Genomic DNA, 144,179 nt, shown 5'->3' with positions numbered 1-144,179 from the left:
AATGTCTTCTAGCTTAATATTGTCCATCAGTATAACTCATCATCGCTAATTCCTTAGGGCTTTATTGAATACTGGGGGCATGCTGAGAACATGTATATAGCCATGAAGGACTGTTTGGTCTCCCACAATCAAAAGCACCTGTTAATGATCACTTTCACTAACTTTTTTTTTTAAAACCAGATTAATAGCCATATTATTTTACCCAAGTCACATTTCTCTTTCATAATATAACTGGTATAAAGAATGTTTCGGGTTTGGTGAGCTAAGGACATGTGCAGAACAAATAGATCATGTTTTAAATAAAGGACAGAGGGGTTCTGAGTTTACTTAATTGAAGCAAAAAGACTTCAAGCAGACAAAGTTCAAATAAAAATAGGCAAAAGAGCTGTTCATTGTCAGTATGGCTCTTAGTTTCCCTGACTTTGAGGGTCCAATACAAGGCTCATCCCTCTAAGAAAAAAGAAAAAAATGCTGTTATTTATTCCTGTCGAGCTCAAATGTTTTCCTCTCATGGTAATCCCTGCAGTGAAGCCACAGTACTATATTAGTTTATGTGCTCAGTGACAGATTGTTAAACTTACTCTCCCCACTACCACATAGGCACTAATGGGAAACTGATAAGAAACATAACCTTATTAAGCACCTGTGAGGAATTATTTAATATAGTAATGAGTGTGCTATATCGGTCAAGATCCTGCAGCTATCTGATGCTTTTAGGGAGAAACTTAAAGTAGTTAAAGGTCTTATTTTTAATGCTTTGTGGGTGTATCTACATGTGCCATTAATACGACATTATGAACTCCAGCACAATTTGTGTCAGAGTTAACTACTCCTGGGCATAGCATTTACAAGTGCACCCAGGACCACCCTCCCTGGCCTGGCAGCAAGCTTGGGGGGTCAGCCCTGGGTTCCAGGTAGCAGCTCGGGTAGCGTCAAGGCTGGCTGGGGCATGAGAAAGCCCAAAGACTGGAGCCGTGCGGCTAGGCAGGTAGCAGAGGTTTGGCTGCCTGGGCTACCAGGTGCAGTGTATACCCGGTACAGAGCTTACATATGAATTTAAATGCAGTTATTTTTGCAGCACTATCTTACAGTGGTGAAAATTAGTTTGCTGCAGTCTAATAGCATCACACATGTAGACTGTGCTTCTTTATACCGCAGCAAATTAGTGCACTGCACAGTTAAGTGCACATGTATGTACTATTACTCATATATAGCAATAAAAAATCATTACATAACAGACAAATATATGCTGTTTAGAATTATAATACAGTCAATGTCACTGTACCAATCAGCAGGCTCTTCTGGCCCCTATGCTTTCATATGTTTGAATTCCCCACTACTTTGGTGGTGAGCTTAATCGGAAAATGTACATATAGGCAACCACAGAGGATTGGGATTCTTATATCCTGGTGCCAGTTTAGGTACTGGTTAACTGTGCATTCTTTTGGCAAATCATTTGAAAATAGTATGTCTCTATTCCTATTTCTAAATGCTGATCCATTGTCATACCTGTACTTGTCAAGTGTTCTGAGCCTTAATGAACTGTTAGTAAGCCACCTTCCAATCCTCAGATATAAGGAATTACTTAAGGTTGTTTTGGAATCTAGGTACATGAGAAACTGCCTCTCTGCTCATGTTACTGCCACTGAAATTCTCAGAGGCTGTCAAGTTGGAGATCCCTCAATATAAATGACAGGTTGTTGCTATCAGGTCATTCTCTGTGAGGAGTCCTATATTTTGATACTTCCTTGGTTTGGCAGAGATCAGTCTTGATAACTGCTTAAGCATTCTGCAAAGCCCAGCTTTTTTTTTCTCTAGGGCCACACAGGAAATTAAGTAGGGGCATGATAGCAGCTTTCAAATATTTGAAAGGTTGCCATAAAGATGAAGGAGAAACGTTGTTCTTTTTTCCTGAAAAGGGCAGGGTGTCTGACAGTGGTCTCAAACTACAGTAAGACAGGCTTAGATCAAATCTCAGGACAAAATTACCCATTGTTAGATCAGTAGGACAATGGAATAAACTGCCTTGGGAAGTTGTTGAGTCTCTCATTGGAAGTTTTCAAGAAGATGCTGGGTAGGCATTAATCCTGAATGATTTAGAAAGAATAAATCTTGCATTTGGCCAGGGGATTGGATTTTTTACTTTTAACCCTTTGCTTCTATAGCTATCAAGAAAGAAACATGCTGAGGGCTGTATTGGTTACATTGGGGCAGTCATTTTAATTTAAGGGTTTTAATTCATTGGATAGACACAGAATGCTGCATGTTAATACATATAAAGATATAAAAAATTAAATCATACAAAATTGTACATACAAACTGGTAAATCCGAAACTAAAAAATGAGTTCATTCAATGGGTTAAATGATTTCCTGTATAAATGCATCCTCCCTGCCCTTCTCCCTCTGCCAAAATCTATTACCGAAAGGAGTGGATTTACAGAACAGTGGACGTTTTGATACTGGGAACAGAAAAGAATGGAATATCTTCTTGTGGAATGATCATTAGTATATCTTCAGGTTTTGAACTTTTAATGCTGAAATATATAAGAAAAGATGTAGTGTAATTTCATCCTAAATATAATGATGAGGACCCACTACATGTGCTGCATGTGGAAAAAAAGGAGCAGCCCTGGAGCTATCACTCAGAGTTGGTCCTGCATGGGTGCTGCATGCAGCATGCGCCCTCTACTGATTCCCCATGCTGTACATGGAGCCTGTGGCACTGGGTCCAACTGACACACCAGACACCCCCACACAATGTATGGAGCTTGTGGGCTCAATCTGAGACCCATGGGCTGGATCAGAGGGCTCCATGGGCAGGATTTTCCTTGGGCTATATGTTTGACATCCCTGTGTCAAACTGCCATGTATGGTGGTAAGATGTCACGAGGTACAGCAGATTTTTGGTAAAAACCTGATAGGTTTCCATGAGCATTTCAATTTGATCTTGGTGAATCAGCAGTTTTTTAAATGTCCAGTCTGTTTTACTTATGACCTGGTAGTGAAAGCCTATGCCAAACTTTTTATGGTCCATCTAGAAGAAGACTTCCTCAAGAACTGCACCATCAAACCCTTAATATATCTGAGATACATAGATGACATCTTCATCATTTGGACCAAACCCCAGCAGTCTCTGATTGATTTCCACCAAAAATTCAGCAATCATCACCCCTCCATCAGACTATCACTTCAATACTCTAACACCAGCATTTCCTTTTTGGATACCATGATCAATATCCAAGGTGGTAAAATTCAAACCCCCATATATAAGAAACCCACAGATCAACATACATATCTACACAGAACCAGCAATCACCCCAAACACACCAAGAAAGCTGTAATATATAGCCAAGGTCTCTGATACCACCAAATTTGCAGTGAGGAGAATATCTGTGACCACCACCTGACTAATCTCAAAAGGGCCTTCAGCCAACAAGGACACTCCTCCAGAGAGATAAGATCGCACTTTTGAAAGAGCCACCATGTGAAGATTTACTGCAGTATCAAAAGAAAATCCCCACAAATCGCACACCATTAGTTATGACATACCACCTTTCCCTGGAACCTACATGAAAAATCCTCAAACAATTGCAACCCATAATAGAAGAAGACCCAATTCTTAAAGAGATGTTTCCAGAACCATCCATCCTAGCTGTCAAACAAGCACTGAACCTTGCTAACTTCATCACCAGAAGCAAACTCCCTATGACCCAAACCACATCAACAGATGGATCCAGACCATGGCAGGACAAGAAATGCAAAACCTGCCAATATTTCTCCACCACCCCCTTTATAACTACACCCCACAGCAGAACCATCACCATTCCTGGATCTTACAGCTGCACCTCCAGAAATGTTATATATCTCATGCAGTACACCAAATGCCCTGAGGGAAAATATGTAGGAGAAACCAAACAACTGCTCACCAGAATGAAAGCATACCAAAAATCTATCAAAGACAAGAACACCCAACTATCTGTGGGGGCACATTTCTCACAGGACAATCATTCCCTCTCCAATTTCTCAGTTCTAATCATCAAAGGGAATTTACAAAACACCTTTTATAGACGAGCCTACAAACTTCACTTCATAAATCTATTGGATACTAAAAATCCTGGACTCAATATAGACATTGGTTTTATGACACATTACAACCTGCCTGACATCTGATTCATCAGGTACCTGCCTGACAGCTTCTTTTCTACCTTGTACTCTGTCACAGAACCATCTCCCTTCAGCCTTTTTCCCCCTGCTCTCTTCCCCTCCTTCCCTCCTCTGCTTCACCTCTCTGCCTCACCTTTTGTCTTTCTAATTCTATCTATTTACATTTTCACTGACATCCTATCACACTTTTAACATCTTTCATTTCTTGGAGTCTCAGAACAGCAGAGACTCCCCATGCTTGAAGAAAGGTGACTGCGCCCGAAAGCTTGCCAAATGTTTTCCCCAAATACTCAGTTGATCTAATAAAATATATCACATCTACTCAAAGAACCTTGCCTGCCTATGTCCAGCATGGCTACAACCAAAAGCCTAGCTTTAATCACATCCTGTTTTCTGAATGATCTACACTTATATTTCTTGTTCATTTTTTTGCATGACTTTTCTTCCTAAGCTGCTATACCTTTGTTGACTATAGTTCATAATTTTTTCTATAGGTAAGATTATCTCAATTTTTGGTTATGCATTACAGTAGTAACAACATAACAAAAGTATTTCTAACTGCATTGCCCTTCGTAGAGGCTCAGGAGCTTTTGAGACCTTATGTTGCTAATCAAAAGGGGATTTTATTGAAAGGGGATTTGCTGCAGCTGGGAAATAAGTTATGCTTTCTGCTTAAAGATGATCCTAACAGTGAAGCTTGGTATACACTTCTGCAAAAGTGTCAGGACACACTGCCTTTGCTCTCCCATTGAACAAAAATAGTGAACAAAATTATTTTGCAAACTAAGATTTTCACATAACTCTGGAATCCTTGAAGACCTATTGATGTGCTGTAGCCTGCATTGCCTGGCTTATGACACTTCTCGTAAATGAAGAGATCACAGTCAACATTAAAAACAGTTGATGCAGACTGTGCAAGAAATGTATCTTTCTATCATGCCTCTTTCCCCTCTGATAGACTCCTGTTATGCAGAAAACTTTGTAATGAAACAAAGAAGTTATCATTTGAGTGAATTTTCTCCTAGCATATTTTTATCTGTTATCTCAAGGGGAAAGGGGCACATCTAGTATTGCATAAAGGAATCATCACCAATAAGTACATTTCATGAAATGCTTCAGTCACGTTGTATATCCTCCATGCCAAAAAATCCCAAACAGGAATACATCTGAGGTTTCAAAAATTCAGAATCAGAAAGTGTGGCATTAAGGCTGAAAGCTCAAAGCTCAGCCTTAACTCTGCCTCCCATGTGTTTGTGCCTCAACAGATGGTCTTTTTTAAAGTCACTAAAAATCATAGAACTGACTAAAATATACATAACAATCTCTCCCATCTAATCCTCCTTTTCCCCTGGCTTCCCCACCAAGAAAATATTTTTCCATTTGAATTATGGAACTAGAGAACTATTTGGGGTAGAAGAAGAGAGAGAAAGACTGGAGATTAGTGAAGGTTTAAAGGTATTGATAAAAGAAGAAAAATGGTAGAAAAGTAAAAGACAGGGGCAAAAAAATGAAGCAAAACAAACAGGAGAATAAAAATACAACAAAACAAAAAGCAAGCGCGCCTTTAAACTTAGATCATGTTTTATTTCATGTTCAGTACTGTTTATAGCCTGTATCTGACAGAACAGAGGGAGTCCAATTTTAGCTCATGAGACTTTTGTGGTAGTGAAAATGAGATTTTGGAGTTAATTACATCCAGCCTTAGTGAGTGGAAGAATATTTGTGAGCCAGGAATGAAAGTTGGGTCTGATCCAAGAAAAATAATTATTTACCATGCAGATCAACAATCTGTCCAAAAGACAGAGGCACTGTCTTTCTGTTAAGAACTAGCTACAAACAGTGAAGGACATTTCTGTGCTGTAGCAGATGCCTGCTAATCAGTTGCTTTTTTGTGTGTTTCTTTAGGAAACATCATTCCCACCTCTTTGCCTTTGCCTCTCACATTTATATTGCCTTAATTTATGATATTTACTTCCTGAGTTTAACTTTCACATCCCAGTTTTGAAGAGGTCCACTTAATCCATCTGCTCAGAAAAGCTACAGCAGTGGAAAGACTTGTTATAGTGAAGTCTCTGCCCCACTCTGATTCTAGTGATTATACCCCTAACAGAAAAAAATATGGATGTTCACATTATATTTCTTGTTAAAGAAAAGACTAGTTAAACTGGAACCGGTATATGGAAAGAGCACTAAATTGGCTAAGAGAATGAAGATTTTATCTTATTAAAAATTAAAGGAGCTTGGCTTGTTTAGCTTAGCACATTTAAGATTGAGAGATGATGTGGTTAACTTTTGTAAATAGGTTCATAGAATCAATATTAGGGAAGGATAAGAGCTATTTAGGTGAAATAACAGGGCTGCAAACTGGTTATGAACAAATTTAGGTTAGAAATTGGAAGAAGATAGGAATACTTTATTGACTTCTGGTGGAGAAGGTTTTAGTTTAGTTTTTGTTGCCTGAATGTACAGAGAAAACAATAATATTAAATAGTGTCTTAGATTTCCAATGATTGCCACTTTCTAGGGTCTTTCCACAAAATTTACTGTGGAATCCCCAGTCACATAATCTTAATGATGGGCTAACATCAATATCTGTTTGTGACCAGGAATGTTCCCATTGTTGATTTACAATGTCATGTTCTCCTGAAGATTAAGACATTCCTATGAATGCAAGTGTGTGCTGGTGTTCTTGCCAGCACTCACAGGGGTGTGGCCTGGCTTCTGGGGTGCCAAAATGTGGGTCAACTCCTGCATAAAGGGCATGGGTCTTTTGGGCACAACCAGACCAATGATTGAAGTCAGTCACAGCCATTCACTGTGCCCACAAGATGTTGACCTTTATGTGGCACTGCTGCACCACATGGAAGCGGCCTCATGCACTCATCTCACCTGAGATGGGTGAAATGCTCATAAATGTGAGCATTTGAGCATCAGCCTCAGGCAAAATACCTCTGCGCATAGGCATGGCCCCACATTGCCACAGATTTGTGCACCTTCTTTTGGGTCCATTTGGGGCCTTGGGTGGTTAGGACAGGTGTGTGCATGTGAGTGGGGCTCAATGGGAAAGATTGGTGGACATGATTACTATGCCAGCTCTTGGGGCTCCTGTGTTGCTGGCCCTGTACAGTTGCCAGCAGCACTCTGGACAGGGGCACAGCCAGGGACTGGGAGCTGTGCAGCAGAGGCTCTTCACCACAGCACTGCAAAGAGACACTGCTGGGGGTGAGCAGCAGCAGGAAGCAGGTACTGGCCCTGCTGCCAGAGACAGCCAGGCAGCAGCCCTGGGAGGAATCTCAGGGCTGTACAGGGAGTGCAGCAAGCTGCAGCCCTTTGCAACACTCACTTTTGGTGAAGCAGCAGCTCTGGCTAAGGGACAGGACTGGCAGAGGGACAGCCTGAGTCCTGGCAGCCTGAGTCCTGACCAGGGGGGCACATGGGGCCTGCTGGGCTGCTGCACACAGCAACAGGATCCCTCAGGCTCCTGGCCTGTATGCCCCATGACACAAAATGGATTCAGGCTTTTATAGCCTGCAGCTAGCGGTTGCCACAAAGCCCCAGGACTGGGGAAGGAGAACTAGGAGCCTGGGGCTGGGCTCAGGCTGGCCCCCTAGTGGTTGGGTAGACCTAGCACTAAAGTTAGTGCTGGGTTGTGTCTACATGTGCATTAATGCACTTTAACTAATCACACCTACATTTGCAGGTATCAAATTTAGGCACGATTACCTTAAATTCACCATTTTTAATGCACATTAAGGGTACGTACATGTAGATGTGCTCCCTTGGTGTGCATTAAATTAGGCTAATGTGTATTAACGTGTCTCATGTAGATATGCCCTCTGGTTTGGGGTCATGTAGCTGTGGTGTGTGAAGGTTTGGAATAAATGATCTTTAGGAAACTGTAGATAAATTACAGCCTGCAAATGCAGGAGTGGTGACTCAATGCTTTGAGGAAGAGGAAGGGAAGGGGCTTCTGGTCCTATGTGACCATTGAAAATTTTGACTTTTCATCTGGAACACTCCACTGTACCCCCCATAACCCCACATACACATACTCGCATGAGCATACACACAACCCACACACACACAAACCCACACACTTTGGGGGCACCCAGACCAAAATCTTTCTGCTTTTCAGGTGCTTGGCTTTTCAATGCAAAGCCTAATATTTTGGGAGGAAGATACCACTCTATGAAAAACAAGTTTGGCAGAATATATGACCAGCTTTAGAAAATACCCATTATTATTAATTTACAAGGCATGACTGTCTGTTTTGTGTTTTCTTTCCTTTTCTTTATATCTTTCCTTTCCTTCTGTGTATCACCTATCCAAGGATTTTTGTTTTCTTCATCATACAATATAAATGCCAAGTCATCAAATATAAATATTGGAATGTACACTAATTTTCTTGGTTATATATAAAATATAAAAAGACACAACAAACTAGGCAAAACTAGTTAAAATAGTCAAAAGATATTGCTTCATTAGTCCTGTAGTCATTATAATTAAATGAATATCCCTTATTCAATCATAAAACAAAATCTAGCCTCCTTGAGCATCTTGACAGTGCTTCCAATACATTGCCATCTGTCATTTCTACACCTGAGTTAATATTACCATGCCTGAGTTAACGTTTTTAGCTAAAGTTAAAAAGTGTCTTCAGGGCTGTGAAACAGATGAGAGATTTTACCAGGAATGGCTAACAGACAGCAACATTGCAGGAAAAAGGATGGTTTGAATAGTGGAACAACAGGATAATTAAAAAGGAGAGAAAATCATTAACACCTATGGAATTAAGAGACATTATCAGGAATCAGGGTGATTATAATGAGACGTCAGTTGACACCCTCAGTGCTGCCTGAATAGAAATGACAGTGCCCCCCACTCCCAGGCAGTTGTTTTTAAAGTCTGGGTGCAACAGGAACCAAAGGTGGGTGCAACTGCACCACTGCAATATTTCCCTGCCCTTGGATATGACCCTGACACTATTTGAGTAAATGTAATTAAACAAGATGGAGAATCTTAGTAAGTATGTTCATTTATGATTTGTAGTTTATTGTTCATTCCAGAATCCCTCTGGTTTTCTGATCAATGCTGGGTCAAATGAATTGACAAGAACAACTTTGAAATGTGCCTGTGGCATCACAGAACTTAAATGCTGTAGATAGTTCTGTCTAAAGTATCACATTCAAAAGTGAAATCACAAAGCAGAATGGGAATGCTAATGCAAACTGACAAAGCCCAAAGCATTTATGCTTACATGGTATTAAGGCCTTCATCTTTTGTATTCTAAAACAATAGGCACAACTGGAAACATACTTAATTCAGTGTGAAATATTTTCTATCAGCATGAGGGCCTGTCTAAGAACAGAAAGGAGATTCTGCCTTCAGCCTAGAAAGTTACTCAGAGTTAAGAATGCAAGTAGTCCATATCTACGTATGTATGTCTGAATGCTTAGGCCTAAATTGGGCTGTTTAGTGAAATTAATGAATGAATTCTTGAAGGACTGCCAAAGGTAAAGAGCTCATGAGTATAGGCAGTGGGAAGGACAGAAATGTGGAGGCATTGCACCTTGTTTTTTGCTGCTCTCCTGCATCAAGCACCTGAAAAAACCCACCAGTTCTCAGCAGTAACAAAAATGATGACCTCCCTTCTTCTAGCTACAGTGAGGTTCTGGCTCCTGCTCCTGTGCCACCACCATTCTTATGCCCTCCTTACTTCCAGAGTCAGAGATGAAGCCACTGCAAGGAAGGTGCAGGGGATGAGGGGATGGGGAACAGGAGGTTAAGCTGCCTCCCTAGCTCCTTTTTGGCACCATCACCCCCTTAGGCAGCTCTTGTGAATCATGCCTTATTTGCTCCCCATCCTTACGCTACTGTGTAAAGTGCAGAATATCATTATTATAAAGGATTAATTTTAGGGTCACTGAGTTCTTACTAATTTGATTTAAATAATAACAATACTTTGTTTTAACTGAATTAGTCCTTTATGCTTTATTTATTGAAATATGAGCAGTTAGTAATCTACTTGGAGAAAATGTTATTGGCTTATGTCTTAAAACCCTTAAGCATGTGTTTAATTTTCTCTTTGGAGTAGTTTAGATGAAGTCAAAGTTCAGTAGGTGCATAAAGTTTGAAAGAACAGAGCCTTAGGACACCTATACACGTGCCCAATGCCTGTTCTGATGTATGCTAATTTGCATGCATAAGTGCAGACTTCACTAATTGAGACTGCTGGATTGCGCTAATTAGCACACTTCAGCAGCCTCAGTGTCACATATATTCAGCATCCCTGTGTTTCAAACTTGCAGTGAGGCTTTAACTAAAGCTCGTTGAGCTATTTTTAGTTAAAGTGCCCAACACCATTTTGAAGTGCAGGACACTGAATATACAAAATGGAGCACATATATTCAGTGCCTCCCCCATCCTGGAGCATGTGTAAAGATGCCCATAGACTTTAAATGCTTCAGGGAAGGAATTGTTCTTTTTTGTGGCACCAGTCTTGACTATGGATGATGTTACCTCAAATTGACCTCTGCAACTTTTAGTGGAAAGTTAGCAACAAAAATAAGTTTCTACATGATTTTGAATCCACTAAACCACTATTTTAAAATGTGAGTTATTAGCCCAAGTTTTTGAGTGAAAATTTTTAAATAGAAAGTATGAAAAATAGTACAACGAATAAAGTGAATGGAAAACTGGAGTATTGCTACTGATTAGTGGTTTGAAGATCATCTTGAAAAAGAACACGTTTTAAATGACTGTGAATCATTTTTTTGCAAAACAAACAGAAATTTGCAAGATTGAATCAAATTTTGTTCATCCCTAACAGCATGTTAAATGTGACAGTGTACATATTTCTGAAGTTTTCCTGTATGGCCTTAATTTTACCTTCACTCATTCTTTTCAGTTATTGCTAGAACTTTTCATCATCATTTAAAGCTGATGAATTCCTGATGAATTCCTGGTGAATTCCTGTAGTCAACCAAATCTAGGAAATACAGAATGATGATCAGTTTCTTCCTTCATTGCTTGCATGAAGCAATTTCTAATGTTCACTGATACTAGTATACTAATCTGTATGATTTCTCTTGGATTTTCAGATACCCTATAGAATAGTTATTAGTGTTCCAGTAGTGGCACATCTACTTTGCTGTACCAAACTGGTTAATACTCTGCTGCCATTAAAATAGACTGATGTGTGTCTGCACATGCAGGGAGAGAGAAGCATCTCTGCCAGACTACTTTTGAATATGGTTCCCCCCTGTAGCTGTTGTGGCACAGCTTTGGTCCATAACAGCATAGCTCCATAGATAAAATGGAGATAAAATAATCATAATTCAGTTTGGAATCTGGCTCGTGAAAGAAGAGTCTATTCTCTAACATTCAAACACAATCAGCATCTAAATACTGAGAACATTTGTTTTGGGAAAAATATTTTTTCATTGATATCAGGGAAAAGCACCTTTGTGACTACTATTTATAGATTTAAAGGGGTTGCACTAATCAGGACTTGCAAATAAAATGCTTAAAGAAAAAACCTCTAAGCTTTTGAAAAGGAGTCATTCTGAAAGTAGTTTTCTCCCCATCCCACTAAGAAATGCTTGCTACTCATAAGAATGCCTTTACAATAGATAATATCACAATTCAAAATATTCCTGTAGTGATTAGTACCACAAATATTAAGATCCTCAATCTACCTCTTACTCACACCTGGAATCTAGTTTTGATATCTCTTTTTGCATTTTTTGTAACAAGTCTAATTACAAATGCAACAGTTCTGAGTAACAACCCAAGACAATAGACTGACTTTTTCATTATTCTTCCTTTCTCTTTTTATAAAAATTCCTTTTAACAGGAAATGTCACATTCCTTATCTAGGCCTCAGAAGTATCTTGGAAGAGCTGCCTGTAATATAAAAACATGATGTAGAACTACTGGAAAAATAAAATGATTATACACAAAGACATAATAAATCAAAAGCCTTTGATTACTTGAATCCCTTGTGTTTTTTTCACACATTGCAGGCTCTGCATTATTCATCAAGAAGCTAGCCATCTTATGGGGCTGCTTGCATAATAACACTTTTAATTATTACTTTATTAGTTTAACTAAACACTGATATTTCTGTATGTCCAAAATGATACTTCAGTACTTAATAACTTAGAGGACTGCTAGAATCTTCTTCCATATCAAAATTTTACACTAATCAAGAAGGGGGGGGGGAGGGGAGAGGGAGATTTTAAAGGAGGCTAAACTGCAAACTCCTAAAGAAGTCTGAAAAAAAAATGATAGCATGAAGCATAGGACCTGGTCATGTTAGGACCCAGCTCAAGTCTGGGTTTGTGCCCGGTATGCAAAGGCCAATAAAGATACCAGGGGTGAAAGTATAAAGAAGATTTATTGCTAGCAATAAAAGGTGCAAGCGGAATAATCTCACCGAACAAGCGCACCAGATATGCAATACTAAGCCCCTTATATACAAGGGTTTGAACCTTCATAAGCATCCTTGTTTGCTAATTAGCTATAAAGGAGTGATGCAAGGAGTTCTTTACTGAGCATGTCTCTATACCAATGTTTTAGCTATGTATCTCATTAACATACATATATGTTTCATTAGCATATTTCTTCCCCACCTGGGGGTGTGATTTTTAGTATTTTAATGAGCTCTTTGTCCCAGTACTTCTGATTCTGCTTTTGTTTTCAAACCTCCTCTATCTAAGACTGTCTGCTCCTTATCATTGCAGATGGGCATTCGTCACATAACATTCACTCTTGCTTAGGCTTTGCATAGTAGTTTCTAGGTCAAACCTCACATTCCCTCCTCTGGAGCATTCATAATTATTATTAATTATGATTGCTCCATTCAATTTGACTTAACACAAATCTAGTATTCTCACCTTTCTTTGTTTGCAAAATCATTTGATTTACCTTAGGCCTGAAGATAGATGCGATACAAACAGGTATACATTGGATACAGAAACAAACCATAATCCCTATAAAACAAAACAGACCATACAAAATAACTGTTTCAACCATCCAAAACTGGGAAGCCAGGAAGTTAACCAGGAAAAGTCAAAACCAGATGATTCTTTCAACGTCTGTGTCAATTGTTGTAAGGCACCAATTTTGTCTTCAATTAGCACAGAATTATCAGTGAGGTTGAAGCAGCACATTCCTTTTAAAGTTTCACACCCCAGATTGTGTCGTAACAAGAGATAATCAATAGCGGCTCTATTCTCTAAGACAGTGTCCCTTAATTGTTTTTGTTCAGCATTCAAGGCTGAGAGCGCTCGAGATGTAGCAGTTAGTCCTTTTGCTAAAACACAGGCCACTGCATTAAGATTTCTGCTATTACTTACAGCAAGACCCGGAACCCCCGCCATAGATGCAGCTAATGCTATGTATTCTGCCTTAGATAATAGTCCAGGGGAATCATTCTCGTCACAATCAGCAGTGAGAGTAGTGTATGCTCGTTTAAACATCCCACCAAGAGGGGTTTGTTCAGTGTGCATTAGGTCAGATTTCCTTGGAAGAGCTGCAGTTACCTGGGCAATGGTCCCCCAGTAGCATTCGCTGGAAGGTATGAATATATCATTCTCCCGCAGGCCAGAAACCATCCTCGAGGAAGGATGGTATGTGTGTATACATAGGATATTTGACTGGTCTTATTACAGAAGATTTTTCTACCTTGGTTCAATTCAAAGCAATTATTGGTACAATTAACTATTAAGAAACATTCGGAAGCATTAGCTGTTGCCTGAACCCATACAGAAAACATGTCTCTGCTTTTCTCTTTTACAATAGTTCCCCACTTATATATATCCTGATATGTATTTTCCTTCTCTACATCTTTCAGCATAGTATAATTTTGTTAATTTTTTAAAGGGGTAGGTACTGCAATTAAGCATGAGGTAAAAACCAGATGAGCATTGATCCCTCCTGCTAAGCAGAAGTCCGTTCTATTTAATATTTCCCGGGCCAGATAAATCCAGACATTTTCCTGAGGGTCAAATTCTTGTTGTAAAAGATTTTCCCCTCCTATAAGTAGGAGTGGACAGATCAGGGTGCCCCATACTAAAACCTTGAACAATTTCATAATAAGGCGTGTAAAACTTGATCAAAGATTGACAAATTATTCAAAGTTCCTTTCTTTTGAATAGGAATTTTAAGTCTCTTATTGGCTTCACCTTCCACTGTTCTCTGCCTCCGGTCCCAGAGTTTGCAGGAGTTTCTTCTTGTTCTGGTTCAGCCACCGGCTTTAGGCGACTGGAATGTATCCAAGTCTTGATTCCTTCGAGCTTTGCTGCCATCGGGGTCGTTAAAAGTACTCTATATGGGCCCTTCCATCTGGCTCGAAGTGGTTCCTCGTTCCAATCTTTCACAAGGGCATAACTCCCAGGTAATAATCGATTTTCCGGGGCAGGAGACTGGTCCTGTGTCTGCAGCACATCCCGTACCTGCTGATGGATGGAAGACAAAACAGAAACCAAAGACCATACATATTCTGTAATCATTCCCTCCCCTAAAACATGTAACTGTTGTTCAGTACCCATGGGCAGACTCAGAGGGTAAGGCTTACTATACATTATCTCAAATGGGCTTAATCCCAATTTAGAATGTGGTGCGACCCTTACTCGTAACAGGGCCAAGGGTAGGGCCTCTGGCCATTTGAGTCAAGCTTCTTGGCAAATCTTTGCAAAGTGTCTTTTTAAGGTCTGATTCATACGTTCCACCTTTCCACTGGACTGGGGTCTCCAAGGGGTGTGTAAATGCCAGCTGATTCCCAGGAACTCAGAAACCTTCTGAGTAATTTGTGCAATGAAATGTGGGCCATTGTCTGACCCTATTCCTTTTGGAAGTCCGAAGCGAGATATGATTTCTCGTAGGAGTGCCTTGACCACCTCTCGGGCTTGGGCAGTCCGACATGGGAAGCACTCAACCCAATTAGAGAAAGTGTCCACAAAGGCAAGGAGATATCTCATCCCCTGTTGCCAGGGTAACTCAGTAAAAACCACCTGCCATTCTTCTCCTGGCCCATTGCCTATTCTCTGATGTCCTGAAGTTTCTTTTCTCCCTCCTTTTGGGTTATTTCTCTGGCAGACCTCACATGTCTCTGATACCTTCTTGGCAGCCTCTCTTAATCCCACTCCAGTTACATAGTGACTGATCCACCTTACCAGGGCCCTGGGTCCGTAGTGGGTGCCATGATGAGCGCTCTTCACTACCACATGAACCCAGGCAGCTGGCATGATAATGCGGCCATCCTTTGCTACTAGCCACCCGTGCTCCCCCTTCTTTGCTTGAAACTCTCTTATCAATTGTTTGTCTCTGTCTCAGGGCACCTTAGTGCCTGCTCCTAAGAGAGGAGAAACTGCCAGGGAGAGAGCCCTGGCAGAACCAAGTGAGCACAGCTGTGGGTTGCCGGAGCAACTAAGCGGAGCCAGCTGCCTGTAGGGGGCAGGGCCTGGCCCTTATAAAGCCCAGAGCCGAAGCCAGGCTGGCAGTTCTCTGCCAGCAGCCGGAGAGGCAGGAGCTCCCTCGGCCAAAATATGGGAAGGAGCCTAAGTTGCAAGTACAGCTCATGATAGCCCTGGAGGCTTGAGCTATGATGAGGAGTTATGGCCATGCAGCTTGCATTTGTGTTACAGCCTAGGGGCTTGTGGTTTTGCTTTGTGTTTGTGTTATTACACCCGGAGGCTTGGGCGAGGCTGTAGGGGTTGGAGGAGGCCTCAATTACTCGCACGCCAGCGCGTGAGCAACTGGCGGCGAGGAGCGCGGCCAGTGGGTCGCGGGCGCAACCCGTAGGTTGCGGACAGGGACCGAGACCCCGGATTGCGTGTGGGGGAACATAGCCCCCGGCCCCAGGAAAGGGGCGGTCTTACTGAGTAGCCCAGTGTGGGCACGGCGAGCCCCGGAGAGGGGGAACGCCCTTGTGTATTATTGAGTAGCCCAGTGTGGGTGCGGCGAGCCCCCAGAGAGGGGGAACGCCCTTGTACGTTATTGAGTAGCCCAGTGTGGGCGCGGCGAGCCCCCAGAGAGGGGGAACACCCTTGTACGTTATTGAGTAGCCCAGTGTGGGCGCACGGGCATAGCGAGCCCGGCCGCAGGCTAGTGCGGCGATACCCCTCAGACCAAGGTAGGGCACTGCGGTTGCCCCTGAGAAGACAGGGAGTAGCAGTGCGGTGAGCCAGAGTCAGGGAGGGTAGCCGTCCGGTTGGCCCATAGGACCGGAGGCCCGCTAGAGAGTCCCGGAGCGGAACCATGCTGGCAGGGGAGGCCCAGAGTGGGCCAGACGAGAGTCCCAGCAAGAGGCTGGGCATAAGAGAGGGAGCCCAGGGTGGGCCACAGTAGAGAGACAGACCGGACAACGTCCTTTACATCTGTGAGGCTTGGGGCATGGTATCAGGGGAGGTAGGAGCCACGCATAGCCCATAAGGCTAGGGCGCTTGGGTAGCACCCATTGTACGGGGAGACCCACGAGGGGTCCAGGAGCTGACAGGCCCGAGGAAACACAAGGCAGCCTCCCTATTACATATTCGATCAAGACGTGGCGGGCGAGAATGGAGGGTGCCCTCGGGCCGGAGTAGCGCGGTGAGAGGGCCTCAAGGAGATCACGGCCCTCCGCGAGGACCCCGCCGTGACAGTCTCTTTCCCCATACTGTGGTGTCACAGGCTGGTATAAGTCTGGGAGGAGAGGTAACAGATTACTTACTTCAGGCAGCAAGTCTGTCTGAGGTCTTTTAGCTGCTTTCTTTGCTGTAGCATCAGCAAATCGATTACCTTTTGTGGAAGGATTACCTCCTTTTTGATGTGCTTTGCAATGCATTACCGCTACCTCTTTTGGTTCCCAGACTGCCTTGAGGAGGGCTTTTATCTGCTTGCTATGCTTAATGCCTGTTCCTTTTGAATCAAGTAGACCTCTCTCTCTCCATAGCGCTCTGTGAGCATGTAAAACAAGGAAAACATATTTAGATTCAGTATAAATATTGACAGTTTTGTTGGCCGCCAATTGCAAAGCCCGAGTCACAGCAATGAGTTCAGCCTTTTGAGCTGAAACAGATGGGTTTAAAGGTCCTGCTTCTATCACATTCTGTGTAGTCACGATAGTGTATCCGGATTTTCGAATTCCATTCTCTATTCTCGAGCTGCCATCAGTGTAGAACTCCAGGTCAGCTTTTTCAAGAGGTTTGTCTCTCAAATTTGGTCTTGAAGAATAAACAGTTTCCAATGTTTGCAAACAATCATGCACAAGATCTGGTATGTCACCCATAGATGGCAACAGTGTTGCTGGATTTACATTGTGAGAAATGGCCAATTTTATTTCAGGCTTATCTAGGAGGATGGCCTGATATCGAGCCATTCGTCCCGGAGTTAACCAGTTCCCTCCTTTCTATTCCAGGACTGTAAGTACTGCGTGAGGCACATATACAGTCATTTCATGGCCTAGGGTTAATTTTTCAGCTTCTTGTATTAGCAGACAGGTAGCAGCAACAGCCCGGAGACAAGCAGGCCATCCACATGACACAAAGTCTAATTTTTTTGAAAAATATGCCACTGGTCGTTGCCAGCTACCCAATTTCTGTGTTAAGACTCCCATGGCTACCCCACCTCGGTCATGCACAAAAAGGGAAAAAGGCTTACTCATGTCCGGTAGTCCTAAGGCGGGTGCTTCAATGAGAGCCTGCTTTAACTGGCAGAATGCTTGCTCACACTCTTCAGTCCATTCGAGCACCTTTTCATCTCCGTGTGTTGCTTCATACAGAGGTTTTGCAATAACCCCAAAATTTGGAATCCAAATCCTGCAAAAACCGACTGTACCTAAAAATCCTAGTAGTTGTTTCTTTGTTATTGGGGGAGCCAGCAGGTATATAGCTTCTTTTCCTTCAGGCAACAGGGCTCTCTGACCAGGCTGTAATTCAAATCCCAAGTATGTTACTTTCTGGGATACAGGCTGCATTTTATTTCTGGATACCCGGTATCCTTTTTGACCCAGAAAATTAAGGAGGCAAATTGTTCCTTCCAGGCAGCTTGCTTCAGTGGTGGCTGTTAAAAGCAAGTCATCCACATATTGCAAAAGAGCACAGGACAGTGGCAATTCTAGCCTGCGTAAATCCTTGCTTAATGCATTGCTGAATAGGGTTGGGCTGTTTTTAAATCCTTGGGGTAAAACAGTCCAGCACAACTGAGTCTTAATGCTAGTATCTGGGTCTTCCCATTCAAATGCAAATATTTCCTGAGATCCCCTCTCTACCGGTATACAGAAGAAAGCATCTTTTAAATCAATAACCGTAAACCAGTTATGATCTGGGTTCAAAGCAGATAGCAAGGTGTACGGATTAGGCACGACTGGGTATATACTCACAACCACTTTATTTACAGCTCTCAAGTCTTGGACGAAACGATATTCATTCCTCTTAGGCTTCTTCACAGGCAAGATGGGTGTGTTAAAAGCTGATGTACATTCACGGAGAAGGCCATACTCCAGGAACCGTTCAACTAACGGCTTCAGTCCTTTCCTGGCTTCCATCCGCATTGGATATTGTTTCACACATGGAGGGTGGGCCCCTGGCAAAAGTTGAATCTTCACAGGGTCAGCATTTTTAGCCTTCCCGGGTCGGTGACCTGCCTATACCCATGGAACAACAGCATCGAGCAGGGGTTGAGGAATATCCGGTATACTCTTCTCTCGGAGAAGGCCGAGAAGGCAAGCCTGCAAATGCCACCCCTTTTCAGGAGGCACTGTTAAAAACATTTGCCCATCCTGGAACGACAACGTAGCTTGCAGTTTACAGAGGAGGTCTCTCCCTAAAAGGGGAACGGGGCAGTCTGACATGTACAAGAATTGATGGGTAACTTCGGCCTGCCCAAGATTACAGGTCATTGGCTATAGGAAGGGTCGTGTTACTGCCTTCCCTGTAACCCCTACCACCGGCACAGTCTTTTTACTTAAAGGTTTCAGTTCTTGAGTTAAGACGGAATGGGTAGCACCTGTATCGACGAGAAAATCTACCAATTCATCTCTGTCCCCTAGTTGCATTTTAACCAGAGGCTCGTCAGGGGACACTGGGATCTGGGTTATCTTTCCCTCCCGGGCCTCCGGTCCCCTTCAATCTGAATCCCTTCCAAAAGCGAACAATCCACTGCTCTCCTCTTTTTTCTTTTCACCTTCCCCAACTTTTCAATAAGAGCATTCCCGCTTCCAATGTTCTTTTCGTTTGCAAAAGGCACATTGATCATTCTCTAATGGATCCCGTCTCTGCGGTTGTCTCCAGGATCCCTCATCTCTAGGTTTTCCCGTGATTGCAGCTGCCACTAGGGCTGCCTGCATTTTCATCTTTCTCTCCTCTTTCTTGTCCTGAACACTTTCTCGGTTAGCAAATACTTGGTAAGCAATGTCTACTAGTTGGGAAATAGGCATACCTGTTGCTCCGTCTGCCTTCTGCAATTTCTTTCTAATGTCTGGTGCACTCTGACCTATAAAAATCATATTTACCATGCGAGCATTCGATGCATCCTCCAGGTCCTCACGAGCGTATTGCCTGAAAGTAGTATAAATTCTTTCCAAAAAAGCACTCGGGGTCTCATTAGTCTCCTGTCGAACCTCATACACTTTACTGAGATTTTGAGGTTTTTTCACAGCATCTCTCAATCCTCGGAGGATATATTCTTGATAGGCACGGATGGAGGTCATATCTTGGCCTGGTTTCCAATCTGGCTCCTGGATGGGGACATGATCATCTCTATTTCCTTGCAGGTTCCCTGCAGTAATTTCCTTTTCCACGTACTCACGAGCTTTGTTCACTACCATTCTCCTTTCCTCTGGTGTCAACAGGATATCTAAAAGAGACTGAACATCTGCCCAGGTTGGGTTATGGGTTTTGAAAATCGTTTTAAACTGGTTTTGTACCTTTTCAGGATTCTCTCTCAAGCTGGGGTTATTGTTCTTCCAATTATACAAATCTGAGGTATTGAAAGGAACGTGCACAAAGGTTCGACGGTAGGTTGGCTCACCGTCATCTTCGAGAGGCCTGGGTACCACTTGTTCTCTTAGGGGAAATACCCCATTTCCCTTCCCACGGCCAGGATCAGATTCCCTGTGATGTTTTCCCTTAACCCCGGAGTCTGCTTCTAACTGTACTCTCCACCCTCCTCCCGGGCTTATATCAGGAGAAGTCGGGGAGTCTGGAGATTGCCAAGCACCTGACGGCCATGGTTGGCGCTGTTCCAGATCCCTGGGTCGGGGAGTATTCCCAACTTCTGCCTCGGGGGGGGGGGAAAGAAGCAGGAAGAGCAGATGCCAACAAGGAATCAGATGAATCAGGAGGAGGAGGAGGAGGGGGAAGAGGAAGAGAATAAGGTAAAGGCAGCAGGGGGGGGGAGCCTCCGGCTCCGGACAGTCCAGGACAGGATTTGCAGTTGGTCGAGCCACAGCCATCTCACAGATCCCAACTCCCTCCCCCAATCCACATTCCTCCAAAACTCTCTTATCTCTACAAAGAGACATAAACGTTTGCGCATACATCAATTCCTCCCATTTACCATTCTGCAGGCAGAACAAAATCAATTGTAAAATGGTATTATAATTAACACTTCCCTCCCGAGGCCAATATTCTTGTTCATCTAGCTGATAGCGTGGCCACGCAGTTTCACAGAAGAATTTAGCTTTCTTCTTAGTCATAGGATCCCCACCAAACTCTACCCAATGTCCCAATACACAAGAGAGGGGGGTACATTTCCTAACCTTACTGTTAATAGTACCCATCTCAGGGCTGCCTTCCCGGTTCTGACCGTCTGACTTACCTGGGATCCAGGGATCTGTTCTTAGTCCTCGTCCTCACAGGGGAAAAATCACTGGTCTTGGACTCGGGCCAGACAGAATACTTACAGAAATAATCCCAGGCAGACGTACTGACGGTAGGCCTTATGCCCTTTCTACCCTCTCACCCAGGTGCCTGTTACTGATACTTTCACTCTGTGGCGTTGCACCGTTAGGCTACTGCCACCTCAGCGATCCAGCTCCTCCTGAAGCAAAAGTCTCACCGGGAAAAGAAATCCCGGGGCGCGCCCGACATTTGATAAGGAAGAGCAAATTAGCTGGTCGTCAGCTAGTCCGGGCAAAGCTTATCTACGGCAGTCCCATCTGGGTTGCCAAAAACTGTTAGGCCCCAGCTCAAGTCTGGGTTCGTACCCAGTATGCAAAGGCCAATAAAGATACCAGGGGTGAAAGTATAAAGAAGATTTATTGCTAGCAATAAAAGGTGCAAGCGGAACAATCTCACCGAACAAGCACACCAGATATACAATACTAAGCCCCTTATACACAAGGGTTTGAACCTTCATAAGCATCCTTGTTTGCTAATTGGCTATAAAGGAGTGACGCAAGGAGTTCTTTACTGAGCATGTCTCTATACCTATGTTTTAGCTATGTATCTCATTAACATACATATATGTTTCATTAGCATATTTCTTCCCCACCTAGGGGTGTGATTTTTAGTATTTTAATGAGCTCTTTGTCCCAGTACTTCTGATTCTGCTTTTGTTTTCAAACCTCCTCTATCTAAGACTGTCTGCTCCTTATCATTGCAGATGGGCATTCGTCACATAACATTCACTCTTGCTTAGGCTTTGCATAGTAGTTTCTAGGTCAAACCTCACAGCCATACACCATTGGGATAAATGGCAAAATTTCCACTGATTTCAGTGACGGAGGTAGAAGCATTGTAAAGAAGTTGAAGCATTGTAAAGAAGGTTGTATATGTGACTGCATATTTTATAACCCTGAAAGAACAGTTACAAATAGAAATCTCTCTCAGCCTCAGATTCCTTTTGTTTCTCTACTAGACTATTCCAGTTCTGCCCATTCTGTGGTTAAATATCTAAAAAGTATCCAACAACCCGGCTCCTCCAATACTTCTTCCACTCATCATCCAAGGAACAATTTACTGTTTCATCTATCACACTTTAAACTGTGGAACTGTCCAAAGAAACAGAAAACAGAATACAGAGTGTAGACTGCATGCAGCACAGAACTGCAAGGATCAAGGGTTGCCAGGTTTCTAGAGGGCAGATCTCCTTGGCTCCTCCCACCAGAGAACCTGGCAACTGCTGTCCTGGCAGCTGTTGTTCCGGCATCAAGACTAAGGCTGTCTTAGTCCCCATACCAAACCCCATCCCCAATCAGATGATTGTCCACATTGGCACGGGCATGCTACATGTTCAATTTATGGTACAATACAAAAAAGCCACAAAGACATTCCACATTTTGTGTGGAATAACTTTGTGGCTCGTTTGCCACATTATGGCACCATATATCAACTGAACATGTAGCACTATTATTTTTTGTGGTGAGATTAACACATTAATTACACTTTATCAAAAAAGTGCACGTTAGCTTAATGGTGCTCCCAGGAAATTGGGTAATATCCAAACTGTGACTACAGCACTACACTAGCAGGTCAGGGATGCACAGTTTCAAATACTCCAGGTGTGGCAGCAGACTTAGAAACCAGGTGTACAAATTCTTGGGCAAGTGGCCTAACCATACAGCTGTCACCTCCTTGTCTTTTTCTCTGATTCTGCCACATACTCTTTACCATGCAGGCACCCCCCATAATTTTCCAACTCCAAAGCAGTCTCTGAACACAAGCTTACATGTCCACACAAGAGAAGTTGAACTTCTAACTGTGTGGGAATGCCCCAAAAATGCCATTTATGCAGATAGAGAATGACACCTGGATGAAAATGGGAAGAATTTCACCCTAAGTTGCTAACTTTTCTTTAAAACTCATTAGATTGACAGTCATGCCTTACTGGTGACTAAAAGTAGCTAAATGTAGTCATAATGGGACCTGATACATCTCCCTTTCAAGGGTGTTTTATTAAATTCTAAAATAGTTTGAATTAAATTAAACAATAAGGGAGTTAATTACTGCAAAGCTTGTTGATTAATTATGAGACAATAGTTTTTTAATACAATATTCAGCAGCTGACTCATCTAAGCACTTGTGCCTTACATAACACATGATGCTGCAATTGAGACAACATATACATTTGTAGCACTGAATATTGTAAATAATAATAAGTTACATGAAGATACTCAACATCAAACCCAATATTCATTTTCTATTCACACTTAATAGGACACTGCATACACAATTCCTAACCCTGTCATTATTTATGAATTTCCTGGCTACTTTTTACATTAGTATTTTCCTTCTATCTCCAACATCCCATATAAATAAACATCTGTGCAGGTTGAGAGTTTTCTCTTATCAAATTAGAACAAAGCCTCTAACATTGTTTCAATCTGTGCCATGCAAATTAGGCCTAGGAGCAAAGGAATGGAATTTACCAGCACTATTCATCATTATGCTACTTCATCTGCATTAAAAACACACAATATTACACTTAAGGAACATTTTCCTGTAGCAAAGGCTGACAAAACCAATAAAGTTCCATGAAGGCTGACCCTTCCATCCTGCTGTGCTTGAAATTTCAGCCCATATGGTAGTGCTTCATGCTTTTTATTATTTAACATTTGTAAAGAGGTGTGCCTGGTTCTTTGATATAAAATAAAAAATCCCTTACATATGTATGTAAGTGTTTGAGAAGGGAGGAGGTTATTTCCTTTTCATCTTCCCCTCTTAGGTTATGTAGTTCAGCCAAACAGTTTTGTTTCTTGTATGAAGATTGTGTGACTGATAAGAGCACAATTCAAGACCCCTGATTAGCTGTGGGGTAGAATGCAGAAACTCTAGATTCAGATTTTAACTCTGCCACTATCTTTCTTTATTATGCAGGAACTTCCATTAGTTTTCCAGATGTGAAATAGGGATTCCCACAGGCAGCCTTTTATGCCTACTTGGACAGTAGGCCTTTTGTGGGAAGGAACTGTTACAGTACTTACTGTGCCTAACACAACACGGTACTCACCTTAGAGCTTCTGAAGTTTTGAGCAATAGATAATACAAATAAACAATAATAGAAATAAAACATACAATGCTAATATATTATTTTTACTACAATGCATATTAAATTGAGTGCTACTATTACCAACAAGCCTAAGGAGTTCTGCTTCCTTATCTGCCTGCTTCTGGGGGGAACAAAATTAAACAGATTGGAAATGAGGGAGGAGATGTGGTATATAAATTAGGCTTTGCTTCTCTTTTTGAAGTGATGCACATTTCACTGTGCCAATTTATTTTAAGACCATAATGACTCATTAAAAGATTGAGAGGTACATGGGTTATAGAATCTTAGCCTTTTAAAATGTACGTAAGTGTCACAATTTCTTTGTAAATCATACTATTTCTGGCATTAACTAATTGTCTTTTATAAAAAAGGGATCTATAAGCCTAAAGAATTGACATTTTCATGAGCAATGTTTTGGAGATCAAAGATAAATTGTACATTATACATAGCCTAAATTCTCCGTGCAAATACATACAATATCATTTATATTATGAGACTGCTAATACCAGTACAGTATATGGTTGAGCAAGCTACCACTAAAGAATGAGAAAACCCAAGAAGCAGAGCTACTACAAGTTTAATACCAAAATATATTTAAATTTTATTCAAACCTTTTGTTGAAACTATTACAAATCTGCAAAACAGGACATCTGAACCCTAGTACAAAAGCTAAAAAGTAGTCCAAGAATAAATACTAGTTTTTTTCTGCTTTCAGAATTAAAAATCTCATACGCAAAAATATACTTGCTTAAAGGAAGAGTGTTTAGGTTTCTATCTCTTTATTTTAAAACATAACAGGGCATTTAGATGTTTCCTTTTCCTTCCAACTGACTTTGTCATAAAAATCTGAATGATTCATACTAAATGAAGTGGAAATATTAAATAGTTAAGATGACTTCAGTTCCTAAAGTTCAGGGCCCATTACAGATTAGGCACTAGTTAGAGTTTCAGTTAGATGTCCATAATATTAACTGTAAAAAGCATCATAGATTCACATGGCTATAAAGTTCCCTCATTATTACAGTTTCATTAGAAGATGATTGTGATTTATACAGTATTTTCTCAAATTGAAATTACAGAACCTATACAAAACCTACAAATATTTATTTAAGTTTATACACTGAGAGTTCAGACTGATATACATTACGCTTAGAATGTTAACTGGATTTTGGATTGTTGGGGAGCTGAAATAACAACCATGAATTCTCTCATTTATATTCAGTAAATTTTTTTTGGAAAAAATGTCATAAGGCATTTTACTGCAGCATATACATAGTAGCTATGTTTCTGGGACACCGGACACTCCAAGTTCTATTTGGAGCAGATTGTGAACATATAGGCCAAAGTGACAATGGAACAATATCTTGGACACTATGATCACTGTACAATAGCACCTATGATAATTTCCTGGACTTTTGTTACACTACTTTAAGTGTATATGAATTACTTTGCTTGTCCCTGTTTCCTTCTCTTCCTTTTTTCTTGAAAATATATTTCATAATGTATGTCTAATATGCAGAGCTAAAAATCAATAAAAATACGTGAATGAAAAGGAAGGTTTATGAAGAAAGTTTCAGAAGCTACTTCCAAGTATTGAATGATAGGGGAGGTTCAATCAAATAAGAAAAAAAGATTAGCAATTGTAAAAGACTCTAAAAAAGAAATAATTAGTATGAAAACTTACATACCACTACAGGAAATTCTATGGGGAATAACACTATACTATATTACCTTCTCCTGATAACAGTGGGGAGTCCAATAAAATATTAAGCAAAAGAAAATGATGTATGCTGTAATTGGCTAAGAGAAAACTGTTAAATAGGACCGATAAATTGGCTATATTCTTGTTTTGCTATATGTAGGAAAGAAAAATAATATACATAAATACAGAAAAGGGGGAAATCTAGCCTGGTAATAGAACCAATTGAAAGAATCTGGAGGTTTTGTCAGATCATAAACTCAATGTGAATCAAAAAAAGGAAAAGACTATTTAGGTTTAATTAACATAAGCATTAGAGGCAAGACAAGTAAAATGATAGCATCAATCTACTCAGAACTGTTTAGGCAGGGTTACCAACTGTTCATAAATTTACAGACAGTCAGCAAAAATTCAGGCTGAGAAAGCCTGCCCATGAAATCCATAAAAAAATAAAAGAGCCATCCATAAACACTTTAAGCAGTCAGAGCTGATTAAAGATTCCTGTTTGGAAATAAGCTTGGTGCAGTATTGAAGGATAGACAGAGCATGTCACCTGGCATCTATGCAAGAGCACAGCACACTAAAGGGAACCTTCTCTCAGTGCTTTGTAGATCCTTCTGCTTGAGCCATTTACTGATACTCCTGCTTCTGAGTCTTGTTGACTGGCTATAATACTGCTGGGTAGCAAATAGATTTCTTTAGGGGTAGATGCCAGGACAGAGGGAGAAGGCCTGGGAGAGGTAATGTGGAAGGATAGGTTGAGGGATAGGACAACATGGTGCAGTTGTTCTGGTGAGTAGGGGTCTCCTGTGGGAGATGGTATGGTGTAAAACTATTGCTATAGTCAAATAAAATTGTCAACCGAAGAAAAGCTTTTACTGCAAACTTTTTATTTATAACTATTTTTTTTTTTTACTATGGATGGTGTTAATCCCCTACATTTGAACCCAGCTCTTCTAACTGACAGAAAGGCAGGGCCTGGCAGAACTGTTATATTTATATTATGTAAAACAGGAAAAACCTGTATCAGTAAAAAGTTTGTTGGTAAAAAATTTGCAGATTGTCAGTAAAAAAAATGTTTCTTGAATTGGCAACCCTGTGGTTAGCATTCGGATGAAATACTGTGTCCAGTTTTGGGCACTATAATTTAAGGAGATTGTAGAAAAATGAGAAAATTGAGAGACAAGTGATGAAGACATAAAGCAGTTGAAAAAAAGAAACATGAGGAAAAGTTGAAGGAACTAGATATAGTTTGAAGAAAAGGAGATTAAGTGAAGATGATATAGAAGTTTTCAAATAATTAAAAAAGCTACCATAAGGAAGATGAAGAAACATTGTTTCCCCTTCCCATAGAGGGCAGGGCAGAGGCAATAGGTTTAAACTGTAGCAAAGCAGATTTAGACCATACCTCAGGACATACTTCTTAATAATAAAAGCAGTAGAACAAATGAACATGTTGCCTAGTGTGGGACTTGCGCCCCTCTCACCTCCCAGTCTATCAGGGCTTGCCCCTCCCCTCAACTCGCCTGCCATGACTTGGATGTTAAACGCACTTTAAGAGGGGTCTACAGTGGAAATCTTAGCATGGATGGGGCCTCCCGATAGACGGTGGTACTCACGGTTGTTCGACGCAGTGTTCCACGGGGCTCCGCCTCCCCTACACCCCGTCCACATGCCAGCCACTGGATGATGCGTTACAGATGTTTCCTGGCCTCGTACGATGGCCTCAGACCGGTTCCCAGGGGTCTGGTTGCTCTCCCTCCCTTCTTGGGGAAGATCTCTTTTTTATAGAAAATATTCCTCCGAGTCAGGAGGAGCTGCAGGGTTATCCCTCTTATTCCAGCTCCCTCCCAGATTCTCTGCTGTTTTCTCTCCCTTACCACCAGCAGGGAGCTCCCTTGCCTCCTGAGTGTAAGCTCCTGTTGGTGGCTGCAAGAGTGCCTCTGGTTGCCCTCCTTGCCTGCCTCCTGCTCTGCCTCCAGCAGAAGGCTTAAAGCCCTTTCGTGGGCTGCCTGCTGAAGCCATGCAGGCTGGGTCATACCCTTCTCGTGCCGGAGCTCGCCTCACAAGCTGCCAGCCTGTGCTCTCTCTCTCTGGCTCCCTTTCCCTCCCTGCTTGGCTGGCATTTTTTAATCCTCCTGCAGTGGCCGATACGGCCGCTGGGATTGGCTCAGCTGTTCCCCTCATCAAAAACAGCTGATGCCACAACCGGTGTAATGCCAGTTCATGCGGCTGCAGCCACAAACGTGGCTCCTGCTCCCGCTGTTCTCTTGAAGGTATGTATGCCCCTCTGGGGGCTTGCTCTCAGGGTCTGGGTTCTGCGGGCTCTCCTCTCTCTCCCTCGGGAGCCTGTGGGGGCACCTCACCGCCACACCTAGGGAAATTGTGCAACCTTCATTTGATGTTTTTAAAGAAGAGGTTGGATAGAGATTTCTCTGGGGTGGTTTAGGAATAGCAAATCTTGTAACTGTGCAAGGGGTTGGACTAAAGTAGGGGTTCTCAATCTTTTTATTCCTAAGCCCTCCCCCCACCCCAGCATGCTATAAAAGCTCCCTCCCAGCCTGCTAGTGAAACCCACGCCCAGGCCCCAATTTGGCAGAACCAGCAGGGCATGAACAACCTGTGGGGCTTGGTTCCAGTTTGGCTCTATGCAGAGACATGAGCACTGCAGAATAAAGTAAAGAATAAAGGGGAGGTTCTGGACCAATGAGAAAGACCACTTCTCTTCTAGTTTTTTCACTTACTCGGGGTTGAGGGCTGCAAAAGGAAGGGCTGGGCACTCTGGCAAGTGGCAGGAGTTGGCCTCATGGCCGGGCAGCTTGGGGTGAGTGGCTGCAAGGGTCAGGACAAGACCTCAGAGTTTTAGGGAGTGGCTGACAACTGCCAGATGCCCTGGGAAGCTGGTTCTAGGTATCAGGGGCAGACTGAAAGCTCAGCTGCTGGTAGCCAGGGAGGCTGGGGCCAATTTTGGGAGAAGGAAGACTGGCTGGGGCTGAGACCAGGGTTGGGGCTGGGGGGATTATGCTGGGCCAGGGTTGTTTTGAGGTAGCTTCAGTCCCTTCATCCATTGCTCCCTTGTGCAGCCATATGAAGTGGTTCATCTTGAGCCCGATGAAGGGGGAATGGGGCCACAATGAGATCCGTGAGAGAAGCCATGGGTGGCAAAGCTGTGGACACCAGGTGCAAGAAAAAAAAAGAGCTTTGCATTGCCTTACAGTATTTGAAGACTGACTATGGGTTTCTGTGAATTTCTGAAAAAAAGGCATTACAGAAATTAATTGGAAAAGTTCAATAAAAGTGGAGTCCTCACTAATACTTACTAATTTAATAATAATACTTAAATCTGGAGGGGCCCAAACCTAAATGGAATTAGAATTATGTGAAGTCTTTTCAGAAAAGAGCTACTCACTCTTGATCTACCAGTGTTTCAAAAGCAGAGCAATGCTGAATGCCCCAAAGGAAATCCTGCCCCCTTTGAAATCAAGGGGAATTTCTCCTTTAACTCCAGTGAAAGCTCTTTCTAAATGCTTGCGCTTTGTAAATAGACCAGTAACTTGAATATTTTTTAAACTGGTCAGTATTACTGAAGAGAAATGTTAAGATTATGACAACGGCAGACAAGGTTCCTTGGGTGAATTTGATATCTTTTATTAGACCAACCCAAATAGTCGGAGAATAGTTATTAAGCTAGCTTTCGGGTTCAAAAACCCTTCTTCAGGCTAAGGAAGTTTCCGCAGTTGGTGTGTGCTCTTCCTGGATGGAGTGAAAAGTAAAGAAGCCAGGGGCTGGGCTGGGCTGGGGAGTCAGTTGCCAGGTAGATTATAATGTATCAAAAATCCAATGTCTATGTTTAGTCCATGATCTCTAGTATCCAGGAGGTTGATGAAGTGGAGTATATAGGCTCATCTCTGGGAAGTGTTGTGTAAGTTTTCCTTGAGGATCAGGGGTTTTCTTGTGAGAAATGTGTCCCCACAGGTAATTAGGTATTCTTGTCTTTGAGAGATTTCTGGTGCGCATTCATTCTGGTGCACAGTTGTTGTATGGTCTCTCCTACGTATTTTCCATCAGAGCATTTGGTGCATTGGATGAGATATATTACATTTCTGGAGGTGCAGCTGTAAGATCCAGGAATGCTGATGTCTCTGTTGTGGGATGTAGTAATTGTGGGCGTGGCGGAGATGTGTTGTTAGGTTTTGCATTTCTTATCATGGCATGGTCTGGATCCATTTGGTGTGTTCTGGGCCTCAGGAAGTTGCTTCTGGTGATGAGTTTAGTGAGGTTTGGTGCTTGTTTGAAGGCTAGGATGGGTGGCTCTGGGAAGATCTCTTTAAGAGTAGGGTCTCTTTCTAGTATGGGTTGCAATTGTTTGAGGATTTTCCGTACAGGTTTGAGGGAGGGGTATTATGTCATAACCAGCGGTGTGCGATTTGTGGGGATTTTTCTTCTGTACTGCAGCCATTCTTCACATGGTATCCAGGTGGCTCTTTCAAACGTGCGATCTACCTCTCTGGAGGAGTGTCCTTGTTGGGTGAAAGCCTTTTTAAGATTGGTGAGGTGGCAATCCCGGGTGTTCTCTTCAGTACAAATGCAGTGGTATCTGAGGGCTTGGCTGTATATCACAGCTTTTTTGGTGTTTTTCGGGTGATTGATGGTTCTGTGCAGATATGTATGTTGGTCTGTGGGTTTCTTGTATACTGTGGTCTGTATTCTTGAATCTTTGGGTCTGTATTCTGAGTACAACTCAGAATACAGACCCAAAGATATTACTGACCTTATACACTTCATCCTCACACACAACAATTTCACTTTTAATAATCAACTCTTCCTCCAGATGATGGGAACAGCTATGGGCACTAAAATGGCCCCACAGTATGCCAACCTTTTTATGAGCCACCTGGAAGAAGACTTCCTCAAGAACTGCACCATCAAACCCTTGCTATACTTAAGATACATCTTCATCATTTGGATTGAGAACCTGCAATCTCTGATTGAGTTCCATCAGAAATTCAACAATCACCATCCCTCCATCCAACTTTCTTTAGAATACTCCAGCACCAACATCTCCTTTTTAGACACAATGATCAATATCCAGAAGGGTAAAATAGGGATTTGAGGATTTATTTACCTGGTGTTTGTATACGTGCCAAGGAACTCAGGAAAGGCTCCAACTGGCTTCAGGTTGGGCTCTCTCTGAAAGGCCCCAAATTCCTTCCCCAACTTATCAGTCTATCCTCTTTCTCTTGTGCGACTAGTTTAAGATAATGTTGGATCTATATTTTTATATACTTTCTATTTCATATTCATGTTTGGGGGAAAAAAAGCTTGAGAATTTACTCAAGAAGTAAAAAATACTTGTTTAAAATATAGGATATCTATTCACTGTCTTGAAATTTAGTCATCTTTGCACTGTAGGTGCCATGCACTGAACCATAAAGCTGAGATCATTTTAAAATTGTTATTAAATCCGTCTTGCACATTCCACATGCATGCGAACTCATAGCATGTCTGTATGCATCACTGACTGAGTTGACTTTCAGGTCATAGTTATGACTTTTGAAATGGGTGCATGTGGGAGAGTGTAGATTCCTTGGAAAATCATACACTCTCATCTCAGTGCTCCCACTGTTCCAGACACCAACTAGTATTCTTTATTCATTAAACAATTAATGCTATAATCCACATACAGCTATTAGAGCCCTTTAAAATGATTTAAAATTGCTACCACTGTCAAGTGGAACTTTCACAATATTGTGACAAAAAGCAAACCCACAAACAACTATGGACTTGATTCTTCAGTGGTATAAAAGCCTCTAAATGCTGGCACAAAGCAGATCTGAGAAATACTATGTAAAGGCCATTTGTATCAAGAATGCATTTAGTAGCAGTGCTAGCATGGTAAAAAATTACACAGAGCCAGCCTCGTAACAGACATGGAAAGGCCTTAACCTAGTTTAAATGGCATAAAAGATCCCAAAATAAGGATAAATATGCTTGTTTTCTGTATTTTAGTCATGCCAATTTGCCTTTATTTCTTCCTTAGACTGAATACTTTCCCTTTGTCATTGCCAGCTCTAAGTTCTTCCTGGACCTGAGAGGATACTGTATTGCTGACCACTGCAGAGTTAGCCCTGCATTATCTCAGGGCTTCTATCACATAACCTATTTATTTATTTTAGTTTAAAGCCATAGAAATGCTTATCATAGGATATATCATATTTATTGAAATCCCAGATGACATTTTTCTCCCCATTCAACATGAGGAGAAAAGCTCCTTGTTTTGGATTTAAGTACAATGTTGGCGAGGGGAAGGGGGAGTGAGCAACTGCTGCGGCTCTGACTCTGGCCTTGATCTGGGCTCAGGATCAGAATTGGAGGCACGGCCACTGCTCTCTCCTCCATCTGCCCCCATGCCACCTCTTGCAGGCTCTGCTTCACCCTGACTGCCCCCTGCAGCCTCTTCATCCCTAGGAGCTTGCAGATAATCACAGCTCCAGCTGTATTCTGGTGCACATAGCACATGGTAGCTCTGGCTCCAGGCTGGCCATGTAGTGGCAGTGGTAGAGGCTGTGAGGGTAGGTGGGGGAAGAGGCTGGTGGGTGGGGAAGAAGTGGCAGGGGACAGGCAAAAGTGGGTAGACAACAAGGGGTGCAGGCACAGAGGGGGCTTGGAGGGGAGGTGGCAGGGGGTGCTGGTACCACAAGAAGAGCACACGTTGAGGGGAGAAGGCAGGAGGCAGGGGGAGGCAGCAGGGGCTGTAGGCATCATGGAGGTGGGGGCCAGGTGCCAGGTCATACAGATACTGGTGGGGACAAGTGGTGAAGGGGGGATGTGCTGGGGTCTGGCTACTTGCCACTCCTGCAGCTTGCCCCCCTCCCCCCATGACCCACTGCTTGCTTCCCTGCTGCTACTTTTTCTGCTGTAACAGCAGGATAGAGGGAGAGGGAAGGGGGATGAATTTAAGATGGCCCTCCAACAATGAGATTCTATACATGGAAATGTTAATACATTTATACACTTTCTATATATAGAATCTCATTACTGGGGGTTATCTTAAATTCAGAATAGTTTTGGATTTAGGTAAATGCAATAGCTTTCTATTGATCATGAAAAAGCAATCCATAGCTACAGTAGAAAAGAGCCAGGCAACAAAGACATACTCCAAATTATTTAAGTTAGGGTTTTCCAGTCATATTATCTAGTTATGATGGTTAGAAATACACAGTACAACCTTTGATTGACTTAGTTTCTTCTACTTCATCAGCATGCTTCACACTTCCTAAATAGATTCTATAAGTATCTTTCATGTTTTTTTTTTTTAATTTGTGGACATTCTCCTGAAATCCATGATCTGGCACATGGGTCCTTACTATGGGCGTTCTTACTATGGGTATAGTTACATAGTAAGTTATAATGAAAAGCAGAAGCTCCCTCAAATATGCTGTCATTACTTTTAATAGGCTACTTCCTGAATGGAAAGGAGCACAGCTGGGTTCATACCACACCGTGCACCATTAATAAGCATTACATCTTAGCAGTATTTCTCAGTGAGCTTGAGGGTGCTGTTGCTTTTGCAGTGCAGATTTCCCTATGTGTGCAGTGGTGTTAAGACTACCTGCTCTGGTGGCTGATGACCAGGGATTGGGGTTTTCTATTCACCATGGGAAAATATGGTAAAACCTGGATTTTCTCATTTTAAGGAGAAAAACCCAGATTTTCTCCTTTAAAGGAGAAAAATGCAGGGAATGGTGGGTTTTCCTTTGCAGGCTAGCAGATTTCCAGCCTGCAAGGGACAGGGGGAGCAGGAGGAGAGCAGTCAGGCAGGGAGGGGGCAGCCTGGAGAGCAACTCCTGCAGGGAAGTCTGGTGGGGTAGGGGGGAATTGAGGCCCCCAAGTGAGGGAGGGAGGGAGTTGGGCAGGGCTGGGGTTTGCTGCCCAGCCTGAGCAGTACATGGGGCTTGGAGCCTAAGGCCAGAATGCATGGATGCAGTGCCTGGGCAGGGAGTGGGATGGGGCCATGGGTGGCTTGTCCAGGGGGTGGGGGTGGGGGCTGGCTCCCCACCACTGCATGCTCTCTCAGGGTAGGCATGGGGGGCATGTGCCCTGCACATGTGTGCATGGGGTGTGTGTAGAGGTTGGCTGCCCACTGCAGGAGCCCCAAGCCTGCTTCAGGCAGCCCACATCTATCCCACACAATGGGCTCTGCTCTGGTCATGCCACCTGTGGGGAGGGGGAGCCAGGTTTCTCACTTCACTATATATATATACATGTGTGTGTGTGTTTGTGTGTGTGTGTACACACATAGTGGAATTTTATTTCACTCATGGAAAATGTGGATTTGGGGGGTTTTAATCAGAGAATTTGACATTTTTATCAGAGAATTTGCAATTTTTAAAGAGACAAAACCAGGATCCCAGATAACAAGATTTTCTGGATATATTTGCTGCTAAAATGCATGTCTCCGTTATATTTGCTCCCATCAGTAATTGAATGATAGGAACAAGGTCAGAGAAGGTCATTTTATAGTCATAACTATATGATGTTTTCTTTTCCTCGGTTTGGGTGCAACTTTACCAATCAAAAATTATTAACGCTCATATCAGATGCATAGAACTGAATCCCAAAGTATATACAGTAAGGTCAAACTTTGGTTATTTTGTAGTAGAAATACCTGGAGGTTAAAAAACAGCTTTGTATATTTTGAAAAACAGCATGGCAGTTTATTGGTTTATTGTTGTTGCAGCTCATAAACCATAATTTAAAATGTAATTTAATTGAAGACATTAAAAATACAACAAATGCTTCATTGGGAAAGAGTGAATTTTAATTTCAATTAACCATTAACACTAGCTGGTTTTAACATTTTATTCACTGTAGGTTATTTTGGTTGCTCCTTGCTTATTATCCTGTTATGATAATCTCTCAAATCAAATATATTTGCTTAAATTAGATTTATTGTAATTGTTACCATTTATGAGCCAAAGCACTGATACACTATAAGCTATTAGTAGTTTCTGAGCAAAATTCCACCCAGAAAACTGAATATAATTTTTGTGGTGCTGCAATACCCTCAAGAACAATATGCCAAGCAAGGCAAGAGGTGGCTCTGAGTCAATCACATTAATTGTTTCCGTATTTTACTAACCTACTTCTATCTTCAGTTGCAATTAACATGGCATCTGGCAAAGTACTGGGTTTGAGCACTGATTATTCCAATGTCACTCATTAGTAATCATTAATAACAGATGAATAATTCAACCAATTATCAATTCACCTCTGGCTAAGTCTTCAACCACTATTTTTCCTGCTATGCAGACACAAAGCATGTAACATTTAATACATTTGATCTTTGATGTTCACTTGATCTGACTTGGAAAGGCACAATTTTCTTTCCTTTTGCTTTGAAGCAAAACAAGTGTACTTGGATTAAATGAAAACCAAATTTCAGGAGCATAACTGTCACATGCAATACATACTGAGATTACAGTTTTAATAGCAAGGATATAAATGTGAAAAACCCCAATCTTACCCTATCAATGAGATACTTGGGCCTGGGCTGAGATGTTTGAGGCTGAGCCTATCACAGGAATGGAGGGCAAGTCCCAAACTAAGGAATACTTGATAGTCAGACCCAGCCTGGAATGTAACAAAAGTGGAGGGAACAACCTAGAAGGACTAGGACAGAGGTTCTGAACCTTTTTCAATAGATGTACCCCTTGGTCTCAGAGTGAGACTTCACGTACTCCCTTTCAATGGAAAATTATTTTTTATGTTAAACTACATGTAATCCCATGCGCATGCACGTTTTATGGCAGTTTCAAATTGTCATGATGTGTTTTTTAGGCCCTTCGATCTGTGTTAGACAATGTATGAAATATATCTCACATACCCCATGATAAGACTTCATGTACCCCCTGGAGGTGCATGTACCCCCAGTTCAGAACCGCTGGTCTAGGCAGTATCAAAACTTTAATTGGTTAAGGACTGATTATTGTAAACACTCTGTATTCAGTATCTTATAAATAAGGACGTAGCTTCCTGGATGCCTTGGAAGTTCATATAATAGTCAAGGATTGTAGAAAAAAGATGAAAATGGTAATGCATTAATAGGCAAGAGAAAAGAATAATATCTAGAAGTGTGCACATGTGTAAGTGTGTGATTAGATGGATCAAGGAATAATATATGTATAAACATGTATGCTTTTTTAGAAGTGCTTTGAACTGGTATATCCTCCCATTTATGCCATTTCCCAGTTTTACTGAAGAGCCAACTGACAGTGAATAAAAACTATTTGGCTCCTACTTCCTAGTGAACCTGCTGCAGTGGGACTGGAAGAAGCATCTCTGGGGCTGTGTCTACGCAAGTTGCTGACTGTATAAACAAGTACTAAATGAATGAACAGTAACCAGAGTTCACTGCACAGTAGTGTCATGGAATGGCTATTTCATGACACTGACTGCACAGTAGGGTTGTGCGAAGTTTCAGGTGCTGATTCGATTCGGGGGAGATTTGGCCCGATTTGATGGCCGAATCTCCAAATCTTAATTGAATCAGGGGACCAGTAAAAAGGTCCGAATCAATTTGAAGCTCTCTGAATCTTTGGAAAAGATTTGGAGAACTTCAGTGATTCATGCAGTCCCCATCTGCTGCAGCAGGGAGCTGGAGCTGGACTTGGAGTTGGGAAATAGGGGGTGAGGGAGGGGGGGCTGCAGGAGGGGGGAAGGAATGGGGGGGCCACAAGGCCCCATCCCCTGCCTGCTCCCCCAGCCCCCCCAACCCCTGCTCACTTCCCCAGTCCCAGCCATGGCTGCCCCACTCACCCCAGCTCCCCGCCCTTTAAAAAAAAGCCCAGACTCATCAGGTGCTGCTGGGTGGGGGGAGATCCCTGCTGCCCCCCACTACCCCATGCTACATGGGGGGCTTGCCATGAGCCCCCCAACCACCTCCCACTCTCCCAGCCCCCACATGGCTGCTCCACCTGCCCCAGCTCCAGCCCTTTAAGAAAAAAACCCACAACTCCCCCCCCAGGCTCACCAGGTCCTCCAGTGGCCTCGGGGCTTTGGGGGGCTCATGCAGAGCCCCCACATGGCATGGGGCATCAGGGGGCAGCGGGGATTGCCTCACTGCCTGGCAGCACCAAGTCGAGGCTTTTTTCCCCAAAGATCTGGGAGCTGGGGTGGGCAAGGCAGACGTTGCCAGGACCAGGAGAGTGGACGGGGATGAGCCTGGGTGATTCAGAGATTCAGCTGAATCGATTCAGGTCAGCAATTCAAATACTGAAATCAAATCACTGTCCCTCAAATTGGCTGAATCCAAAGCGAATACTAGCCACTTTGAACAGGACTACTGCACAGTAGCCCAGGACTACTGCACATCAGGGTTCATGCCATGCGACACTACTGTGCAGTAGTCAGGGGCTGCTGTGCAGTCATCTTCTCATGTAGATGAAGTCTGGAAGGTGCAACAGCATGCAGGAGCAAAGGGAATGTCTGTACTTTAGAGTTATGGTGGGGGGAGTGGAGCTGGGATCAGGCAGGGAGCAGAGCTGAGCCTGGGATCAGGGCTGGGGCCCACTGCACCTGTGCGACCGCCCTGTGTCCAGGGTCATTGCTGTCCTGAGGTCACAAAGGAGTGGGCCATTGGAACTTAACCTGTGGATAGATTTTATTGCTTGAAAGAAGTTTCTCATGTCATGTTGGTCAGTGAAACTCTGGATCTCTATGGACTTTGCTTGCCACCACTAGTTCTTGATGTCCTGTAGCCTCCTCTGAGCTACAGCTTTAAGCCAGTGGTAAGCCTCTTGTTTTTGCTGATTGGAGGGTTCATTTTTCCAACTGTAGAATGCGGCTCTCTTCTGATGGACAAGTGCTAGGATTTCCTCATTATTCTTGTCAAACCAATCTTGGTGACAGTAAGTGGAGTATCCAATTGATTCAGAGCATGCCTTGTGAATAATGTTTTTAAACTCCTCCCAGTGTGCCTGGATGTTCTTGATGTCATCAGGTAGATCAGAGAGCCTCTCAGTAGGGAACTGCTGAAGAGCCTTGCATCTAATTAGTAGGGACAATCTTGAGGATAGCTCTATCAGGTCTTCAGTCAGTGCAGATTTATTTAGGAATCTTCTGGAAGGGCTAGACATTTTTAAATCTGCAGGTCCAGATGCCCTCCACCCAAGGGTGTTGAGGGAGCTGGCAGGGGTCATTGCAGAGCCCTTGACCTGGCTGTATGAGCATTCATGGCCATCTGGCCAGGTGCCGGGGGATTGGAAACTGGCTAATGTGGTCCCAATTTTCAAGAAGGGAGGAAGGAGGATCCAAGTAACTATAGGCCTGTAAGCCTCACCTCGGTGCTCGGGAAGATCTGGGAGAGAATCATCAAGGAGCACATCTGTGGGGGGCCTGCAGGGGAGATCATGCTCAGGGGCAATCAGCATGGGTTCATCAAAGGCAGGTCCTGCCAGACTAACCTGATTGTCTTTTATGACCAAGTAACTAAATCCTTGGATGATGGTGTCTCCGTGGACGTAGTCTTTCTAGACTTTAAGAAGGCCTTTGACACTATCTCTTACCCCATCCTCATCAACAAATTAAGTGATTGTGGCATTGATGCCTGCACAGTTGGATGGGTAAAAAATTGGCTGATGGGGTGCACCCAGGGAGTAGTGGTGGATGGGTTGTACTCAACCTGGCGAGATGTGAGCAGTGGGGTACCCAAGGGCTTGGTCCTTGGGCCCGCACTGTTTAACATCTTCATCAGTGACTTGGACGAGGGGGTGGAAAGCATGCTGTCCAAATTTGCTGATGACACTAAGATGTGGGACGAGGTGAACACACTTGAAGGGAGAGAGAGGCTGCAACTAGATTTAGACAGATTACAAAAGTGGGCAGATGAGAACAGGATCGGGTTCAACGTAGACAAATGCAGGGTGCTGCACCTTGGGAGGAAGAATCCACAGCATACATACAGGCTGGCAAGTTCCTTTCTTGAAAGCACAGAGGTGGAAAGGGATCTCGGAGTCATTATTGACTCCAAGATGAACATGAGCCGCCAATGCCAGACCACAGCCAGCGAGGCCAGCCATACTTTGTCATGCATCCAAAGGTGCATCTCAAGCCAGTCCAGAGAGGTGATACTCTCCCTCTATGCGACTTTGGTCAGGCCACGGTTGGAGTACTGTGTCCAGTACTGGGCGCCGCACTTCAAAAGGGATGTGGCCAGCCTGGAGAGGGTTCAGAGGAGGGCCACCCACTTGGTGAGAGGGCAGCAGGACAGGCCCTATGAGGAGAGACTGAGGGACCTGAATCTGTTCAGCCTCAGCAAGAGGAGGTTGAGGGGAGACCTAGTGGCTGCCTACAAGCTCATCAGGGGAGAACAACAGCAAATAGCAGCACCTGGGGTGACAAGGAACAATGGTCATAAGCTGATGGAGAATAGGTTTAGGTTACAGATCAGAAGGCAATATTTTACAGTTAGGGTGGCCAAAATCTGGAACCAACTTCCCAGGGAAGTGATCCTCGTCCCTACCTTCGGCAAATTCAAGAGGAGGTTGGATGATCACCTGTCTGGGGTCTTGTGAACCCAGCATTCATTCCTGCCTGTGGCAGGGGGTCAGGCTAGATGATCTGTTCAGGTCCCTCCTGACCCTAGCTACTACGAAACTATGAAACTAGCTTGGTCTTAGAGTGCATTGACATTAAAACTCTTCCACATTCCTTTTGGCTGTTTATGGTGTTGTGATTCAAGCTGCATGTCCATGATTGAGCTGACTAAATGGTGGTCTATCCAGCTGTCATCTGCACCTTTCAGGACTTGGGTGATACAGACATCAGTATGATCATGGGCTCTGACAATAATATGGTCAAGAAGGTACCAGTGATTGGAGTGTGGATGTTTCCAAGTGGTCTTATATTAGTTACTGTCTGAAGAAGGTATTTGTGATGAGCACGTCATGCTCTGTCCAATACTGAGGATGACATGGAGGATATCACTGGAGTTGACTTTCCCCACCCCCTCTTTCCCAGTGGTGCTACTTCAGAGTTCAGAGTGTCACCCAACTCTTGTGTTGAAGTCACTCATGAGGATTAGCTTGTCTTCCTTGGCAGTGCAGTCAGAACTGTGTCAAGAGCACAGTAGAGCTATTCCTTGTTGACTTCTTCATTGTCAAGTGTCACTGATGACCATAGCATACTGGTTGTTACTGGCCTTGAGGTGGAGAGTCATAAGGAATGCCCACAGGGAGTTCTGAAAGATAACTGAAAATATTGCTCTTAGTGGCAAAACCAACCCCGTGAAGCATCTTATGTAGACACACCGAATAGGTTCAAAAATACTTCTCAAAAGTGTGCCTATATATTTCCTGTGCTGAAACAAATCACTATGGTCATATAGTGCTTTTTGGTCCCTTGCATTTCAAATTAACAAAGGGGGAAGTGGGGATAGGCAAGAACAGTTTAGGGACTACTTAGAAAAGCTGGATATGTACAAACCCATGGGGCCGGATGGGATGCACCTAAAGGTTCTGAGGGAGATGGCTGATGTGATTGCAAAGCCACTGACCATCATCTTTCAAAACTCATGGCAACCAGGAGAGGTCCTGGATGGCTGGAAAAGGGCAAACATAGTGACCATATTTAAGAAAGGAAAAAAGGAGGATCCAGGGAACTACAGACCAGTTAGCCTCACCTCAGTACCTGGAAAAATCATGGAGCAGATCCTCAAGCAAACCATTTCTAAGCACTTGGAGGAGAAAAAGGTGATTAGGAACAGTCAGCATGGATTCACCAGGAGCAAGTCATACCTGACAAACCTGACTGCCTTCTATGATGAGATGACTGACTCTGTGGATGTGGCAAGACCAGTGGATGTGATATACCTTGATTTTAGTAAGGCTTTTGATATGGTCTCCCACAACATTCTCACAGGCAAGCTAAGGAAGTATGGGCTGGATGAATGGAGTGTAAGGTGGATAGAAAAATGGCTGGAACATCGGGCTCAGAGGGTAGTAATCAATGGCTTGATGTCTAGTTGGCAGCTGGTAGCAAGTGGAGTGCCCCAGGAGTCAATCCTGGGGTTGGTTTTGTTAAATGTCTTCAGCAATGACCTGGAAGATGGCATAGAGTGCAAGTTTGCAGATGACACCAAGCTGGAGGGAGTAGTAGATATACTGGAGGGTAGGGCTAGGATTCCGAGTGACTTAGACAAATTGGAGGATTGGGCCAAAAGGAATCTCATGGGTAGGGATCCTGGTTTTCCCTGATAAAAAATGGCAAATTCTTTGATAACCCCCCCGCCCCCCCAAATCGATGGTTAAAATGAAAGGCCCCCCACAGCCCCCTATCCCTGCTGATGCCCCTCATTACCCACAGCCCCCCCCCAGTCCTGACGGTGCCCTTCACCCCCACCTACAGCTCTCCCAGCCTTTTTGGTACCCCTTATTCACCCCCAAAGGTCCCTGGCCCTGCTGGTGCCCTTCACTTTACTTCACAGACCCCCCAGACCTGCTCCTGCCCCTCACTCCCCCCCACAATCCCCCAGCTCTACTGGTGCTCCTTGCTCCCCACCCACAGCCTCTGCTCCCATAGCCTTGCCAGAGAAGGCCTAAGCTGCCAGGGCTATGGGGCCAGGGACCTAGGTTCACAACCACCTGTCCCTGACAGGAGGCAACAACTGCTGTAATGGTGTAGAGTCTAGCTTCTTCCTGCTGCCTGCTGTCTGCCTGTTGCAGGTGGGAGAGGGGCTGCTCCCCACCATGGCATGCACTCCTGGGGGACATGGGTGACCACACCCCTCCAGATCTATGTGCAGAATGGGGGCTGTATGCTGCCTGCTTCAGGCTCAGGCTCCCACCCTGGTGCCCTCCCTGGGGCCTTCTCTGCCCAGTGTGTGTGACCTGGCACTACAAACAACAGCAGAGCTGTGCAGGAAGCTGCCTGCCTCTGCAAGCTCTTCACTGTCCTGGTGAGGCATCCCCTGCCTGTGTGGCTGCAGCAGAGGCAGCAGTGCAGGGTTGTTTGTGGGGGGCAGGGCAGTGTGGAGCTTGCAGCAGCAGGCAGCTTTCTTGTGCAGCTCTGCTGTTCTTTGAAGTGCTGGGTCACACACTGTGGGCTGTGGAGGCCCTGGGGGAGGGCAGCAGGGCAGGAGCCTGAGCCCACAGTGAGTAGAGCACAGCCTTATGCCCTATGCACAGATCTGGGGCTGTAGGTATGCCCTGTTCCCCTGGCAGTGCACACCATGGCAGGGAGCAGCCCCTGATGTCTGAGCCCACAGTGTACAGCCCACCCCACCCCTGTCCCTCACACAGATCTGGGGGAGTGCACATGGTGGCAGGTGGGGGTGGCGTCCCTCCCCTTCCACCCTCAGATGGGCTGCCTGCGGCCCTGTCCCTCTCTCTGCTGGGGCCCTGTAGCTGCACATCATGGATCTGGGCCCCAAGCCCCAGGCACTGCCTGGCTGGGCAGCACCCCAGGCCCAACCCCGCCTCCCTCCCTCCTTATGGGGGCTCAATCCCCCCCCCCACTTCTTACCTGCAGGAGCTGCTCTCCAGGCTGCCTGGGTGTAGGCATCCCCTGCCTGACAGCCCTCATCCCAGTCCTCCAGCCCCCTGCATGCTGGAACTCTGCCAGCTTGCAGAGGACTCATTGCAAAACTGCAAAATCTGTGGATTTCTCTGGTAAAATGAGAAATCTGCATTTGCCTCTGGTACAAAGTAAAATCCATGGCTTACTTCATTTTTCTGTGGGAAATGGAAAACCCAGATCCCTTCTCATGAGGTTCAACATGACAAGTGCAAAGTCCTGCACTTAGGATGGAACAATCCCATGCACAAGTGCAGGCTGGGGATGACTGGCTGGGCAGCAGCTCTGCAGAAAAGGACCTGGACATGACAATGGACAATATGCTGGATATGAGCCAGCAGTACAACCTTTTTGCCAAGAAGGCTAATAGCATACTGGGTTGCATTGGTAGGTGCATTGCCAGTAGGTCAAGGGAAGTGATTATTCTGCTCTATTCAGCACTGGTGAAGCCACATCTGGAGTACTGTGTTCAGTTTTGCCCCCCGCCCTCCTATGGAAAAAATATGGACAAATTGGAGAGTCCAGTGGAGGGCAACAAAAATGGTGAGTGGGCTGGGGCACATGCCTTATGATCAAGGACTGAGAGAACTGGGCTAATTTATTTTAGAAAGGAGGAGACTGACAGGGACTTGATAGCAGCCTTCAACTACCTGATGAGGGGTACAGGATGGAGTTAGACTGTTCTCAGTGCTGGCAGATGACAAAACAAGGAGCAATGGTCTCAAGTTGCAGCAAGGGAAGTTTAAATTAGACATTAGGAAGAATTTTTCTCACTGGGATGGTAGAACAACACTGGAACAGGTTACCCAGAGTGGCGGTAGAACTAGATAAAGCTTTGGCTGGGATGATCTAGTTTTGGATGGTTATGCTTTGAGCAGGAGGTTGGACTAGATGACCTCCTGAGGTCCCTTCCAACCCAAATTTTCTATGATTCTATGAACTAATGCAGCTCTGTCTCTGGGCATGAGTCTGGGTTAGGGCCAGAGTCAGACCCTTGCACCCCTCTGTTTGTTCTCTGCAATTTTTGTTTTCCATTTTTTTACCCCCTTACTGCCATATGCTGTGCAGCTCACCTCTCTTCCATGTTGTGTTTTGGGGAGGTTACAGACACTCAGCAGGGTCTGACCATAAGGGGAGGAAGGAAAGCTGCAGGGGGAAGAGATGGGGGTGGGGCAAAGGACAAGGGGGCTACCTGCCCTCACACCCCTCACTATTTTATCTGCTGTAGCAGTAGGAAGGGGATGATTAGATAATTAATCCTCTAATCATTAGATTTTACACCTGGAAAATTATAACAAATTTATAAATGTTTCATATCAATAATCTAGTTATTGGGGGATGGTCTTATACTCAGGGTCATCTGATAGTCGAGTAAATGCAGTATATCAGAGTAGTAACAAATTTCATCCACTTAGCACTATTGTAAACAACCAGAGTGCAGCGTAGCAACATTAGTGCAGTTATTTGTGACTATCTTTTTTCATAACATACAGCCGACTCTAGTCATTTTGATTCATGTTTTTTTGCAAATGCTATTATTTCACTCTCACTAGTCATCCCAATGATAGTGCACATATTTCCTTCAGGTAGGTACTTAATATGAGCAACTTAGCAGGGTGCCATGCGTCATCACAATGACAGGAGACCCTCAGGAAATGTGAAGTGATGTGGCTTACTGGCAGACATGGCTAACAAGACTATGACTGTCAGATAAAATACAAAAAGGAGGAAGATAAGAGCAGTCACCCTGTCTATCTCTGTAAATGATATTTAAGAAGAAAAATACTTAAGATTTTCTTAGAGTTAGTGGGTCAGCTGTTCCTTACAACTTGACTGTCAGGTAGAAGTGAGTTGAGTGGCACTCTAGAAACTTATATTAGGAGGCAGATTTTCCGTGGGACAGATTACATTAATCCCTAATTAATTAACAGGTAAATAATAGGAGGAACATCCTGTTTTCTCACTTATGAATGCCTACCTTCACCCATGATGCTTCCACATACTTTGGTTTAGGTGAAGTGGGAGAACTGTGGATTATACATCTACTATTCCTCCTATCTGCTGGTACAGTATCAATTCAACTGAATTTAACAGAAGTGCTTTCTCTTACTAAGCCTGGCAAAATCAGATGTATTGTGCTTATCAAGAGCCCCTTGCAACAGGGTTATTCAAATCATATACAGGTTTCCATCACTTTATGCTATACATGCGTCCCTGGAAAACAGAGCATAACTCAAATTTGCATAAAGGGAACCCACTTTCTAATGTAACAAATAGGGATACGTTCCAAGACCTAGACTTTACTGACCCCCAGGCCCATTTCTACCACTTTTACAAGACAATTTTGGTACTCAGCAACAGCAGACAGTACACACAAGCACAGGGCACTTTCGTAATGGGGATGGCAACTACAGAAACATGTGTCGCAGACAATGAGCAAGTAGCACAGATCCACACAGAAGAGTATATTTTGGTGCTCGTCAGTCCCATAATGCACCGCACAAAGCAGCTGACTGCAGGCTTCCACCACACAAATTGCATAAGAGTGAATTTACCTGGCGTATAATGAATTTTTGGTATAAAAAGGGTCATCACATAAGAGTGAATTTGCGCATACAGAACCCACATAAAGCAAGAGAAACCTGTATTTAAAACTTTATTAGAAAATGTTAAAAGCAAAACAAAAACATAGGATCATAGAGTCAAAGGAAAGTAGGGATGGAAGGGACCTCACAAGGTCATCTGTTGATGTCCCTGCTTAAGGCTGAATAATCCCTAATTTAGCCATCCCAAACCAAGTCTCTATTCAACCTGCTTTTGAAACTTGCAGTGATAGACATTCCACAGATAGAGATTTCACAACTTTTCCACTTTCACAGTCAGGAAGTTCCTTCTAATCTTCAGCCTAACTTTTCCCTTCTGCAGATTGAGGCCATTGCTTTTGATCAGGTCCCCTACAGGCATAGAGAAAAGCCCATCTCCATTGTCTCTATAATTGTCCTTTAGGTATTTGAAGACTATTATCAAATCCCTCCTTAGTTTTCTCTTCTCTAGGGTAAACAACCTGCATTCATTCAGCATTTTCCCATAAGTCTTGTCTCCCAGGGCCATGATCATTTTTTTGGACCTATGCTGAACTCCCTGCAAACTGTCCACATCCTTCTTATGTGTGGGACCCAAAACTAGATACATTACTCCAGGTTAGATCCTGCAATTGGTGAATAAAGTAGAATCACTTCCCTTGATTTACAAATTACACTCCTGTTGATGCAACCTAGGTTGCAGCTGGCTTTTTCTGCAACAAGAGAAATGTTGGCCCATATTCAGATTATGGTCCACTGTAACAATAGGCACTGACTTTTATTTTTGCTGGGGAGGCCTAAGATGATGCCTCCCCAGTGGCATGGCTGGAGCAGAGCCCATAAGGGGGAAGGGGCAGATGCAGGTTGCCTGCTGAGGCCTCAGGGCCCCCCACCCTACTGCGCTCCCCATGCCAGCCATGCCACCATGGCAAAGCACCCCCTGCCTGTGGCAGCAGCAAGGGGCACAACTCCACACTGCTGCCCCTATTGCTGGGTAGGCAGGGGGCATCTTGCCTTGGTGGCACAGTTGGCACATGGCTCCCAGGGGTAGAGTAGTAGGGTGGGGAGCTCCAAGCCCACAGCAGACAGCCTGCATCCACCCGTGCCCCGTTATAAATCTGGGGGTGGGGGCATGTGCTCCCTCATGTCCCCCTCTCTAGGAATGCAAGGAATGGCAGGGATCCAGCCTTTCCCCGCCACCCCGAGATGAACCACCAATTATTCTCTCCCACTCCCCACCCTGACTGGGGCCCTATGAACCACCCCATTAACCCAGGCCCAGCCCCTGCCCCACTCTCTCTGTTACCATGAAGGCCTCAATCTGCACCCGTCCCCCCAGAGATTTACCTGCAGGCAACTGGGGGAGCTGCTCTCCACCACTGCTGGGGGCTGTATTCCTGTCCACATGCATGTGTGCAAGGGGAAGCCCGCTGTTTCCCTTGATTTTCCAAGGTGAACATGCACAATACTGGTTATCTGGGACAAATGCTGTCTCGGAGTCATGCAGCCTGGGACCGGGACTTTATATTCCCATTTCAGGACTGTATCACCTAATTAACTAGTAGGGTGAAAGTGCTAGACTTTAGGAAAGCTGATTTCAATGAACTCAGGTGATTAGTCAAGGACGCACTGCAGAGTACAAGTTTTGAAGTGATGGGAGACCAAGAAGGGTGGCTGTGCCTTAAGGAAATGATCCTTCAGGCACAAAGGGAGACGATCCCAATGCGAGGAAAAAGAGGGAAAGGGGCCAGGAGGCTTCCTTGGCTGACCAGAGAAATCCAGGGCAGCCTAAGGGCCAAAAGGGGAGCACATAAAAAGTGGAAACAGGGAGAGATCACCAAAGACGAATATACCTCCTCTGCTTGCGCTTGTAGGGAGGCAGTTAGATGGGCCAAAGCTACCATGGAGATGAGGATGGCCTCCCAAGTAAAGGACAACAAGAAATTGTTCTTTAGATATATAGGGGGTAAAAGGAAGGCCCAGGGAGGAATAGGACCCCTGCTAAATGGGCAGAAGCAATTGGTGATGGACAGGGGGGACAAGGCTGAACTCCTCAACGAGTTCTTTGCCTCAGTGTTCCTAAGATAGAGGCACGACAAGTCTCTCACTGGGGTTGTAGAGAGGCAGCAGAAAGGTGCCAGACTACCGTGCGTAGACCCTGAGATGGTGCAGAGTCTCTTGGAAGAACTGGATGCCTTTGTCGGCAGGCCCGGATGAGCTCCATCCGAGGGGACTGAAGGCACTGGCCGACATCATTGCACAGCCACTGGCGGGAATATTTGAACGCTCATGGCGCACAGGCCAAGTCCCAGAGGACTGGAAAAGGGCCAATGTGGTCCCCATTTTCAAGAAGGGGAGGAAGGAGGACCCGGGCAACTATAGGCCAGTCAGTCTCACCTCCATCCTTGGCAAAGTCTTTGAAAAAATTATCAAGGCTCACATATGCGAGAGCCCGGCAGGACAAATTATGCTCAGGGGAAACCAGCACGGGTTCATAGCAGGCAGATCGTGCCTGACTAATCTAGTCTCTTTTTATGACCAGGTTACGAAACGCCTGGACACAGGAGGAGGGGTGGATGTCATATACTTAGACTTCAGGAAGGCCTTCAATACAGTATCCCACCCCATACTGGTGAACAAGTTAAGAGGCGGTGACTTGGATGACTACACAGTCTGGTGGGTGGCAAATTGGCTAGAGGGTCGCACCCAGACAGTCATGATGGATGAGTCGTTTTCGACCTGGAAGGGTTTGGGCAGTGGGGTCCCGCAGGGCTCGGTCCTTGGACCGATACTCTTTAATGTCTTCATCAGCGACTTGGACGAGGGAGTGAAATGTACTCTGTCCAAGTTTGCAGATGACACAAAGCTATGGGGAGAAGTGGACATGCCGGAGGGCAGGGAACAAGTACAAGCAGACCTGGACAGGTTGGACAAGTGGGCAGAAAACAACAGAATGCAGTTCAACAAGGAGAAATGCAAAGTGCTGCACCTAGGGAGGAAAAATGTCCAGCACACCTACTGCCTAGGAAATGACCTGCTGGGTGGCACGGAAGTGGAAAGGGATCTTGGAGTCCTAGTGGACTCCAAGATGAAGATGAGTCGGCAGTGTGACAAAGCCATCAGAAAAGCCAATGGCACTTTATCACGCATCAGCAGATGCATGATGAATAGATCCAAAGAGGTGATACTTCCACTCTATCGGGCACTGGTCAGACCGCAGTTGGAGTACTGCGTGCAATTCTGGGCGCCGCACTTCAAGAGGGATGCGGATAATCTGGAGAGGGTCCAGAGAAGGGCCACTCGTATAGTTAAGGACTTGCAGACCAAGCCCTATGAGGAGAGACTGGGGCACCTGGACCTCTTCAGCCTCTGCAAGAGAAGGTTGAGAGGCAACCTAGTGGATGCCTGTAAGTTCATCACGGGGGCACAGAAGGGAATTGGTGAGGTTTTATTCACCAAGGCACCCCTGGGGGTTACAAGAAATAACGGCCACAAGCTAGCAGAGAGCAGATTTAGACCGGACATTAGGAAGAACTTCTTCACAGTTCGAGTGGCCAAGGTTTGGAATGGGCTCCCAAGGGAGGTGGTGCTCTCCCCTACCCTGGGGGTCTTCAAGAGGAGGTTAGATAGGCATCTAGCTGGGGTCATCTAGACCCAGCACTCTTTCCTGCCTATGCAGGGGGTCAGACTCGATGATCTATTGAGGTCCCTTCTGACCCTAACATCTATGAATCTATGAATCTATGAATAAGGATGGGTGGTCACCTTACTCTGTTCCTGAGGGGAGCCAGGGCCCTCAGGCCCTCACATACTCAGCATCTATGACTGTAACTCCCAGGTCCTCCACAGACCTAGTCAGTCATTTTCAGTTTCGTATTTGTTCATGCAGTTATTCCATTAAAGCACAGAACTTTGCACATGTATTTGTTGAATCTCATCTGATTGATTGCAGACCATTTCTCCAGCCTATTTAGGTCATTCTAGATCCCTAGCCCTGTCCTCTGGAGTGCCCGCAATTCTTCCTAACTTGATGTTCTCTGCAGTTTGTGCACTAGTTCCTATTCTCCAAATCATTCATGAAAATGTTGAGTAATACCAGACTCAGGGCAGACCACTGGGGAGCCATACTTGACACCTCCTCTCAACTGGACATTGAAACATTGAGGACCACTTGCTGAGTATGATACAATCAGTTATTTATCCATCATACAGTACTTTTTTATAGTCTATATTTCCTTTAGCTTGTTAATGAGACTATCATGTTTCTGTTCACTTTGTTCTCCTCTAGGTATTTCAGAATGGTTTCCTTGGGGGCCTGATCCATGATCTTTCCAGATATAGTGGTCTATAGTTCCTTGAGTCCTCCTTCTTCCACTTCTTAAAGATGTGCACTACATTGGCCCTTTTCCAGTCCAGGGCTTCACCTGACTTCTCTGAGTTTTTAAAAGGATAACCAAAGGCTCTGAAATTACCTTATCCAATTCCTTCATCACCCTTGGGTATATCCTTTCCTATCCTGCCTTAATCACTTGAAAGCATCTAGTTTCTCTAAGTAATCCCTAACCTGTCCTACCATTACTCTAGGCTGTTGGTCTACTTCCCTATCTCTGCTGCCAACTGCATGCATCATATGGTAGCTTCCCTTATTCATGAAAATTGAAATAAAAGGGCATTAGATACTTTAGCATTCTCTGCATTGTCTGTGACCCAATTGCTTTCTGCATTCCATGACTCAGTTGCCTTCTGCATTCCACAGGAACCTATGGAATCTAGTCATCTTCTTACTTTTGACATACCTGAATGACTTTGTAGAGTTGTAAGATACTATAGGACATCCTGTGCATGATAGCTGCATAAATATATGGCTGATATCATTAACGCAATCCAAAACATTCAGTTTGTCATGCAACCTACACTAGCCCAGGTTATAGGGGTTTAAAAAGTTCCAATGACGTGTGATAAGAAGAGAGAAAAGACCCCATGCATGGTAGGTGCATTGGTAGCGTTGTAAGGTGGTAAGACATTCTTAGAAAATTGTTTTAGCATGCGGTGTACTATTGCTGGGCTGAAAAATATGTGCTTCAAAATGTCCAGATATTTAGTTAACCTTTTAATCACCCTTTACTCAGAAATAAACTCTTGTTGATTTAAGTGTTTCAAAGATTACTGCATAGAGGAAACTTTGGTGTTCATATCACCTCCTTATCTTCTTCAAATGTTTATACTATGTAAGGTAACTAAAGATCAACTTAGCCAGGTATATAAAATTAATAATATAAGTTTATGCCAGGAAGATTGAATTAGTTCAAGCTAAATGCTATATAACTCAAGTACTGTATTGAAATCCTGCTCTGTGAATTAGAGGAGCCTTGTGGTGTTCTGAATATTTGGTCTAACTGATGAGCAAAATAAGGAGAAAATGGGTTATTCTGCTCATTAATACTTTGTTTGGCCTCACTGATATGCCAAGAGCAGAAATAATTGAGCTTTTTAAGCACAACCACCACCCATACTATGCCCTGTGACTCTGGGATCTACTAAGATCTGGGGCCTTCATTGTCCTGTCCTGAGCAATATCCTGACCAAGCTGAGGCAGAGAGTGAGATCCCTAATGACATTACCATCTTCACTGACTTTGGCAAAGTCCTGAAGTCCCTGATCCCTTCTCCTTTTTTGTCTTTTCTTTTCTTTCCCATCTTATTTTTAATATCCTCTTTATCCCCTTTTGCCTTTGTTTTCTAAAAAATCTGCCTTAGCTGACCAAAACTGGTTCTTTTCAAACACTGAGACCAATACAATGCCTTTTGCAGCCAACTGCTGGTACAAATTTGCCTGATTTGATAAAACAATGTCTGGGGTCTTTTTTCCAGCAGAAAGGTTACAAAGAAGAGTCAGCACAACACAGAAATGGCTTTTTCTCTCTTTGTTATTCTTTCCTTTCCATTTTTATTTTGGCCTCCTTTGACCTCCTCCCTTTAAGTGGAACTTTATATATCTTTAACTGTTTAATGTTGTATAATGTCAGCATCGTATTATTGCTTAAACTCTTGAAACCTGTTAATTTTACTGAAGTTAATACAACCATTCTTGGTGTTTCCCTGTTCTTTAGTCTATGGATGCCTTCCATGGCCTTAGAGATATGCATTCATAGGAAGTCAGAGGGTGCATCTATACAAGACGCTTTCTGTGCATTAGTCTAATAACACTGCGCAGTAGCATGGAGGTTAAAAACCATGCTAATAGCCTACTGTGCAGTGTTATTAGGCTAATGTGTAGGAAACCCATACAAAAAACCCATAAGCTGGAGCTACTGTGCAGTAAGTCTAGTTGTTGTCCATTTAGTTAGTATTTTATTAAGCAAGTACTAAGCTAATGTGCACTACCTTTGGCGTCTTAATGAATGTGTAGACACACCCGGAGAGCAACATACTCTCCTTTCTTATTGTCCTTGCAATAGGGACAGATGCTCTCAAATTAAGGCACCTTTCTGGAAACCAATAAGTGCCTTCTTTATAGATTGGGGCTTGATGGTTTACATCATTTGGAAAGTAAAAGCAATCTAAACGCAACACAGCACATTTCTAGTGAGCATGTGGCCTAGGAGACTGACAAAGACCACAAAGCAGAGTCCTAATTTCTATATTAGAATGGTTATGCATGAGAATAATCTTATTGGCTCTCCTTATATAAATGCTCACTAGTGTGAACGGGAGGGAAGGACAGGAGTTCACATTCCTGCTCTGAATTTATTTCATGAAAGTAAAACTCCATGAAAGGACCTAAACTGAATGTTTTTCTCTTCAAATCCACCTTTCAAATCCACCTTCTGCAGGTGGGTAAGATATGGAGCATTTGGCTGTTTATGAACAAATATATTGTACAAGTTATTAAACAGAATGAGGTAAAATACCTTTACAATCCAGTTCAGTGAACTCAGTCATTATTAACTTGCAGGTGGGAATACATGTTGTTTTCAATAGATTTCTGGTTTGTTTATTTGTTAGTTTTTTTCTTTCTGTGTTCCCACAGAAAAAAATATATGCTTTATTTTTTTAAATCAAATTTTGTTGACCACTCATTCGTAATACTAATATTCACATTTGACAAAACTGTCAAGATATTAAAGTAACAAAAGCAACAACTGCACTTGGACGGAAACCTCTAAAGCAGTGGTTCTCAACCTTTTCAGAATCAGGGCACCTCTCCACCATTTTTCTGAATGTGGAGGACCCCTGAATGAACCACTTTAAGAACTTCCTCAGGTTATTGCAGTGCTTCACAACAGGATTCTGCTGCCTCCAGATAAATTGTCCCATGCCTGCTGTTCAACCAGCTGGAGAAGGGCTGTGGCATGCGTGTGCATTCCTCCTGCATCAGAGCTGTGATCAGCCTTAAGTAGACAAAAGTTTCTCATTTTATGTAGCCTTTCCCAGTTTGGCCCTGCCCCAGGATGCTCTAGAATCAGAGGTGGGTAGGTGGAACTGTCTCACACACCTCTGTTTCTACAGGGCTACAAGGGAGCCAGTTCCTGCCAGTGTTACACTGATCACAGGGCAGTTTTACCTGGGAGCTGCAACCATGGTGGCAGCATCTGCACTGCAGCACCCCTGAGGGTTGTGGTTTCAGAGTGGAAAGGAACTTGGGCTTCACCTTTATCCTTGAAGTCAAGCCTAGTCTAGCTTTAAGGGGTACTCTCAGAGACTAGACAAGGCTCCGGTGGTTCCAAGCAAGCACCCCACTGGAGGGTACTCCGTGACAGGAAATACTAGGTCTTATAGGATGTCCCTTGATGTTCTAATTTAGTTCTGGGAAGCTGCAGGAGAAAATATGCTTTCTATTTTCCGTTGCCCTAAATAGGAGTTCCTTTTTTCAGCTCTAAAAAATAATCTCAAATGCATTTATGCAAGTGTCCATTTATGGTGGCATCTCTCATTCCTGTGGAGGTGAGGCCGGTCTCTGGCTCATGAAAAACTTGGAAGGTATCCACCCAACCTAATGAGATGAAATTATATCATCTAGGCCTACTCAGAGATGATTTAGGAGATATCAAGAAGATAAGAGGGTAACAGTCAGGAGTCACCAAGTCATCAGTGAAAATACTGTTTCAGTCTTTTGTAGTAGACCATATCAGATCTCAAATGCATTCTTACTTTTACCAGATTTAAGATTTCATGCAAATGTCTTATATGGTTTTACTTATCATGGGACTTCTAGTTTAATGCTTGATACCAAGAGATTTGGATAAGCATTGAAATATTCTGATGGTTATTTGAGAGAAATTAAGCCTTCCTGTCCACTGTCACCACTCTTTAGAACCATGTGAGATTTGCACATTAGGCATAAATAAACATACTTTTTCTCATATTCTGTGGATACTCATAGCAATGATTTACAGTAGGGATTACTTAAAGTAGGATTCATAGCTATGGTTTGCAATTTCCCTGATGAAATGTTTATTTTGGACCCTGGCAGGTGTTAATTTAATTATACAATGGGATCTGACAAATGTTATCCTCTATCCCAAAAACTGTGCATCTTATGATGCATGTCTATGATGGCAGAATGTGATTTTTGGTATCTAGGATAAAATTTGTCAGATTCCATTGCACATCTGCCAGCATGGGGTGCCTGAGACCAGAGTCCTGAAGCCCGGTCCCCCTACACTCCAGGACCTTCAAAGGGCACCTGTTACGCCTCAGCTCTGTGTTCTTGGGCAACTCTGGCACAGGATGCAGTCTGTCTGACTCACAAAGGACTCACCCCCCCCCCCACTCCCTCCCCTCCTCTACCTAAACGAAACTGATTAAGATGCAGTGAGAGACGCACCTAAAACTCTCCAGATAAGGGTGATAAGAGTGAACAACTGCCCTTGGTCTCATTTGCATCTGAGATGGAACCAGATGACCATTCATTTATATGAGAGATGGAAAACAGAAAGCCTGAAGCAGAGACTGCAGTGAATTCTGGGACCAGAGAAGCAGGGGAGCACTGCATGATGGGGAATCTGTGCTTCAAATGTTAATCAACCCATGTTCACACACACCCAGCTCAGCATTTATCAAACCAGTTCTAATCTGGATTTGCTAAGGACTTCCCCCCTCCCCCCCCCCCCCAGACACACACACACACACACACAGCTCTGAGTTTAATAGGCATCTCGGGCCGTACATTCCCCGGTCCCACTATGGGAGGCCTATTTAAACTTGATTGACTAAAACTCGGTTGCCGGGTTAGGGAATGCTGAGGCAAGAGACCGAGTCAGAGGGGGTATGGGCAACACTGGAAAAATGGTTAAGGGTTCATCACAGCATCCAGCCTGCTGGAGCCCTAATCCTATGTGTTGTCATATCTTTCCCGAGATGACTGGTGGGAGTCCTCTCCACAAAAGGTTATGAGCACCCCAATAATTGCTTTAAGTCTTTTAAAAGACTATAGTAAGATCTGGAAAAGTCATGCTAAGCTGAGGCTTGTGCACAACAAGTAAAAATCCAAAATCCTGATGCTGCAAGCTATCTATTGTTCCTGAAGAAACCATGAGATATCCCATCAGTATATCTGCCATCCATAGGAATCTCAAGCTGGCTCCCAAGTATTTGGGTTACTCCCTAATCTTAAGTGTTTCCTGATTATCAATCAGTTTCCTGAGATGGTCCAAACCAGATAACCCCTTGTCAATAGAAAAGACAATGATTTACACTACTGAGGGTGCTTCGAAGCAGCTGAACTGAGGGTATAAAAATCTGTAAGTTTATGTGCTTAAGAGGAAAGAAAGAAAAAAAAGAAGAAGCAGGAGGAAAGGAGAAGAAGAGGAAAAGAAAAGAAGAAGAAAACTCCTGTGCTGACACCATCCCCTGTCATTCTTGGGACGATGGAAGAACAGATCGTCTCTCTCTTCAAGGATTGTGCTACGGACTGTGCCTGTCAGCTTTGCAGCCTGAGTACCGTGGACTAGGTGAGACCCCAGCATTCTCTCTCTTCTGTCTAGGCATAAACTTCTGAACCTGAACTGTATTGGTTAAGCTTGAGCTAAGTTTCCCCAAATACTTAGTGAAACCAGGGTAGTATTGTCATTGTTTGTGTTTGTTTTTCTTTTGCATGTCTATTACTACTAGTACCATTATATATTTCATATGCTTAGCAATAAATAACTTTTATGGTCAAACTGGTAGTAATTGGGTATATTTTTCCTTCTCTGCTTCTCTTTCCTCCTGTGCTCTGCAGCAACGCTTCTTTTACCTATGCTAAAGATCCCTGTGAAGCCTAAATTATTGTGGGGTCTGCTCATCAAGAGGCCAAAGATTGGGACGTGCTGAGTTTGAAACATATAAGGGGATCAGCTTGTACAGGCTGATTGACCCAGTTTGACTCAGACGTGCCCTTATGAACTGAATGCTGGCCCATGAGGGTGTCAGCTGGACACCCAGCCAGATTCAGAGGGATTCTGTTCAACTGTGTGCTTGTGTCTGACTGCATTTTATTGTTGCTCTTATGAACTGATTCTTGGCATATGAGGGAGTCAGCCTGTCCATGCTGATCAGCCCGGCCAGGTCAGGCGTGTCACGTTAATTTGTGTGTGTTTGTGTGTATGACTGATTTGGTGACGGGAGGAACCCAGTCCCATTGAGATTGAGTCCTGCAAGATAGCTCCACTGGGGGTGAGGGCTTGCAGAAGGGAGAGATACAGCTCCGTATAGTAACACAAGCAGCACTTTGACAGAATCACCAAGACCCTAGAAACTATCCTTTAATAAATGAGCACACCCCAAAGTAATGGGCAAATTTGGTAACACACCACAGAAAATCTGTCCTGATCATTGATACTGAACTACCTGTAGTACACTTTGATTTTGCCACTGTGCAGGGAGCCTGTAATGAGGGAGCAGCTCACCTATATTGGACTCCCTATGTCTCAGCAAGATGAAAGGACCCCAGAAGACCAGCAGATGTGCCATGGGTTCTGATTAATTTTATTCTAGAAAATTATGCATTGAGCAAGTGCAATTGCAATGTCAATGCTTATTAACTGCATGCTCTTAGGATTATTTTATAAATGTATATAAAATAATATATATTATATATATTATTTATATAATCACCTAATATGAAAAGTTATTACAAGTAACACTTAATCCTCCCCCTTTTAAAGTGTTGCATAAGATTTCCATTCAAAAGCCATTTGGACAAATTCACTGTTAGGTGTCCTTTCATCAATTAGATTCCTACAGAGCTACTTTTAGACAGCTAATCAGTGTCTAAGGGAGTAATTTGCACCTTAAAATTACTCCTTTCAAACCTTAACAATTTAAGATGCACTAACTTAGATTGCCTTGAACATCCACCTACGAGGGGGGTGTAAATAGCTTTAAAGAAGTCTAGGTTATATCACTCTTATATTTTCTCTGATTTTCCCCAGGTGCCAGCATTTTCAAAGTCTCTTCCTACCTTTAAACATTTTGGTGCTCAGAGAGCCCAAAATGGGGGAACATCTAATCTTCGGCACCCTGTAAGCTAGTATGTTCAATAGATGAGAGTGCATCTTTGTGCATCCTCTGTAAACATGCCATATGTGAAACTTAAAGCTCAGTACAACCCAGCCACAAAGATGCTCCATATTTAAATGTGGAACATCTTTATGGTGGTTTTGCCATTTTATCACATGAAAAGTTGCTTACACATGTAGCATATTACAATTTACCATGCAATTAACACATTTATGGTATGATAAATGTAATGTCTACCATGAATATTCAATGTACCTTATTTATTCAAATACAAAATTAGTCCCCCCCCTCCCCCCCCCCCCCAGTCAGCACGGAGAAAAAAAGGCCCTGGTCATACCTTCCCATACAAAGAAACACTGGCCACCATTAAACTGCTGTCAAAAGCAGTAAGTGCTCAGTAATGGAAACAAGTTATGAAGTGATCAAATGCAGCTAACATTGAGCATGTCTATAAAATACCTGGCCCATATTGGACATACATACTGATAGGAACCTTTTTTCTTTTTTAAGGAAAAATGTTCGTGTCCCAAGTCAAATCAATTCCAAATACTTGAGTCATTCAACTACTAGATGTTGCCCTGCTACTGGCAAGTATCCTTCACCCCTGCTTGGGACTTCAGATGCTTCCAAATCCTTTGCTAGGCATCCTACATTCAGGCCCAAGCCCGGAGGCTTGGGGATCATATGTTCCTGAGTTTCACTTTGCCCACAGCCACATGGCCATGGGAGAAAGCTAGGAAGGAGTCTCCCATTCCCATAAAGTTGGTATATAGACAAGATCTTCCCACTGGAAGTGAAAGTGGGAGACTAACTTTGCATTACCTTGGTCAGGGTACTACCCCCTAGCACAATCATGGTTTTCCCCAACCAGTAGAAAAATCACCTTGATGGGTCATGGTATTTCCCCTGTAGGAACCCACCAAAGTATAAGTAAGTCCAGCCCATCAGAACTAGATATATGGTAGTGCCCATTAAGCACAGTCCCCCTTAGCACCAGCTCTTTTACAAGTCATTGTGAGTCACTACATTGCATACATTTTTACTTCTTCGCTCTCACAGCTAAGCTGTAACTTTCCCCCATCCCCCCCATTTCCAATTATTCCTATTTCTTCAACAACCTTAAATGTCTGGCAAAGATCACCAGATGGAGTCCCAAACAGCCCACCCAGAATCCTGTTGTCACCCCCTTTCTCAGCCTGTTGCATATGATTAGTTTGGCCCCACCCTCTATGTGCTAGACCAGGGTGCCCTGTGCCTTATCTGCATATACATTTTTGGAGGATCCCAGGACTCATGATAAGAGCACCTATTTCCAGTCATAAGTGGAGTGCTAATTAGCACATAGCTCCTTTGTGGAGGGTATCTAGAGTACACGTATACTGAGCAGTGCTGAGCTATGGAGACACCATGGCTTTAAACACTGTTCTCTCTGCTGGGGCCCAGCTTAATGAACTCTATGATAAGTTGAGAGTCTTTTGGCTTTAGACTAATATCATGCATAGTTTGTACTTCATATATGTAGGTACAAGAATATTGCTTAAACCCATTATACAACTTGCAACAGTTTAAAAAAGGTCTAAGTCTATGAGTACCTATAGTAATTTGCCTATATGGAAATTCCTGCAGGTATGTTTATTTCAAGATCCGTGGGTGCATCTCCATAAGACATTTAATGCAGAGCTGCCTAATTAGCTCAGCAGTAAAGTCTCACTGTCCACACATGTGATCTTAATAGATTCAGTAAACTAATTAACTCTACTGTGGGTTAGTACATGTAAATACAAGTACTGTCCTGTGGCAGTGGGTGGTAATGCATGTGTAGATGCTGATGGGACTCATTGGGTGTGTGGGTGCTTCAGTGCAGGACTGCCTGCTGGCTAGACCCACACTGGAGCACCCTCATGCCTCAGCTAGCCTCTCCATAGCATGCTGAACCAGGTTGGAGCAGGGTAACCCCTCAGACCCACTTCCAGCTGGGGCTTCTCTGACTTGGCTCAATGTGCTGAGGTCCTGGGCACATATGAAGACACAGTGCCTGGAATCAATAGACTCCATCACAATATGCACTGGAGTTTATTGCTCCATGCTAATAGCACGTGTAGATGCACCCAGTGTTTTAAATTTTACTTTTCATTTCCATGTGCTCAGGGAGAGCAGGTCTGACAAATAGGGGAAGGGGAGGAGGTTGCAGGGGAAAGAAGCTGGAGGTGAGCAGAAGGCAAGAGGGCTACCTTATCCCCCAGATATAATTTCCCTATTGTAGTACTGGGAGGGGGACAAATTCAAGGTAAACTCCAATAGTTAGATTATATACCTGAAAATTATAACAAATTTATAGACTTTCCATGTATAGAATCTATTGGAGGGCCATCTTATATTGGAGTAAATATAATATTAGTGTCAGTGACTGGGGTTATTTCACCTCCTAGTGAGGTGCTACTGAATGGATTCCAGGTGTTTACTATATGTTGGCAGTTATTGATTTTGCTTCCTACTACACATAGATTAATAAATAGTGTATTAATGAGTCACATTTAATCACATAGCAATTATTCAGTTTCATGGTTTTGGTAGTATGGAGGAAGACAGAAGAGTAAGGTAACAGACATCTGTAAATACAAGTCAGAGGGACAGTCTTAGTTACTAACACAGGCAAGAAGAGAGGAAAAGGGGAAATGGGAGATTGTGAAGGTGAGTTAAGAATAGAAATAAAAATGGAAGGGTAAAAATGATGAAAAGATAGAAGAAAATAAGGAAGGCAAAGAATCTTGCAAGTGGGCACAAAGATCATTAGTGGCACACACAAAGCCATATTATAGAAGAAAAATTAGGCAATTAAACAAGAGAGTGGGGCCAGACAACAAAGGCAACAAACTTAAGGATCTATGAAATAAAAAATGGATTCACTCCCTCATACTCTCATTTGAATTAATACTAAAATCTCACACAATTAGAAAATAACCAAAATGGCTGCTGCTAAAGAATCCTAAAGATGCATCTCTCACATAGGGACATAATGAACTGTGGGACCCATTGGGTGCATTTACATGTGCCCCTATGGTGCTGTTGTTACTGCGCCATAATTTAGCACGGTTATTTTTAGCTGCTACATCGCTATCAATACGCTATACTGAAGGAGTGCATTGCTACAGTGACGTAGTGGGAGCATAACAGTTTTTGCCTGCAGATGTTATATCAACATAGTGTATAGTTATGGCGGTGTAGCATCGCATTTAGATGCATCGAATCAACTCTTTTTCACCTTTGCCAAACTCATTGGTACTCTGGTGATTTAATGTATTAATGCTATAGAATAAGATCTTCAGAAACCAAGGCCATCTAGCTGAAGTGGCATTCCTGTTCCTCTTGCAAAGAACCTCGGAGCCATTTTGGCTCCAGGGGAAGAAAATGACATTTTTATTGCTATTTACATTGTTTTGGACCCAATATTCACTATTTATCCCTCTTCCTTCTTGTGTAGTACAAGCATTGTATATGAAAGGCTTTAACACTTGTATTTTGTGAAGCTGAACCAGGACACTATTTTTTTCTGCTCAGTTGCCTTGGTTCTACCTCATGTTGCATGTGAATCAAGACAATTGATATTTCATTTTGAATCAGTCACTGTTATGTACTTTATTTTGATTATTGATTGAAAAGATTAATGGAAAAGTCCTACAGTCTGTGAGTTCTAGAATAAAAGATTAAATATTTAACTTCCCATATAACCATTATGTAAAGAGCCTGCTCCAAGGCCCATGCCTTGGTTAAGTGCTATCAAAGCTTCCTTATGAGTAGAGCTTAAGTGGTGCATAGGTATTATGTAGGCTCCCTTAACAGCATAATTTTCACTTGGTAAGAAAAAACGTCATAAATTGAATGAATTTCTGTGTGTTTCAGAACAGTGTTCTCGAATTTTTCTGATAGATTGTGTTGCTAGGAAACCAAATCTTTTGTCTAAGCCTACTCAGAGCAGCTAGCTCTCAAATGATGTAGATTAGTGTACTTAATACTTAACACTAGAATAAAGGAGAGACATTAATTAAAAAGCTAAAATAAAAGTTTGATTACCATGTATATTTATGATCATGTAAGAACATGCAAAACATGCACATTGGTAATATAGCAGTAAACAACATAAAAAAGTTCTATTCATACATATTTGTTATATAACTAGGAATATGACATCACATTCATCCTATTCTAATTTATTTGAAATTATTAATGTAATATGAGATCTCTCCAGATTACAAACATACAACAATGAAGTAGGCATAGCCCAGTTTGCCCTTGTCATGGGTAGTCACGGACAACAAAGTAGATGAGCCATTGTTCTTTTTTTTTTTGTGTGTGACCCTTTCTATTTATGGATACTCAATTTTTTGGCAATTCTTTGACTATGAACTATGATAAGTAAGAGAATCCCAGATATACAATTACTTGTTTGAAAATATGGTGAAGTTTCTGTAAAGTTCTTTAAAAAATGTGGAATGCTTTTATATGTAAGCAAAACTCATAATGAAGTAAAAGGGAGTTCATCTATTGACTTCCCTAGCCATTGAATCAGTCCATTATAAAGTATGCTCTCCAGATTACAGAAATATATTTTTAAGCCTCATATGACACACTGTAGTAATAATGTATAAGGTATAATATGCTCTTGATGAAATATATCTTTCTTAAATAAAATATTATGGTTAAAGAATCTAGTGCACACATTTTACAGGAATCTTTCCATGACACCATTAAATTTCACTTACAGATTTATTATACACTTTAATTCTTAGAAGGCAGTTAGAAGATATAGCTAATACTTTGGCCCCTACTGTGCCTTTGTTAAGTACTATATTTGTATATGTTCAAAAGCTATTACCTACAAATCTTTAAATCCCTCCTTCTCAATAAACACTTAACATCCTTTCTCAAGTATATGTTCAACTAAAATAGGAAAATCAGTTGAAATAAATTAGACAATAGACTGTTAAAGAAAAATCTATTTGTAAATGTGTGATTTAGAATGTTACATATATATAATAAAGATGCAGGAGAGTAGAGCTAATCTATCTCTGTAGGAGTCATCAAGAATTTTTACAGTGATTTTTAATGGCAGTAAAAGTAAGAGTGAAGCATGCCCTTAAAGTCCAAATATAATGCACCACATCATAGATTCAGAGAAAAATAGGGCTGGAAGGGACCTCATGAGGTTATCTAATCCAAACCCCTGCTCAAGGGAAGATCATCTCTGTCTAAGCCATTCCAGACAAGAATTTGTTTAACCTACTCTTAAAAACTTCAAAGGCTGGATAGTCCACAAGCTGTCTAGGTAATCTGTTCCAATGCTTAACTGCCCTCACAGTGAGAAAGCTCATTCTAATACCCAACCTAAATTCTCCTTGTTAAGGCCATTAATTTTCATCCTGTCCCCTGCAGCCAAAGAGTCCATCTTATCCTTTTTATAACCACCCTTCAGGTATTCGAACACTGTTATCAGATTCCCTTTCATGCTCTCAATATGGTGCTTTTGACCCACTCAGTTTATAAAGCTGCTGCAAACATGGCTTAGAACCTTAAGAACTATCCTGAGGATCAGTAAGTGTGAAGGTGGCATAAAAAAACTTCTACCTTTCCTGAGGTTGTAAAATAATCCTCTGCATAATATAAATTATGAAATTGTGTACTCAAGATTTCAGTATTCATTTAAAATCACAGTATTCTTTGGTGCTATAGTAATGTAAACTTCTGAAAAATTCGAGCTTGATATGCTAAGACATATACCTGCTGTTGTCTATGGACCATGATCCTTTCCCCTCATGGTAAATCTCAAGATTTTTTAAAACAAATTATTTTATTGAAGAAGAAAAAAAATCACTCATTTTCCCTTTTTCCTTTCACAGATAAATTTATTTATCCATATTATTCTTGTTCTTTTCTCTTTCAATAAAAGTATTTCTAAAACACTACTTAGATTGCTAGCTCTAAATTAGAACTAAATGCATTGTTAGTATGAATTAATAAATAGGAAACCCATATCTCATGCCATCAAGTTTTTAAAAGAATATATTTGTTACAGTTTTTTTCCTTAAGGAAGTATGGACACCACCATTTCTTGTGCTTCGTTTGTTTCTCTAGGACTAAAGTATTCATGCAGCCTTTTTGTTGTTAAAAAAATTACATAATGTTGCCTGGGTTCCCAGACATCTTCCTAGTCTAATTGCCTGTTTCCCTGTCATCAGCACACAGCTGTGGTGTTGACTACGTGGTTTCAAATGAGGAGCCTCCTATACTTCAGGTCATAATGGGACCCAAAATTTTGGAATAATAAGTTCTTTGGCAAGAACCTCACATTCTGCAGCAATGTTAACTTATTCCACTTCCATAAAATACCCTTCATTCTAATTTTTCCAGCCCTAAGACTCACAGCAGGTTTGTCTACATGTGCATGAATGCACTTTAGTTAATGCACATTAAATGTAGTACCTCTATGTGCTTGTATATGAGCATGGAGGCTGCTCTGATGCACTGTAATCACAGTGCATTGCAGCAGACTCAATTAATCGAGTCTGCTGGAGTGCAGTAATTACCATGTTTCAGCAGCCTCCCACGTCTCGTGTATCAGCATCACCGTGCTTCAAAATGGTGCTGAGGGTGCTTGAACTGAAGCTTGTTGAATGAGATTTAGTTCAAGTGCCACTGCCACCATTTTGAAGGGCAGGGATGCTGACAAGTGACACGTTGTGGTACTTTCATTAGATCAGCTGTCAGAGTTACTCTAGTAAAAGTGCAGACCCCCCCCTCCCCATTTTCAGTGGGTGTGTTTATGTGAGATGCATTACTGTGCATTAGCATAGTGTACCGTGCAGTAAGCATGCACATCTACAAGTGCGAACACTTACTGCACAGCAAAACCCCTCAATTTTGCTTAAATTTGCTACCTGCAAATGCAAGTAGCAAATTTAAATGGGATTAGTTACTGCATGGCAACACACATGTAGACACCACCTGGGAGCAAGTTTGCTCCCGGGTCTGCCCAGTCAGTAGGGGGCAGGTCTTAGGTCAGTTCTGGGGCTGTGAGCTAGGAGCCTTTCCTGCCCCAGGGGTGGGCTGCCTCTATGACAGCCCCAGCCTGCAGACTTTAAAAGCCTGCACACATTTTGAGCTCTGGGACGCACTCAACAGGGAGCCTGAGGGAACTTTAGGCCCTGTGTGTCCCCCTGGGCAGGCCACAGGCTACCTGTGCCTGCCTGCTTGCACCTCAGCACTGCTGTTTGGCACCACACTGCTGTGCGGCTGCCAAGCCAGTGCCATTGAGGCCAGCAGGGTGCTGCAGGCTGTTGCAGGCTGTGACAGCCTCAGGCCAGGCTGGCCACCCCCCCAGAGACACCTGTAGGCAGCTTCTGGCCAGCAGAGCCTGTGCCACCTGCTTGCAGCACACCCCCAGCAGCCTGCCCTGTACTTGCAGGAGCTGTGAAGCATTGTTTCTGTTGCATGACTAACTGTCCTGTGTCATGGCTCTGCACTGGCCACTATTAGCAGCTGTCCAGGTCTGGCAACTCAGTGACAGTGGTGCAGGGGCCCACAGGGCTGGTGCAGGACCCACCATGGCCTCCTTCCTGTCTGTGGACATGCCTACACCCATGCCCTCCACCAAGGGGCCCAACTGGACCAAGGAGGAGACTGCTGAACTCATGGCACTGTGGGATGAGGCAGAAGTGCAGTGGCAGTTTGAGTGGGGTGGCACACTAACATGAACATTTATGAGGCATTATCAGGCTTGATGTGAGAATGAGGGAACAAGTGCTAGGCACAGCAGTGCCACATAAATCTCAAGGCCTTGTGGATGTGATGGGTCACCTTGAACAACCACAATCATCAGTATGGCCATGTCCACAAGTCTATGGGCTTTATGTGACAACTGGTGGCCATTCTTGTACCCTGGGACTCCAGCTATAGCCATGCAATATACACCAGCATGCGTGGTCTGCCTGAGCCCCCACCACAGCCTGGAACCCCCATGTTAGTAGGAGAGGGTCCTGTTGGCAGCCAGCAGCCTATCTAGCTTCCCAGCTGCAGTTTCCACCAGCAGCTCATGAAGCCCTGGCCAGTGCCTGCCTCGCCTGGTCCACAGCCCCAGGGCCAGCCATGAGGTGTAGCCATCCATGACACTTCCAGCCACCAACAGTGCCAGATCCTCCATGGGGGAGGCCCCTGGCCAGGTGCCTGCACACTGTGCCCCATGGACCAAGGACACTGGCCACAGCTACACACCATCGCCAGTAGGGAGGACCACACCAAGCTGCCAACCATGCCAGCCCCAGCCATGTGGCAAGCCCCACACTGTTGGGAGGGCCCTCCCTGCCCCAACCCCTGCCCCTGACCCCAGCCCCTGCTCCTGTCTCCCCTCCCTGCCCAGCCCACCCACATTCCCCTAGCCCTGGGTTCCCCCCCCCCGCCCCCCAACAAACAAATACAGAGATGGGAGATGGTGCCAAACTTTATTGAGAACAGGTGCCCAGGCAGCTATGTGGGCATGGGCCTCTCATGCCAAGGAATGAATCAATCCCAGCAGTGATGTCCTCCTCAGTCACGGGGGGAGGGGGATGTGGAGTGCAGCAACAAGTAATCTCCCAGGCTGCAGTGGAGGTTGTGGGGAAGCCTGGGCTTGCCTCCCATGCTGTCATAGCTCATGGTCCCATACCAGGTGTGCAGGTATGCCCAGGGCACCATGAAGATCACGAGCAGCAGGGTGTAGTGGGTTGGGCACCTCTTGGTCCCCCCGCAAACAGTTCATCACTCACAGCCCAGGGTGCATACAGCTTCGGTTTAAGTGGTAGCACAGCATGGGGCTGGCCCCAAGGCACTTTCCCAGGTAGGCCTCCAGTAGGGAGGGTGGGGGTGTGGAAAGCTCCTTGTCCCAGTTGTCCAGGAGCCCCATGACCCCTGAGACGAGGCACTGTGGGCTGGGTGGCAGCACAGCAGAGAATTTGGTCTGCAGGAGAAAAGGGGATTCAGTGGGGTCTGGAGCCATGGCAGCAGGTGCTGCCAGGAATCTGGCCTGTTCTGCCCTGAAGAAAGAGTGGGGGAGGCAGGCTGCCTGTGTCCAGCTCCATGCAGCCCACTGGCCCCAGGGGAACACACAGGGATGAGAGCCCTTGGACAGCAGCCTCCTGGGACTAGGCCTGCCCGATTCACTTGCCATGGTCCCTGAGCACCCATGAATGCCCAGCTCCGGAACTGTTGCAAACTCTCACAAAAAGCTTCTGTTTCTTGGATCTGCTGGTCCTGTCACAGAACACAGGGGAGAGACCACCCTTGGCAGTGCGGATGTGACCTCAGGGTCATTGGCACCCACAGACAGGGCACTGTGGATAAACTGGCTCCACCAGAGGCACACAATGGATCGCATTGTCCTCCTGCAGCTGCTGATGGCCATCTCAGGGGAGCATGTAGAGGAGGCATGAGCCTAGCAGGTGCAGGATGTCACCTGCAAGGATGTGTGGGACTGGTGTGAAGAGGCACGGAACCAGTGGGAAGAGGAGCGGGACTGGGTGGACCAGAAATTCCAGACTGAGCTCCTGTCCCTGGAGAATGAGCAGCTCCAGGTGCTGAAGAAGCAGAATAGCATCCTGGGCCAGGCACTGCAGATCATGGACGGTGACCGCCAGGTACTGGACACCATTCTGGTCCTGGCATTTTCCTTCATTATGCCTTCTACCTGGCTGCTGAACCTAGTCCCACACACTGGGGCTGTGCGTTCTGGCAGCTGCCTGCTGCCCAGCAGCAGGCCTCCACCTGGGCCTGAGAGAAGATTCTGTGGTACCTTCAGCTGCCAGGAGCCTCTGGCTCATCCCCCTCCCCTGGTCCACTGCCCCTGTGACAGTTGAAAATTACATCTGTGTGATAAAGGTGCTTGCTGAAGGCTCTATGAAGATTAGACCAAGTGTTTTTCTGTCATTTTCTTAGATATTAAGCTATATGTTATTACTAAGAGCTTAATGAAAGTTTAAGATGTAGTAAGGCCTTGTATAAAGTAAGGCCTAGTAAATTTAGCTAAGCCTTATAGAAGTAGTAGTAGTGGACCCTGTGGCGTAGTTAAAATTAACCTTATCAAAAGAATACAAGGCTTGTACTGCTATTGGTCAGTCTAAGGACAGTTAAAGTAAAAAGAATCTGAATGGCTGTAAGTTATCAGCACAGCTCAGAAATTATAAATTGGCTGGCACATCCAGAAATCATTCAGAAGGAAGATACAGCTCTGTGAAAGGAACTACTAATTAGCTGTTGACCTGGATCAGGGGGCCCGTAGATCTTGAGGAGCCCAAGGACTGAATACCAGGGTCCTTCCCGGTACCTTTTGGACAGCGCTGATTAGGGAGGCCTGACTTCGCTGAGCTTTGTGGAAAGAGAAACTTGTCATACATCAGGCATCAGAGGGGACTGCCAATAAATTGTCAACATGAATTATTATTGCCTGCCATGATCTGTCTTAGTATACTATGCGTAGTTGTGTTTTTGTTTAGTCAATAAACCTTTCTTACCTTTCTACCCTCGACCACACTCTCAATCCCATACCCTCCGCTGGTGGCTAGGACAGCCACGTACCCCCCCCAGCATAAACCTAGGCCTGCCACTTGCTTCAGCTCCACGCAGGTGCAGAGCTGGAGCTACCACAAGCAGGGCCTGGGCCACATTCTAGCTCTGCTGGGCATTGACAACACCTGGAAGATGGGGAGCCACCCACACTGCAGGACCAGGGGCTGCTGTTGGCCCTGGGCAAGCCCCAAACCTGCCATAGTTTTTACTGCATCTGCATGCATGGGGAAGACCCAGAGACCAGGATGCTGGGTGCCTGTTCCCAGGCTCTGCCCCCTAGGAACTCCCATCCCATGGACCCCCACTCTGGGGCACCACAAACAACACTTTGTATATAGGTTACACAGGGACACAGCTTTTTTATTGATGGTTGGAGAGGGTGGTGGAGGTGCTCTGTTTGTTGGGAAGTAAGTGCGGAAGGTGAGGCTGTGTGATGTGAGGGGAAAAAAAACTTGTTTTTCAGACATGTGTCTGCAGTTATTATGGTGCTGAGGGTGGGCAGGGTGGGTGGGGTTGGTCTGTGTACAGCGGGGCAGGTGGCCTAGAGCGGGGAGTGAAGGAGGAGGTGACCAGCTGGAGCCTCCCACACCCAGTGCCCTAGCCCCCGCTAGTGGGTGTGTGGTTCTCCTAGTGCTTTGGTGGCAGGGACTCACTGCTGCCACTGCAGGTGGTGCTTCCATCCCCAGGCATCCTCCACCCACCACACCTCCTCTGCTAAAGCCTTGTGGAACCACTCCCCCTGGGCCTCACAAATGTTATGCAGCATACAGGAACCTCCCCCCAGTGATGATGACCTAGGGGAGGTTCTCCACAGTGACATTGAGGCAGGTGGTGAGGGAGTGCCAGTGGCCTTTGAGGCAGCCAAAGGCATACCAGGGTGTGGGTCTGGCTCAGGCATCGGTTAAGGTGAGCCTGGTGGGGGTCCAGCTGCCTGGTGTAGGGTCGCATGAGCCAAGGCAGGAGCGAGTAGGTGGGGTGCCCAATGAGGAGAGGCTGGACAGCTACAGTGCCCAGCTTCAGATCTAGCACCCCAGGCATGAAGTGTCCTCTTTTTACCAGGGCCAGCAGGCTGGAGTTCTGAAACACATGGGCATCATGGACACTGTCTGCACAACTGGCACATATGTGCGTGAAGGCCCTATGGTGGTCCATCATGGCCTGGAGCACCACGGGGTGAAATCCCCTGAGGCTGTAATAGGGGCAGTTTCTATGGGGTGGGCAGGTGACTGGGATGTGGGTCCTGTCCAGGGCCCCAATACATTGGGGGACTCCCAGTGCATGGAACCCCCCCCCCCAACCAGGCGGTAATGGACACAGAGCACGGTGTGCCCCAGCACATCCTGGAGGTCACTGCACACCTTCAGGATGACCTCCCCAGTGGTGGCCTTGTGTGTGCCAAAAAGGTGTGTGATGTACCGGAGACTGGCAAGCATGGACAGCTTGAGCAGGGTGAGGGCCAGCCAGGTGTCCATGGGGAGGGTCAGGCACAAGCTGGTATCCTGCTGCTCCATGTTGGGCTGGAGGTGCTGGAGGAGGTCCCAGAAGGTGGCCTGGGTCAGTTCAAATGTGTCTAGCCACTGCTTGTCATCCCAGGTGTGCTGGATGTGCTGCCACCAGCCTGTCTGGCACTACAGACCTAGAGATGGAGGGGCTGGAGGCCCAGGAGAGTGATGGTGGCCCTGGAAATGGCATCCTGGAGTCTGTCACTGGTGTTGCTGCTGGGGAGAGCTGCACAGCAGTGGCAGTGGCCCTGGGATGGTGTGATGCGGCCAGGCAGGTGATCACTGCATGTGGGGGAGGCAGGTGAGGCAAGATGGCTGTGGGCCAGGAGGCAGTTGGCATAGTGGGTCAGCAGGGCCAGTGTGGTGGCCAGCAGGAGCATGGGGTGATGGTTGTTGCTGCCACAGGCAGAGGCTGGAGCAGTCATAGCACAGGGAGGCAAACTGGCCAAGGAGAGAGCTGCTGCGTGCTGTCCCTGTGCTTAGCACGCTGCTTCTGACCAAGGAAGGGGCTGTCCAGAGAGCAGATAGCGGGGCTGACTTTTAAAGATGACTGCCAGGTGTTGGAAGGTTCAGCCAGAGCCTGGAGCTTCCCCTGGTGGCAGCAGGGGCCTGAAGGAAACCTGGTGCAAAGAGCAGCAAATCTGCTTCGTAATCTCTGCATGTGCAGACCCCTGCCTGACAGGGTTTACACCAGAGTAGTTTACACCACAATAAATTTAGGCTGGATTAAATGGATGTGTAGATGCACCCAGTATGTAGTATATTTTATTATGTGCTTGCTTTTCTTTAAGCTCCTGACAATATGGCCACCACAGTCATTGCTCCTGACAGTATGGCCACCATAGACCAGCTCAGAACTTCTATGTGTACTAAACAAAGAAGGATTTTGCAGCTCATCTCCTGGATCTCAGATACTGAAGTATTCCGCAGAAATCCTTGCTACCTAATTCCCTCTAAGTTCTGGAGGGAAGGTAGAGTACAGTACAGGAAGAATATACTATAATACAACAACAGTCTTCCATTGTGGGGAAAGCTGGAGAAGAAAAACAAATGATAGCATAGAAGCCTACATAGAAAAAAATGTAGAAGTACAACCATTGTACATTTGTACTCTGTGTGCCCTCTGCATTGGGGGCCTATAGAGAGTCAGTATATTGGCTCTACACAACTTGTTTATGGGAAGAGTTCCTCCAGGACTTTTGTGACCTCTTTATTGAGTCATATAGAAGCCAGTTGTAGGCCAGGATGTGGTTTCTCTATTGGACAGATTAAACATTAATACACATGTACATGCATGGTCTAAATATACATAGGAACATTATTTATTTATTTTAAAATTAAGAGTTTTGCATGAAGAAGCATCTTGATGTGAAATAAAGTGTGGACTGAAAGTGGAGGAAGCTGACTTTTATCTAAGGGGAAGAATATTCACTTATATATTTGAGGTCACAAATGTGGAATTGCAGATGATATTCAAGGTGCTAGTTCATGACCAATCACCTGAAATCTGAAATCCACAGGGGCTCTCCCAGCAGTAATTATTCTCTTAGAATTGCAAAACAATAGAATCCCGGAAATGGTTGGAGAACTGCATCCAATCCTTTATACTTCCAGGCTCAGGATTGTTCTCATTGCAAACACAGAGCAGCATTGGTTCTGATGTAAGGAGAGCAGGGTAGGCTGATCTATATTTGTCATATAATAAGTTTTAAGAATAGGCAATGTAAGTATGAATGTTTTATGAGATTTTTATACGCTCTTTTAAAAGTCTTTACACTGACTACATCAGTATGGTACTCATAAAACAAAGTTCTAACACAACATTTTAAGGTAACTTAAAATGAGGTATTCTTGAGAGGGTTTTTTTAACTTAGGAAGATGAGGATTTCAGTTTCCACTCTAAGTACTGGTTCATTTGTCTTGGTGTGAATAGAAGATAGCTCTAGCTGTAGAAATTAAGTTATAAACAAATTTGGTGAACAAAACAGCTTATTAGCTTATTTGAAAACACCATTACAATGAATTGCCACACAGGAGCTGAGCATTGGTGATAGTGTTGTATTACAGTTGCTAATTGCTTTATGTTGCTATTATTATAACGAACTATTTAGCTATTACGATAAGGTTAACCCTGCTATGATTTGTTTTTCATAATGTTTTAATCACTTATTATTATTTTTTATCCAATATTAAATAACCATAAAGTTAGCTATCTACTTTAAATCCCCTATTGCTTAGCATAAGTATACCTGACCTTTTAGTCTCATCTTTTTGGAACTTAAATTAAGTATAAGGAAAATGTTTATGTAAGGTCTGCGGTATGTCTGGTATGCGTGAAAAGAGGTAACAAAAGAATAAGTAATGCATGTATGTGGCAATATGAAGGAAGACAGTCCTCTTGCACCCCCAACCAGAAGGTGAATATAGTCTTCTGTGGTTTAAAAGTTAAAGGTTGCAGCAACGTCAATTCACCAGTTAAGAATTGCCAAATACTAAATCATGTCTTCATCCTAATGGCTGAAAATTGCAAACAGTGACCCCTGAAGAGTGCAGACCACAAAGCCAGAAGATTATGTCCTACCAATCCCAGCCTGCCAACAGGATGAAGAGGGTGACCTTCATGTCTGACTCAGTGGAATCCATAGATTTGTGTGGAAAGCTATCACTATAAGGAATGAACACAAACAAAAAGGCTTTGGGGTTTGTCCACCTGCAAGGAGGAGTTTTGGGCATGTCCGACCAGACCAGACTCCATTCCTCATGGTTCATTTTACTGATTGACCCGAGCAGCTTTAGAACTTGGTAACACTTTAACCTTTGCAGGACTATCTACCTGTCTGTGTGTGTTTGTTTCTATTGTATGAATGAATAAATGAATAAGTATGTATGGGAATGAGTGAAGCAGATAACCTTGTTGTTCTTTATTTCTTTAATGTTTTATATTCAAATAAATGTGGTATTGTGCCTTATCCCCTGATAAGATTCCCTCTTGTTTTTAATTTATGCTGTATGCCCTGTGTGTACAACAATAGCAGATTCACCTTTAAGCAAATCCTACTAATTTCTCTTAAAATAAACTTCAAACCAAGGTGGAACAAGTTGTTGCAGTTCTTTCTGTGCAAGTGTCATTTGTTGTGGATGACATCAACACTCTTCATGATTTTGTAATGGAGAATCAATTAGATCCATAACTTGAGAACTGATTTGATGATGATGATGTAGGCCAATTTTGGTATAAGTTGTTTCATTTAAGAATTCAGCCATTCAGTGACCTACTAGACAATCAAGAGGGGGAGCTGCTGTTACATCTCATCTAGCATATGGTGTAGAAAATGGCCAGGCATCAAGTATTTACCCATTTCCTATCCCTTATGTAGGAATAAAGTTAATTATACAGCTGATGTGCTGATCATAGATGGGCAATTTTATGACTAAGTTCTCAAAGCAAGTGTCAGTGCTGTTGTTGCAATTAGCTAGAAGAATAATTCACAAAATGTAAAAGATATACACATTTATAAATAAATATTCAGACACATAGGTATCTCCAAGCAAATCTTATATTATGAATAGTCCATCCATTTTTACTTTGTATTTACCTTTCAACCGTTGTACAACCATTTGAGTTTCTTTGAAGAATGTTAAACAAAACTTGACCACCCTGGTGTCTGTGTCTGGTAATAAGCAATGTTAGTGCTACTGTAACTTAAATTATGTTTCTCTAACTGTATCTAGTGGGTGTATAGCACCTCACTGTGTGGGTAAGGATTTTATATGGAAGTTTTAGGTGATCCCCTATGAACAATAGGAGCGGTAAAGCAAGAACATGAACGTTTTGAAAACAAAAATTGGTGTGGTTATTGTGGTTAGACTATGTGGGCTGCATGCTTATTTCATGCAGTAATGTGGTTTTCATAGCTCAACATTGCTCATTAAAATGTGCTATTCTACATCTTTTAAGACTTTGCCTACCTTCTTATAAAGCACAGAGACAAAAATAGAAGGAATATATCAAGAAAAGGGGGCTTCTGGTTGCAGAGAGTACTTGGCACAATACTATATTTTCTTTAAATGTATGAAGACAAATTGCTGAGAAAAGGAACATTTTTTGTTGTTTTCCATTAACCACATCTTCAGCTTGACATGGCATAGAGCATGTTCTCTCAGTGGGAGTGCTATCTGACAGCTAGAGGTTGAATTGATATTAATTCTGAAATTTAGTCCATTTTGACTGCCTTATCTTGACAAGGAAAGATCAAAATCACAAAATAAAGTTATTCTGTTTTATTGTGAGTTTCAGACCAAATATCAATACCCAGTAAACATGTAACACTTGAATGAATCAATGAAAATCACCTACTGCGTTCTGAAAGTACAATATAGAGGGTGAAAATAGCATAGAAAAAATATGAATCATACCATCAAATCACATCAGGCACTTTCATATAATGTTTGCAAAATAACTCATAATAATGTTAGAGTAGCAATGATGCTGATATACCTACCAGGTACAAATGGCTGTAAAAATATAGAAAAGATTGGAATAATTTTCATAATTATCTTTCATCATTGAATGGGGATTGGGAAGCAAATGATATGATTACAAATATAAGTTTTTATATAAAAGTTCATAAACATTTCACATAGAATGTAGACAACTTTCAGGTTCCCCGGTAACAATCAAACACTAACACCTACATTCTATAACCCTTGTTCAGAAAGCTTCTATTGCTTTCACATAGCTTAGAATGATATTAAGTAAGCATGGAAATACCTTTCATATTTAAAGAAAAATGAAGGTGAGGTCAGAAAATATTTACAGGTCATTTTTAAAAGATCACCCCATTAAGCAGTGACTCCTGAAGAATGGGAAGTGTTAAATTATAATTTATTATTTAAAATTAAAGTAAAAAAGGCAAACATTTGTGTGCTTCAGGAGGCATCTTGGAAATTATTTTATGGCTAATGGTTGGACAACACCAGGAAAACACACAGTTATCTTTAGGATAGTGGTCACTCTGGATTTAAGCATGGTAAATCTGGCTTTATTAGTTCTCTGTAATTCAGGGAAGATAAGTGCCATGCTACGTGAGGGAAATCCAGTCGAGACAAAGGTAGAAATAGGTGGGTAGTAATAGTTTCTGATATGCATTTCTTTTGTTCACATTTTATAAAAATGTGTAGCTAATCTGTATAAGAGAGATACACTCACTTTCTCTTTCTTCACTATAGGCAGTGTCTCTATAATAAATGTTTTATGGGCAGCCTAGTACTATCACATCTAGTATTGATACTGAGTGAGACATTAAATACTAGCATAATAGGGTGAATAGGCCTAGAAATGTAAAGCTATAAAACAAAGACTTATATAAAAGATTAAAAGACAGGGGAAAATGATAACATACACCTACGCAAGAGTAGAGCCTCTTCAGATCCTTCACACCCCATTTAGATGGTACCCAAAGACCAGCTTGAGTCCAGATATCCAGGGCCTTGATATAACTATATGCATATCCAAGAATTGAACCCCAGTCTCCCACGTGGGAAATAAGGATTTTACCACTGAGCCACAACAGCAAGTAGATAAAATGCTATATGTTTAGGGATTAGCAATTTGTGGGAATAGTTCAGTTCTAAATATTTCCAGATTCTTTCTGTATATGCTTACCTCTTAAAACCGGAGTGGGCAAAATGGTGGATCTGGCCAGTGGCCAGACTCCGTTTCCCAGCAGACTCTGCCCACATTGCTGAGGCTGGTTTCCATGGAGACCCCAGCAGTGTCAGGGTTGTGACAGCATGGGGCCAGGGTTTCCGTGGAGACTGGTCACAGCAGCACTGGCAGAGTGCAGGGGAGCTGCTTTGGGTCCCAGGCTAGGTGGTGACAGTATGGTCTGGAGCTGAAGCAGAATTGCAATCCACTGCCCACATGCTTTAGGCAGGGACATGCAGGGAGTGGATCATAGCTCTGCCCCAGCTCCAGACCATGCAGTCACCACTGCAAGATCCTAGTCTGGGCCCTGGAGCAGCTCCTTGCCTAGCTGTGCACCCTGCCAGTGCTGCTAGGATTGGTCTCTGTGAAAACCCTAGCCCCATGCTGAATGGCCCAGCCACTCCTGGGATCTCTGTGGAAGCCAGTTGCAGTGATGCAGGCAGGGGCTGCTGGGAAATGGAGTCCACTGCAGGCCAGATTGTGTCTGCCCCTGTCTTAAGACTGTTGTAGTGGAACAGTATGAATGGCTGTTGAAAAGTTTACATTTACAAATGTAGAAAAAGCCAATGAAACTGTTAATAGAAGCTCCTAAATTGACATTATTAAACTAAAATAAATTAGTTAAATTGAGTGTTGATGATTCACTATGTAAAAAAGATTTTAATGATTGCTTCCCCCCTACCCCACCCCACCCCACCCCACCCCACCCAGAGTGATCATGTAGAATAAAGAAGGGTTAAAAACAACCTCTCCCCCACAAAACCCCTCACAAAACCAAAACCTTCTATGGAATTATTAAAGCATTAAGCTTTGACAGTTGTGGTAATATATTAATAATAAATAATTTGAGATCAAAACTGTCCATGAGACTTTAATATTGTTATAGTGGCTTTGAATAGTTCTGCTCTCCCTCAGACTACACAGATAGCTGTTAATATGAGAGAGGTAGCTTTCAAACCAAAAGGACATGCAGAATAACATCTCAGTTGTGGCCATAATGTTATCTAGGAAACATTTTGCTAGAAGCTAAGAGTAATCTGAATGAGCATATAGACACACAAATGCAAATGCTTACTGAACACCTACCAATATCTACCAACAAAATGCAAGGGCTGACAGGTGCATGTTCTACATATGTAGAACATTAAGCCTTCAAAATCAAAATGTCTAAGGAATGCTCATAAGCAAAAAAATCATCTCTAGTTCATAATTACTTTTGAGTTTAAGGCATGCTGTGATGAAACACATGTTACAGAACCACAGGTAGAGGTACACAAAGGGATTCTCTGACTCCCTTGAAGGTAGGTGGGGGGGGCAGGATGCTATGTGTGTGTGATAGGAGAAGACTCCCTATGGGGAGAGGTGGACTTGGATGTCCACAGTGGAGGGAGATAGCTGTGATCAAGGGGAGGTTGACCCCAGGAGATATTCATAGATATTTTATGAAGGCTAGGTAGTAGTCCAATATTAAGGTAAGGATTTTGTAGCTTTTTGTCATTTTTGTTTGACAGTATTCTGTCATCAACGGATTCCATCACTTTTTCTCTCTGTGTAATAAACCCTTTGTTTTTTTCTGTTACTTTACTGTTGTGCTTGTGGCAAATTGTGATTTCTGGGCATATTTAATAACCTGGGCATACCCATTCAGTGGAGTAGGGGACCAGGAAGCTTACATAAACCCAGGGTGTATCTCTGGGAGCATCCTGACACCCCGGGGCTTTGTCATAATGTACAAAGGAGGAAAATAAGTGACTCTAAACAACATGGAAAATATTATAAGTTATTCCTGAAGGGCATCCATGTATGGAATTATGCCAAAGAGATTCAGAGAAATATGTCACATGATTGTGAACATGATTGTCAATATAACTTTGAAATTTTGAGCGCATCAAATATACTGACTTTAACAGTCAAAAGATCCACCACATCCTTGGCAGTAATATTGGGAAATATCAGTTGATTGCCCTCTCACTTTGAAGCTTAAGACTATGCAGTTGGCTTATATTTAAGATAAGAGACTCATAGAAAATTCAGGTTGGAAGGGATCTCTGCAGGTCATCTAGTCCAACCCCCTTCCTTATGCAAGACCACCCCCAACTAGTTTATTTCAGCCTTTGTCAAGACAGGCCTTAAAAACCTCCAAGGATGGAGATTCTATCACCTCTCTAGGTAGCCCATTCCAGTGCTTCACCACTCTCATAGTGAGAGTGAGAAAAATGTTCCTAATATCCAACCTAAATCTCTCTTACTGCAACTTGAGACCATTGCTCTTTGTTCTGTCATCTGCCACCACTGAGTACGGTCTAGCTCTATCCTCTGGTGTTGAAATCTATGTTGTACTAGATTCCAAAGACTTAAATACACTAACAAAACACATCATCTAGAAGTTTCAAATATATATTTTAAATAAATCAATTTTTGTGGATCTTTTATATAGAAATATGTTGAAGACTTAACCTTGAGATCCCCTAGAAATACTTTACATAGTCAATGGGAGAAGCAGTGTCACTTAGTGGATAGAGTAATAACATGCAATTCAAAGAACCTAGATTGAGCCTAAATTCTATTCCTAGCACTGTGCAACCTTCAGCATGTCATGCTACTCATCTGTGCCTCTGCTTGTCACCCTGATTTTCTTTGTCTATCTGGTTGTAAGCTCATAAGAGCAAGGACTGTCTCATAATGTTATTCAATGACTAGCATAGTGGAGCCTCAATCTATATAGGGCAGATAAATAACATTATGTTTTGTGCAATGTTGATGTCTCATGTATTCAGTGAGTCAAAAACAGTTGATGGATATTACACAAGTAAATGTTTTTCTTCATTTTTTCTCCTAATTTTGATTGTATTATTATTTATTATCAAGTATTGATTGGCTTGAATCTCAAGAGTGTTTTGATACAGCCCAAACAAAGATATTTTCTTGTCCTGAGGATCTAATGATAGGCAACGTATTCCATAAATTCTATTTCTGCAGCCATTTTTTGGGATATTTAAATAACTGTCAGGTACTGAGGTGGGGTGGGGTAACAAAAAATACCCAGTAATGTTTTATAGTTTTTTATCATTCTAACTACTGTCAGAAATAAATATCTTATTACAATGGTATTAGCTACTTTGAAAGAGAAACATCCTCCAATAATGAGGTTATACGACTATTTGATTTAGACTGTGCTTGTTAAAAGTTAGCTATTTTTGAAAAGGCAAAGGCTTTCCTTTGTTGAGCTGATTGTTACATTATTATATTCCTCTTTTTACTGTCTAGTGAAGTCTCTTGTGACCACTGAAGTACGTCAAAGATTTGCTGACAATTCAGCATTATCAGCTTATTCTCATGACTAGGAGAGGAAATGCCATGTAGTTCAGTTTGGATTATTCACCAGAGGGTAAGGGAGATGAAATTCATTTAGATGGATAACAGAATAGGAAAATGTTCCTATCCTGCAATTTTCTTAGCGCTATATTATCCAAACACTCCAAACGCATAAATCATGGTACATGGAGCTTTATTCATTTACTCTCTGTGTATGTGTGTGTGTGTGTGGATGTGTACATGTGTGCATGTATGTGTGTACAGAGAACTTCATTTCTGGTTTAAAATGTACTGGTGGCTCAGCATAGACCTTTATACATAGGAAACAAATGTTTTAATAGGATCAATTTTAAGTGACAAAATGTTCAGAACAGATTTGATGTATTAACCTTGGCAGGCCAAAATTGAGGTTTGATGCTAAACATTGTCTTTTCATTCACATTAAACAGCAGCTTGACTTAGGATACTTAAATTTAAAATTTTTAATTTAAATATTTGTATAAATGGAGTGTTTTCCTGTTTTAGAACTATCCTGAGTTGGAACAAAAGTGTTACTACCTGGTCAGCTAGACCATAGGTCCATTGTTATATAATAGCTTTTTCTAAACCAGACCTAAAATAACTTTGCAGTAGGTACAAGTTCTTGGGAGAGAACAATATGTATGAATGGGAATTTTTTTTTTTGCTTAGCACCAAAGAGAACCCAAGTCACATTTAAATACATTTTGTGAAAATAATGTTTACGTAAAGAGATGGCTCAGAAAATATCTAGGAGCTTAACTTAGTATACGATTAAACTCTGGAATAAAATATTTTTTAACAAGGAATAAGTGAAGCAGCTCAGAAAAAAAAGGAAAAAGGGAGACTGCAAAACAATTCCCTTTAATATTCTGAAATTCTCAATTAGGAACTGTTTTGAAAGTTCAACATTTCAAAAACCCCAATGAGTTCTGTGTTTAAAAGATTCACAGTACTTCTGATTTCATGTTTCAAATGGATGAGAAATGCTCAAATTGTCTTTGAGGTGGTCTTTGAGGCTTCAGCAATCTAAAGACAGATGCTATCAAAAAGCTATCGCAGCTTGACATGAGACAGAAGACAGAATTGCATTAAAAAATGCATGGGCTGGAAAAATGCAATGTGAGAGATTCCCATGACGATAACTCAGAACATCTGCAACACGATCATTGAGCCAGTATCAAGAAACCTAAGGAAATAAGCATCTTGTGGTGACATGACTAGACAACCTCTTTTTTATATCTTGGAAGAATAAATACACAATTGCTTATTTTGTTATACTGAGAGAGAAATCCCATAGTTAGAAATTAGAATGAATTTCTATAAAAATACAACCATAAACTGGAGAGTAACCCCCAAAGTAAACAAAGATTATTTCTAAAAACACTCAAGGTAAATCAAAATTTTTGAACACCTTTTGAATGTGATGAAGGATTCCAAGTAGGAAGATGTCTTAACAATGATTTTATGCTGACTTTTTTGATTAATTTTATGTTGAATTATTTAACTTCCTAAACTATTTTAAAAAGTGAATGTGACACACTATGAACTCAGATGAAACTAGATGCAACTTTGAGATACACCTGTGGGGTCTTCTCATACATTCAAGGGTGCCCTTCATCCTTCATTGCCCAGGCTGCTTGATCAATGAGAACAGACTGAGATGTGCCAGGAGCCAACTCCTTGCCCTGCGGTGTCTCAGGGTACATACAAACATTTGAGGAGGTTATGGGGAGATTAGATTGAGTTAAAAATGGTCATTCACTCTAAGGTAAGTTGGGATGGGGGAACTTGGGAGGACTGGGGGGGAAGGTGGGTTCTATGGGAGGCTTAGGAGGCAAGCATCATCCTCAGTGGGGACTGGGCTACTGGGGGTCTGTGGGAGGTATTGTGGGGATTGGAGGGATAATCATGGTCCACAGGGTGTTGCTGAGGTCCAGGGGCAATTGGGGAACTCAGGGGAGCTCACGGGGTCCAGAGCAGGGATGGGGGAGGATCTCTCCACCACCCCCTGGAACCAGGGGCTATTGTTAGCCCCCTGACTTCCCCACCCCCAGATGAACAACCACCCAATCCCACCTGTCCCTCTCCCCACCTCAGCTTATTTGCTCAGTGTCCAGCACTGGCAAATACTGTTAAAACTGCTACTGGGAGCAGCACAGCCTTGGGGTTGTGTCCAGTAGCTGGGCTTTTCCAGCCATGGAGTTGCACTGGGAACTGTGTAGAAGACCCATACAGTTAGCCCCGTGTAAAAATGGCCAACCTGAACTAAATTAGGTGTTCCTCAGATCATGAATGTTGTGTGCCTCCTGAGGTTGGGGGACACGATGACCACCCTCAGGCAGTGTCGGCTGTGGGGGCCAGGTGGCGACAAACAGGGAGCTTCTGCAGGCAGCCAACTGTGGTGTTGGTAGTGAGGGAGGGATGATGATCTCTGACTGGCAATCAGTGACCACCCACAAAAGCTGCTGGCAGCATCATTGGCGGCCAGCAGCAATTGACAACTGCCCATAGACACCACCGACAGTGTTGGTAGTGGAATGGGAGGGTGGCGAATGGTGACTGCCCACAGGTGGCATCAGCAGTGGTGGCCAATCTCAGGGGGTGCACCGCCAATCTCAGGGGGTGCACGTGCACCTGTGTGCACTCCCTACACATTGCCAGTGCCTCAGAGGTAGGGTTAACTTAGATTGGGTTGGCCATTTTAGACTGATCTAACTGTCCTGAACTCCTGTACAGTTTGCACTTAGACCTACCTAACTAATGTAAGGTCCACGCCTGGGTAAACTAGATGAGATTGGATGGTCATTTTTAATGAGATCTAACTCCCCCCTAATCTACCCAAATGTTTGTACCTAACTCAGTTTTACTAATCTTACCCAGGTATTGCCAGCTCTTAGCAGAAGAGATTTTACCAGTTAGAAGGATCACACGCTTGTCTGGTTATGCACTCAGAAAAGACATATTCCCCCCTTCCTGGGGAGAAGTCTGCCTGTAAAGTCAAATGCAAATCACAGTTATGATTGACAATGTGTGTTATAAATATAACAAAAAAAATTGTTATAGAAACAAGAGCAAACATAAGAAATCAGTAACCGTATGCTAAGATACAGATAGAGATATAAGAATAAACAAGCAAAAGAAAATATTGGAACAATGATTATACCTTATACCTGCATCTTAGGGCTAGGCTCTAAGGGTATGGAGGGATGTAATGCTTGGAACATTCTATATACAGTTCAAAACCCAGGAGTCTAGATGTACATACCACTTAAGAGCGATTTAAACTTCCTGAAACATTTCAAAAGCACACTGGGAAAATCAAGTGCTATTTTGAACTGGTCCTCCTTGAATCAATTCTATGTTATGTGTGGAAATAGACCTTCCTGTGTTTAGCTTTTGTTCAATCCTTTAGGTAACCCAAATTCCACTGATCCCCACCTTCCACCTCCAAAACCATGCAAGGCAAGGGCCTGCTCTGGTATGTAGCCAGGATTATACTGATTATATAACCCACAATCCTCTAGGGTGGGGAAGCAGAAAGCTAGTTTCACTTTTCTGCTAGGGACCCTGGACAGGAGTCCCAGGTTCACTTAAGCATTCATTTGGTAGCCAATCGCTAGAGGGTTTGTGTGATGACCTGCTCATGATTTTAAGGGGGACTGGGTGCTCCAGGATATCCCTGCTCTGCCCCGCCCCGAACTATGGGGGTATTTTTTTGTTTTTGTAAGACTTGCACTGGAAGACATTTTGTCACTTGCACTTCCGTGCAGTATGCTGCAGGTCTCAGGCTCATTTGAAGTAGCTGGTATTGAGAGTGGAGGTATTGCCATTTTCTGTGGGTATGTATACCACCTGGCTTGTGGTGCTGGGGATGGGGGACTCCCAAGAACTCCAAAACTTTTCAAACCCCTTCCCTGAAAAGCCGCATTGTCAAATTCATGTCTCTGGTAGGACCCTAGCCACCACAGCAGCCCCCTGCCCCACCCCAACACCACAAGCAAGGGACCAGGCAATTCCTTCCCCCAGCATGTGGCTACCCCTCCACTCCACCACCCATCTCAAATGAGCCTGAGACCCATAGCACAGGGTCTAGGCAGTGAAGAGAAATTGCTAAAATGCTTTCCAGTGCAAGTCTTGAAAAAACAAAAAAGGGGAGATCTTTGTGAATCCCCCAATACACCCTGCCCCCTAGAAGTAGGGAGTCACACAGCCCCCCTTTCATCATGTGGCAACCCCCCTGTTTTCACTCCCTCACCCCAAAGGAGCTTGGGACCCAGCTGCTGCAGGGCACTAGAAGAAAGGTGGAATCGATTAAACAGCTTTTAGGACAGGAGTTTAAAAGCTTTGGAGTTCTTAGGGGGCCCACAGAGCACCCAGCCACCCAGAAACCATGGGTAGGGGTGGTCACAGAGCCAGACTCCACAGCACCTAGTAATCCTCCACCACCCTGCCCCAAATAAACCTGGATGGAACCTTGCAGCACAGGATCTAGTCAAGGCAGCACAATTGACAAAATGCTTTCCAGTGCAAGCCTCGCCAATCTAAAATGCGGAGATCTTAGGGACCCTCCAAAGCACTCAGTCCCTCAGGCTTGTCAACACAAAAAGGGGCTAGCTGGATAATGGTATAAATTCTAAACAGAAATAGTGAAATAGTATTTAAGGTACTTGTATTCGCTATGTTTTTATTTTCTTATAAATTAATGTATTTGATAAATCATATCTTGTGATACAGGAGAAACTTTCTAGCTGGTCAAAGTGTTTGTCGATAAAGTATCTGAAAAATAATTGCAATTATTTTATTCAACTGTTGTGTGCAACTTTCAGGTGTTGAGGCTACTGCAAATACTAAGATTTACAATGTAACAGAAGAGGCAGAAGATGATAATCTGAAAGCACCTACTGATGTTTCATATCTAACATTGGACCTGCAATATGTAAAAAGATTCCCCTTGTGGGCTGATAATCCACAAAATGTCACCCACCATCCAAAAACATGTGAAGGCTGCATTAGTGCAAACACATTTTAAAGCTTTCTTACACATGAAATTCCTTTTTTAGAGCTCTATTGAAGCATGAAGCTTTATGATCGTAATTGTTAATGCTACCGGTGATTATAGGAAAATTGGGAAATGTTTTCCTCAGAAAAGTATTACAGGTAAATCATAGAAAATGATGGTTGAAAGGGACCTCAGGAGGTCATCTAGTCCAACCCCCTGCTCACAGCAGGACCATCCCCAACTAGATCATCCCAGCCAAAGCTTTGTCTAGCCAGGTCTTAAAAAGCTCCAGAAATGGAGATTCCACCACCTCTCTGGGTAACCTGTTCCAGTGTTTTACTACCCTCCTAATGAGAATATTCTTCCTAATATCTAACCTAAACTTCCCTTGCTGCAACTTGAGACCATTGCCCCTTGTTCTGTCACCTGCCACCATTGAGAACAGTCCAGCTCCATCCTTTTTGGAACCACCCTTCAGGTAGTTGAAGGTTGCTATTAAATCCCTCATCAGTCTTCTCTTCTCAAGACTAAATAAGCTCAGTTCCCTCACTGGGGTCTCTCCAATTTGTCCACATCCTTTCTGTAGTGGCGGGCCCAAAACTGAACACAATACTCCACATGTGGCCTCACCAGTATTGAATAGAATGGAATAATTACTTCCCTTAACCTACTGGCAACACACCTACTGATGCAGCCCAGTATGCCATTAGCCTTGGCAACAAGTGGACACCTTTGGCTCATATTTAGCTTACTGTTCACTGTAACCCCCAGGTCCTTTTCTGCAGAGCTACTGCCTAGGCAGTCAGCCCCCAGCCTGTACTGGTGCATGGGATTGTTCTGTCCTAAGTGCAGGACTTCGCACTTGTCCTTGTTGAACCTCGTGAGATTCCTTGTGGCCTAATCAATCCTCCAATCTGTCTAGGTCACTCTGAGTCCTAGCTCTACCCTCTAGTGTATATACCACTTCCTCCAGCTTGGTATAATCTTCAAATTGCTGAGGGTGTACTTTAAACCATATTCCAGGTTGTTGATGAAGACATTGAACAAAACCGGCCCAAGGACTGACCCCTTGGGCACACCACTTGATACTAGCTGCCAACTAGAATCAAGTCATTGATTACAATTCACTGACCCCGATGCTCCAGCCTATTTTCTATCCACTTTACAGTCCAGTCATCCAGCCCATACTTCCTTACCTTGCCTGGAAGAATGTTGTGGGAGACTGTATCAAAAGCCTTGCTAAAATAAAGGTACCCCACATCCACCCGTCTCCCTGCATCCACAGAACCAGTCACCTTTTCATAGAAGGCAATGAGGTTGTAACATGATGTCAGTTAATTATAATTTGACAGCTCAGAAGGAAGTGGGTCTTGTTGCCAGATTATATACCTCAAAGTTTCTTCTCCCCCTCCAACAGCTCTTGTAGATTTTAGCTAATAGAAATAGGTTTCTTTTTTTCTTTTTTCTTTTTTTTTTTGCCTAGAGAATCAGCAAGCTGCTAATGCAGCACCTGGGAATGTCTTTAATTAAAATCTTAATTATTCTAAAAATTCTAATTAGTTACATAAAAGAATGATAGCTACTTTTCCCTCTAGTTACTGATTGACTATAAGATGATGGCAATTTTAGAAGCAGAGCATTGAATAATTGAGCTCTAGTGACAGTATGAAAAATAGCCGTCTTAACTAGGCTGAAGACAACAGCAACCCAAGAAGTTCAGTGCTCATGTATAGGATGGGGTATCTAAATTAAACCAGTAATATAAGTCAATCTTGATCCTGCAGACTGACTGACACTAATCTTTCCTTTGCCTCAGAGATTTTAATGAGACTTCTATACCTATTATTGCCATTGGTGGCTTTGAGTGCAGGAACATGTCCAGTGAATAGGATGGATGGTAATTCTGAAGTAGTTCCAGAGATTGCACCCAGCCTAGGAGTCCATGACACCAAGCAGGTTTGGAACAGTGAAGGATCAGGGCTGGAATGTATATGGGATGCATGACTTAGGTTCTGGACATGAGCTGGAGATTTAAGCACTCAACGTGCTGGTGTCTCTAAATCAAGACCTAGCTGTCATTGATGCATATTAGGAAAGGCACACCAATGTTAGATAACTTTTAAACTGTTCTATTTTTGTAATCCCTTTTTTCTTGAATTTGTTAAGAATTCTGGTAGCTAGCAAGCATCTCTTTAAATGTGATTGTCTTTACATTTTTCATATTCTTACTTATGCCTTGTCAAGTTGCAGAACACAGATCGTAGAAGAGTGAGATTATGAATATAATTGGCATGTATATCATAAGTCAATGAAGACTTTTTATGAGGACAAAGATTCAGGAACTGTATAGTCTCAGAAGAAAGCTATTGGCTAATGTTGATTTAATGTTTTTTTCTGGGGACAGAAGAGATGAGGCAGTCATGAAACCTGCCTATTTAGCCAGACAAGCCAAGTTTCAGTAACTAGAGTGTATTTTTCTTAAACTGATAAAAAAAATATATATGGAGAGCATTTTGATCTCTTTACATACATACACAAAGCAAAAACATGAAATCATCTTTGAGATTAGATTAGAAAGGAGTTCAACAAAAAAGAATATTACTTGAAGACGTTAAGGCACAGAACAAAGATAGTCCATTCGTAAAAATGACAGCTATTACCACTATTGTTACCGTAAAAATTAATGAAAGAAAATAACAACAGTGTATTTAAAGAACAGATGCACATTAATATGTATATTTGTTGAAATAATTTATGAACCTTCTAATGGTGCTCACTGTGTTCTGTGTTTTAGTAACTAGTCTTAGCTTCATTATGTACATGTATATCCTTGCATATTTAGACCCTATTGTACAAGTGTACCTTCCTCATATTATTATGAAAAGCAACAGACACAGAAGTAAAGGCATCAAGTAGAACCTGGCTCTACCCCGTGCACCGCTTTCCCCCGTTGTCCCCTCCCCGCCCCTTCTAAAACTTGAATCATTTTTTATTTTCCTTGGTTTAGACTTTATAGAATCCATAACCACAACTTCAAGAAAGAATCAGGTCAGTGAGCAGCTTATATATTTTTATTTGCTTTTATCAAAGCATCTAAAGAAAATCACCTGCTAAGGACTGCCCTCAATACCTGCATAAAGTTATTTAAAGTCATGAGTAATTACTTCATATAGCTGAGCCAGCTCACTTTCACTCTTGCTGTCACTCTAGCGCTCTCTCTCTCTTTCTCCCTATTTCCTACACACAGGCACACATCATGCACCTGCACGTGTGCTTTACTGCAGAGTTGACTTATTAGTCAGGTACAGTAAAGCATCACAATGAAGCTTTGAAGTTTGTGCATATTTTATCCTTTGGGATGGGGTAGATTCTGTTGCATTAAAACCGCTAAAACCAGTGACCTGAGGAAAAGTACTTTGTTCCCCGAATCTCTAATTCTCTCCCAACTATTCAGTTCATTCAGTAAAACATATCAACAAAAAGCCCTGCTCCTCACACATTTCCTGGACCATCTTTGCTGCAACATCAATTCAACACTACTAAATGCAATTCAGTTTTTTTACAGCTAGCAGGTGGCTAATACACAGCCATATAATATTAATATAGAATATGGATCCATATGGAATCTCCACCATTAGAAATGTTAAGTATAGATTAGACCAACATTTGTCTGGAATAATTTAGACCAGTGATCCTGGGCAAGGAGATATGGACCTTTGGGATCCTTTCCAGACCTATGTTTTCTATTATTCTACATAAGTGTTATTCATAAATATTATAAACACAGAACATATTACAATTAGTTAATGTTTTAAAGCTCTTTTAGAATGTGTGTGTGTGTGTGTGTGTGTGTGTGTGTGTGTGTGTGTGTGTGTTAATAAGGGATATATATTTTTTAAGCTGCTGTCAATACTGGTTAGTGGTTACATGGCATTGAGTTACAGAATAGTGTGCCAATGTGAATGTATTTTGCCATAATGTGATCCTGTGAAAAATACAGATTTGTATTTTTTGAAGCCATCAAGACTGCCAACTTGACTATTGTTTCTAGTGCTACTTTAAGGGCTATGAAGAGCTTGCTTTCTTAAGTTTCACTTTTCTTGTATACAACAGCATGCTCTGTTTTGCTCTGCAGCTGAGGCTTGTAGCTTCCCTCAAAGTCGACGGAAAATCTGTGAAGATATTTAAAGCCAGAATTTGGCCTGCAATGGCCAGGTCTGTTAATTTAAGTACTTTATTAGAGCTGACATGAAAATGGGAAAAATAGCGCACATTTTCTATTTTTAATTGTAACACTGAATGTATTGTTTTTGTTCAATTATACAACTGATTGAAAATGAGGATGGATTTTTGACAAAAGATTAATTTGGATTCTCTTGCTAAAAATCAATATGAAGAAAAGATGTGACCAACTCAATTCTTAATAATTTTTTATCAGACAAATACATATGTAAATGATAAATACTATCATTTTTATTCCAAAGAATTTGAGTTAATTAAATTCATAAGACAAATCATGGTCTGTAAAGTATACTTTACCAGAATATGTTTCAATCAATGATCAATGATACTTTTAGCTAGAATAAGGAGAAGTTGGGGCTGGAATTGTGACTATGTCATAAAAAAGTTCTTTAGTGTAGGTCAAACAGTATATATCTGGGTGAACCTTTACACAGGGCAGATTGTTACAGTTTCTACTAGGTCCCAAAGGACAAGTGAAAACATAAATCATTTAAGGCCAATAGTATTATATATTCCTTTAACTAATATTTTTTATAGGAAAAAATCTCTTTAAAACCATTATTTGATTTGCTTAAGCCATCAACAGAAAGAACGGCAGCACTGAAAACTAGCTATGGTGCACACAAAATTGACACTAAAATACCACAAATTGAAAAAAAGAAAAAAGAAAAACATAAAGTAACAGTCTATGGTCACAATCTAAAAAAAGCCTAATTATTTTGGGGTTTTTTAATCACTTGAGATTGGCTTTTAAATCACCAAGACATGCCCTTCATAAAACCTTTTGGTACTTAATGGGCATATCTACACAAGATGTTTACTGCAAAGCTGTCTATATAGCTCCATAGTAAAGTCTCAGCATCTACACATGCGGCCCTATTAGTCTGTAGTAAACTAATTAATTCCAATGTAGGGTAGTTCTTGTAAACATAAGTACTATCCTATGGCAGCATTATTTAGTGCACAGCAATGTACATATAGACACTGATGGGGCTAGCTGGGGCACAAAGGTGCTCCATTGTGGGGGCTGCCTGCTGGCTAGCCCTTCACTGGAGCACCCTCATGCCCCAGCCAGCCCCTCTGCAGTATGTCAAGTTGGGTTGGAGCAGCTGGGCTGGCAGGCTGACCCCCTGGATTCCCTGCCAGCTAGGCCTGCTCTGCCCCAGCTCCATGTGCTGTAGTCCCAGGTATACATGTGAACTCTATGATTAACTATTTAAATCTCTGTTTATGTTTATAGTACACTCTAAATATTAATATTGGTAACAGTGAGAATAGTCACACTTGCGTGTTATCTACTGCAAGTAATTCTATGCCCCTTCTTGTCTCATTCTTTCTTGAAGTAGTTCTCGGTGTGGTTGGTATCACAATGCAATGCATGGTAATATATTAATTCATGTCACACAGGGTGCATCTACAAGAGAGTTTACTGTAGAGTTGCCCAATTATCTCCACAGTAAAGTCTCAGCTTCTACACATGCGGCCCTATTAGGCCACAGTAAACTAATTGACTCCATAGTAGGTTAGTACTTGTAAACACAAGTACTATCCTGCAGCTGTGTTACTTAGCGTGCTGCAATGCATGTGTAGATGCTGATGGGGTTGGCTGGAGTATGAGGGTGTTTCAGTGAGGGGGCTGCCACCTGGCTAGCCCCACACTGGAGTACCATTGTTCCCCACCACCCCCCACCACCCTCGTTCCCCAGCACGCTGAGCTGGGTCAGAGCAGCCCTGGGCTGGCAGGCTGACCCCCTGACCCTTCTTCCAGCCAGGGCTGCTTTGACCTGGCTCAATGTGTTGTGGTCCCAGGTGCATGTATAAATGCAGTGCCCAAGAGCAATAAACTCCAGCACAGACTGCCGGAGTCTTATTGTATTGCACGATTCGCACTAATGTAGATGCACCCACAGAATCTTTAGGTTTGTTATTCTATTACTCCATTCTCAAAGGACACTTGCATGCTTCCAGTTAACTAAAAGTGTTTTTTTGGTTCTTGTACCTTACATGATCAATAAAGTTATGTTCTAAATTCAGACCTACATGCTTTGTATATTGCTTTTCTCACTCACTTATTTCACATTATTAAAACACACTGATCTAGATTTTAAAATTATATTTTTCAGAATCCAGAACTACAAAATTACAATTGTTTAAGGAATATGGAAGTGGGATAGAAAATAAATAATGATAACAAAAGTAGGAAGCAAGTCATCAAATTGCTTGTTAGTTTTGGTAAATTCTCTGAATTTTTCAAGGAGCTTTTCATTTCATACAATACTTCATTAAGATTAACATCTTTTGAAGTTCATTTCATAACCATAATTTATAATCTCCTTTGTTTTTATAAGCAGTTTTCATCGGAATTTTGTGTCTTAGCTGTCAGGACCAGAACCGTATTTATAGGGTGCATCTACAGAAGACATTCACTGTGGAGCTGTCTAATTAGCTTCGCAGTAAAGTCGACAATGTCTACATGTGCACCCCTATCAGGCTGCAGGAAACTAATTAACATCTCTGCAAGTTAGTACTTGTAAATACAAGTACTATCTTGCGGCAGCATTCTTTAGCGCACAACAACACACATGTAGACACAGATGGGGCTGGTTGGGGCATGAGGGTGCTTCAGTGTGGGGTTGCCTGCTGGCTAGCCCTGCACTGGAGCAGCCCTGTGCTGCAGCCAGCCCTTCCGCAGCACATTGAGCAAGGTTGGAGCAGCTCTGGGTTAGCAGGCTGACCTCCTAGGCTAACTACCAGTCAGGGCTGCTCTTTTTTGGCACAATGTGCTGTGTTCCTGGGCACATGTGAAAACATAACACTTGGGATCAATGAACTCTGGTGCAATAAAAACCAGAGTTTATTGCTTTGCCTGCATTTCATGTGTAGACACACCCACAGACTTGAAATGTTTGCATGAAATTAAATGGGCATTAGAAGGATGGAGGCAAGAGAGAAATGAGTTGCTCAAAAGACAATAGCTACAGTTTGGAATAATTTTGAGAGATTCAAAGAAGATAGAAGGAATAAGTTGTGGAATTAAGGTACAGAATTAGCTACAATCAAAATTTATAACTGTGGGAACATTAAAAAAGACAAACATGGAAAATGCCAAAAAATCATGTACATAATAGGCATGTTAATACTAATTTTAATATTAGTCTATACACTACAGACATGAAAACATGACATGAAGAGGTGACATCTATACGACAAAAAGCATTTAATAAAACAAAGTATTTAGTAGAAACAAATTACATCATGACAAGTAATAAATCAGTCACAAGACACCCTCCTTAAGAATGCAAAGAATAAAAAAGAACACTTACAATATACATTTTATCAGCCAGAAAGAAAGAGAGAAAAAAATCACTGAATAACTTATTCAAAAATTTAAATTGAACGAATGGGATTCTGTATTAATGGGGAGGTTTTAACTATATAAGAATCTGTTGTGTGGAACTGGGAGCGAGCTTATTTTGGTTTCTTAAGATCAGCTCCTTACCCCTAATAGAATCTATCTCGTCTAACATTTTTTTCTGCTGGGTTCAACTACACAAGGATGATTATTATTCTGCTGTTATTTACCTCAGTTTTATTAAGGCTATACATCTATGCTAAAGGTTAACTCAACTTATATTTTCTGCTGACTGGTTTTATTGAGGACTGTGTCTCATGACATTAAGTGAAAAACTATGCAATAGCAGGGTCATAAGCAATTGCAAAGAATATTAACTTCTAATATGGCATAAAACAGCTTTGATAAAATATGGGTAGCTGATGACACAGTACTAATTACCCTGTTTTAGGAAAATGAAATATCATCCAAGTAGCAGTATTGTTTTTCAGGTGTAGAAAAAGAGGGGAAAAATCTCATACACTCAGCATTCCTTCAGAAATGGTAAGAGAGTTGGCACAAGCACAATTTCCATGCATGACCTAAGCAGCATTACTAAAGGATACCCAGTTGCCCACTACAGCAGTGACCATTCAACTCAGTATTCATCTTCAGCTACTACACAGAGATATCAGTGATATCTATTTTCTATGCTTGGAGAAACAAATTCTGTCCTTCAAGGAGGTAAGTATTCTTCTAAGTGCTGTTCACCCTCAACTTCCAGAGTTTGTTATGGCCCAGAGTTTTATGGCCAAAATGTCCTATTAATTGTTATTCATAGATATTTTGCCTTTGTTCAAATGTTTTATAAATGGACTGAAATAGTATTTATTTATCCTATTGTTCCCATATTAAGTGTTTTTTCTCATAGCTTGTGGAACTGCATCTCCCTGTGGAATACTGGATGCTCTTGTGACTTGATAAATAAGGATATTTAAAATGACAACCAGTATTTTCATAGGTCTCTGAAGACCTTTTTCCACATTCCTTCATCCTTCCTCCCAAATTAATTTAAAAGGAAAATTCAGCATCAGTTCAGCAGCCTTTTTTCAGCAGAAAACATTTTTGTTGCCCAGGTTTTAAAGTTTTGAATGATGGAGGCAGACAGACGTTAACTAAGTTGTCCAAAGTCCTAAATTTGTTGGTAACTTAAAATTCAGTTCATAGGTTTATAGGGCTGGAAGGGACCTCACAATCTCCATTCTGTCTATCACTGCCCTTTAGGTAATTGAAGCCTGTTATCAAATCCCTTCTTAGTCTTCTGGTCTCCAGACAAAACCCTAGTTCTTTCAGCCTTTCCTCATAAGTCTTGCTTCCCAGGTCCCTAATCATTTTTGTCAGTCTGCAGTGAACTCTTTTCAATCTGTCCACATCCTTCATGCATGAGATATGTTAATTCTTTTGACTATGTGTCCTTGTGATAACAACTATAATATTCTGTGACTCTGGAAGGAGGCCGACTAATTATGCCAAATGAAAAAAAAATGTGAATGACCTGTGCTTAATTTGATGAAAAAAAATCTGAAGTACCTTGTCAAATGATGGCAGTCCAGAAAACAGCTGAAAATAGGAGAATGATGAGGATCATTATTTCAGAGTACTTTACTTAAATGTCTTATGTTTATGAGTGACCGTTATTCATTACATATCATGAATCTCACTAGAAATGAATAGCATAGCATATAGTTAATAATATTCTATTGTAAATCAACAACTGTTAAACGTGCCTTCTGAAGTGCTGATTTTCAAAAGGTATTAGCACACAATGTTGAAATGAGACATTGCATCCTGGATATTATTTGTTCAAATAAAATAGGTTACTGAACATTTTTGACCTCCACTGGAGCTTTTCGTGTCCAAACTGACCCTCCCCCCCAAATATTTTAATTTTTTATGATCTGGCAATAAAAAACTATCCTAGGTTTTGGAATAACCAAAATATGGTTTCTTATGCTAATTGACTATTGAAGCAGCCCGGGGACTGCCCTCCACAGCAGAGTGGCAGATGGTCACATCCAGGACCGGAGCAGCTCGCAGCGAACCGGTACCAGCTTCTCCAGTCCGACTGGTGAACAGGTACGAGGCCCTGGCAACCCTGCAGGAGATGGAAGGGGAGGAGGAAACCCTTGGGCAAAAAGAAACACCACGTTCTTCACACTCCGAACAGGTCAAGAGATCCACGAGGACCCAGAGGAGAAGGCGACGAGTGCTCGTCATAGGCGACTCCATCCTGAGAGGTATGGAAGGACCCATCTGTCGCCAGGACCCCTCAGCACGAGAGGTATACTGCCTCCCTGGAGCAAAGATTCGGGATGTGACGGAGGTAATCCAGGCCAGGATCAAGCCCACCGATTACTACCCCATGGTCCTAGTCCATGTGGGTACTAATGATGCGGCCAGGAGAACCCCCGATCACCTGATGGCGGACTACAGTGCTCTGGGCGGCGTGCTGAAGGAGTTCGGTGCACAGGTGGTATTCTCTTCCATCCTACCAGTGAGCGGACGAGGAAGACGGCATGAGAACTGCATCCGAGAAACCAACTGGCAGCTTCGGCAGTGGTGTCTCGAGGCAGGCTTCGGCTTCCTGGACAATGACCCGCACATCACGACGAGGGACATGCTCAGCTGGGATAGGCTTCACTCGTCCCCCAAAGGTAAGCGTGTGTTTTCTTCTAGGTTGGCAGATCTCCTCCGGTGGGCTTTAAACTAGGCTCGTTGGGGGGAGGGGAGTACGAGGGCAGGGGAAGCTGTGGACCACCAAACCATGTGGCACCCACAAGGACAGACCAGCCTGAAGAAAGAGAGCACTGGAAACCTGAAAGCCATGGGGAGACCAGCACTACAGAACAGGTAAGAAACAAGAAGGTAAGAAACAATGGGCCCCTTGGGACTCGGAGTGGGGGGGCAGCAAAGGCACCAGTCGCAGGGCTCAAGTGCCTATATACTAATGGTAGGAGCATGGGGAACAAGCAGGATGAACTAGCGCTCCTGCTTGCACTAAACACCTATGACTTAGTGGGGCTAACAGAAACCTGGTGGGATTCATCCCACGACTGGGCGGTACATATTGAGGGCTATAGATTGTACAGAAAGGACAGGTCGGGGAAGAAAGAGGGGGGGGGGTTGCACTTTATGTCAGTGAGCAATATACATCAACCCTCATCAAGACAGAATCCAAGGTTGAGGAAGTAGAAGGATTGTGGGTTAGGCTACATGGGGGGCAAGGAGAAAGGGATTTGGTGGTAGGGGTCTGCTACAGACCCCCACACCAAGGGGAAGAAATAGATGCGGGGCTCCTGAGGCAACTCTCGGAGACCATAAAAGCTAAAGAGGTGGTAGTCATGGGGGACCTAAACTACCCGGACATCTGCTGGGAGACGCAGACAGCAAAGTCCCATCGCTCATGCAGGTTTCTAACCTGTGTACAGGACCTCCACCTGACACAGGAAGTACATGATCCCACTAGGGGGAATGCCATACTGGATCTGGTATTGGCAACAGGGGATGACATGGTAGGGGACCTCCAGATCGGTAGCCATTTGGGAGACAGTGATCACCTAATAATAGAATTCAACATAAGACGTCGAGTGGGTAAGGTAACTAGTAGGGTGAAAGTGCTAGACTTTAGGAAAGCTGATCTCAATGAACTCAGGCGATTAGTCAAGGACGCACTGCAGAGTAGGAGTTTTGAAGGGATGGGAGCCCAAGAAGGGTGGCTGTGCCTTAAGGAAACAATCCTTCGGGCACAAAGCAAGATGATCCCCGAGCGAGGCAAAAGAGGGAAAGGGGCCAGGAGGCTTCCATGGCTGACCAGAGAAATCCAGGGCAGCCTAAGGGCCAAAAGGGGAGCACATAAAAAGTGGAAACAAGGTGAGATCACTAAAGATGAATATACCTCCTCTGCTCGTGCTTGTAGGGAGGCAGTTAGACGGGCCAAAGCTACCATGGAGCTGAGGATGGCAACCCAAGTAAAAGACAACAAGAAATTGTTTTTTAGATATATAGGGAGTAAAAGGAAGGCCCAGGGAGGAATAGGACCCCTGCTAAATGGGCAGAAACAATTGGTGACAGACAGGGGGGACAAGGCTGAACTCCTCAACGAGTTCTTTGCCTCTGTTCCTAAGAGAGGGGCACGACAAGTCTCTCACTGGGGTTGTAGAGAGGCAGCAGCAAGGCGCCAGACTTCCATGCATAGATCCTGAGATGGTGCAGAGTCACTTGGAAGAACTGGATGCCTTTAAGTCGGCAGGCCCAGATGAGCTCCATCCGAGGGTGCTGAAGGCACTGGCTGACATCATTGCACAGCCACTGGCGGGAATATTCGAACGCTTGTGGTGCACGGGCCAAGTCCCGGAGGACTGGAAAAGGGCTAACGTGGTCCCCATTTTCAAGAAGGGGAGGAAGGAGGACCCGGGCAACTATAGGCTAGTCAGTCTCACCTCCATCCTTGGTAAAGTCTTTGAAAAAATTATCAAGGCTCACATTTGTGAGAGCCCAGCAGGGCAAATTATGCTGAGGGGAAACCAGCACGGGTTTGTGGCGGGCAGATCATGCCTGACCAATCTAGTCTCTTTCTATGACCAGGTTACGAAATGCCTGGACACAGGAGGAGGGGTGGATGTCGTATACTTAGACTGCAGGAAGGCCTTCGATACGGTATCCCACCCCATACTGGTGAACAAGTTAAGAGGCTGTGACTTGGATGACTACACAGTCCGGTGGGTGGCGAATTGGCTAGAGGGCCGCACCCAGAGAGTCGTGGTGGATGGGTTGGTCTCGACCTGGAAGGGTGTGGGCAGTGGGGTCCCGGAGGGCTAGGTCCTTGGACCGATACTCTTTAATGTCTTCATCAGTGACTTGGACGAGGGAGTGAAATGTAGTCTGTCCAAGTTTGCAGGTGACACAAAGCTATGGGGAGATGTGGACATGCTGGAGGGCAGGGAACAGCTGCAGGCAGACCTGGATAGGTTGGACAAGTGGGCAGAAAACAACAGGATGCAGTTCAACAAGGAGAAATGCAAAGTGCTGCACCTAGGGAGGAAAAATGTCCAGCACACCTACAGCCTAGGGAATGACCTGCTGGGTGGCACAGAGGTGGAAAGGGATCTTGGAGTCCTAGTGGACTCCAAGATGAACATGAGCCGGCAGTGTGACGAAGCCATCAAAAAAGCCAATGGCACTTTATCGTGCATCAGCAGATGCATGACAAATAGGTCCAAGGAGGTGATACTTCCCCTCTATCGGGCGCTGGTCAGACCACAGTTGGAGTACTGCGTGCAGTTCTGGGCGCCACAATTCAAGAAGGATGCGGATAACCTGGAGAGGGTCCAGAGAAGGGCAACTCGTATGGTCAAGGGCCTGCAGACCAAGCCCTATGAGGAGAGACTAGAGAAACTGGACCTTTTCAGCCTCCGCAAGAGAAGGTTGAGAGGCAACCTTGTGGCTGCCTTTAAGTTCATCACGGGGGCACAGAAGGGAATTGGTGAGTATTTATTCACCAAGGCGCCCCCGGGGGTTACAAGAAACAATGGCCACAAGCTAGCAGAGAGCAGATTTAGATTGGGCATTAGGAAGAACTTCTTCACAGTTCGAGTGGCCAAGGTCTGGAACGGGCTCCCAAGGGACGTGGTGCTCTCCCCTACCCTGGGGGTCTTCAAGAGGAGGTTAGATGAGCATCTAGCTGGGGTCATCTAGACCCAGCACTCTTTCCTGCTTATGCAGGGGGTCGGACTCTATGATCTATTTAGGTCCCTTCCGACCCTAACATCTATGAATCTATGCATATGAATCTATGAATAAAACTCACATGTCCAGCTGCCTTGACAGACCTGTGTTTTACAAGAATGAGCAAATGAAGGGACTCAGAAACATTTTTATAATATACAAGAAAACAGTCAATGAAGAGAAGATAATGCACTACCCTAAATTCGAATGATCACTCTTGTATCTTTCTGTGTTTTTAGTAAGATGTCAACTTTAAGCCTCTTTTCTGTGTCTGCATTGGGCATGACCAACAATTTAGTTTTTTTTTTTTATTTTGGGGGCTGGGGATAGCTGACTTCCCTAGAATCTGTTTTGCAAATGGAAATGCAATGGAAACATTTCCTTTATCTTTTTACAACTGGACACATTCTATAAATAGTCCTCTTGGGGTCTGTATACATCATTTCCTGCTACTGGACCAGTTCCAAAATGTTGTGTGATAATTGTAGATTAATAGCAACATGGTTTAATTGATAGAAATAGCACACACATGGCCATTCAAAAGGATGCAAAAATAATCCCTCCTCTTAGTTTTTTACAGCCCAGAGTATCATTGCAAATGTCAAAGTATTTATTCCTTTTTCAACCGTGTTCTTCTATTTAACCCCATTTGGTTATGTCCTTGCATAAGGATATCCAGTCACTGGACAGGTGTTGGACTCTAGGCTATAATGAATTTAGGTGTTTGCAGTTGTTTATCTGGTGCTCTAAAATCTCAATTTGCTAGTAAAAGTGATAACACAGCCTAAAGCAGTCACCTCATGGACAGATCTAGAAGTTTGAAAAGGGGGATGCAGATGGTGAGGTGCATCATCACATGTAAACACAGGTTTTTCAGTTAAAAATGAAATAGAAGCTTTATTGATATGCTAAGTTCCTATGGCTGTATTATTTAGTTTAAGATTAAACAGGAACAAAACAAATATAACTTCATTGGAATGAGTTATAAACAATCTGCAGGTCTGTGAAATAGGAGCTTTATTACCAGGAGCAGCTAACAGACAGAAGAATTGCAGAACAAAGGACAGCTTTGTCAAGACCAGTAAAAAGAAGAGAGGGTCATTAGCATCTGTGGAATGAAGAGTTTAGAAGGGATCAGGTAGATCATAATGATCCATTGAGCCAAGCAACTCTCTAAGCATCGTTTGACAATAAATTCTTTAGCCACTTCCAGGCAGTTGGCTTTAGGTGGAGCAGGAATCAAAGGGGGGTGCAAGTGTACCAGTGCACTTAGCGGTGTTTTTATATTTACATAAGCAGTTTTGAAGTGGTTTATCAGGAGGACATAATGCATTGCAAACTAATGTTCCTAGGTATCTTCAACCCAATAGCTATCAAGGTTACTCCAATGTATTTCAGATTATTTTATATAATCCGTACTTTGCATACCTTAAATTGTCCAGGAAGCAGTGGAGGTCTTGGCACAATCACAAAAATATGATGTAACTGGAATTACAGAGATGTGGAGAGAGTTTACATGATTGGAGTATGGTCATGCATGGGTATAAAGAGAAAGAAAAGAAAAAAAGAGGAGAGAAGTTATGGTGGGCATCTGTTATAGGCCATCAAACCAGGAGGATGAAGTGAATGATTTCCCTCTATTCAGCACTGGTGAGGCCACATCTGGTGTACTGTGTTAAGTTTTGGGTCCCCCACTACAGAAAGGATGTGGACAAATTGGAGAGAGTACAGCAGAGGGCAAAAAAAAATGATGAGGGGGCTAGGGGACATGCCTTATAAGGAAAGACTGAGGAAACTGGGCTTATTTACTCTAGAGAAAAGGAAACAGGGAAGATGAAGCCAGTCTGTTCCCAGAGGTGGCAGATGACAGAACGAGGAGCAATGGTTTCAAGTTGCAGGAAGGGAAGTTTAGGTTAGCTATTAGGAAAAAATTCTCACTAGGAGGGTAGTGAAACACTTGAACAGGTTACCCAGAGAGGTGCTGTAATCTCCATCCTTGGAAGTTTTTAAGACCTGGCTAGACCAAGATTTGGCTGGGCTGATTTAGTTGGGGATTGTCCTGCTTTAAGCAGGAGGTTGGACTAGATGGCTCCTGAGGTCCCTTCTAACCCTAATTTTCTATGATTCTATGAATCCTCCTTTCAAAGAATTGAGGGAAGCTTCCAAATTGCAAGACTTGAAGGAATCCAGAAAATTATTTGTGTGTGTTATGGATAGCTTTTTGATACAGGTGGTAGACAGACCAACTAGGAAGGACACTCTACTCAACTTGCTTTTCATAAACAGGAAGGAATTGTTTGAGAATGTGAAGGAGGAAAGCAACTGATGTGAAAATGACCATAAAATGATAGTGCTCAAGATCCTAAGGGGAGGAAGGAAGGCCACCGAGTGGACATCAGAAAAGCAGACTTTAGCAAACTGAGGGAACTAGTGGACAGAAGTCTGAGAGGTAAAATGATTTAGAAGAGCTGGCTACACCTTAAGGACATCCTTTAACAGCACAGAAGCAATTTATCCCAGTGTGACAGAAGAATGGGGAGTGCAATTGGAAGCCAGCCTGGCTAAACAGCAATCTTTTCAAAGAGTTGCAGCTCAAAAAGGAATCTTACTAAAAGTGCAAACTTAGTCATAGTACTTGCGAAGAGCATAATATTATCACACATACATAGGGAGAAAATTAGGAAAGCCAAGGAATAATTTGAGATGCAACTTGCCAAGGACATAAGGCAGTAAAAAGGAATGCTAAAAATAAGAGGAAGACCAAGGAAACAGGAAGGCAGAAGGCAATCTAGATACAGATGATGCAAAGAAAACTAAAGCATTTAATATCTTTAGTCTTCACAAATAGAGGTATCTACCACATGACAAATGTAGTTGGCATCAAAGATAGGGAAAGAGACAGACAGTGAGGGTAGCAGAAGAACAGGTTAGGGATTACTTAGAGAAGCCACATGCTTTCAGGCAAGCAGGGCCAGATGCTATGCACTCTAGGGTGCTGAAGGAATTGGCTGAGCTAATGTTAGATCCTTTAGCTATTCTCTTTGAAAACTCATGGAGGTCAGATGAGGTCCCAGATGACTGGAAAATGGCAAATATGGTGCCCATCTTTAAGAAAGGGAAGAAAGGAACATCCAGGGAATTACACACCAGTCATCTGGAAGGATCATGGAGCAGATCTTCAAAGAATCTGCTGTGAAGCACTTAGAGGAAAACAAGGTGATCAGGACAGTCAGATTAGGGCTCTGGGCCCAGCTGGTCCCAATCAGAGACTCAGAGCAATTCATCCCCAGAGGATGCAGGGGATTATGCTTCACCTGCAGCAAACCTGGATCTTTGGCCTGGGCCTTGAGGAGCGATCAGAGAGGCCATAGACCCACTCCAGCCTTTGAAGTCTAGGCATAGGCTGAAATCCTCTGTCCAGGCAAAGATTTATTTACTTGTTCATGACCCTCATATGCTTCCTTGCTTCACATATCAGATTTCTGGTTTTGACTCTGGCTTTGGCTCCTGATTCTGGTCCTGACTCCTGGCAATTGTGAACCTGGCTCTGGCTCCTGATTCTGGCACATACTTGCTCTAGTTTTAGCTTCTGACTCCTGTTCTGACTTTTAACATCTCTGCACCCAGAGATCCTCGGGAACTCAATCCTAGACTTTTCCTTTTAGTTATATAACCATCCCTGACTGTACATGCCCTGGTCCCTAACTCTGTTGGTGGGGATAGAGCAGTTGATGTGATATTCCTTGACTTTAGCAAGGCTTTGGACACTGTCTCCCATGACATTCTTATTAACAAGTTAAGGAAATACAGAAAAAAGTACTGTAACAAGGATACGAAACTGATTGGATAATCATGCTCAATGCCTTGTCATTAATGGCTCAATGACTAGTTGGGAAATGTATCAAGTATGGCTCCCCAGGGGTCTGCCTTGGGTCTGGTACTATTCGATGCCTTCATTAATTATTTGGATGATTGGATTGAGTAGACGCTTAGCAAATGTGTAGGTGATACCCAGTTGGGTGGAGTTGCAAATACTACAGAGGGTAGGGCTAAGATCCATAATGACCTGGATAGACTGGAGAAATGATCTGCAGTTAATTAGATTCAACAAGGCAGAGTGCAAAGTCCCTGCACTTAGGATGAAATAACTGCATGTGCAAATACAAAATGGGGAATGACTGGTTCAGGTGCAGTACTGAAGAGAAGGAACTGTGAATTCCAGTGGACCATAAGCTATATATGAGCCAAAAGCAACTTGTTGCAAAAAAACCCAACAGCATTCCTGGATTGTATTAACAGGAGTGTCACTTGCAAATCAAGGGAAGTGATTCTTTTGCTCTCTTCAGCACCAATAAGGCCTCACTTGGAGTACTATGGCATATTTTGGGCCCCATACTTCAAGAAGGATGTGGACAGAGTGGGGAGAGTAAAGCCCAGAGCGATAAAGATGATTAGCGGCCTGGGAAGACAGATCTATGAGGAAAGTTTGAAAGAACTGGAGAAGAACAGAAGACTGTGGCAGATTTGATAACAGACATCAAATACCTGAAGGGTAATTATAGAGAGAATGAAGATGGACTTTTCTTTGTGGCCACAGGGGACAAGACTAGGATCAGTAACCTCAAGCTGCAGCAGAAGAAATTTAGGTTAGCAATTAGGAGGAACTATTTGATTATGAGGCTGGTCAGGCATTGGAGGAAACTACATAGAAAAGTTGTGGAATGTCTACACTTGTGTGGCAGGCTGGCCAGTGGGCTCACCAGCAGACTTGCTTGTTAATTTGAGCCTGAAATGGCTCAGGCCGATTGGTGGAGCATTTCCATCAACTGAGAGGAGGCAGGAAGCAAACTTTCCCTGCCCTGACCCAGGGGCAGGATGAAGAAGAGGACCTGAGAGGGAACTAACCCCTAAGGCTTTCCTATTGGTCCATTTTCAATCTGTGGATGGAGCCTCCAGAAGGGATAAATTCCTGCATACCCAGCACACAGGCAGCTGTTAGCAAAGGACAATGAAGATGGGGGCCTTTGAAGAGCTGGTTGAGCTGACCAGTGGGGCGAAGCAGTTGCCCCAGAAGCACCCAGAAGATGCTGCCACCTAGCAGGGAGCAGCAGGTGGCTGCATCACCAGCCTTGTGGAAGTGGACAACACCTCGGTGGCTGCATGAAGCAGCACTGGTCTTCAACCTGGCACGAGGCAGGACCCTCAGTGCACAGATTGGTGCACAAGGCTTTTGAGGTCTGGGAACAGCTGGGACCTTGGTGCTGCAGAAGGCAGCATGGGTGCCCAATTCCATGAGTGGTAGAGGTCCCACAGTGCATGGGGCTGGTAGAGCTGGAAGGGACCCAAGCAGCTGCTTGAGGCAGGACAGGTCCCCAAACTGCACAAGGCAGGAGCTGGGTCATTGGTCCACAGGGCCGTAGAGCTGATGGGTTGCCATGGCTGCATGAGGCAAGGTGGGTTCCCAACCATGCCCTAGGCAGGCACCCCCTTCGGTGCACAGGGGGGTGCATAGCAGGCTGAGAAAGGGCTGAAAGGCCCTGGTGGCTGTACAGGGCAGTTTGGGCCTTCCTGCTACAAGCGACGACTTGATGGGTTGACCACCCCTGCAAGGGAGGACAATGGGAGTCATGAGTTACCCAGGGAAAGGGGATTCCCACAGGGGAGGAAGGGCCTTCCACACTGTAAGTGATTAAGGGGAAGCCCCTGAGGCCTGGGGATGATTTTCCCCTGGGCACAGAGGGGAGTCGAGGGCCCCTGTTTGTTAAGGGTGGTGTCATGGTTATGAATGGCTCCTAGTTGAGCAACCTGGAAGAGGGTAATGATATTTTATTATGTAATGGGATCTTTCCCTGGGTTGCCATTTCTTCTTTGGACACAGCTGATGTGCCATTGTTGTGGTCTGGTTCCTTATGCTGTTGGGATTTCTGTTGTAACCCTGTGTCTTTATTGTTGTACTGTAAAGGGTTATAAGCTGTTTTATATTTGAATCTATTGTTTTGGTTACCTATGTATGTTGGTGGCTCTACGGGTGTAACCTGATTGTGTATGTTCAATTATTGTCCCATCACTGCTAGTTATTCCTTTTGTTGAAGTGTTAATTAACCTGTGTTTTATCTTTAAGTGCTCCTTTGCCTGCTGCTAGAAGGCTCTGCCAATGGGCAGGGGCTGCAGTCAAATCAGAAGGCCACAGGGAATAGGCCTGTCTGAGTTCAGGGTTGAAAAAGAGCTATTGCCTGTGTAAACCTAGGTAAATTACCTTTGTACATGTGAATGTATATATGCCTATAGATATATGTATGTAAGTTTATGGCTATAAGTTTAATATTATTTTGTATCACTAAATCTTCAGATAGTTAAATCTGGGTGCCTCGGGTCTCTGCTCTGCTCTGTAGCAAAAGGAGGTGAGCTGGAGGTGACAGCTAGGCAGGCACATTCCCCATAGCATACATGCATCCCCTGACATCCCTTCAATTGGAGAGGGGGTACCTTTCCACATACTACCTGGATTACACTTGGAAATTTTCAAAAGCAGGTTGGACAGATAGTTGGCTGGTATGGTTTAGTAAGGGATGATACTTTCTTGAACAGGGGTATGGACTAAAACATGTCATAAGGTCATTCCCAACCCTACTTTCCTATGATTCTATGATTCTTTCAAGTTTAAGAGTTAACTGTAGCAGTTGTCAAGTATAATTTAGTAAATGTACGCATTGCATTGAAATAGTTTACCTTTAAATGAAGTAAATATTCCTTAAAAAAATCTATCCAAGTATTGACATCTAATGATTTTCTTTATTTTATATTTCTCTGTCCTTGCTGCACTTTGCAACTTCTGCTAATTTTGTGTTATATGAAATTTGATTAATGTGACATTTATAATTTTTTACCACTGTATTGTTCTCAACTGGAAGAAAAGTAAGATCATAAGGCATAATTGTTAACTACGTTTAGCTAATTCTGCCAAATTTCTGATGAGGTGAGAGGAATTTTTGACTAAAGAAAATTGATTTGAAACTTTTTATAAGTTTGATTTAGCCCTAACAATTGATTACTAATTCAAAATATAGGCAAAAAAGGGCTACATTATGGTGGAATTCTATTACACTTTTTGCATCTAAACAGCACTTACCAAGGCAGGTATGCAGTATTTTTTGCATTTACATACATTTCCTGATTCTATTAGCTGGGCAGTGTGGACTTATCTTAGTATACCCAGTAGGCAATGCCCTGGCTAGGTATTTATGTACATACACTGGCATAAGTCTGTAAAAGGAGGAGGCCTCTCTGTTTTAGGTGCAAAAAATGAATGATAAGGGCATTTGCTCAAGAAGCAAGAGACCTAGGTCCTACACTTTTCATGCATCTCTCTCTCTTGCCAGCACACTGCTCTTTGCATCATGTCACAGATTAGGCATTATCCAACTTCCTCTCCATTTTTCTTTTGAATTTAAGCTACTGCTCTTTCCCCTCTCCCTGAACTGAGACCTTGTAATGGTGGAGAGGCTTGTGTGTCCCAATGATCCTAAAAGCTGTCACCTGGAGTCTCACACTGCTGGCAGGGTCACCCATGATAAATGGGTCTTAGGGGATGTTCCAGACAAACCATGGTCCAATCCTAAATCCTCAATGGTGGATCAGGTGGAAAAAGATGCCAGGATCTCAACGACTGTCAAGGTGGAAGAAGGTTGCAGTAAGGTGGAGGTCTCCTGTCATCTAGAGTTCTCCCTTGCCACTGGGCCCAGATTTCTACCTTGGCAAGATCATGTGGTTACTGTTTCTGTGTACCAGCTTTCTGATGTTAAACCAAGTCATGTTCAGGCTTCTACTACAGGAAATGACATTCTCTCTTGTACCAACCTCCAAAAACCTTGTGATGATGGATCAGAGGTGACAGAAAAGGACTAGTGAATCCAGCAGTCTCTAGCCATGAATCTGCATGCAGGTGGTAGTAGCCTTATGGTTGTCTTGCACCTGGGTTCAGCCAGGGGTGCAGTTTGGCAGCTGCTACCATAACTGAGATGCTACCATGACTATTCAGGATCTCCTCTGCTTACTTCACATGCGGAAGGAGCCAAAAGTTTCCCTAAACCTAGGCTATCTTATTTTCTCCTGGCTAGATAACTGTCTGGTGGGATCACTTTCTCTGTGGTCATAACAACAAAAGAAGACAATGATTTCTGCTATGTGGAATGTTTGCATCTTGATGGATAACTAAGACAATGAATGATCAGAAAGAAGAACTGCCAACATCTCCAGCTAACCATGAGATAAAACATATACACTACAACTCTGAACAAGACAAGATTACAGGATGAAAGTCAAATAAGGGAAGAGGGTGGAACCTACACCATCATCTGGAAATTGAAACTGAATCAGGACAGATTTGTTGTGTTGGCTTTGCCATTAGGAAAAAGCTCATCAGTCAACCTACAGAACTCCCTGTGGGTATTAACAAATGTCTTATGACTCTCCATTTTAAGCTCATCAACAACCAGAATATCACCATCATTAGTGCATATGCCCCAATGCTTGGTTCTGATGATGTCAAAAAACTGATATACTCTATCCTGGACCATGTTTTAATACTTTCAAGGAGGACAAGATCTTTCTTCTTGGTGATTTCAAAGCCAGAGCTGGATATAACCTGGAAGTCTGGAGTGGCACCATTGGGAAAGAAGGATTTGGGAAAGCCAATTCCGATGGCATCCTTCTCCTGAGAAAATGTGTGGAGCATGGTCTCATCAACATGACACCATCTTCAGACACTGAGACAAATACAAGACCATGTGGAGACATCCTTGCTCTAAGCACTGACACCTCCTTGAAGATGTTATTGTTAGAGACTGTGATCAAATGGATGTCTGTATCATGCGATTCATGTGAAGAACCAATGACTGCTGGATAGATCACCCCATCTTGTCCAATCCATTATGAACATATGGCTTGCTCTGAAATACCCAAAACAGATCTTTTGGATCTGATTCGGAAGAATCGAATCATGACAGTGATTTGAATCTCTGAATTGAATCACCTTCCTCTGAACTGGCTGAATCTGAAGTGAATACTTGCCACTTTGCACAGGCCTAGTGGATACCACTGGGTCCATCCCCCAACACCTTGAAAAGGGATCCTAGAAGAAGTCTGCCACGCCATCCAGAAAAGCAAGAACAATGCTACTGAACTGGATGCCATATATGCTAAAATCTAAAAGGCTGGCAGTGAGGAACTGGTTCTGAGACTCCAAAAATTTATTCTATGCATTTGGATGCCTGGGACCTAAGGAAGTACAATACCATGACTGTTTTCCAGAAAGGAGATAAGTCTGCATGTGGGAACTATTGAGGTATCACCCTACTTTCCACAGCAGGGAAAATCCTCTCCTGCATCCTCCTGAACCATCATCTCCTGGCTGAGGAATACTTACACGAACTTTGTTGCCTGCCAAGAAAAATGTGAAAAACATCAGAACCTATATATAGCCTTTATTGACCTCACTAAGCCCTTTGATTCCATCAATTGAAAAGCCCTGTAGAAAGTACTGGACATATTTTGATGTCCAGAAAAGTACATTTAGATCCTAAGTCTTCTCCATGACTAGATGACTATAGCTGTTCTATGAAGCAGAGTGTAGACACATTTGTTTGTCATCCATAATAGGATCAAGCAGGGACGTCTCATTGCCCCAACTCTGTTCTCCATATATTAGCAGTAATCTTGATTTTCATTAAGGACCACCTTCCTTCTGGAATTTACACTGAACACTGAATGGATAGAGGGTACTTCAGTCTGAGATATTTGTAGTCAAGGACCAAAGTACCCCAAACAGCCATCCTTGATTCTCAATATGCTGATAACTTGCTAACGCCATCCTTGCTAAGCAAACTTTCGGCCTCTCTCAACATTGAGAAGATTAAGGTGACAGAGCTATTAGCTTATCGCAGGCCATGAATTTGATCCCTTCTCAGAGAGTGAATATTGATGAGGAGATCCAGCATAGGATTCAGTGTGCAAGTACCTCCTTTTGGAAATTGCTTCAGCATGCTTTTATTGATTGAGATCTCTGGAGAGACACCAAGATCCAGGTCTACAATGCAGTCATCATCTGCACTCTCCTCTATGGATGTGAAACATGGGTGACCTAGCATTGTCATCTCAAGAGCCTGGACAGGTATCACCAATGATGCCTCCAGAAAATCCTCCATGTAAAATGGGAAGATTGCAGCACAATGCCAGCATCCTTGCTGAAGCCAGTGTTACCAGCATTGAGTTAGTGATCCTCAAGCACCAACTTCACTGGACTGGAGATTGTGTGTGGATGCCTGACTCTTGACTCCCAAAACAAGTGCTCTACTCTCATTTTAGCAATGGCCTGTGATCTCATGGTGGCCAGAAGAAATGCAACAAGGACACACTGAAGGCATATGTCAAGAAAATGGATGGCAACATTAAGATCTTGGAGGAGCTGGCTGCTAAATGACTCCAATGGTGCCACAATCTCAACCAAGCAACAGCCCATTTCAAGGTAAAGGCAGCATCTTGCCTGCAAAGCAGGGAAGATAGAATGGAGGAAGCAAAAAGAGAGGAATCCCATCCTGTAGCCTATTTTCCCTAGCAGAAAGACCTGCAACTTCTGCAGACTGATTTGTGGCTCAAGGACTGGATTCGTAAATCATCTCAAGACCCATAATTGAATCATAGAATCATAAAAAATTAGGGTTGGAAGGGACCTCAGGAGGACATCTAGTCCAATCCCCTGCTCAACTCAGGACCATTCCCAACTAGATCATCCCAGCCAGGGCTTTGTTGAGTTGGGCCTTAAAAACCTCCAAGGATGAATATTCAACCACCTCCATAGGTAACCTGTTCCAGCGCTTCACCACCCTCCTAGCGAGAAAGTTTTCCTAATATCCAACCTAAACCTCCCTTGCTGCAACTGGAGACCATCACTCCTTGTTTTGTCAATGAGCCAAGGTAGAGATCTTCCTCAAATTGAGGGGTTGATGATGACTATCCCTTGCATTTAACTGATACTGGGTAAGATAAAGGGAGCGCGGTGCTATTTCTGTTCTACTGAGTGCAAGGGGGCAGGCTACTATGTGGGACAGACTTACAGGTTCAGGCCAGATCCAAGTCAGCATCAGTTTCATGAAGCCATACATCCTCTGGCTTGTTCTATTGGTCCTGGTCCCACATATCTTCTTCTCTTGGTTGCCCAGGAGATCACCTTCAAGGAGCTATTTAGGTTCAAACATGGGAGGGGCCTCCTTATCCTGTTTCTTTGTTGTATATCAACCACTCACCCTGGTTTTTCATCTGGCTTCAATTTTGTTACCTTACACATATTCATTGAACTTGCAGCACCATTTCTATCTGGCCAATGCATAGCTTAATGAACATGTTCAGTATAAGTGCCTATGCCTATATTTCCACATTGTCTTGGTAATAGAGGGTAATCAAATTGCAAACCATGCATAAGCACCAAAGGCCACTCATGCATCTGGAAACCTGCCAAGTAGGTGCACAAAGGGTAATCAAATTTCACCCTTAGTAGTAATACTAGCTTTATATTAATGAGCAGTTCAAAAATCTAATATTCTTCAAAGCTAACGTGAAATGAGCCTGAAAATATGCCTATCCACTGAGATAACTTCCCTTCTTGAACATGAGATGCCAATCTACCCTGAAGCTCTATAATTCCTGTGGAGCACTGTATAAGAAAAAGGAATAACTCATTTCCTAGTCTAGGGCTGCGCAACATGCTCTGTGTCTGCATACCATGTGGGCCCCTTGGGCTCTCCTATTATCTGCACTGCAGGCTTCCTGGGCATTGCAGGCTACACTGCCCCACCAGCAGAGGCAGATGCAGGTGGAGGTGCAGGAAGCAAAAGCTGGAGGAGGGAGGGGAAGCCTGGAGATTCGGAGCACAGCAGCAGCAGTGGGAACAGTGGTGAGTGAAATGCCTAGGTGGGAACCCAGGGTTTGCAAGTTAACTGCTTGTGGGTTGCATACTGTGCATATCCTAGCATAAGCCCTAAACAATTTGTCTGTATAAATATTCTGATTACTTTTTGTCCAGATTTCAAAGATATCTGCTGCAATTTCTTTCCATTTTTTGACCAGCAGTCCTAATCTATATAAATGCCATTCCTTCCAGGCCACCTTCTCAGCACTTGGTGTGGCTAATCCCTTTTATATACACACCTTTGCAAGCAGAGATATACATGCAACAAACTCCTGATGATCTTAACTTCTGATGGTACCTTCTTTTCTGGGGGAATTTACTAAGAAATGTAATCATTTTAGTTTACTATAGATACTCATGCATAGTTAGCACTACTAGGTTTAATAAACAAATTATTGCCTGCTCATGCAATACAAATATGACCAACTCTAAAGATGACATAATCAATTATGCATATACACAGCTCCTTGCAAATTTGGATTGTACTCTTAAAAATGATTAAGAAACTATTTGAGTCATCACTCAAGAGGAGTCTGCTACATATCACTAGATATTTATTTACTCATAAACTCTCAGTTTCAGTTGCAGTTCCTCTGTGCCTAATCGCAGTTGGTACTGCAAAGATTACTCAAGTGTATGATATGACTGGTAGTAAAGTTATATTCTTTGTTTCAGTAATATCAGCGAACATATTGTGGATTGAAAGATAGGGAAAAAATTAACAGTGCTTATCAATAATAGAGGCATACATATTCTGAAAATAGAGGCATACAAGTTCCTTAAGTGTATACCTACAAGATCTCTCATTCTTTCTCACATTCCTCCAACTTCTTATTCCTCCATTTAAATAATTTTGACTTGAAACTAATTCTGAAGTCATCAGTGTGTGTGTGTGTGTGTGTGTGTGTGTGTGTGTGTGTCTGTGTGTGTGTTTTAAATATAATTTTAGGAAGCATATTCTGTCAGAGGCATGACTTTAGGTAATTCAAACAACTCATTGTACACATCATTTTCCATTGGTGGAATTAGTGGAGACATAATAGGATGTTACCTAGAATTTATTCACTCCTGAGTTCATTTTTGCACACTCAGATTGAGTGATTTACAGATTAGATTTCTTGGGTTTGTTTGCTTGTTAATTATAATTTCAGTCTGTACATCAACAATGTTGTTTTGTGATATTGTCAGTTTTTTTTCTTATTTAGATGTGTATGATTATGCCTTGGCTTTCATTGTGAATCAGCAAAAACTTGTTTTTGTCTATAATTCAATTTCTTTATTAATAGAAATCCCAGAACCCACAGATGCTTTCCCATTTATTTTGAAGAGATGGCATCATAGGTTTTTCGATTTTCCCAGGAGCTTATTTACTTTCTTGGTAGCTGCAGGAGACCCTGACAACCATTACACAGTCTTATTCAGATAATGATTCTTGCATTAGAGGCTATGTGCCTTTTCAGTTTTCTCTTTCTGCTTTTTGATGTTTTGTCCTATAAGAGCCTTACTTAAGCATTATTGCTTTTACATTAATCATACCCAGATTCTTATTTCTCTTTAACTCCAGTTGCATGAGAAGCATGGCCCAGTCTACAGAGCATACTTACCTTTGTTACTCTAACTGCACTCATTCTTTTAGTCCATTTGATATGCATCCATTTAGAAGCACTATGACCTCGTAACAGGTGCTAGTGCGGAGTTAGTTGGCATTAGCTTCAGGAATTCTTTCCTAATTAAATTACTTGATGGATACTTAGAGGGAGTCAGAAAAATAGTTTTTGAATAATAACATCTGTCTTGCATTTATATCTATGGTGTTATACTTTCATATCATATATACCATATTTACTCAAATCCAAGACAAAGGTTTTTCCTCCCCCCCCCCCCCTACAAACAGCATAGGGTGAAAGGCATCATTTTAGATCTGAGTACCATCCTGAGGCAGGTGGTGGCTTAGGTCCAGCCTTGGTTCTTAGTTTGAAATTGGGGTTGGGGAGGGGGCTTATAGCCATTGGAGTGGGGGGAGGGGGGTGACCATGGGCTATGTGTAAGGGAACAGGGGAGATACATGTGCAACTGGGAGTAGGGCATGGGAGATACTGTGTATCCTGCCTCCCGCCACCCCTCCAGCCGGCCCCTTTACCCCTTACCTTATGTTCTGTCTCCAGTCCCTCCAGCCCTGACCTGGCTGGACAGGAGCTGCTGCCATTTCTCCCTGGCCAGGCAAATCCCAGCTGAAGTCTTGCACTGGAGAGGGGGTTAAAATCCCCTTCCCCTGAGTACAGAGCTGCTCTGCACTGCTAAAAACTTGCTTCTGGCTATGAATGTGGACTATACATCTCAGAGGCACCTGGAAACAGGAAGAGGAAGTTATGAGCAACCCAGCACAGTCCAGCTGGTGTGATTCTGGACTGCAAATCCTAGAGAACTCGGGGGCAGCAGGAAGAGGAAGTGAACAGACTATGTGCCAGATAGATTTTTTCTAGTATACCTTGGGTTTTGGCATGAGCCACTGCAGGTATGTGGCTGCATTTCCTGAATAAAAAGTGAATGTTTGTCCAGTTGTTTCTCAGTTTAATCTCTGCAGCTTAGACTAACCTGCAAAGATAGGATTGATTCATCCTCAGGCTTTTTGACTGTCTGTACTTAGCCTTTAAGGGAGGACAGGGTGTCACCTTAGAGATTCAGTAACTTATGAATTCATAGCCTCTGATTAAGTAGGCTGTTGCTTTTGAAAGTTTAAGCCTTTCGGGGAGTCTTGTTGCACAAGCCACTTAGTATGTGTGTAGCCCTTCTTCCAGGCACTGGTTGGCAGTAAAAAGGGTCTGGTTTATGTTTTGGGGTACCTCATAAATTATACCTGTGGAGCCAGCCCCCACTCAGAAATCAGGCAACACTAAATTTACTGGGATGCTTCATATAAACAAAATCCTGTCCTTGTAAGCAGTGTAAACACAAAAAACCTAAATGTATTACAATGAATAAAAAACAAATAATTAAAAAAAGAAAACACTAAACATAATTTTAAAACACTATTAACTACAAAGCAAAGTCTATACGCGGTACACTCTTTGGGGGCGGCTTCACCTGTACCAAGGCAGACTAGGACTTGGGGATCCCCAGTGGGTAGTTCTGGGGACCTGAAACCCTACATAGATTCATAGATGTTTCTATGAATCTACATCTGCTATTTAGTAATGGGCTGCAGAGGAGGGCCCACACTGGAGAGTCCTGAGCTGCTGCTTGAGTTCACTGCACTGTAGGGAGCTGCTCAAGAGTGTGGACTGGAGAGTGTGGGTCTTTCAGCATTGCAAGGGACTCTGTTGCTCCTGGGAAGGTGGTAGAGTACTGACCTCCACTTCCATGTTGTGGCTTTGAGTTTAACTGTTGCTTTTGTCAGCAAACTGCACCCCAAAATTCCTAGTTCCCATCCCAGCTCTGCTGGGCAAAAAAACTAAAGAACTCAAAGGAAAGGTCAGGCCTATCCTGGCTTGAGCCTGAACCACAACTAATGCCCAACCAAATTGCTTGGTTGGGACATAAACTACAAAAGGGATAAAAGGAGGCCCAGGCCTATCTTGCTGGGCCTGAACTGGGCAGCAAAAACCCAACCAGGCCTATACTACACTGAGGCCTGGATAAACAACAAGTAGTGCCAGGTGTTACCCTGGCCCAAATCTGCCAGCCTGACATATGGCTGGGGTTCACTCACGCAGTTAGGCTAAAATGCAATAGCTGTGAAACAGCAAAAAGGGCCCCAGCCTATGGCTGTAGCCTGGACATCCAGTCTCAGCTACACCACTATGCTGAAACACTACAAGTTACAAAACATAGGGGGCCAGGCCCATGTGGCCAGTAACTGCTAGGACCCATTCCTGGTCAGTCTGCTACAGGGATTAATATCTCCATGGTATTATGGGGATAGGTTGGTGCTGTGTTGGTCTAAGGACATAGGCTGACAAGGTTCGTTGGGTAAATCTGTTATCTTTTATTAGACTAACTCAAATAGTTGGAAAAAATTCTTCTTTGCAAGTTTTTGGGCACAAATACCATATGTCAGGCTGAGGAAGCATCTGCAGTTGGTCTATGCTCTTCCTGGATAGAATGAATAGTAAAGAAGCCATAGGCTGGTATGCATGCAAGAAAGCCAGTCAGTGAAAATGTAAATTGCGAAGTCAGTAGGTAAGGACAAGTGCATTGTGTGGGTGGGGAATGAACGTAGCAGGTAAATAGTAGAGAGGTACCTGGGGAATCAGGTGTTAAGCAGGTTATAATGTATCATAAATCCAATGTCTACATTTAGTCCATGATTTTTTTGTATCCAGTAGGTTGATGAAGTGAAGTTCATAGGCTTGTCTCTGAAAGGTGTTTTGTAAATTCCCTTTGAGGATTAGAACTGAATAAGTGGAGAGAGATTGGTTTTCTTGTGAGAAGTGTGTCCCCACAGGAAATGGGTATCCATGTCTTTGATAGATTTCCAGTGTGCATTCATTCTGGTGTGCAGTTGTTGTTTGGTCTCTCCTACATATTTCCCATCAGGGCATTTGGTGCATTGGATGAGGTATATTACATTTCTGGGGGTGCAGGTGTAAGATCCAGGAATGTTGATGGTTCTGTTGTGGGATATAGTAATTGTGGGGGTAGTGGAGATATGGGTCCAGACCATGCCATGACAAGAAACATAAAACCTACTAACATATCTTCACCACACCCACAAAGGGGTGTGGAATTTACACAATCCACAAAGGGAATTTATAAAACACTTTTCACAGATGAGCCTATGAACTTCACTTCATCAACCTCTTGGATACAAAAAATCATGGACTAAATATAGACATTGGATTTGTGACACTTTATAACATTGGATTTGTGAATGAGGCCTGACAGTTTTACATATTTTGCCCAGATACAGGAGCACATGAGCTGAGCACATGGCCAGAACAACAGGGGCCATCTTGCCCACATAATAGCATGCACAAAACAAGCACAATACACAACCAAAGCACACACTTTCCCATATACAACACAAGGGTGGGAGTGGGTGTTACATGTGTTAAACCTGTGCAGTATTAAAGTTAGAATGTTCTGAGCAGTCATACAGTAATGTTTACTGTGATATCCAACATGTGCAGCTTGGTGATTGTTGGTTCCAGCCCTGGCACAACACTTGAGCTGGAGTCTTGAACCAGTTCTGTTTTAATGGAGGATTATGACCAACAATCAGCTGATTGTCCATAGCTAACTACCTCTTCCACAGCAAAAGATTATCTGCAGGTAGGATAAGCATTCAGGCAAGACAGAGGTGTAGCCTGTCTATAATAACATCTCTAAGAGCTTCCCCCCATGTCTTAATATATAAGTAACTCTTTAGTTTTATTTTATTAAGAAAAGTATTGTTAACTGTGTACGCCAGTGATGAGAGAATACCAAAGCAAGAACTCCATTCAAGCCTGTTGGAATTTAAAACACAGTCTAAGGTTAGGAGAAATGCCTGCCTTTACCATAGGTAAAGGCAGAAGGCCTGAGAATTGTGGGGATGTACTCAGAGTAACCTAAAAGGAGACAGAGATGAACTGAACTGTGACAGCAGTACTAATGTTTTATAATCATGATCCCGGCTAGTGATCCTGGTTGAAAATTATTTTCTTACTAATATTCTTATGTCACATCTTTTATCCAGCCCTCTGCTAATGTTCATATGGCTCAATAACCTTAACATAACCTAACTATTACATCTTTCTCTTATTGTCTTTCTCCCTCCTCCTTCATCTAACCCCCTATTCATAGATGGCAAATTCTTTATGGCAAGGGTTTTTTTTAACTTTTTTTGTAAACACCATTACACTTGTGGGTGTAATCAGAAAAACAATAATTTAATGCAGATGTCTACCTATAATAATATATTTACCTATACACACAGCATATATTAATGCACACACATCATATATTCCCCTATGTACAATACTTTAGGTATGATTGTGGGCTTTTTGTCTTGCTGCAATAATAAATCTTATTAACATTATCTTTAATATAACTCCCATCTCATTATGCTGTGTTATATGCTGAGCTCAGAGGGCCGTTTTCTAAGGAAGATGTGCAGATGTAACATGGAACCTAGGGCTCCCTTTACTTTGAGATGAGAAATATTGCAGAAAGAGCCCAGGTATCTATCTAGAGACTAGATACAAGAAGATATACAGGAAATAAACCTAAGCAGGAAGCTGAAAGGTGAAGGGAGCATCTGTAGCCCATCTAGGAAGCACTATACAAAATGAGCAGCCTACAAAAAAACAGGAAGTTAGAAGCCAAAAACGAGGAGTGCCTTTTGCAGTTAATTACCCTGGAAGAAGATAGTAGGACAAAGCCTAGCTTAGGTACACGGGCATTGCTAAGGTAGCAGCTGTAGAGGCCAACCAGTAAGCCTTATTAGAGAACACCTGCAGGTAAAGGTGTTCCCACCTGATCTGACAGGGGCAGGACTTAGGAGGTATATAAGCCCAGGGCTTTGGGCATGGTGTGGAGTCAGGCCCTGCAAGTTGCAGGGGGAAGAGTCCTACAATCAGATGGCTGTGGCTGAGTGGGTGCCTGGGATCTGGATACTTTTGGGAACTACAAGTAGAAAACACGGCTTGTAGAGAGCTGGGACCCAAGGAAAGGGGAATTTTGTTAGATAGCCAGAAGTCTTGGAGTTCTGTTATAGCTAGAATGCTTATGCTTTTTGTTTAAATTATGACTGGTAGACCAGGTTGGGACTAATTAGTGGAGGTAGAGGTCCCAGTGTCAGAGAAACACATACATCTTGGGCCTGCTGGAAGCAGGGTGCAAACTACAAGGTAGCTTCAAAGGGCAAGAACCACAGCCAGGGGCTTGGTGAAAGAAAGTGAGAGAGAGAAATGGCTATAAGACCACAGGGCCCAGTAGCCCAAGAAAGCAGAGATGAGGTCCAAGTAGCCCAGGAAGGGTACAGATTAATGAGTATATAGAAGCCTTAGAAGGTATGATACTGGACTGGGGCTGAGGGCCCATTAAACTGAATAATTGGTAACACCTGTGAAGCATGGGTGTGATTACAGGGGAGGTCAGGGGTTACAAATAGCCCATAAGGAAACAGGTGCTCTGGTGGGAGGCATGTTCAGGTCAGGAGGGCCCACTAGATTTGGGACAGACTAGGACTTGCTCTAGGACCCTTGGGTAGCCTCCCTTTCTAAAATTAATTAAGAACCTCAAGGCATGCCAGGTGGGAGTAAAGGGAAGGAACCCTAGAAATAGATGAGACCAGGGCAGGAGCAGTATGGCCACTGGAGGGCATCACGGATGCACCTGGAGCCATGGTCTTGTTACAGCAGACAGGAAGAGAAACTGAGAGAAATGTCCTTGGGTGACTATACACATTGTTAGGGATAGGGGATGGGCATTTAAATTAGAGTGGTTCCTAGAGATGCACCACAGCATCATGTGTATGAAGCTCCCACACATTTAAAAATGACTGTGAGACACTTTAACTAAAGCTCATTCAACAAGCTTTAGTTAAAACAACCCAGTGGCCATTTTTAAACCTTCAGGGGCTTATACATGTGACACAACTGCAATGCTAAAGCATCCCAATTGGAACATGTCAGAGTGACCGTATAGGCACACCTTGTGTCCTCTGAAATTGTGAACTGGATAAAGTTAAGCCTGTTGCACATTTAAATATAATATAAGAAACTTACTACGGAATATGTATTATAATCTCATAGAAAATGAAGAAGGAATTAAGAAATGTCCTTAAATATAATTGATTTAAACTTCTCCCTCATTCAACTCAATTGAGTATGGCCTGTGGTGGAAGAGATCCTGACCTCTTTGCTATCAATGTTAGTCTGGAGTAACGTCCTTTAAATGAGTAGGGGTTACTTGGAACTGACAGCAATAGAAATGAGATCAGATGCTCTGACATTATTTAAACAATTTCCAGCACCTCTGTGTGGGCTGCAAAGTGGTATAATTCAAATGAGAAAATATATAAATAATAATGAAGCCTTGATCATCAGTTTTGCCTGCTAAGTACAAATCAGTCAGTCTTAACCTATATTTTATGAAGCCCACAAAATCAGTGTAAAATGAGTTTTCTTCTTTAATAAATTATAGGAATTTTCTTTTTCTTGTTAAGGAATAGGTATTATTTTTTTACTTGAAAAGTATGTATGCTGTATTTTGTGCACTTTAATTTCACTGTGAACTGTGTGATTTCATTTTGATGTTATAACCTGCACCAGTGTATATGTGCATTGTGTCTGGGTTTCAGACTTTTGTGCAAAAGCATAGTGTGCCTCGTGCCAGAAGAGGTATAGTTGTCATTGCAGGTCTGCTTGAATCAGGTTTTGTTCATTTAAGTATGCCGCACACTGTGTCTAGTCTGTCATGGTCCTAAACTCTCACTTCTGCATCAATCCTTTGGTACACTTCTTACTGTGGCACATGATGCAAAGCTGTTCCTGCTCCTCCCCATGCAAATGGCAATGGTTTTCAGTGGTCCAATTGTATCTCCAGCTTTAGCTAGCAGAGGAAGTTGGGCCAGCCTCTGCCATTGTGTTTGACTCCCTTGGGGTCTGGGTGTTTGTAGGTGAGTCTGAATGTCACTGGGGGGTGAGTATCTGGCCATAAGGGAGTAGGTCAGGGCACATAGGTGACAGTCTTGGCATGTAACTCCCTCTCACCCAGCTGGGTTTGGGTCTAAACAGGCATGTCCCTTGCTCCAGCATGAATGGCTGGCCAGGGTCCCCAAGTTCTGAACTTGCCAGGGGCATCCATCTGCTAGCCCCAGTATGAAGGGCAAGCCCAAGACCCAAATTTTCAAGGGGCATCCACCTGACATCCCTAGCTTAGTTGGCCATGCCATGCCCCAAAGCCTGAACTTTCTGGGAGCATTTATCTACTGGCAACAATCATACCAGCAACACCAAATCATGCCCCAAGTTAGCATGGCTCTCACACCTGAAATTCAGTATGGTCACCTCTTGTTAGCCATTCCCATTCATTTGCCTTACACCCTGGATCTGAAATGCCACAACTGGCTTCTCATTTTGAGGGAGGGACTGGGATAGGATATGGGTCACAGGGTGCTTGGGTCTGGATCTTTGATTCGGGTTTTGAGTCTTGAGTCTTTGGGTCCCGGGTCTATCTGAATCATTGGGGACTTTTGGTTTGTGTGTGGGTCTTGGGACTTCAGGATGTAAATGTAGTCCAGCTCAGGGTCTTGGGTGAGTGCAGGCCAGAGTGCAAGAACCAGACCCAAGCATCCTGTGACACAGATCCCAACACAGTCCCTTCACCAAAAGGAGGAAGCCACTTCTGGCATTTCAGATCCAGGGTGGGAGGTAGAGGGATGGGAATGGGCTGGCAAGGAGGTGACTCTGACAAATATAAGGTGTGCGTTGGCCATGTCAGTTTGGGGCATGAACAGGTGTTGCTGGTGTGGTTGTTGCCAACTGATAAATGCCCTCAGAAAGTTCAGTCTTTGGGGGGCATAGCCAACTGGAGAGAGGGGCTGGGCTTTCTTAGCCTTGAGGCATCCAGAAGGTGGGGCTTGTTCCATGCCAGGCTAGAGCAGTAGAGTGTGGCTCAAATTCCAGAGCATCTCCCTGCAATGAAGTGGAAGGTGGCGCAGCCTTCTCTCTAATAGTCATTAATAAATAAATCACAATATGATGATTTACTTCTTTTCATTCATACAAGCCTCTTATTTGTGCTGTCTCTCATCCACATATACTGCAACTGCAACAGAACAATGCTTCCACAATCTCTGTTGTCATCATGCCTGAATTGTGAGGTTGAAATGTATGATATTTTATGAAGACAAGTCCAGATCTCCTGAGGTCCTTTGCAACCCTAACTTTCTATGATTAAAAAAAAGAAAACTCTGGACCTGACCATACACCAACTTGTAGCCATGGAGAAACATTTTTTCTGTGGTTCACAAGAGATATAAGTTGCTGAACCAAAATTTTGGTATTTAGAAGAGATCTGGAGCATGAGCCAAAGTACGCAACTCAGGTCTGCTTCCTTCTTTCAGAGGTTGATGAGTTCTTATTCCATATTCTCTCTCTTTATATTACCTCTTACACTTGTAGGATAAGCAGTTCTACCAGTCTTACTTACCAACCCTTTTACTCAGCTCATATTTTCTTAAAGTTTAAATGGAGGCCATTGGGGTCATAGGAGCCTCAGACAGAGAGGGGAAACATTTTTTTAGCCCTTAAATGCACAAAGCAAAACTTCCATTTCTTTCAATCTCCGTCCTTAGAGGCTTATAAGACCCAGGTAGAAAGAGCCTTGGTTGCGATGATATAGCTGGGGAAGGCTATGCTTTGAGCAAAGGGTTGAACTAGATGACCTCCTGAGGTCTGTTCCAACCCTGACTTTCTATGATTCTACATTTGTCCATCAGAGGGTGTATGCATGTGTGTAAAATACATAACTTGGAGAAATGTGCAGCTTGTACAAAATATATACTTCAGATATACCTGGCAATATTCCAAGTTCTGGTCCAAATCCATGTTATGAGCTTGAGGAGATGCAATGCAAGATTCATTAGGGGGACTGAACTGGTCCATAAGAGATGCAAGAGTCAGCTGAAAGGTTGAAATTCAAATTTTGATCTAAAATTCTCCAGGTTCTGGACATGTTCAGACCCAAGATTTTAAATTGCTCCAATCATTGCTTAAAATGTTATAAAATGTATGCTACATAAGTTCACAGCACAAAGTACATTGTTTCTTTAATTAGACCCTGTTTCTGAAAAAGAGAATAAATTTTACACCATGTAGTATGTAGTATGCATTCGATGTTTTATTTAACAGGCAATCAGGCATGTGAAACACCATTACTTGATGGTATATAATTACTTTTGTTTCAGGTCATAGCAAGTTGTTCACTCTTTTAAAATTATTCTTGATACCTTTCTTCTTCCTTTTACTGACATATTTCAGATTTATGGTAGGAATTCTTACTAAGGCTAATGGAAAGGAGGATGTAAACAAACTAAAGGCAAATGGGTAGTCTAGAATAAGAGAAGAAAATACATAACATATTGCTTTTGTGTTCTGATAATGCCAAATTGATTCATCTTTGGTGCTTTTTTGAAATGAAGATTTGGCTTGCCACAAAAAAATCCTAAAATTTAAAAGAAGCATGGATTGATGTATACACATTTAATGCACTGAAGAACTATTTATTTTATTTTTAATTCTACTCTGCTTTTGTTATTACTCTCAGAACAGCCCTCAGCACATGTAGGACCACGCAGGATTGAATGTTTTCTGGATCCTGGACTGCAGAAGCCAGAGCCTGGTCCTTGTGTCCTGATGATGCTATATTTTGGAGAACACAGATCCAGAAGCTTTTATGATAAAGAAGTACAAATCTGTCTGCTTTCTCATTTGGGTGGCCCATAAGAGCTTCCTGCCATAGTAAGTTGATTCTTACCTCTAGCTAGTGCTCTTCTGGATGTTGAGAAGCTTTCAATTTTGATTATTTGCCTTTGCCATATAGGTTTTTGGAAGTTCTCCTGTAGTTTCACACACACCGCCTAATCAAAACAGCCCCCAAACAAAATACAATAGGAAACTTATTTGATGATGATATATCTCCCTTCCCAAATTAGGATTATAAATTAATTTATATAAAAGGGGAGAAGTTAGTACTGCTAATTTAAAGAGAGGGAAATTCATATAATATCATGTTACATTACTTGCTTAATATAACATAATGAATGTGGGGGGAGACACAGAAAGAAACCCAAAATACCTGAATCTGTGTTTCCTAGTCAGACAGGGGAGTTGTTCACATAGTGGATTTCCTGTTTCCATGTTACAAAAATTGCCATTTCACTAGCTTAATTGCATCTGAAGGTCCATGTTGTCACCTCATTTTATTGTGTTAGTAATTTTTTATGGTGGTAATTTAAACCACCTCTGACACATTTTATTTTTATTGGCTGAATTTGTGCCAAGAGGATATTTTTTATTGTATTATTTTTTTCAATATGGATCTGACATACCGGCGAAAATGGCATTTTCCCTGCTTTGCAACAATTTCACCACACGGTGCTGCTTGTGTTCACTCAGAAATCCATGGAATTTTTGTTGCAGTGCTGCCACAAGACACCATGTACAATTACTGCAAATCTTTACTGGTGATTTAGTTCAAGGTTAAGGCTAACAAAAAATACAATTGTTTTGGATTCCAAAAAATATTGTTCCACATCTTCTCATGCACTTGTCCCCAACTTTTCTGCTTCTCCTCACATGCACTGATTTGCTGCCACCCCTTCCTTCCCCAAAGTAGTGGCCGACCCCGCAACCCTGGAGTGCATCCACCCCTGCTTTTACAACCCCAAAGACAAGCCCTGCTTGCGAGGGGATGGCAAGCAGCCTCTTGCTGAGGTTGTTACGAAAAGATTTCATGAGCCCTTTGCAGCAAGTGCCCAGAAAAGGCATGGGGGGATATCTCTCCTTAATCTCCCCAGCACTTGTGAGTTCTTCAGAACTCCACTTAAGGTGTGATATAACAAACAATTACTAACAAACCTTAGAAAAAAGTTTTCTAGCTCAGTTAAACTTTAAAAAGACAGATAAAGTATAAGTCAGTATAGATCATCTAGAACACAATAGCCTGAAACCAACTGATTTTACTCTACCTCACTTTTCCCTTGGAATAACTTGTAGAAAAATCTATGTTCAAGTAGGCAGGAGTCTTCCTATCTCATGAAGCTCCTGCAACAGCTTCCCTCAGGCTGAACTGATAACAGTGTCAAAAGATGCAAAGCAGGGAAGCTTGAATTCCTGCTCATTTAAAATCCCGGTGTCTCTTGTCATGGGACTTCCTCATGAACTTCATCATGTGGCTGCAACCCATTAATGGGCTCTTTGTTGGTAGGTAACATCTCTCTTAATAAACCATTTCTCTGAGTCTTTTTCCAATGAAGGTGTTATTTTAGAGGGAGAACATGTAAGTAAATTACCTTGACTGTTAGTTCTCTGTCAGCCCAGTGACTAGTCTAAAATTTCTAGTCAACCTGGAGAAAAAATAACCCCAAAGAATGCATGCACACACTATATTCTGAATGGAATTTGGTAACAGTTCAAATAAATAGTCCTCAATATTAAACAACATTTATAAACTATGGATTCATTTATCAGATTGTAATCATATCCTAAACCATAGAAAATGCATTGTTCCTCAGCCATTTGCTTGCCTTTGCCAAATTATGTTTTCTGTGTAGAAAAAACAAACACAAAAAACCCTTTTGTTTGAAAAACCATGAGTATGAGTCTACTGTGCATTGAGTTCAGTAGAATGAGTGTACTGTTCATTAAGCATCACAAAAAGTTTGCCTTTGCAACTGCACATTAGCACAGCTACTGCAACTTTATCTAGTACCTCATATTACAGGTACTAAAATGTGCAGTAGCAAAGATGCGTTAAGGAACACGTAGACATGCCCAATAGGAACGTTCTAAGAACGTGATAATTTCTCTGTCTAAAACAAGTATTTTCCATAAGATTATTTGTCTATTTGGCTAAGTTGTCCTAGAGTTTGCAGTAATTATACACAATACACTATTTGCCAGCATAACTTTATTCATCCACTCCAGAAAAAGCAAATTAGAAAATGGGGCAAAGCTAAGGGTGAGAATTCCTCGAAGAGTTGCTGACAGCTCTTAAATTTAGATTAAATCAGGAGAGAAGATTTTCTGAGGAATTAATTTTCTGGTGTTCAAAACACCAAAACTTCCAGGCACTTCAGAACGAGCTTTCAAAATATTCAGAGCTTTCTTGGTATGCATCCACTTTTAAAGCTAGTTATGATATAATCCCCTCCCCCCACTTCAAAAAGTTGGGCTCTGAAAATTAACAGTGTGGGTACTTCAGATGGGGGGAGGGGTGCATTTCTCACAGTTATAATGAAGAAAATAAAGACTTGGAGAATATTTCTCAGTTAAGTCTATTGTTACAATCTAACCCACAAAGAAGTTAAACTGATTTAAGAAAAAACCCCAACTATTACAGGTGTAAAACAGGAAATTGGAAAAAGCATCATATGGAAAGTATGCTGTTTTGTGCATTCTGACTTTCCCATAAACGGAAACTGAAATGGATTGTAAAAATCAATGAAGTATCAGAACTGTGGTTGACTATAAGACTTGCACACAATCTTTTATGTGTGTCAGGTTCCCAGAAATGTAAGTCCCCAATGTTGTCTTTCCCAACCCCAATTTGATATGCAGAGGGGTGATGTATAAGCTTTTACGTTAATTTGCATGTCATTGATTGCATCTCTCCCCTGCTATACAATAGGGTGGCAACTTTTTTCCCCTCCCAAATAGCAGGCAACAGTGATAATTTTTGATAACTTCCTAGTAATTACATGACCCTTCAAGTGCTCCTGTGCAAGATCCAAAGATATTCTCCCAGCTTGAGTGTGAATCTTGTCTCATTTGAGGTTGGCACATAGTTATTAGCTTTCACTTAGCTGACAGATGTAGTGGGCGATAGAAGAACAAGAAAAAGAAATACAAAGAAAAAGAGGGAGTCTGAACCAACAACTTTAATCTCAGCAGAATAAGAAGAAAAGTTGGGGGTTTGTTTTAATCTACAGATTTAGAGATTAATTTCAGCCAAGTATATTTACTTATTTGCATGTGCTTATCTTCAAGATGTATAAATGTTCATATTGCTTGAGTATGTCTACATAGCCTACCCAAATAACTCTTAGTTCTTTTCCCTGTGTGCCTTTTACAGTAATTAGCACAGAATGTTGAGTCATTATGTGGGAGGTTTGGGGTTGGGACTCACCTTGGTAATTTTCACTTCATTGTCTGTGAAAAAGCTGGCATGATAGTACCAAGATGACATGCTTGGTCTTCCCTCCAAGAGGGCGTGTGTGACACATTCTTAAACCATCTCCTGCCAGACAGTCTCTGGAACAGCCCTGCAGGTGTCTAGCTGCAGACTCTGAAGAGATGGCAGCAAATTGTATCCTTTTGTCTAAGGTGTCATTGCTGTTGAAGAGGAAAAATCACTGCTGGTGAGAGACAATTCATAATGCAGAGGTTGGAGAAAAACTCGTATGATTCGTAAGATAACGAGCGCCACCAAAATATTGTGCAGTTTAAATTTAATATATATGCAATGTACAGCTTGACATTTTTCACATTATTTTAATGATTAGATGATTGCAGCTATGCAATAACCTTTATTGTAGGCTGCAACAGACTTTTAACTTAAAATCTGAGCTAAGATCAAGGTATTTAGAAGAATTACACTTCCTTTTTTTAAACACTCACTAGTAGGGTATAAAGTCAAATTTGTTTCCTTCCATCAAAGGTCATACATAACTTGCAGCATTATTTTTAATCTATCTATTACTGTAGCCATTAGAGTTATTATCACAGCAGGCCCATGACTTTTGCCCTATAGGCAAGGGATTTCCAGGATTTCTGTCCATTTACTATGGAGATTACAAAGCTGCACATTAAATCAGTCTTTCTTAGCATTGCTCAATATTACTTTCTCTTTATTCTTAATAATGCTAATATATACATTAAGTACATTAGGACTTATTTGGTTCTAGGCATCCTACAAATACTTAACAAAAGACACTTCCCTAAAGAACTTAACATTTAAATAAACAAGACAGAGAAACACGGCTAAGATAGAAAGCACAATTTATATGGCTTGTCCAAGGTCACGGACCAGATCAATGACATGGATAGGAATGGATCATTGGTGTCCTGAGTTTCCATTCAGTGCCAAACTCATTAGACCATTGTGACTGTCCAAACACAAAACACATTTTGTTGCTCTGTCATTTGCTAGAGTAGAGAAAGATCATCTTTTTCCTTGGAATGGCCTTACCAGTTTAAATGCTAAAATTTAAATGTTCGATCAGAAACAAAATTACGCACGTGCGCACACGTGTGTGTGCATGTGTGCATGTGTGCGTGTGTGTGTGTGTGTGGTTTTTGCATAAAAAAAATCACGCTTGTTAGCACCACATCTGAACAAGATGTGGGTGTTGTGATACACAACAAAATGAACATGAGCCACTAATGTGATGCTGTAGCTGGCAGAGCTAATCAAACACTGGCATGCATCTATTTCATAGACATCAGGGCTGGAAGGGACCTTGGAAGAGGGACCTAGCCAGCGTAGCACTGCTGAGTCTATAAGGATGCTGCAGGTTTTTCCTCCCAAGGTGGAGAACCTAGCATTTATCAGCGTTGAATTGTGGAGCCCAAAACTGGATGCAGTACTCCAGCTGCGGCCTCACTAAGGCCGAGTACAGGGGGAGAATGACGTCCCGGGATTTGCTTGAGAAGCATCTATGGATGCAAGCCAGCGTTTTGGTCGCTTTACTAGCTGCAGCATCGCATTGCAGGCTCATGTTCATCTTGTGGTCAATGATGACCCCCAAGTCTCTTTCTTCCATAGTGCTAACCAACATAGCACTGCCGAGCCTATAAGGATGCTGCGGGTTTTTTTTCCCAAGGTGGAGAACCTTGCATTTATCAGTGTTGAACACCATCAGATTCTCATCCGCCCACTTGCTGAGCCTGTCCAGGTCAGCCTGGATCATCCGCCTGTCTTCTGGTGTGGATGCTTTGCCCCAAAGTTTGGTGTCATCGGCGAACTTGGCCAGTCCGCTTGTGACTCCAGTGTCCACATCATTAATGAAGATGTTGAACAGTATGGGTCCAAGGACAGAGCCCTGGGGGACCCCACTGGTCACAGGACACCACGATGAGTGACTTCTATCAATTACTACCCTCTGGGTCCGACCCCGGAGCCAATTTTCCAGCCAGTGGATCGTGGGGGACCCAAGGCGACAATTGGCCAGTTTCTCCAAGAGACGATCATGAGACACCAGATCGAAGGCTTTTTTGAAGTCAAGATATATGACATCAATTTCATCTCCCTTGTCCAGGTGATAGGTCACCTGGTCGTAGAAGGAAATGAGATTGGTCAAGCAAGACCTACCCGCAACAAACCCGTGCTGGCTATCCCTTAAGATGTTGGCGTCGGCCAGTCCATTAAGGATGGCCTCCTTAATAAACTTTTCTAAGATCTTCCCCGGGATAGAAGTCAGGTTGATGGGCCTATAGTTAGCCGGATCCACTTTCCTCTCTTTCTTGAAGATAGGCACCATGTTGGCCTTCTTCCAGTCTTCGGGCACTACACCAGAGCGCCAAGAGTTTTCAAAGATCCGCGCTAGAGGCTGGGCTATGATGCTCGCCAGCTCCTTGAGTACTCTGGGGTGTAGATTGCCAGAGCCAGCTGACTTGAAGGTATCCAGCCTCCCAAGGTGTTCCTTCATGAGGTCAGCATTGATGGAAGGCAGGGACTCTCTCTCACCCGGAACCCCCTGTCCTGTAGTGGGCATGGGTGTCCCATGGGACTGATGAAAGACCGATGCAAAGTACCCATTTAATAGGTTGGCTTTTTTCCTGGGCGTTAGTTGTCAGTTGTCCCATCTGGTCCAATGTTGCCCTCCCTCTCTACTCAGCCTTGGTGAGACTGCAGCTGGAGTTCTTCATCCAGTGCTGAGCACCATACTTCAGGAAGGATGTGGAGAAGCTCAAAGAGATTCCAAATGAGGGCCACTAAGAAACCATAAATCTATGGCTCGTCTCTAACCTTAACTTAATGCCATCCATCACTGACTTTGGTATTTTGCAAACAGAAAAATTACTATTATTAAAGTGAGGACTATGGATTATTTAGAAAACGGGGTGGGGAAAAGTTATTTTCTGACCTTTTTGTGACAATAAACATACATATAACAAGTACAAAATGGAATAACTATATCTTGAGTAGTTGAAACCAGTCTATTTGTAGGAAGAGATTGTTCTGAACCCTGTATAAGTGTAACAGGGGGCCTTCTCGGGGCCGCTTTCCCTGCAGCCCGCCCACCTGTTTCTGGGCTAACCGCCCACCTTCTCACCACGCTTTGTTGTTAATTAATTAATTCATTGATGTAATTAAGCGGGAGGCTGCCCATTTCCTGCCCCGATGCCAAGGGGCACTATTTGTAGCTCCATTCCTCCCCTACACCACAGCCCAAGCCTCACTGATGGCGTCTAGTTGTTATCAGTCCCCACTCTGGGCCCCAGAATCCTCCTAACTGAACCCCACCTGGATTCCTCTCCTCAGGCAGTCCCATCTGCCTTCATACTAGGCAGCATAGCTCCCTGAACTGCTTCCCCTTCAGGTGTGGTCCCCCCGGGACCTTTGGCTCACTAGCCCTGGCCCACCTCCAGGCCAGTCGGAACCCCAGGAGTGCAGCTCTTGGGCATTCCTTGAGGTGGGCCCCTGGCCCTTTGACCCTTCCAGTCCTGGCCCCAGTATTGACCAGTCAGGGGAAGTTCAGATAGGCCTGAGTCTATGGCCTTTCTTTCTCTCTGAGGATCCACCCCCCAGGCCCTCCAAACAAAGGGGTAACCCACCCAGTTGTGGGGGCTAGGGGTTAAGGCGCCCTGACCCACCTTTCACCGGGGTAGTAACTGGCCTGGCATTTCCTGGGGGCTCCTGCACCACTGGGAGCCCCACCAGATCACCCACGCCTGTCAGGGTGCAGTTTTAGGTCATACCCAGGACCAGGAGCCTCCTTACCATCCCCAGAGGTCCTCCCTTACCTCTAGTTGATACTATCAGCCCTCCAGCCAGGCAATATTGTTGCCTGGCCTGCAGCAGCAGAGCTGCCCAGTTTATATGGGCAGCACTAGGTTCAAAATGGCTGCCCTCATCAGGCATCTGGCAGCTGCCAACTCCAGGCACAACCAGTGCCCTGCCACAATAAGGTATAGGCAGGATCATCAGTGCCCCACTTTCTTGTGCCTGCTCCCCATCTTTATTTAACTGAACACAATTAAATTAAAAATTAGCACTGGTTCCTCAATTTTAGCTACTCCAACCAAGCTGAGACATTTTGATTATGTAACTTAGATACTGAAGAACTAGCAAAATGAGACATACCATTAGAGATTTAGTCCAAAGTCTAAGAGGATATCAGAACTTTTAAGCTATTTATGCAATTAATAATTATGGCTATCCCATTTAAATACCTCTTAAAAGCAGTTTATCTAGGGCTGTGCATGTGTGTGTACATGTACATGTGGGAAGTAGTTGAAAAGTGAAAATTTAGGGGCAAAGCTTTAATTTATGCAATGTGACAGAGCTCCATTAAAATTAATATACACATTTCACTAGCTATGCATCTGATGCCTTCACAAAAGTTGTTGCTTTTACAGTTTAATTCAACAAACTCTTGTACTTTATGGTCATAGAGGAAACCATCTGGCCTTGACTCAGAGTGGCTGAGGATATTCTCCATCTCTTGCAGGATTGTTTTATGGCAATAATTATTTTAGTATTACTATATGCATTGAATGAATTAATAAGTACAAATGAGTGTTAAGTAATTTTAAGTGTTCATTTAATAATAGCTGATTACATGCCACTATGTGCCATTTAATGAAATCATGCCAATATTTTAGGGATGAACAGGTGAAAGTATAGTTGAATTTGAGTGGCTTGAAATGGAAAATTGTCTGTCTCTTGCCTAAGAAAAAATAGGTAAAATATTTCTATAGGCTGTGCCTCAATTTCTAAGAAAATTATTTTTGTGTCCAACAATTTCTGATTCTCAGGAATGCAAGGAAAAATTCCAAGTTTGGCCTATTGAGTAAAATCACTTAGCTATGAATTTGACTGTGATTGGTTGGCCAAGATGAACTGAAAGCATTTTCCTGCTCATAAAATCCAAAGTGAAGCTTAGGATTCTATACACTCAAAAAACCAGAATAATTAATTTTTATCAAAGTGCATTTGCTCTTTCCCCTACATAATGAGTTTGAGTTGCAAGCCTTCCCTATCCATCCTTGACTATTATTAATGTTGCAAATACAACATGAAGAAATAAAAAAAATTAAAAAACATGAAAGTTGGTTCTAGCAAGAAAACCATCTAAAACTTTTTCTTTCTTTGATTCTAAATGACAAATTTTAGATTGCAAATGACCCAATTTAGATCCTTCCTAACATATAAGCAGAATATTAACCAATTACATCTCTACCATTGCAACTGCAAATCACTGACAGTGACCTTTTCTTTCCTGTTATCCCCCCTCCCCCAGCTTTCCTGGTACACTGTAGTTCATATTTGCTTTTGTAACATGCTTTGTGGTTACAGTGTATGAGGTTTTGGCATGCATAATTTGTAGGTTTTTAGAGAAATGGTTGCCTGTAAAAGTAAGGGACTAGATTTGAAACCCCTTCCGATCTTATCTTCCATAAAAACAAAAGTGTCTTTCCACTCTGGAGCCAGGATAGAATCGACAGTATGTCTTGTAAGCTTATAGTTCATCTGGACATAGTAGGAGCAGGGTTGATCCAAGGAGGGTACAGTGGTGCAGTTGCCACCTCCACCCCTGTTTTGAGTCCTCTCTTCCCCAACTTTAAAACCAACTGCTCCAGAGAGGCAGCTGTATTTCTTCTATTCAAGCAGTGCTGAGGAAGTTGATTGAATTCATGACTTAATATAAATGTACCTGATTCCTGCTAATCTTTTTTTACTCCACAGGTGTTGATTAATGGAACATCAAGATCATTAAAACGAGAGAAGGTCATTAACACCTGTGGAGTAAAGAGAAATTAGCAAGAACCAGGTACATTGTAATGAACCATGAAGTCAATCAACTCCCTCAGCACACCCTGTATAGAAATGCTATTCATTTATCATTTCTTCTGCAATTTGCTGCCTGTCAGCTATTCCTGGTAATATCTCTTCTATTTTGCAGCCTTGCAGACAGTTTAAAACTCTTAATTCAGGTATGGTAACATTAACTCAAGTGAACATTAATTCAGGTGTGGAAATGACTAATAGCAAAGTATTGGATGCACTTGCAAGGTGCTGAAGAAGGCTAGATCTTCTTTTATGAATCTGAAAAAAAGATGACTAAAGAACTAATAAAAGAATATTTTGAACTAATTTTGCCCAGTTTGTTGTGTTTTTTAAGTTTAATCTGCAAGATTGCAAATTAGTACAAATTCCAATGAAGTTATACTTGTTTTTGTTTTAATATTAAGGTGAATAATATAGCACTGATCCATGAACATATTAGTAAATATTCTAGTTTATCTTTAACTGGAGAAAAAGATGTGTTGTTATATATGATGACGCACAGTACCATCTGGTCGCCACTTTTTCAAATTTTATGAGTAGGAGGTTATATGAGGTTGGCTGTGGGATGGAGGCCAAAGACCTGAGGTAAGTGAAAAAGTGGGTGACCCAGAGGAAACACAAGAAGGAGGGGGAAACAGGGGAGGCATACTCATTCTTCCTGAGAAAGTAGGGCAAATTACCTCAGGTGCCTGTACACAAATGCACAGAGCCTGGGAAACCAGCAGGAAGACCAGGAAATTCTCATGCAGTCACAGAACTATGACGTGACTGGAATGACAGAGACTTTGTGGGATATCTTGCGTGATTGGAGTACTGTCATGGACTAATATAAACTGTTCAGGAAGGACAGGCAGGCATAGGCACCAACTTTCTTTTTTGCTGGTGGGTGCTTGCAGATGTAACCCTCCCCCCCCGCCCCCTCCCCCCCAAAAAACCCTCCCAAAACTGGCAGTTTACTTTTAACTCAATGCATTCCTATGCCTAGTCCTGTGCATGCCCAGAAGAGGAAAGACATTGTTTCAAACTGGCTCAGCAGCATCTGTAAAGATTGGGCCCTTTAGTGGGCCTTTTTTGGTGCTCTTATCTAATAACTGATTGAGACAGGTTTAGTTAAAAGCACAAAAAAGCTCTGCTGAAGCACCCAATCTTTACAAATGCTGCAGAGTTGGGCTGAAGTAACTCGCTGCTGCTTCTGGCAAAGCATGTTTTGGGTTTTTTTTGGCCTAACATCTGCAAGCATGGCTCTAAGAGTGATGAGCACCTGCTAATGTTTTTCAGGGGGTGCTTATGCTCCGGAGCACCCATGGAATCATATCCAGGCAGGGGAGAAGAGGAGGAGGAGTTGCACTTTTTGTAAGAATGCTGTATGATTGCTGAGAGCTCCAGCATAAAACTGAAAATCTCTGAGGGGCAGAGGGGAGAGCAACAAGGGTGATGCCATGATGAGTGTCTGCTATAGATCACCAGACCAGGAGGATGAGATGGATGAGACTTTCTTCAAACAGCTAGTGGAAGTTTCCCAATCACAGGCCCTAGTTCTCATGAGGGATTTCAGTCACCCTGACATCTATGCACAGGTAATCAATGTGCAAGTGTTGGAGAGACCAACTAGGGGGCCATACTCTTCTTGACCTGCTGCTCAGAAACAGGGAAGAAATGGTGAGAAATGTAGAAGTGGATGACAATAGGGGCAGCGGTGACCACAAGATGATTGAGTTAAGGGTTCTGAGGAAAGGAAGGAAGGAGAGCAGCAGAGTAAGTATCCTGAAATTCAGAAAAGCAGACTTTGACTCCCTCAGGGAAATGATGGGCAGAATTCCCTGGGAGGCCAGTCTGGGGGCAAAAGGAATCCAGGACAGCTTGTTGTATTTTAAAGAAACCTTAATGAGGGTGCAGGAACAAACCATCCCAATGTGCAGGAAAACTAGAAAGTATGGTAGAAGACCAGCTTGGCTTAGCAGGGAATTCTTCAATGAGTTAAACACAAAAGGAAGCTTACAAGAAGTAGGAACTTGGACAAATGACTAGGGAGGAGTAGAAAAGTGTTGTTTGAGCATGAAGGGATGAAATCAAGAAGGCCAACACATAATTGGAGTTGCAGCTAACAGGGGATGTGAAGGGTAATAAGGGTCTCTACAAGTATGTCAGCAACAAGAGGAAGATCAGGGAAAGTGTGGGGCCTTAACTGAATGGGTGAGGCACCCTAGTGACAGATGATATGGGAAAGATTGATGAAAGGTTGGTCCTGGGGCCAGTTTTGTTCAATGTCTTCAAATGACCTGGAAGATGGGGTAGAGTGTACCCTCAGCAAGTTTGCAGATGACACCAAGATGTGGGGAAATAATATATATACTGGGGGGCAGGGCTAGGATTCACAGAGACCTAGACACACTGGTGAATTGGACCAAAAGGAATCTCATGAGGTTCAATACAGACAATTCCAAAGTCCTGCACTTAGGACGGAAAAATCCCATGCACCAGTAGAGGCTGGGGACTGACTGGCTGGGCAGCAGCTCTACAGAACACGACATGGAGGTTACAATGGACAATATGCTGAATATGAGCCAAGTGTGCCCTTGTTGAGAAGAAGGCTAACAACATACTGGACTGCAATACTAGGAGCATTGTCACCAGATCAAGGGATATGATTCTTCCCCTCTATTCAGCACTGGTGGGGCCACACTGGAGTCTTATGTCCAGTTTTGGGCCCCCAACTACTAAAGGATGTAGACAAATTGGACAGAGTCCAGTAGAGGGCAAGGCTGAAGGAAGTGAGAGTGCTTAGGTCAGTAGAAGAGATATCTGAGTGGGGATTTAGTAGCAGCCTTCCACTACCTGAAGGTAGGGGGGGGAGGTTCTAAAGAGGAAGGAGCTAGAATGTTCTCAATGGTGGCAAATGACAGGACAAGAAGCAAGGGTCTCAAATTGTAGCAAGGGAAATCTAGGTTAGCTATCAAGAAAAACTCTCACTAGGAGGGTTGTAAAGTACTAGAAAAGGTTACCCAAAGCTGTTGTAGAGTCTCCATCTTTGGGTGTTTTTAAGACCTGCCTATACTATGCCTTGGGTGGGATGATCTAGTTGGGGATGGTCCTGCTTTGTGCAGGGGGCTGGACTAGATGACCTCCTGAGGTCCCTTCCAACTTTAATTTTTATGATTCTATGATTTTGTCATTGCTATGGGTGTACATTTTCTGGGGCTTGAAATGCTCACGCTGGTATATTACTGGCTCTCAAATTATGTTGTGATCTAGTGTGATTCTACTAAGCTCCAAGGTCCAGCGAAGACTGTGGAATTTGCTCACCCTTCTTTTTCTGCTATTTGCTGATGAGATCTCAGAGGTAGATGCATATTCCTCCAGCTACATACCACAGCAGCCTAGAAATAAACAGAAAGCCTGATCAAATTCTGTTCAGAGTGAATGGAAAGGAAATTTTATCAATGTCTTCTGGGAAACTAGGAGTAGGGCCTAAACATTTAGACCCTTTATGATGACTGTAGCTGTCTAGGCTACTATTTGTGATGAATTCCATATAATCTTCATTTAATTTTCAACCCTAAGAGGAAGGGGGAGGGGACTAAACCAAATAGTTAACTAGCATTTTCCTTTCAGCAGACAATATAGCTATCCATTGAAAGAAAAATGTTAGTTAACTACCAAAGGGCTATGGATACTACTTTATCTAAAATTGATTTGTTATAATCTTGACTTACTCACCTTCCTTGGATGTCTGTCTTGTGTGCTTCCTTGCAGAAAGCTCTTTTACTCCCTTGTTGAGTTAGAGTGCATAAAAAATTTAGATTCAAGTACTTCATTATCTTCTCAAAACTGAACTGCAACAACCCCTTTATTCCAAATTGCCCATTACAAGGTTATGTTGCTGTCATTCTATGTTTGTTTTTAATATTTCTGTTACCAAGTTGAAAGAGAGATAATCAACTAACGAGGCTTACTGGTACTAAACCACATCGACAAATGTGTTTCATCTGTGGCCTTCTTCAGCAAGCAAGTTGTAAGCCATCTTGCTTACTAAGTGGAGCTTTCCTCAGGAGTCAAAATCTTTCTAAAATTCCATGCCCACAATCCAAAGTTGTGACCTTAGGCAGGAGCCTTAGACTAGAATTGACTTTAGCTTTGTTACTTTAACTTATGTTACCTGTATCTCTTCTCTATTGATGGGTTATTCATATACTAATATTCTTCTTAGTAGATACAGTTTGGGGTAGTTTAGAAAGTAGGGATTTGGAGGATCATTTTATGATTTTTTGTTTCAGGTTTTCTTTAAAAAAAAAAACAACTCCACTTACAACAATTTATTGTACATTTTAAATCCACTTGTGCCTGGAAATTCAAAATCAAAGTTTCCAAGGAAATCATAATGTTTCCATATATTATACGCAGCTGTTTGATCTTTGATTCTGCAGCCCTTTATAACTCTGGTTTTGCTGAAAGCATTGGAAGTTGTGAACACACAAAAGTTGTTAGATCAAGAGGATCTTTCATTGTATTGAATCCAAAAAAGCATGGTAACACTCTGGGGGTGCAAGCCTACTTGACTCAAAACCAAATAAAATATTGATATGACCCCTGTGAAGTGAATCCAATAAGTTTTGTACATCTCTACTGAGGTCTACTGATGACCGTGTTTAATAAATTGTTACTATAAGGTTTATTTGTAGCCTATAAGTCACAAACACTGATTTTTTTCTCATGACATTTCCTTTGGGAAAAGGGTTTAGACAGCTCAGTAAACTAAAATGAATTTATGTATTAGAAACAGGACAGCTAGGTAAAGAGAGAGACAAAATACTGACACTGGACAGGTGCTTTATCTACTATCCTGGAAATTATCCACTATATTAAAAAAATTCAACAAGATGCATAATTATCCTCATAAATATTAGCACTCAGCTGTCACTTAAAGGCATATACCTGGTTACTGTATATAAGGAGCATAGAGCCATTACTTCTACAAATGAAAGAAGAATTTTGATAACCTGGGTGGGGGGAGGTTGGAAGAAAATATAACAAGGAAACAAATTAAAAAATTAGAAGCATCTGAAACTTATCTCTTGGCAATAACGGGTCAATTGTATCCAGAACAGAAAGCAACGTGGAATCTACAAGCTGACATTCAGGAAAAAGATGTCTCACAGTTTTAATTTGTCTTCTAAATCTAGTTTTTTTAATTCTTCAACTTTGTTGCATCAGGCTCTTACACATAATACATGCCCTTTCATTTTAGCCTCAAATGCCATTCATTTTTCTCTATTAAACTGTCTGTCTTCATACCCTATTTTACCGAGTGTCCAAACTCCAAATGGCAAGATCATCAATTCTATGACTATTTGCTTCCTCTTTAGGACACCCCTGGCATGTTGGAAGGGCTGCTGTAAAATCTGGTTTCCAAAGTTGTCACTCTCCAATCTAACAACATTTTCATTTTCTAGAGTGACAGTTCACTTTCTGACAAGAAAAGCAAGCCAATATGTTCATATCTGGATGCAAAAAAAATATGTTCCTAAAGCTCTACTTAGATAAAGAACCAATTTGCAAGGAGGAGGAGGATATCTTTCACCAATAGATTTCATTGGAAATTCAGTGTAAGTTGCTCAGCAATATAAGGAGAAGAATTATCTCCATCACTGATACAAGGTAATGCAATTTAACATCATGAAAAATTAGACATTAAACTTCACCAAAGAAATAGAGAGAATGTTAAGTTTCTGAAAAGTTTGGATAACTTGAAACCAGATTATTGCAGAAGGTAATTGGTTTATCACTGTTCTTATGTGTGCACACTTGTGTATGTGCATTTTATCTGATGTAAAAATCCTTTTCACAAGGAGAAATGAAAAAAAATCAGTATTACTATAGCATTTAGCAAAACACTGAATTTATGCCATTCAGTAAAGTTAGAATATTTTTTTCAGTGTGAAAATATATATATTTCAAAATTCATATTCTAACATTCATTTTCTCTAAAGAGTGGGAGTTTTACCTTGCTTTAATTGTCATTTATTGTTTCCTGGAAGTACAAAATTTAGTAGTTTTCTCAGCAACATAATGGGTATCATCAAATAGTTTTTGTATTAATTATTCATTACTAATACACATAACCTGGTGCCTGCCACCTTATGGAACAATAAGAAGACAAGTCCCTTTCTCAAAAGACCTTAGAAGTTAATTGAACCTTATTCAGATTGAAATTAGGGCAGAAGAGGTAACTAGATTTAAATATTGAATATTAAATTAATATTTGATCCCCATCACTATTATTAGTATTTGGTCAAAACTCTGCAATTCTGTCACATCTAATCTCAGACCAACCTAATAAAAAGATACCATGAAAAGGCCTACATTTTACAAGAAAAAAATACGTGTATAATTCATATAAAACTCTTACATTGGCAAGACAAAGAATAACAGTGCAAACTTCCTTCTTCCACCAAAGTTTACTTGTTCAGCACTGATTGTATGATAGTCATAATTCCAGACTAATTTAATCTGGGTTGGTTTCTCTGCCGAGAATGTCACAAAGGTGTTGGTGAGATCAAGGTGTTATGATGTTTTGATGTGGACATCTGTTCACTTTCTCTTATTGCCAGGAGACTGCTGCAGCTTGCCTCAGAACTTGATTCAGATAATAGGGAACAATAAAGTATTGAGTGAGGCCAGATATTTGTGTGCAGTACCTATTAATGGGCAGTTTTATGGATAATGCTTTTAATTGAAATAATTTCAATTTTTCCCTATGGCAATATTGTCTTAATAGAGCTACTGACTGAAGCATGGTAGATCTGCTGTAGGAGGAACCGGTCCATATATCCTGGGGAAGAAATTAAGGACATTGTATCTATGTTGAATCTTGTACTGGCAAGACTTAAGTGTGAGTAGAGTAGACTAGGGACTAGCTGCTAAAGGTAGGTTCAGCACTAACACGTGGAGTGTGACAGTAGTAACAAAGACTAAGGGAATGTTGGTGTGGTTATGGAAGTGCTATGATACCAGCAGTGGGGTTGGAAGTTAGGCTATGAATAGTGGGTGTGGATTGGAGACACATTCATTGGCAATGTTGGCCCAGTGTTGAGGGTCAGCTTATGCAAGCACTGCCCCAAAACAATGTAAGAAATAGGTATCCAAAGTGAGGGTTGGGAGGTGGAAGGGTGATTGAAATGTGGGAAACAGTAGGAGACATGCTGGGCTTGTTGCCAAGGAATTCAAGATGACCAGTATAGCTGGAATGTTAAAAATGCTCTTGGTATAGCATCTGAAAGTAATATTGGGGTGGCATCTCTGCTTATCTTTCCTAAGGAGCTTGCCCTTTTCCATTTCAAGACTACAGAAACATATAATCAACTTTTTGCCTTACCATCTGCTCTTATCAGACTGCAGCATCTGAATGGCAGGCAGATTTATATGGGCCTTTTTCCACGTTGGGATAGCTCAGAACCATGTTAATCTATGCTCAACCCAACAGATCATGTGAGATTTAAGTACCATCCCTATTCCCTTCAGCAACGTGCCAGCACATGTGAAGCTGGCTTCTGTGATTACTTTTCACACTGTTTCCACTAGCTTGAGGCTTAATATGTACAGTAACATTTGGCCCTTGAAGACTTATAACACTTCCTTTAACAAAATGCTTTAACATTCTTTCCTACCGCCTTTCTATTACCACTGATTCTGTGGTCTCCCTTGCCTTATTCTGATTTGGATAATAAACCACTTAACGCTTGTAAAGCAGATGGTACCCTTTGTCACTTCCACAGGATATCAGGCTGGGACTAATTGAAAATTCCCCTGATGTGTGCAGAATTACGCTTTGCTCTCATCACCCACATAAGAAAAGCACTTCCTCATTTGCATATCTCACAATCTCTCACTCATTAAAATTATTAGAGATGGACAAATACCACTGCCAATTCCGGAAGCGGTGAAGGCTGAAGAATTTTAATTTGGGCCACAGATCTGAGGTTTCTCAGACTTGTGCAATTCCAAGGCTTGACTAAGCATGAATTTGCTTCCTGGTTGGCAGCTTAAGCTTTTTTTCCCTTCCAAGTAAAATGACCTCCTGCTATCAAAAGACACTTCCTTCCTTCTTCATGTATTGGAAATACCATGACAGCTTCTATGTAACACAATTTTCACCACTTACAAGCTTTATTCTATATAGCTCAAAGTATCTGAAAGACACATGTAAGGGTAAAGGACAGGAAAAAAATGGAGGGAAGAAATGTAAAAAAGTTGAAAACCCTTTGAAAAACATATTTTGGGGGCAGGGGGGAATACCAAATGATACCTCCCTTCCTCCCAGGATCCTACTGCCCTTTACTTTTGCTACTTTTAAGTATAATGAATGACATATTTTTCTTGCTAAGTGCATTCAAATGTGTGTGGGACTAGAAGTCTTAAACTGGCCTTATAATATCATAATGTAGGAGATTGCAATTCAGTTAGTGGGTTTAATACTTGTGCATTTCCCATCAGTTGTTGTTATATGCTGCTGCTAACACATGCATAGTATACCAACACCTGCTTGTTTTATTCAGGTTCTAAGACCACCCTCATTAGTGTACTATCTGAATGCCTTCCAGTAGTTAATTAAGTGATGTGACTAACATCTGTCTCATGTAGTTTATTCACACTCTCATCCTTGCCCCATGGGATAGACTGTGTGTGCAGTGGAGAATTTTAAGTAGTTTTTTCTGCAAGAGGATTTTTCTTTTTAAACTCACATGCTCATGTATGTTTATATCAGTAACACTCAAGGGAAAGCAATGGACTTTACATTTGGAGCAGAAATTGCTGAGCTTTGTGGTGGCCCATAGTTCCTGCAGGTGTTGGTTCAACAGTCTTGGTGCCTGAGAAAGCTCTGTCTCCTTCATACAGCTGTTTTATCATTGTAATAGAAAGGTCCACTGTGCCTGAGGAGTGGAGTTGTAGATGATTATCTTCATCTTAGAAATTCAGGCGACCTTTTAGATGCCTTAGGTCACATTGAGTTTCTTGAAGATGAAGTCTGATCTTGACTTGATGTTCTATGGGAAGTATATGGGATGAAGGTACTTACCCTAAGCTAAGGAGTTGTTTAGAAGTAGTCTGTACTAGTTGCAGTTTCCTAGAGGTAGATGGCTCTGTGGCTAGGATGCAGCATTGTTGTAGGCCACCTGGAAAATGACAAACAGTTATAGCTGAAGCCAGTTCATTGTCTATTAGGTGAAAATAGTTTCTGAGTCATATAGACCCTGTTGAAAACACTGTCCATGACTGATGATATATGAAAATTTAGGATCTAATTTATACGTGTGCTTAGGAATGTAAAGAAAGAGGTAGATACCTACTGAAGAAAGGACATAAGGGCCTGACTCACTGAATGGATATTTTGAAGCTGCAGCTTCAAGCAGCTCCTCTTGTCCAGATACTAGGTCATGATAGTAGTATACTCATGCATCATGAATACAGATAGAACTATACATCAGCTTTATATTGTTGGCATTGAGTTTAAGTTATCTTAATTTGGTGTTGGTGGAAGTTTATTTTCCTTTGTGATGGAAAACATGCCAGTTTTCTAGCCCCATACCTGGACATTTTGGTCCTGCCTCTGGATTGTAGATACATAAGCATGTATGCTTAAATGATTAGTTCTCATCCTTTTTAGACTCAAAACACCACCTCAATAGATTAAAAACATCCCTCACTAGATTCAAGACACCCTCCAAAAATGACAACTTAGTTTTCACTCTTGGTGGATGCGTCGGTGTGACAGGGTGCCATCTTTGGCTGCATTTTTAAAAAAAAATAGGCCGGTGATTGTGTGCCCGTCAAGTCTTGGTGAATTTTCCTGCCTTGGGGGATCAGCTTTCTCCCCCTTTACTCTTCTGCCACGACTTGATGTTACTTGGTTCTTAAAAAGGAGGGAGGCTGACCCAGAGGTTCCCAGACAGGCTACAGGCTCACCACCTGTAGGATAATGAGCTGTTGCCTTAAGGGCAAAAATGCATGCTCCTACCTCCCCTTGATGTGCCCTATGCCTCATAGATGTTTTATAATTTTCTCTTTATATTGGGGTATCAGCCTCTGTGGGCTTATCCTCTCTCTCTCTAGCTAGGCCTGCCAGTCAAAAACCCACTAAACAGGGCTTGACCCCAAGGCTCTAGCTCTCTAACTTGCTTGGGCTCAGGGCCCTCTGTTACATAGTCTCCATGACACTGGGCCTACTGGATCTTCTACACTGTGCCCCTGTGGTGTCAGGTTGTTGGGGCCTCAGTCCCCTCTAGCTTTGTCCCTCTTGCTGTAGTTAGGGCCATTCGCCTAAGTCCACCCACTAGGTACTGCCTTAAAGGCTCCTATCTTCCCTTCAAGCAGCTCAGGGCTTGTAGCCCTAGTGGAGCAGGGCTTCTTAAACCCTCTATCATGGTACCCCTCAGTGCAAATGAGGTCTCCTCCTTCCCTACAGCCTCAGCCACAAACCACCAACATTTAATATTAAGTGTAAACCATAGGCTCCTATGGTCATATAATGAAAAAAAAAAATAAGAGAGGCAAAGTGCCTGCTTACATGTGACTGTGCCTCCGTCTCACAGCATGGCGTATTCTTCCCAAGGAGGCTGTCACAGCTGCTCCATAGTCATTGAGAATCTCCCTCTCTGCTGCCTCTGGCCTTCTCCATTTGAGGTTTATATGGTTCTGGCCTTCCCCTTCTTGTCACCTGACCAGCTGGCAGGGTTCAATCCTTAACCCCTGCTCAACTGGCCAGCTGCTCCCAGAAGGTTCTGGATTTAAAGGTGCTGCCCTGCTTCCTGATAACAGGGCTAGGGTTCCCTGTTACAGTTGTTATCAACCTCAAAAGATGTGGGAAGTGGGATCCCCCAAAAGTTGGTCCTTGGGCCAGTGCTGTACAATATCTTCATCAGTGACCTGGATGAGGGTGTGGAAAGCACTCTGTTCAAATTCACAGATGCCACCAAACTATGCGGCAAAGCAAACACACTGATGGGAAAAAAACAGATCTGTCTGGATTCAGACAGGTTAGAGAAGTCAGCGCAGAGAACAATAGGATGCAATTCAACAAAGACAAGTTTAAGGTGCTACACCTAGGGAGAGGGAATCACCAGCACACCTATAGGCTGGGGGATGACCTTTTTAGCAGCACAGCTGCAGAAAGAGATCTCAGAGTCATTGTCAACTCCAGAATGAATATGAGTGATCAATGTGACAAAGCAATTAGCAGACCTATCTGCACTTTGTCATGCATTAGTAGGTACATCACGAACAGGTCCAGGGAAGTGATGCTCCCCCTGTATGTGGCACTGGTCAGGCCACAGCTAGAGTACTGTGTCCAATTCTGGGTGCTGCAATTCAACAAGGATGTGGACAACCTTGAGAGGGTCCAGAGGACGGCCTCTCATATGGTTAGAGGCCTGCAGAGAAGGCCTTATGAGGAAAGGCTGAGGGACCTGAAACTTTTCAGCCTCTGCAAGAGAAGGCTGAGGAAGAAACTTTTGACAATATACAAATTCACCATGGGGGGAGGGGAGGGATGTGGGAGGGACACAGGGAATAGGACATGCTCTGTTTAACAGAGCACATTTTGGAGTAACCAGAAACAATAGCCACAAGCTGATGGAGAGAAGGTTTACACTGAACATCAGAAATAACTTCTTCACAGTTAGGGTTGCCAGCATCTGGAACGAGCTTCCAAGGCAAGTAGTGCTCTCCCCTACCTTGGGTGGTCTTCAGGGGGAGACTGGACAAGCACCTGGCTGGGTTCACATAACCCCAGCACTTTTTCCTGCCACTGGAAGAGGGTCAGATTTGAAGATCCTTTGAGGTCCTTTTTGACCCTAGCATCTATGAATTTATTAATCTTTTTTTGACTACAGAAAAAAAATAGAGCAATTCTTCTGTTACAAACTCATCAAGGTTAGAACAGGTCAGAATGTTTTTAACACTTTGGATTTATATGTGAAAACTCTGGCTTTACTGTGTGAATTATGTTTGCCCAAGTAACAATGCTAACATTGCTTGACACCCTATGGCACCCTTGAAAGGCTCTCAGTGCCCTCCAGGGTGCTGAGGCATCTTGGTTGAGAATTGCTGTCCTAGACTGAACATATTCAATTGGCTACTAGCTGACTGGACAAGTGTTCATGCCTGAGCTCATGTGCAAGTTCAGGAGAAGGGACTGTACAAAGTTTAGGCCAAGGAGATCTAGAACCCATGTTTGAACCTACAAAATTCTAACACTAGACACTATGCCATAGGTTAGGTATTATTACTTAACCTTCTAATATTCCTTTTGAAATGGAGCTACTGCCTCTTGCATTTAATAGCCATAGAACAAAATGTAGTGGTAAAGTTTCACACCTACGCATGGTGGGGAGGAAGAAATCCTAGCTAATATCAAGGGCCTGTTTTTCCTCCAGAGAAGCAGAAATCTTACCAAGCCACATACTGTCTAGTTTGCTTGCTTTCTTCTGGACCTGCATATTTTTCTCTTTTGGCTTCCTATACAGCCACCTTCAAAGGAGTACTGGAGAGCAGGACCTAGACCATATATATCCTGTGGTGTAGTGTTTATAACACTATGCTGGGAAGTCGGGGGGGGTGGGGGTGGTATTTCTTGGGCAAGTGTCATAACCTTTTAGCCACTGGAGCTAAAATATGGGAGGACTGCCTCTTTCATTGTCTAACGGTGGCTACTTATGGCTTTCTGGCCAGCTATATTGTTATGACATCCAGAATGGGCACATATACATAGTTGCATAGCTGGCTGGCCAATGAATAACCTACTGAGTATCCTCAGTTTACATGTACATGCTTACACATTCATACTGCAAAGACGAAAAAAGAAAAAAAAAAAGAAAAATAGTCAGGGCTTGTGTATAAATGCCCCAAAAAACTTACACAGCTAAAAAGCTGCCACTTTGTGGTTGCACGTAGAGGCTGATATATCAAGAGAGAGATTAGACCTTTGTAGAACTTTAGAAGGAAAATATTTAGAGGCAGAAGTGCAAATTTCTCTTCAGTATTTTTTGGGTGCATCTCTCCAGGAAATATGTAAGCTATTTTAGCTCGATTCCCTGTACGCCTATCATCTCTATCACATGTTTTATCTTGCTGTCCATCACCATAGGATTTAAATATCCTGGGATATTACTCCTTATAATGTACAGCAATTTCATAGAAAATACATAATCTTTGAAAAGCTATCATCTTAAACCTCTATTAAAAGTTTCTTTCATATTCTATAATACAAAAGGAAAAAAAAAAAGAATCGGTCCTTACCTTATTTACAAGCAACAAGTTAAGAATATAACTAGAATTCTGCTCCTCTTAATGTGGAGTGTTTAAAATAAAGTAAAGAAAAATACAGTGCCTAAGAGGTTAAATGGATTTAGAGGTGGAAATTCAGGGAGTCCATACTTTCAGAATCCGAAACAATGGCTGTTAATTCCCATCTCTACCTTGCTCTTCTGGTCCTTGATTCCATAATTCATATCCAGGGATCCTGGTTCTCTCTCATTTTAAAAAATCCCCAATTTTTGGTTTAAAAAAAGTAACCTCAAATCCACAATTTCCATGATTTAAAATGAAACACTCTAATATATAGATATATAATTACCTATATATTAGAGGTGTTTTATTTTAATCACAGAAAAATGTGCATTTTGAATTTGGAGTTACTTTTGTTTTTAAATAAGAAAAAAACAGGATACCGTTCACATCCTCCCATTCCCCTTGCTCCCTCATGCTACTCATTTTTCATGGGAAAAACAAAAGTGTCTCCCCCATTCTAAATGTAATGGTCAGAACCATGATCTAAATGGGGAGGTGTTGATGGGCAGTTTTTTTGTGGAAATCAGCAGGAAACTTATGCTGCTCATCATTCCTTACTTCTTAGATTTTTTCTGCATCTTTGCAAAACACCCTCTTTGGGTGAACATATACATAGGATGCATAGCCAAGCTACCTTCCACCCTCCCCTCCCACCCACAATGCCCTCAATTAAAGTCATTAGTGTTAATGTTCTTCTAAATACTGGAGAAATAAGGGCATATAATGTATCCTGTCCCCACCTTATGGTTGGAAAGGCAACACCCTATCTGAATTAGGTATTCCTGTAATACAGAGTAAATATACATCATTTCCTTCCATCTTTGTAGAGTAGTCACCTTCACCCAAAGCTAGAATATATAAGGGCAGCTGGCCTTAGTGGTTAGACCACTGGGGAAGGACAGGAACCAAATCACAGACCCTACCCAGGAACAGGAATGAGGGACCAAGTAACCAAATCCAATAGGCAATCCAAAGTCACAGTCCAAACACAGCCAGGTCAGAGTTCAAGAGACTATAAAAGAATTACAAGAAGAAAGGGGAAAAGCCACAAGCCAAAGCCCAGATCAAAGCAGACTTGCATTAGTGTTTATGACTATTCTAGAAGCTGCTGCCACAGGTGTGACTAAATGAGTAGCTGCACTCCCAGCAGCCAATCAGGAAGCCAGCCAGGTGATTAGTTGGGGTAGAGTTGTCAATCAAAGCCTTAGGTAGCTGTGGCTGCCTAGGCAAATTTCCCAGGCTGGCCTGCCTAATTAGGATTCTTAAAAAATGCTGATGTAGTAAGCCATTTCTTTTTGGTATTACCTTGCTGTTGTGGAAAGGGGAAATGCTGTGACTGTTTTTTTCATCCCTGGGACTTCCTATATTTGTTAATTTCAAAAACCTTGCATGCTATGAAAGGTTTTCTTTAGTCATAACCTCATTGACTTTCTGTGTCATGATCAAAACTACCTTTACATTCTTTAGAAAATCCCTGATTCACTACTGCTTCATTTGAAAGATGCAGATCCTGGGGAAATCTTATGTATGCAATTTTGGGCAGGAGATTATTACAGGATACATACAGATATTTGGGGAGCTTAGCTGGGATGGGAGGATTGACAGGGAGGCTTGGCGGGGCAATAAGGGGGCTCTTGAGGTGGGGGGGCTGGCAGGGTCTGAGGGAGTAATGGAGAGATTGGGAAAATGGAAGGGTTCAGGGGGCCTAGTGAGAGGGATTGGCAGGGCTGTAGGGGGAATTGTTAGGGGTACTGTTTGGTTCCATGGTGAGGAATGAGGGGGCAAATAGGGCCCGCATGGGGGCTTAGAGGAACTAGCAGGATCTGTGGGGGGATTGGTGAGATCAGGGGTAGCAGGGGGTTGGGGGGTAGGGGGGCTGTCTTGCCCTGGGATTAGGGGTTTTTTTTAGCCCCCTGACTACCCCCACCCCTAGACAGACAACCCCCTTCAGCAAACCAACCCTCCCCGGCAAACCCACCATCCCAGACTTGCTTCAATTGGCTCCTGGCACTAGCAAATGCTGGTAAAACTGGTATGAAAATGGCTTGTGAAATGTGGCAATTTGGTGGCTCAAGGTAGGGATGAGGGTAGCTGTGTGGTTCACAGGGGAGTGTCCATCTGGGGGTAGGAGAAGGTTGAAGGGCTAAAAATAGTCCAGTGCTGGGTGGGTATAG

This window comes from Alligator mississippiensis, chromosome 1 (assembly GCF_030867095.1).
Source record: "Alligator mississippiensis isolate rAllMis1 chromosome 1, rAllMis1, whole genome shotgun sequence".
Classification (NCBI taxonomy): domain Eukaryota; kingdom Metazoa; phylum Chordata; order Crocodylia; family Alligatoridae; genus Alligator; species Alligator mississippiensis.
The sequence above is the reverse complement of the archived record's forward strand: the minus strand, read 5'-3'. Positions refer to the sequence as shown.